At 39.4% G+C, this 121,593-nt stretch overlaps 2 protein-coding genes across 2 annotated transcripts; one reads left to right on the top strand and one right to left on the bottom strand.

Annotated features, from left to right (window-relative positions):
* Window positions 1-8,138: 8,138 nt before the first annotated feature.
* Window positions 8,139-8,724, bottom strand: LOC126273402 (uncharacterized). Its single transcript, XM_049976954.1, has 2 exons — window positions 8,328-8,724; window positions 8,139-8,212 (listed from the first exon to the last, which is right to left on the bottom strand). Exons 1-2 carry the CDS (start codon window positions 8,722-8,724, stop codon window positions 8,139-8,141), a joined length of 471 nt encoding a protein of 156 aa, XP_049832911.1.
* A 6,602-nt stretch (window positions 8,725-15,326) lies between these two features.
* Window positions 15,327-108,728, top strand: LOC126273124 (protein KRI1 homolog). The gene is made up of 11 exons (XM_049976582.1): window positions 15,327-15,873; window positions 30,646-30,945; window positions 36,458-36,636; window positions 62,175-62,335; window positions 71,445-71,598; window positions 82,268-82,480; window positions 89,404-89,542; window positions 106,290-106,381; window positions 106,499-106,762; window positions 107,650-107,810; window positions 108,041-108,728. Exons 1-11 carry the CDS (start codon window positions 15,762-15,764, stop codon window positions 108,492-108,494), a joined length of 2,229 nt encoding a protein of 742 aa, XP_049832539.1. The 5' UTR covers window positions 15,327-15,761; the 3' UTR covers window positions 108,495-108,728.
* The last annotated feature ends 12,865 nt before the right edge of the window (window positions 108,729-121,593 follow it).

Genomic DNA, 121,593 nt, shown 5'->3' with positions numbered 1-121,593 from the left:
ATTAAGTAACAGTATCAAAGCAACAAATTGATCTACAATGGACCTTGTTGGAACACCATTCCCTGTTAACTTGGTATATCAATGGAGGGCTGTCACACCTGCTGATATTATAAAAGCTGTATCCACATTTTTAGGTTCTAAAAGAATGGACTGTTATTGGTTATCGAATAACATCCTCAAAAAGAAAAAATTTGGAGTTTTTCCAGATATACTTTAAGTAATCAAAAGATGTCCCAGTTTTTAAAAAAGGGAACAAACATCTTCCCCAAAGCTACATACCAATCTCCATTTGAGTTACTGATACACACGCAAATAAGCAGTTTATTTGAAAAATACAATATCCTATGTAACAATCAGTTTGGTTTTCACAAGGGGAGACACACAACAGCGGCCATCTTGGAAATCATTGAACAAACCTTAACAGCTTTTGAAAACAATAACATGGTATCACTGATATTATGTGACTCAAGCGAAGCTTTTGATTGCATTCTTGTTGACATACTTCTGAGGAAACGACAGTTTTATGGGGTGCACTTTAGCTGTGATAAGTTCTTATTTAAGTAACACAAAACAATTTGTCTTAGTCAGAAATTTAAATTCTTTCATTATGAAAATCAGCACAGAGGTACCACAAGCGTCTATCCTTGGATTCTTCGTCTTCATTGCAGTTATAAATGATTTACCTGATAACATAGCCCACCCTGTCATATGTTATGCTGGCGATACAACGCTACTTACCACACATCTGAACATTTTCAGATCTGAATAGCATAAGAAAAGAAACACTTAACAAGGCCCTGGACTGGTTTGCAGCCAATAAGCTCCTGTGTAATCCAAAAAAAAAACCAAAAACTTTTAATGAGAATATTAAATGAATTAGGCAATAAGTCAGTAAAACTCTTAGGTATTTACATTGACTCAAAAGTCTATTGGGAGGAACAGATCAATCATTTATGTGAAAAAAAATCCTGGGTGGCATACCTTATCTTGAAACTAAGGGAGTTAGTGACCTTGGAGTATCTTAAGGTGACATACTTTGGGCTATTCCAGTCACACATGGAAACAAACAGAGGTGGTTCATCTCCAGCATAATATCTCGATCAATAGCAGGGAAGAAGAAGATAGTTTGGGAACAAGTTTTATGGTAAAAAAGTCTGTCAGTCACGCCATGGTGGAATATGAAACAATAAGCCTCAGATTATGCCGACTGAGGCTGAAGGGAAAATTCTCCAACTTGTCACTGATTAGTGTGCATGTCCCAACAGAAAATGCAGTTGAAGAAGAGAAAGAAGAATTTTGTGAGAAACTGGAGCAAGTATATGATAAGCTGCCAAAGTATGATGTCAAAATTATACTAGGGTACTGTAATGCTAAAGTAGGTAAAGAGAAAGAGAAACAACCAGTGGCAGGTCTTAATAGTAAACACATGGAATCAAATAACAATGGTTGCAAACTGCTTTTAGCAAAGGACTAGTGATTAAAGGCATGTGTTTGCCACACAAAGACAGTCATAAGGGGACTTGGATGTCACCAGATGGGCTGATGAGACTCAAATCCAGTATGTACTGATAGATGAACGGCATGCCACAGATATTTTGGATGTGATTAGTCGCTGAGGAGCAGATATTGGCTCAGAACATATTTTGGTAAGAATCAAAACCTTAGAAAGGATTGCACTTAAAGCCAGAAGGGCTGGGTTGGACAAAAGTAAGGTCTACAATGTGGAGATGCCCAAAGACCAGAAAAAAGGAAGAGTATAGGGACAAAGTGCAAGAGAAGTTGCAAAACATCAACGGGATGGAGAGAAAGGATATCAACGTACTATGGGAGGAAATTAAGATAGCTTTAAAAACAACAGTTCAAGAGGTACTTGGAGGAAGAGGGAAACAGAAAAGAAATGGATGTTTTGATGAGGAGATGCCAAAGGTACTAGATGATAGTAATCAAGCTCGACAAAGAATGTTAGAGATACCTACACGAAATACAGTGGCTATGTTTAAAGAGAAGAGAAGGGGAGCTAAGAATTTAGTGCAGATTAAAAAGATAGTATAGGAAAGGGTTAGGATGGATGAAATACAGAAGAATGTTGAAAATAAGCAGGGGAGGAAATTCTTTTATGAGGTGGCACAACTAATGAGAGGATCTCAGCCAACGATAGACATGCTGAAAGATGAGACAGGCAGTTTGATAGTTGGAAAGGAAAAAATAATTAAAACAGGGGCCCAAATTTTGAAGTGTTACTGTCAAACTGGCACATCGTGAGTGAAGAAAAAAATGGAGGGGCTAGAGAAGAAACTGAAGAAGAACAAGAGGGGGGTGGAGATGATGATGCAGTGGACACAGAACTACTATTGGTAGAAGAGCTAAGAGTAATTATAAAGCAACTTGGGAATAACAAAGCTCCTGGACACATGGACACAACATGGTAATGGCGGAAATGATAAAACACGGAGGTGAAATATTAGTATGAAGGATACATAAAATAATTGTAATGGCCTGGGAAACAGAGAAAATGCCAGAGGACTGGACGTTACCAACCATCTACCCTATACATAAGAAAGGATCGTGCATGCAGTGTAAGAACTACTGAAGAATGTCTCTGCTTAGTGTCATCTACAAAAACTTTTCTACTGCTATAGCAAGGAGAGTAAGTAGAAGAGCAGGAAAGATTATAGGCGAGTACCAAGCAGGTTTTAAAGCTGGGCGGCCTACAGCTGAGCATATCTTTACAGTACGTATGATGCTGGAGAAGACTTAAGAATATAATGTAAGGTTAGAACATCTCTTTATAGACTTTAAACAGGCCTATGACAGAGTTAAAAGATCAGCACTGTGAGAAACAATGCAGACATTCAAATTTCCTAATAAGCTAATAAAATTAATTAAGATGATCCTAGAAAACAGCAAAAGCCATGTTAAAGTTCAGGGATATCTGTTAATATCGTTCCCAATGGAAGAAGGACTAAGTCAGGGAGACCCACTATACCCAGTACTATTCAACCTGGTATTAGAGAGTGCAGTAAGATCAATAACCACAAACCCAGGAGGCAATATTTACAATAGACTTCCCCAAATCCTAGCCTATGCAGATGATGTAGTACTAAGTGCTAGAAGTACACAGGCAGTCACATCACCCTTCAAAGAGTTGCCAAGAGCCTTGGTTTAGAAATTAGTGAGACAAAATCTAAGTATTTGGTAACTGAGAAAGATAGAAGAAACACAGATGATCTACAGTTAGAAGAGTACAACTCTGAGAGAGCAGATAGCTTAATTTATCTTGGTTCAAAAATGACACCAGAAAACAAAATGGAGGCAGATATAAAAAATCGAATTAAGGCTGCCAATAGATCATATAGAGTACTATATATCATACTCAAAAATAAGCACCTAAGTAGGTTACTAAAACTGACACTGTACAAAACGGTGATAAAACCAGTTCTTATGTATGGCAGCAAGGCATGGGTACTGACGGAGGCTTTGGAGAAGAAACTAAATATATGGGAAAGGAAAGTGCTGAGGAAGGTGAGATATGGAGAATTAGGACTAATGATTAATGAAGAACTAAGGACTCTGAACAAAGAACCTGAATTGGTAAACTCAATCAAAATGGGAAGGCTAAGATGGTTAGGACGTGTCCAGTGTGTGGCAGAAGAAAGGCTCCCAAAGGAGATTATGGTGGGATATCCTGGTGGTAGAAGCAGGAGAGGACGACCATGTGTGAGATGACTGGAAGATGTGGAAACCAACTGAGAGAAGTAGAACTGAGGAGTGATGAGGTGGCGCAGGTGTGATGAAAACTGAGGCTATTGGGAAATCTCTGATTGAGGAGGCCAAGGTCTTCAGACAGCCATAGTGTTATGGAGTCAGTCAGTCACATATTTCATGTGGTCTGATTATATGGGGGCAATCCCCTCATGTCAAGAACGTTTTGAAATTGCAAGAAAAGGCTTATGCATAATATGTAAAAGAGGTAATACGGCGCACTGAAGTTCCATTTCTTCTGGACTCAGAATACTCACAATTATAAATTTATACATTTATATGTCTGTACTCTATATTAAAAATTATATTTAAGAATTTGTTGCCAGAGGGGAAATACATGAACACAACACCACAGCTAAGGGTAATTTTGACATACCATGCCACAGATTAGCAACAAAAGGAAATTTCCACAACATAAACACACTCAAAACGTTCAATAAACTGCCAATTCACATTTAGTCTATGGATATATATATATATATATATATATATATATATATATATATATATATATATATATATATATATATATTAAATTAAGTGGTACAGTTCAGTTAAAAGTTTTCTGTAGCTAAACACATTGTGTGCTTTGGTTAAGTCGTGTGGAATTACATAGGGGAATACAATACACAGTTTAGTATGTACAGGGTATACTATACTATATTATACTCTTCTATATTATATTATAGTATAGTATAGCTAATTGCTTTAACTTTTAGAAACTATCCTGGTGTAATTTGCTACCCCGCTACACTTAAAATGTATAGTAGTATTAGTAGTAGTAGTAGTAGTAGTAGTAATAGTAGCTTTACTCACCTGTAGATCTCTTTTTACAAGGATATACATAGGACTTGTCAAAGTATTTCCAAGATAAGATCAATTTAAAATAAGCTAATTTGTACACACATATATTTACAGACTTCTAGTTAGAGACAATCATTAGATTTAATCCTGATATTCAATAATTTTTTGACAAATAACTTATTAAATAATGTAATGCCACACTGTTCACTTATATCTCATTATCAGTCACTGCACACACTATACACACATTGTTTCATAACACTTCACTCACTACACACAACATCATAATGTGCTGAAAGTAACACCATAATGTACTGATATTTTATTGTTCTGTATGTACTGCTACATACTGTATGACGAAGCCAATATCATTGTAAAATGATCTATGGTGATTGAAAAATTCATGTGTTTAACTCTTGTCACAGCTCTAAGCCTGTAACCTGCACCATTACATTCATAACCGCTCATATGATTTCAATTGGCGCTATACTGAAAAGTGTGCAACAACATTGAAATTTTGGTGTCCTATGTGAAAGGTAGTTTACGATGCCACAAGCTGTTGTGCCATATTGGATGCGTGTGTGAACTTTTTGTTATGTTCACCTCGTGTGTTGTGAACCACCAATGTCGATAGACAACTCATTTCATCTTCGATACAGCATGTTGCATCAAAGTTACATCACATTAACAGAAAGTGGTGTGAACTGCAGGTAACCCACAAATCACAGGACTCACTGCCAGGGAGTTAAAAGAAATGTAGACACTGAACTGTAAGAACTAGAGCTGATGGAATGTGTTAAGCCTGAAACCCCTATTACAGATGTACGCAAGTGAGTCAGGGACAGTGACCAATGCTCCTCAACAAATGTGTATTATCAGAATCATTTTCAGGCTGCTTATAATACAAATATGTTTTTTGGAGGGGATCCACCCAGAGAAAACAAAATATTATATTATCTTCCATTTCCCTCAAACGTTTCACTGTCGTTTCAACATCATATGTGAGCACTTATTTTTCCGTATTACGCAGGAAAATGCTCTTTATTACCTGTAAATATATAAATATGAGTTTTTAAGACACTATTTTCAAATCTGAACGACAGACATAGTTTTGTATGTATATCTTGTGATGAAAAATATCATTTTAAAGGCAAGAAGACATTTTATTAACTTTATAATTACACCCTGGATACGAAAAAAACACATTTACTGAAAAAAAAACAGAAGTTACATACAAACCAAGAATAAAGATATTGACAGCAGAGTCATGAGGCAGCACATAAATATAGATTTTTCCCTTTCTTTTAACACTTCCTCCAAAAGAAAAAAATCATGAAATTATTGCTTTGTCTCTTGCATGCCAATTTCTGAATATAGAAAATTAAATCGAACTCGTCAAGGGGTTTTGTCAAAATATCTGCCAACTGGATTGTCCATCAATGTGTTCCAAGAAAATCTCACCATTCAGATTTCTTTCACTATATGTTTAGAACGTCGATGATATTCTGGATTTTTTGCTAACTTCAATGCAGTAGCATAGTCAATGTAAAGAACTGGAGGCTGCCCCGACATTTCCACTAATTCTGATAGCAGACGACATAACCAAACTAACTTTTTCGCTCCTTCACTAGCTGCAATTATTTCCGCCTCTGTAGTGGATGTGGCCACTATTTTCTGCAACTGACTTGTCCAAGACACTGCACCACCTGAGTACTTTACAAGAATTCCATTTATTGAGAACCTTGTCTAGTGATCACCTGCGAAATCTGCATCAGCATAAATCTTTAATTCTTCTTCGGTTTTGCAATACTTTGGCATTCTTCAGACGGTCAACCAGCACCCAGGTATTGTTTTTCTTTAGAGATTGAGATTCTTCACTGATAGCTTGCATCCATTCTTCCTTCTCATTTGACTGCAATATTTCTGAAAAACAGTTTGGATCTTTGTGTTCAAGTGCATCAACTTATGTTGCCATACAAAATTCACCACTTTGCATCCAGGTTGGTTTTCTTCATTGTCTTTTATTCTTCTGTTTCTCGTCATTAGAAGATTCAGCAGCTTCAGCTTTTAGAACTTCTGTTAATTCTTTATTTTCATGAGATTCACTCGGCTCTTGACTTACTCTAGAATCGAGAGTGCCAGTTTTTTCTTGAGTTTGACTTCCTCCAGAAGTGTACAGCCTAGGAGATTTACATTGGGCATCTTTAGATGCATTCGGATCATTAAATTCTTCCTGAGGGACTTCAAATTCAACATGATCACTATGTAAGTCACAAACAATTTCTGGCTGAAATTTCACATCATGACTCAACACCACATTTGTTTTAGATGGAATCCAAACTCTGAACCCATCCTTGTCATTAACATATCCAACAAGTCGCCCAAAAACTGTCTTATCATCAAACTTGGAATGGAATTGTTTGTTAATGTGAACATAGCAGCCTGTGCCAAAAATTCTGGTCGATTAAACCATAGTTCATAAGGGGTTTAATTTTCAACTGAAGATTTTCCAGTACGATTTACTAGGTAGACTGCTGTGTTACATGCCTCTGCCCACAACCATTTAGGTAATTTACTAGGATTTAGCATTGACCGGGCAGCTTCAACAATGGTCCTATTTTCCTGTTCAGCCACACCATTTTGTTCAGGAGTGTAAGGAGGAGGAATCAGTAGCTCTATTCCCCTGTCTGCAAGCAGTTCACTGACATTCTTATTGTTAAATTCTTTGCCACTGTCACATCTAAATTGTTTGACAACATGTCCATTAGTTCGTGCTTCATTTAAAAACTACTTAAGCACAGTACATACTTCACTTTTATGTCTTAAAAAGAAAATTCGACGAAATTTACTAAAATCGTCTTTGAAACATATATAATAATGCTTACCTCCAGAAGATTTCGTGCTCATTGGTTCATTGACATCCACGTGGATTAATTCACCAATACTGGTAGAGCGTATTTTTCGTGTTTTGAATGGCAGCCTATGCATCTTTCCAACCACACAGCCATCTTCCCCATTAATGTTCATTCCTTTTAAAATATTCTTCACATGTTGTTTGTTTTGATGACCAAACCTTTCATGGTACACTTGCAATGTTTCGGATGAAGTCATCAAGTTCACATGATACATTTTTGCATTTCTAACAACACGCATATTCAACATATACAGTCCATTTTTTACATAACCTGCCATAACAATATTGCCACTGACTTGTTTTAGAACACAGACATTATTATAACTAAAATTAGACGGTAGCCTCTGCAGGCAATGGTTCTCACAGAGAACAAATAGCACTTGCATCAGGGACATACAAAACATTGTCCATTCTAGCATTGTACCATATATTGTTTTGTCGAATTTGGATATAAACTGTTCCTTGACCGTACGCACACGTTTTGACATCTTGTTTTCCCAATGAAATTACTTGAGGAGCATCAAATCCACTATGCGAAATAAAATATTGTTAGTTGGGAGTGACATGATTTGTAGCGCCACTGTCGCAATACCATTTATTTGGGTCACTGTGATTACTGGTACACAAACCCAAAGCATATGAAGTAAATGCAGTGTGTTCAACTTTCTCGCTTCTTCTCTTTTCTTTTATTGCTGTCACGAGCGTTCTGTGAATACTCTGCTGCCCAGTGACCTAATTGTTTGCATATATTACACGGAAACTTCTGTTTTAATTGTGACTTCATCTTTACTTGCTGATTACTTGTTTGCCGTTTTCTTGTTTTAGAAACGACGCAGTTCAATAGTACAGAGTTTTTCAATCAATAAATTCAAGCTTTGTTTTTCTGTCGGTATCGTAGCCCAGAGATCCTTAAAATTGTCGTAGTCTTTTCCCAGTGTAGACAAAATTCGACCATTTAAGATTCTTTCACTTAGCGTATTTTCTTCATGTTTTGCTAATTCATTGTTCAGGCCCACAAATAACTTTTGCAGTTTGGCCACATGTGCACTAATGTCTTCCGTTTCATCACGTTTAACACGGAAAAATATTTCAATTGACATATTCAAACGCGGAGTACTGCTACATTTAAATCGGGCGCGTAATTTGTCCCAGATTTCTTTAGCATTCTTGCATGTTAAGACGAGTTCTGCAACAAGTTTACTTAGTGCACTTGCTATAAGACTTGCTGTCTTTGTGTCGTCCATGTGCCATTCCACATACGCTTATTTTTGTGCACTTGTCGCATCTTGCGGCAACTCTACACGTTCACGTGTACCGTTAATAATATATCTAGTCCATATGAACGCAGCACCATAGAAATATGCCCAGTCCTCAGGTCCTTCAAGCTTATCTATGGTGACCTTATAATCGCCGCTAGCAGTCATGTTTCTTTACAGACATAGGCTCATTTCAAATATTGTTTTAATGAAACTATGTTGTTTGCCTTTACACGTGTACTGGGTCCATAACCTGATGAAAATATTATTTTAAAGGCAAGAAAACATTTAATTAACTTTATAATTACACCCTGGATACTAAAAAAACACATTTGCTGAAAAAACACAGAAGTTACACACAAGCCAAGAATAAAAATATTGACAGCAGAGTCATGGAGCACCACATAAATATAAACGTCAAGGAATTTTTCCTTTTCTTTTAACACCTTGTTACCATATGCTGTGGTTTTTCCTATTTTTTTAATATTTCCTATGGCACTTATTTGTTTTCTTAGTCTGTAACCTACAGCCATATACTACCTCATGTCGAAAAGTTATTTACTCTGAAACTTTACGACTGGGAATTTTATGATTAGGCCTATCATTAACTAATAGTATGTGTTTGTATTTAAGTGTGTGTGTGTGTGAGAGCATATGTTTGTTTTGCGATATATTTCACTTACTTTTTCTCGTTTCCTCACCACCTTCACTGTGAAAAAGTGCACCCTGTAACTTTCATTGTCACTGTTTACGACTTACGAAAACAAGATGGTGGATAGTGGAGCAGCTGACTGTGTTCAGGGCGAGAATTTTGAGACTTTGTGAGCTTTATCTGCATTTTACGTAAGGGAGTGAGTGAGTTTGCGTCTGTGTGATTGTGTGTGTGAATGGTAGGATGGTGGGTGGGGGTGTTTATGGGTTGGTATTATTTGATAGTTCTTTGAGCGCAGAGAATAGAGTTCTGTTGCAGAGAGCTGTGTATTCATTTATTATTTGTTTTCCTTCTACTGTAGCTTCCTGTATTCAATAGTTCTCTTCAATTTTTAGATTTTGTGGGAGGTTGTTGTTGCATTTGAGAATTTTCAAGTCAGTATTGATATCTATGGCGCACTGTTTCATATTTATAATGTTGTAGTTTTCATGTATCGTAGGTCGGTCATAATACACTTTGAATATCGTAAATGCATTTATTAGACACTGAAGCAAGCAAGAACAAACTTGGCAATGCACAACTTGCGCGCTAAGATAGTATAGAGATAGTATAGCCACAGAGCCCCCTTCGCCCACCCTCCTCAGTAGTGTGGAGCACGGCGGAGGGAAGCTTCATCACTTGAACTCACAATCGTCGTGCCAGTGCAGAGGTTGCAGACGGCCACTGGAGTGAGAAGTAGGTATCTCGAAAACTGTGTTGCAAGAGCCCCGTGTGGCTAACTGCTACATAGGTGGAGAGACATCAGTCGAAGTTAGGGTGGCGGAGCTGCAGCGACAGCAGGCAGGTCGGAAGCGTTGGAAGGGAGGTCAGAGAGTGGTCACACTGGTTTCAAGTGGTTAACAGACGTTGTCTGTGGTCGTCCATTTAGATGAATTACAAAGGTATTCACACCTCGGCGTAGCAGACGGTGAGGACCTAAATAAGGTGGTTGCAAGGCGGCTCCCACAGAGTCGACACGCAGCATCACAAATTCAAATGACACAAGGTCCCTGTGGATGAACACCAGCGGGGTGGAATGAGGGCGTGGGAGGGGAGTATGCTGGGGTGGGACGTGCACACAAACCCTTTCAACCAGAGCCGAAGGATCTGTAGTATTGGTCAAAGGTGTGTCCTCCATGAACTCTGCTGGAAGGAGTAGGGCTCTCCATAAAGAATCTCAGCGAGCGAGGCGTTCAAGTCTTTTTTATGGGCTGAGTGAATACCCAGCAGGACCCATGGGAGAGTCTTGGACCATAGGCCAGTGTGGCACATAAGCATGGCCTTGAGTTTGTGGTGCCACCATTCTACCAGGCTGTTCACCTGCAGGTGGTAAGCTGTGGTATGAAATTTTTCGTATGCTGTAGAATTTGTAGTCTTGCGAAGAGGATGGACTCAAACTGGCACCCCTGGTCGGTCGTGGGAGACAGGGGACAGCTGAAACGAGGAACCCACGCCGAGACGTGCGATGGTCTCAGCTGTGATGTCAATAAGAGGGATTTCCTGGACCCGGCATGCACGCAGAAGACGCACCTTTGGAATGTCAAAATTGCCCAATGGATGTTGGGCATGTCTGCCGACCTTGCTGCACTGGCACAGGATTTTGATTGGGCAACAGAATAGGAAAATCTGTGACCTTCAGGCACGGTTGCAGGAAGCATGCAAGTAATTGATAAGGTGGAGGGGGGGAGGAGGGTGGTTGGGAACTGGCAGGTGGTAGGGGTAGGAATAAAGAGGACGCGTTCTGACAGTTTTATCATCAACACCAAAAACAGGTATCTACCGCTGCCAGAGTCAAGTGGAGAAGAACCTCAGGTAGAAGTAGGAGCAAGAAATGTACAGGACACTTCAACCAAGGTCAAGAACCCTAGGAATGTACAAAGTGTTAGAAAGAAGAAAGTGCTGCTGCTAGGTAGGAGCCAAGGGCGAAGTGTAGGCCCTCAGTTACAGGAAAGTTTAGGGGTAGCAAACCAGGCCACCAGTGTCTTCAAGCCAAATGCAGGGCTAAGTCATGTTATAGAGGACCAAGAGTCTTTATGTAAGGACTTTACATAAGAGGACCATGTAGCGATAGTGGATGGTGTGGGATGGGGCATATGACATAGGTTGGTAACCTGGACAAATAGCGTTCTTGACTCATGACACCAATGTACACTTTGTTGAGCTGTGAAACGAATCAATGTGGGGTTAGGGGTGGCTGTGAGGACAGCAAACTTTGCTCATGTTTCTCTGGTGCACGTCGGGACTATTAATAGATGGGTTTTCACTAGGCATGGCCTACACCTAAACAGGACTGAGAAGGGAAGATTGGTATAGCTGATTCATGAAAGTATAGGGGGTTGACCTTGGGACACACATGGTCAAATACCTGTTGTCACAGGTAGGAAAAGTAGGTGTTTTTTAGGATATATCCAGACGACAGGTTTACCTGCAAAAGAGTATCTCCAGCTGTTTAAAAAATACTGAAACAATCACTCACAAGACAGATTTTAACACTTCAAATACCACACATACCAGATGTCACAAAGAAATACAAACCATTGGAAATAGTAACATGAGGCATTCACAGACTTAAAAATCCTTCATCAAAACATGTAATCATTCAAAAATACAACTATTAGAAGTTGAGTTGCAATCTTTGAACTGCACAGAAGTTCGTATTGCTGAGCACTGGTGTAGAGACACAGAAATCCAACATGTAGTATTGTCATTGTATAAAATGGCAAACTCTTACTGCAGAACTACTTCAAGGGGTGGAGCATCAGGCATTTATATCAGAAAAGGAACACAGTTCAGATCAAGACATGACCTCACTACAGTAAGTGATGACAAACACTGAAATATCAGCTATTGAATTAACAGGGCTTGATATCACCAAGAAACTAATCCTTTTGTGTGTTTATAGATCTACAGGTGGTAGTGTGGACACATTTTTCAGATAAAGTCTCAAGTACAACGGTCAACATAATTCTGTTGGGAACATTAACATCAACACTAATATAGTAAATGATTCCAGCAGCACCTTCATAAACGTCCTTCAAAGTTGTGGAATCTCCATACTGGTCAATAGTGCAACAAAGGTTACTAAAGTGACTGCATGAGTTGTTGACTATGTGACCACAAATATGGACAGGGAAAAATGTGATGTAGCTGATCTCGGATTATAAGACCATCTCTGTCAAATAACAACAGTAAAATCAGGCATTGAATCATTCCCTAAACTAAAAGCCTACAAACGACATCTATCAGAAATCAAAATAATAGATTTCTCAAAAGAAACTAGAAAAACAAAGCTGGGATGGAGTGTATAAGGAAACCAATGTGAATATGAAATTCTCTAAATTGTCCACATGTTTAAATTGAACTTTGAGAAGGCATTTCCAAAAGTATGCATGTCTGTATCAACATCTCACAGAAACAGGAAGGTAACAGCAGGTATTAAGAAGTCCTCTCAAACACTTAAACACCTCAGTTCCATGAAAAAGATTTGCAATGATCCAGAATTCTTAAATTTCTATCATAGATACAAAAAGATCTATAGGAAGGTGCTGACTGCTATAAATATTAATTTACTGACAAATAATATATAATGCAGAGAATAAAAGCAAAGCAGTCTGAAATGTTATAAAAAAGGAAACGGGGAGAGGCAAACAATCACAGAATAACATACTGCTAAGGGAGCGGCATAAGGTAATAAATGATCCACAACACTTAGCAAACTATGTAAATGAGCATTTTTCAAATATTGCAGAGAAGTTGTAGCAAAAATTTCCCAAAACAAATATAACACCCGTGAAAAATGTTGCACTAAATACAATAATGTTACTTCCATCCTCAGAGAATGAAGTCAATAAAACTGCTCAAAAACTAAAAAATAAATAGTCAGTAGGCTTAGATGAAGTACCAGTGTGTGTAATGAAACATTGCATAGGGATTATACAAGGCCCCTTAACAAATATAATAAATGAATGCTTCACATCAGGGATATTTCCAGAGCAGTTAAAACAGGCAAGAGTTGTACCTTTGCTCAAGAAAGGTAATGCAGAAGACATAAAATTACAAGCACATTTCTCTGCTGTCACTATTCTCAAAAATAATAGAAGCAATTATGAAAGACAGACTAGTGAATTACCTGAATAAATACACTCTTTTAAGCAAATCACAGTTTGATTTCTGCAGTGGCAAAAATATGGAGTCAGCCATAGTAGAATTCACAAAAGTTGTACTTGATGCTCTTGATAAAGATGGGTGTGTCACTGGCATATTTTTGGATCTTTCTAAGGCGTTTGATACAGTCGACCACAAGATTCTATTAAATAAATTAGAAGTATTAGGATTAAGAAGGGTAGCTAATGACTGGTTTCAATACCTAGCAGATAGGGTAAAAAGAGTAGAGATAACACATACTTCAAATAGATCTAAAAATTTAGTTACTTCTCAGAACCAAAATACAATAATATAGGGGTTCCGCAAGGTAGCATATTAGGACCAATACTATTCCTGATATACATGAATGTTTTTCCCACTAGTGTTACTCATGGTGAAAAAATTCTCTTCGCTGATGACAGCAATTTTATAGTCACTGAGAAAATAAGAAAACTTCATGCCGAGAAAGCAAATGCAACTCTCAAGAAAGTTTATGATTGGTCAATAAGCAATAAAGTGACATTGAACATAAAGAAAACTAATGCCATGAATTTCAGTTTGAAGAGGAAAAATGACAATGTTAAATTAAATGTAGATGGCACCTCTATAGACCGATTAACAAATGCAAAACTTCTAGGAATGAGTATTGATTCTCACTTGAAGTGGTGTGAACACACAAAGGTATTTGCAAACAGAATGTCATCAGCATGTTATTCCCTTAGAATCCTGTCATCAGTGTGTAACATGCAGTGTCTTTTAATTACACTCGTTTTGGGGAACAAACGTACAAAATATGAACATAATTTTTCGACTCCAGAAAAGAGCGATAAGATTAATAACCAAAAATACTAGTCGAGCTCATTGTAAAGATCTGTTCAGAACACTGGAGATTTTAACTGCGCCATCTGAATACATTTACCAGTCAGTTTTAAACATCAATCATATCAATGGTAATTACTGCTCAAACAGCTCTGTCCATGACCATGCAACAAGAGATAGACTGAACTTCCATTTACCAAGAAAATATAAATATAAAACTCAAAACAGCATTTTATACCAAGGAATAAAACTGTACAATAATTTACCAAAAGAGATTAAAGAAATTGCCAAAATACACTTATTTAAAAAGGCAGCTAAGAAGTACCAGTTATGCAATACAGTTTATACATTGAAGGATTACTTAGACGAAACAGAGTAAGGGTTTGGTAAAAAAAGTTATACACATAAATAATATTAATGATTATAAAACATCCAACATTCGATTTAACACCTTCACACTATGTTTTTTTCCTTCTTTCTTCCTTTTCTATAAATACTTACCCCCAATCTATGCATAGCACAACACTAACACCTCTTCCTCTTTCTGAGCTCAACATCTCACTCATTATAGAGGGATGCTGACTCAGTTTTTCAGGATAGCAAATGGGAAGTTTTGGTACAGAAAATGGCCCAGAGATCACTGGTGTGTGTGTGTGTGTGTGTGTGTGTGTGTGTGTGTGTGTGTGTGTGTGTGTGTGTGTGTTACGAAAGAATGTATGTATAGTGTGTGTGCAGTGACTGATAGTGAGATATGAGTCAACAGTGTGGAATTACAGTATTTCATAAGTTATTTGTAAAAAAAGTATTGTATACCAGGAGTAAAGCTAATGACTATGTGTAACTTGAATTCTGTAACTATAAGTGTATACGAATTACCTCATTTGAAATTTGTGTAAACTTGTAAATACTTTGACATGTCTTATATCCTTGTAAAAAGAAATCTACGGACGAATAAAGCTATTACTACTACTACTACTACTGCTATTACTAGAAGCAAGACATGACACAAGCATTTGAAGTAATCCCACTGTTTCAAGTTACCCCATTTGGCGGTATGCCCAGAAATGGCTAATAAACGGAAAAACAGAAACATTACAACTGTTTCAGTAGCTATAACAGCATGCATGACAGTGAGAATCCACAGGCCAGTTACTATAATTTTTAATACTAATGGTGCTCTTGTTGTCGATTGTGGGGAAGATTTCTGTGCAAGTTTCTGATGCCTGTGGAGGCCGAGCTAGTATTGCGACAGTTACGTATTGTCTTTGGTTGAAAGTGATTTACCATGTTGTTGTTTATATTTCACGCTTTGTTGTGCGCATGTGAGAAGAGTGTGTTATAACATATGTAGGGCAATGTATACCGTTTCACCATGAAGGAGCTGCTGTGTGGAAGTGATTCAGAGCCAGAAAATATTTTAACCGTGAACAAATCGTATGCTGAGCGATATAACACATGGAGAGAGAAAGAAGAGCTTCAGAAGTGTGAGCTAACTTGAAAATTGTATTTTCTAGACTGCTGTTTCATTAAGTTGCAGTTTACGTGTTTTATTTTACTACAAAAGTAACAGAATGGTACTGTACCTACCTTTCAACTGAGGTATTCTAGGTTGTGACCACATAACTTACTGATGCATATTGGAGATGGTGCTGAACCAATACCGTGTTTAAAACCTGCATAATCATTTGCGCTATTTCAGTTTAAAAATTGTCAAAGGAAATTAGATTTTTTTTTTTACTGAGTGAAAGTGGGGGGGGGGGGGAATCACTGTTATTCTGCCGCTGCGTTGGAGTAACTTAAATCGTCATCTGGCGCAATGTAGTGTTAAAACTTTTTGTGTTGTCAGTTAATATTTCATATTGTTCCAGTTGTGTATTCATTGATTGAAGGGAACAGTGCCAACTCATAGGTTGCTTTGCTGTAAAACCTTTGGGTTTGTGCGTACAGATATTTGATGACCAAACACAACAGACTGAGGTTATTAATTCATTACTGTTTTCTCACACATCATATGTAAACATCATTGAGAGAACATGAATTTAATATCAGGCATGAACACACATACTAAGCTGAATAGACACTGAACAGTACCACCCATCACCTTAAAGGTGGCAGTCATATAATTTTTAACCTTGGATCTGTATTGTAATTATAGTGGTGTTATGTGGCTCACACATGGGAAGAAGCCATGTAAATGACCTATATGTAACCATCTTAGAAGACAGAAAATATTACTCCAACACTGTATTTTTTTAAAAAGTTGTTAAATTGATAAGCTATGGCATCAAACTTATCCTCCTCTGTATTTGCCTTCATATTATGTAGGGTACCATACATGTAGATAATACAGTTATAATACCAAAATACTTGTCCAGGGATTTGCATGTTATGTAATAAAACTTTTCTGAATTTGCCACTGCAGTTTTAGTTTTAATAAGGAAGTGTGTCTTATATAAAAGGTAAATATACAACTTAAGCAACCCTACTCTACATTCTGTTGCCACTCTGTTAAAAGATTCATCTACAGCTCAAGTAAAATTTCACTCTCTGTCAAATGTAGCACCTATTTTTCATTGGCAAATGCGGCTTGATAGCAAAATAATTACCATGTAATATGAAGGTTACTGTGTTGTTGTTGTGTTGTGGTGTTAAGTCCAAAGACTGGTTTGATGAAGCTCTCCAAACTGCTCTAGCCTGTGCAAGCCTCTTCATCTTCAAGTAACTACTGCAGCCTACATCCTTCTGAATATGCTTAGTGTATTCATCTCTTGGTTTCCCCCTACGATTTTTACCCTCCACACTTCCCTCCAATACTAAATTAGTGATCCCCTGAAGCCTCAGAATGTGTCCTACCAACAGATTGCTTTTTCTAGTCAAGTTCTGCCACAAATTCCTCTTCTCTATTTTCAGTACCCCCTCATTAGCTACATGATCCAAACATCTAATTTTCAGTATTCTTCTATAGCACCATGTTTTGAAAGCTTCTATTCTCTTCTGGTCTAAACTATATATCGCCAGTGTTTCACTTTCATACATAGCTGTACTGCTAACAAATACTTTCAGAAACGACTTCCTGACACTTAATTCTATTCTCCGAGTTAGCAATTTTCTCTTCTTCAGAAATGCTTTCTTTGCCATTGCCAGTCTACATTTTATATCCTCTCTGCTTTGACCATCCTCAGTTATTTTGCTTCCTAGATGGAAAAACTCGTCCACCACTTTCAGTGTGTGACTCCCTAATCCAATTCCCTCAGCATCACCTGATTTAATTTGACTACATTCCATAATTCTCGTTTTGCTTTTGTTGATGTTCATCTTACTTCCTCCTTTCAAGAAACTGTCCAGTCTGTTCAATTGCTCTTCTAGGTACGTTGCTGTGTCTGACAAAATTACGATGTCATCGGCACAACTCCAAGTTTTTATTTCTTCTCCATGGGTTTTAATTCCGACTCCATTTTTTTTCTTTTTTCCCATTACTGCTTGCTCAGTATACAGACCTAATAACATCGGGTGACAATCTACATTCCTGTCTCACTCCCTTCTCAATCACTGCTTCTCTTTCATACCCCTCAACTGTTATAACTGTCATCTGGTTTCTGTACAAATTGTAAATAGCCTTTCGCTTCCTGTATTTTACCCCTGCCACCTTCAGAATTTGAAAGATAGCATTCCAGTCAACATTTTCAAAAGTCTACAAATGCCAGAAACATAGGTTTGCTTTCCTTAACCTGTCATCTAAGATAAGTCGTAGGATCAGTATTGCCTCATGTGTTCCTGCACTTCTACAGAATCGAGCCTGATAATCCCCCAGTTCGTCTTCTACCAGTTTCTCCATTCGTATGTAATGAATTCATGTTCGCATTTTGCAATCATGACTTATTAAACTTATAGTTCGGTAATTTTTACACCTGTCAGTACCTTTTTTTTTTTTTGGAATTGGAATTACTATGTTCTTCTTGAAGTCTGGGCGTATTTTACTTATCTCATACATCTGCTCCCCAAATAGAAGAGGTTTGCCATGGTTGGCTCCCAAGGCTGTCAGTAGTTTAAATGGAATGTTGTCTATTATCGGGGCCTTTTTTCGACTTAGGTCTTTCAGTGCTCTGTCAAATTCTTCACACAGTATCATATCTTGCATCTCATCTTCATCTCTGTCCTCTTCCTTTCCATAATATTGCCCTCTAGTACATCACCCCTGAATTGATCTTCTGTATGCTCATTTTATCTTTCTGCTCTCCCTTCTGAGCTCTAGATAATTCTGCAAGTGGTTCTCTTTTCTCCAAAGATCTCTTTAATTTTCCTGTAGGTGGCCTATATCTTGCTGCTAGTGGTATATGCTTCTATGCTTGTACAACCTTACTTTTGCCCTCTAGTCATTCCTGCTTAGTCATTTTCCACAGCCCGTTGGTCTCATCTTTGTGACATTTGTATTCCTTTCCACCGGATTCATTTACTGCATTTGTGTATTTCCTCATTCATCAATTAAATTCAGTATCTCTTATGTTACCCGAGGATTTATACTAGCCCTTGTCTCTTTACCTATTTGATCCTCTGCTGGCTCCACTATTTCACTTCTCAAAGCTACCCATTCTTTTTCTGCTGTATTCCTTTCCCCTGTTCTTGTTAATCATTGCCTAATGCACCCACTGAAACTCTCTACAACCTCTGGTTCTTTCAGTTTATCCAGGTCTCATCTCCTTAAATTCCTACCTTTTTTCAGATTCTTCAGTTTTAATCTATAGTTCATAAACAATAAATTGTGGTCAGAGTCCACATGTTGCACTGGAAATGTCTTACAATTTAAAAATTGGTTACTAAAACTTTGACCTGGTGTCTCCAGCCCTCTTCCATGTATACAACTATCTTTCTAGATTCTTAAACAAAATGTTAACTATGATTAAGTCATGTCTTGCACAATATTCTACCAGGCAGTTTCCTCTTTCATTCCTTATCCGCAGTCCCTGCTGTCCTACAACTTTTCCTTCTCTTGCTGGGGTCGTTGTGGGGATGTTGTGAGGGTGACATGGTATTAGAAGGTGGAAAGTGTAACATGAGGCTGAAATGAAAATAAAAAATATGTGGGGAGAGATAAAGGTAAACTAGAAAGCAATTGGAGATCTGGTGTGAAAAAAGTCGAAACAGTGTTGGTTAAAGCTGAGCTATGTTGATCCTGTGGTGAACTTGGGTTGGTAAACAATGATGTGCACAAAGGTTAGGTGGTTGTGTTGCCGCCAAAACACGTTAAAGGGTGGAGAAATTTGTGAATGTTTCGAAAAATGATTTATTGGTGACATCTTCATGATCTGGACTCACAGTGAAGAACTCCAGAATTTCCTCTCCAACCTCAACTCCTTTGGTTCCACCAGATCCACCTGGTCCTACCCCAAACCCCATGCCACTTTCCTTGACGTTGACCTCCATCTGTCCAATGGCCAGCTTCACACATTTGTCCACATAAAACCCACCAACAAGCAACAGTACTTCCATTATGACAGCTGCCACACATTCCATGTCAAACGGTCCATTCCCTACAGCCTGGGTCTTCATGGTAAACGAATCTTCTCCAGTCCTCAATCCCTGAACCATTACACCAACAACCTGAAAACAGCTTTCGCATCCCGCAACTACCCTCCCGACCTGGTACAGAAGCAAATAACCAGAGCCACTTCCTCATCCCCTCAAACCCAGAACCTTCCACAGAAGTACCCCAGAAGTGCCCCACTTGTGACAGGATACTTTCTGGGACTGGATCATACTCTGAATGTGACTCTCCAGCAGGGATACGACTTCCTCAAATCCTGCTCTGAAATGACATCCATCCTTCATGAAATCCTCCCCACTCCACCAAGAGTGTCTTTCTGCCGTCCACTTAACCTTTGTAACCTCTTGATTCATCCCTATGAAATTCCCAAACCACCTTCCTTACCCTCTGGCTCCTACCCTTGTAACCGCCCCCAGTGTAAAACCTGTCCCATGCACCCTCCCACCACCACCTACTCCAGCCCTGTAACCCGGAAGGTGTACACGATCAAAGGCAGAGCCGCGTGTGAAAGCACCCATGTGATTCACCAACTGACCTGCCTACACTGTGAAGCTTTCTATGTGGGAATGACCAGCAACAAACTGTCCATTCGCATGAAAGGACACAGGCAGACATTGTTTGTTGGTAATGAGGATCACCCTGTGGCCAAACATGCCTTGGTTCACGGCCAGCACATCTTGGCACAGTGTTACATAGTCCGGGTTATCTGGATACTTCCCACTAACAACAACCTATCAGAACTCCGGAGATGGGAACTTGCCCTTCTATATATCCTTTCTTCCCGTTACTGACCAGGCCTCAACCTCCACTAATTTCAAGTTGCCACCGCTCATACCTCACCTGTCATTCAACAACATCTTTGCCTCTGTACTTGCACCTCGACTGACTTCTCTGCCCAAACTCTGTGCCTTTACATATGCCTGCTTGTGTCTGTATATGTGCGTATGGATATGTGTGTGTGCGAGTGTATACCTGTCGTTTTTCCCCCCTAAGGTAAGTCTTTCCACTCCCGGGACTGGAATGACTCTTTACCCTCTCCCTTAAAACCCACATCCTTTCGTCTTTCCCTCTCCTTCCCTCTTTCCTGATGAAGCGACTGTGGGATGCGAAAGCTTGAATTTTGTGTGTGTGTTTGTGTTTGTTTTGTGTGTCTGCCAACATACCAACGCTTTCGTATGGTAAGTTACTGCATCTTTGTTTTTAGATATATTTTTCCCACGTGGAATTACTGGCTGACTAGTTTTGGGCTTTGGCAATTTTTGCAAACCACCTATTACAAAGAACAAAATTAGTTAGGAGTAGATGTGTCGAAATATAGATGATAAATGAGTCACTGATAAAATGATACACATTGTGACGACTTACATATTTGTATTTAGGTTATGTTTGGTGTGAATAATTCTATTTATGTCATCACACTTAAATGTATCTCAGATCTGTGTAGAAGACATCACAATTGTATGTACTGTACCTTACTGTGTTATGTTAGTGTATGTGCATCATATTTATTTTTCTTAATTGTAGTATCTTCATGATGGGCATAGATTCAAGGCACCACATATGCCCGTCTTAAGGACAATTCAAGGTAAAATCTGTACATTACAATTATGTAGGAACAAATGATCTAAGCTTTATATTAAAAAAAAAAAAAATCAATGCAAAATGGCATATTTTCCCAGTTTTGGCCGCATTAATTGTGGCTGTGGTATGCCATTTCCCCACTTTTGGCTGCTGCTTATTACAATTAAACTGCAGCTGTAAGTAACTGTAGAATCAGTTTGCTACAAAATGCTTTGTTCTTTGTACAAGCATTTAAGAAAACAAACATGCATAAAGTAAATAAAAGTTACAACAATTGAGTGTAACAGAAAAACAATCAGTAAAAACTATTTTGTTGGTTGGCCTAGAAACAATCTACAATTAATTCCCCTGCAGGAGCCAGAAGAAAGAGATTTCATCCATATTAAGAACTCTGTTAGGGTCGTTTAATATATCCTTACCATTCAGAGTTTCTTATACTTCCTGCAACCAATTTCTTATTTTTCTCCACTGTATTAGAACTTCCAGTGCCATTAACATTTGGTACCTTTTTGTGACAAAACTTTGTGTCTGTTGAGAAAGCCATTATATCACTTTTTTCAGGTTGATGTTTGTCAGTGCACTCTTAGCACTGCCTCTTTAATGAGTTTTTTTGCATAGATACGTGAGATCTTCTGTAGTAACTGGAAACCCTGTGTTGGAAAAGTCCAGTCCAGAACCTGATCCATCAGCATCTTTTTTCCTAAGACAGTGTGTTGGCCACAGTGCCCAGTAGATAGGCAAGAAATTTTGTTTCTCAATATTCTTGGAGCACTGTACAACTTGCTTGCAGTAGCAACCTTCATTCCCTCAAGAATAGCCTCCAATGCATTTTTAACTTTGGTGGGAATATTGAAATCTCTTATTCTTAGGTTGACTCAAAAACCTTGCGTTAAAAAAGGTTACATCTTCACAATTCATTTTGCATATTTTACTGTGTTACAAGGATAGATAAATTAATATGAGATGCTCAGGTGAGACTATTAATCAGATCTAGCTTAATATAAAGAATACCAGAAATATTTTAAATAAATTTACATAACTAAAATTAGCATAGTTAGAATGCAGACCAAGGTTGTGTTATGGACGTTTAGTAAAAAAAATTTAAAAGTGACTAAGACCGTACCCATATACGTCCCTACATATGACCACAAGGATGGCCCTAGCAGGTAACCAAGACTAAATATGGATATGTTAATGGCCAGAGAAGTTTGATGCTATGTTCGTGGGTTGTACCATATTTAACTCGCAAAAAATAAAACTATAATACTTATCCATACCTCCCAACGCATTAAGTTTCTACTGACGTTTTATTTAAACATGTCAAATATGAAAAATCAGATATGCCTTGCTGAAAGAAAAACTCCGTGAAACTCAACTTCTTCAACACGGAACTTTCCACAAAATTGTGATTCCAAACAAGAGCAACCAAAGAAATACTGATATATCTGATAGCACATTTCATTATGCTTGTAATAAAATATTTTAAGATTGACTGGTATTCAAAAGAAGCTTAAAAATTCTCTAATTGCGTCAAACTGGCCATAAGTGCAGTAGCGGCTACAGCTGGAGCCTTGACCATATATGAAAATAATATTTGAAAACAAACTGAAAAAGTTTTTTTTTTTTTTTTTTTTTTTTTTTTTTTTTTAAAGGAGCAAAAAACTTTATAAATGTTCAGCATGTAGCCATATTTACAAATTAATTTATGATGTGAATATAAAATTACTCATGCTACATCATTTTGACTTATCATCCAAATGGTCCATGGAACATGAAACTGACTAACTTACCATAATACACTATGCTGTAAGTACAGTTGTGACATCAGTTAATGCAGATCTGGGATCCATGTAAGTGTGGTGATATAAAAAGAACTGTTCACCACAAACATCTCCTTAATTCAAATAGGCCTATATGAGTAGTTCCCATATGTATCACTTTATCACTGATACATGCCAGCCAGTAAATAAACAGCACTTTTGGTATGAATTAATTGAAAGACTTTTTTTTTACAATATTGATAATATATTGTAATGCTAAAATTTATGAAGCGGGCTACGTCCTTTGAAACAAATTTTGCATCTGATTGTTGTGGACTACGTCAACCAGAATTTGTACTTATTTGGCAATGATGACTGGATTTTCAATGAGAAATATTGGAATTTTCTTGTCCTGTATCTTAAGTAGTAGCCACTAGAAAGGAGGTCTGACAATGATTATTTCAGTCTTCAACAGTATAAGGGAAAGTCCTTGTTAGGAAAGGACACACACACACACACACACACACACACACACACACACACACACTCTCTCTCTCTCTCTCTCTCTCTCTCTCTCTCTCTCTTTCTCTTTCTCTCTCTCTCTCTCTCTCTCTCTCTCTCTCTCTCTCTCTCTTCCATTCAAAGAAACAAACACACCTCACGCACACGACGTGATGTCCAGCAGCTCGGACCAGATTGCAGCTGTCACATAAACCAGAAATAGCAATCTGGTGGGGACAGGGAAGGGAAAGGGATAGCAGGCGATGCATCAGGAGGAGAAGAGTGCTGTCTGGCATTGTGCGCAGGGGCTAGACTGCCAATAGGCACAGTGTTGGGAGGGGCAAGAGAAATGAGAAATGACAAAGGAGAGGAGCAGGGAAGGAGAAAGATGGGCAAGTATGTTGGCAGAGGGTGGGAGACAAGAATAGGGAGGAGTGATAGGACTGAGGGGGTGGGAAGTGTTGGTTACAGGGTTTGGGAACAGTGAGGTTACTGTAGCTTGAGGCTGAGATAATTTGAGGAGCAGAGTGTGTGTTTTAAGGATAACTCCCATCTGACCAGTTGAGAAAAACTGGTGGTCAGTGGGAGTTACAGATGGCTTGGGTAGTGAAGCAGGTCATTGATATCAAGCTTGTTATGTTTAGATGCTTGTTGTGCCACAGGGTGGTGACTTTTCTCTTGTCCACAGTTTGGCTGTGGCCCTTCATTGTGGTGGATAGCTGGTTGACAGTCTTACCAACATAAAAAGCCATCTAATGAATGCAGGATACCTGGTATATGACATGGCTTCTTTCACCAGTGGTGTGGTCTCCGATGGGGTAGTATAAGTCTGAGGCAAGACTGGAATAGGAAGTGCTGTTGGGCTGTATTGGGCAGGTCTTGACCTGCATCTTCTACCGGGATATGATTTCTCTGGTAAGGGGTTGGGATTGCGATTGGCATAGGGCTCGACTGGGATATTGTGATGGTTGTGTGGGCACAGGACACCAATTTAGGGGGAGATGGGTAGGATGACCCTCATTTCATTGCATGATGATAGGCAATGAAGGCTGTGACAAAGGATATGTTTCAGTTGTCCCAGTCTGGGGTGGTACTGGGTGAAGATGGGCCACTCCTAGCTGGCTCCTGGGGGTGTGAGAGGAAATGCCATGAGAGCAGGTCTGGCAGTTAGTGCCTGTATGTGAAGGCATTGGTGAGATTCACAGCATACTGGACAAGGGAGTTTTTTTCATTGCATAAATTCTGTACCTGAGTGGTCAGGCTGGGTGGGAGGGATTTTTTGATGTTTTTGTTGTACCCAGAGTTTTCCACCTTGCCAACCCCTCAAAGCAGCCAGACACTGTCTAGATGACCTTTTCAAATCGCGACATCCCCCCAAAACACCCCACCAGCACCCCACCAACTCCAAAGCAAAACGTTCCAGTAACACTGTTGTTACTAAAATCCTCAGCCTCACAGAAGTTTCAATCCTATCCAAAAGCTTCAGCTTCAGCCCTACAACCAAATTTAACCATGCTGGACTTATCAAAAATCTACTCTCCTTCTCCCGATCCCTAACAGTGATCCTCCGTCTGATCTGCTCCCACCCAACCATCCCCTGGTCAACATCCAGGACTTCCTTACCTCCAGCTTGGCCTCACCATCCTTCCCAGATCCCCTTCTCAGAACAGCAACCTTTCAGCACAAGAAAGAAAAGGCATACACAACCTCAACACAAATCCTGATCTAATCATGCTACCTGTAGACAAGATTTCCATCACTGTGGTTTGAATCACAATAACTACCTTACGGAATGTCTGTGCTTTTGGCTTACTTCTCCACCTATAAACTCTGCCAGAGTGATCTCATCCCAGAAGTTCAACATAACCTCCGACCCCTGTTTAAGCTGTAGGCCATTCCCAGAGCCTCTGCTTGAATCCGTTTCTCTCCTCCTATGACATCCTACACACCCACCTTCTACATGCTCTCCAAAATCTACAAGCCCTATAATCCTGGACACCCATTGAAAGAATTTTGCCCCTCATTGACCAACACTTCCAACCAGTTTTCTGTATTCTAGCCTCCCACATCAAAGATATGAACCACTTCCTTCGCTGAATCTTCAAAATCCCCACCCCTTTATGTCCTGGATCCCTACATGTCACTGTTGATGCCACTTCCCTATACACTGACGTTTGTCATGCCTATTCTCTTATCACTGTTACACACTATCTTTCCCAACATCCTTCAGACTCCAGACACACTACCTCATTCCTCACACACCTTACTAACTTTATCTTAACTCACAGCTCTTTCTCCTTTGAAGGAAAGGTGTACAAACAAATAAATGGCGCAGCCTTGGGAACTTGCAAAGCACCCTCCTGTGCTAACCTGTTTATGGGCTGTCTAGAGGAAACCTTCCTAGTGTCCCAAAATTGCCAATCCTCTGGTCTGGTTTAGGTTCAGTGGTGATCAGGGCCAAGACATCTTACCTTCATTCCTTCACAACCTCAGCATCTCTCCCATTTGCTTCACCTGATGCTCCTTATCCTGCATGTCACCATCACGGATGTTGACCCCCTTCTCTCTGGTGGCTCCATCCACTCCTCTGTCCACATTAAACTCACCAATTACCAACAGTACTTTCATTTCAGAAGCTATCATTCCTTCCACACCAAAAAATCCTTCCTGCCTCACCCAGTATTCAACTGCCTCACCCAGCATTTAACTGCTTTGTCCAGTATTCTGGGGGTCTTAAGAGTACCAAGGCCTTCACAGACATGCACTATCCCGCAGAACTAGTTTGGAGACAGATCTCCCGTACCATTTCCCATCTCATCCCCAATCCTTCCACCACCTCCAAGAACCAGCTACAAAGAAGTGGCCCCTTCGACACCTAGTATTACCCTGACTGGACAGTTGAGCCGTATCCTTCGTCAGGACTATGATTATCTGTCAACATGCTCTGAAATGAAGGACATCACATCCATGATCCTTCCCATCTCTCTGCCTAAAGTGGTGTTCCATTGCCCACCCAATCTCCACAATATCCTTGTCAGGCTGTTCCAGCTCATTAGTGCCTTGCTGAGCTGCAGAGCACTCCCTGCTGTGTGGAGCAATGTGACTTAACTGTCAACAATTAGCCCAGCAGCACATGGCATGGTAGGCCTTTTGATCTGCCTGCAGCCACTTACAAGCTAGCCAACGTTGCTCTTAGCAGCTGTGATATAGTGACATGATACCTCGGGGTAATAGGAAGTTAAAGAAACAGATAAGAAATAAGTGTGTTAAAAGTAATTGCATACATTTATTGGGTATCTGAAATTAGACTTTTTTGTATCAGGAGAGGAAATATCGGGAGTCAAACTGTTCGTAGCATTAGTATTGAAAATGGCCTTCAGTATCTTGTCCTGAAGAAAACATCATTCTTTGGTTTTAATTTTTTTCATTGCTGAGGAAAGCTGCTCACAAGATTATGTAGATCCAAACATGGACATGATCAATGAGGCATTTTTGTGGAGTTTGTGAAATTTTTTATTTAATGTAATGAACAATGCCACTATGACAAATTAAGTGTGTTGTAGTTTTCGTCTTTCAGCAAAATTGAAATTGGCTGCTCAGTAACTGCTAGCTGGAGTGATTTTGGCAAATCATTGGGTGAAGCTGTGAAATGAGAGCTGAACAATTTCATTTCCATTTAGAAAATGGTGAGCTCTCTGAATCGTGTTTAAAAAGAGATGATCAGCCACTTTAGCTTGATTTGATAATGACCAAAACTGATACTTTCAGCTAGTTTTAAAGAAGCAAGTTGATTGAAGAATGTTAAAATTCCATCACCCTTTTGCCTCTCAAGCAAGCATAACTTTTCTATGAATGCTCTGAGTTGTGCATGCATGTCAACTATTAGCTGCTCTGTGCCTTGAAATGTCAGATTTAAATTATTCAGATGCATTGTTATGTCAGCCAAGAACACTAGGTCTGATGTCCCTTTTAAATCTTGTTTCTTCCACTTTCATTTCGAGAAAGAGAGATATTTCCTCATGGATGGCAAGGAAAGCATCAAGAACTTTTCCCTGACTAAGTCAAGGAAATGTGCTTTGGTAAAGTTTTTCCCGATACCCTGCTTCCATATCTTTCAGGAGTCCTTTGAATTGATGATGATTTACATTGTGACGCTGCACAAAATTCACAGATTTGACCAAAACTTTGATCTTAACACCTGTTTCCACTGCTTCAGCATCTAGTGCCTCTTGGTGAGTGAAACAATGAACAGTCAAAATATCTTTCCTGAGTTTGTTCTCAAGCTTGTTTTAAACTAGAAGTGAAACCTTGATGATGCTCGATCTTGCATGGTGCATTGTTTGCAGCTACAGAATGGGGCTGATCTCAAGGCAAATTCATATTGTTCACTGATTCACAAAAAGCTTGAAAAATATCAAGTCCAGTCGAGGTGTAATCAAGCAGTGCCAGCTCCAAGAGTTACTTGCAGCTCCGTATCTGCACCACGCACAAACATTTTAAGTTGAGATCGGTCGCACATATCTGTGCCTTCAAGTGTTAGTGAAAATGTGAAAAAGCTCTTGGATTTCTCCTGAGTTGTGTGTCTAATTTCGCTACAATATCCAGGATTTGGTGAGATACTGTTCGCTTCAAAAGGCAAACCCCTTTAATTGCTTGCAGCTCCCTTGGAAACGAATATTGTGCAACTGCTATTGTGCACGATTTTACAGAAGTTCCCTCAGAAAATAACTTGCCACTTGTCGCTATAATGTGAACAACTTTGTAGCTTGCTTGAACTACTGCTTCAGTTCATTTTCTTCAATGTCATTCACCATAAAAGTATAAATGCATTACAGTACGTGAACTATGCTGCATATTTCTATAACTTCTGCCTTAAGTGTACTTTTTTAAACTTAGGTCTTCTGATATGTCGTTCTGAAGTCTGGCTGCTAGCTCTTTGCGTGCTTTGCTTTCTATCTGCTCATAAAGCACTGCTTGAAGATGTATAATGATGCCATATGTTGTACTTCGTAGCAGAATTGAATAGTTTATGACATACGAGGCACTGCAGGCATACATCTCTCTCAAGAAATAGAAATGTATCAACCAGTTGAAGCACGGGACTTCCACGACTGCTGCCATTGTATACTGATTGTTGCCTCATTTGGGCTTAATGCGGTCAGGGCACAGTGAGTTTGCTGTCCCCCAACACATGGGCTCCGAGCTATCACAGTAAGTGCTCAGGAGCTCTCCTCCTCCCGCATTCAGTGCCCCGCTTTTTATATTGGTATGACTACCAACCATTTGTTCACCAGAATGAATGGCCACCCTCAAACTGTGGCCAAGAACAAAGTAGACCATGCTGTGGCACACCATGCAGCTGAACATAGCATGCTTGATTTCAATGGCTGCTTCACTATCCAAGCAATATGGATCCCCCCCCCCTCTCCACAACCAGCTTTTCTGAACTGCTCAGATAGGAGTTATCCTTATAATACATTCTCTGCTCTTGAAATTATCTGAGCCTCAGCCTGCAGTAAACCACTCTCCCCCCCAAATCCATTCACCTCCTCCCTGTTCTCACCCCCAGTCCCTCTGTGTGCGCCGTCCTCTGCCAACTTACCTGCCTGTCTTTTCCCTTCCGTGCTCCTCTCCTTTTTCACTCTCCCCCCCCCTCCCCCCTCCCTCTTCCACAGCCTCCTGACACTGCACTTGCAGGGGCAGGCTAGTCCCTGCAAGCTGTGCCAACAGTGCTCTTCCCCCCGCCACCCTGCACATTGCTGCTTCTGCTCTACGACACAGTTGCATTCCAATTTGAGTGCCAAAGATGCCTGTCATGTGGTTGAGGTGTGGTGGTTGCTTGTGTGAATGAATGTGTGTATTTTTCTCTTTCTAAAGAAAGCTTTGGCCAATGGCTAATGTGTAAGTATCTTTTCACTCTGCCTGTCTGCAACTTAGTGTGTCAACTTTATGGTAGACAGCAATCTATCTTTTCCTTGTGCTGTTGATTTTTCAATCTTCATTATGATAATAGTAGGTCTGTATATACAGAACTATATTTTGTACTGTTAAATAAGTAATGCAGATTATATTTGAGTTAGGAAGCATGAAGAAAAATATCTTTGAGGACATCATTTGCTTAAGTCAAGTTATAGTTGTAAGCCACAGTCAAGATGCAGTGTTTAGTAAGTTTTAAGTAAAATTCAGTCTGGTTAACTATTCATAAATCTTAGATAAGCCAGTTTCTTTTACCACATGCTGTCTATTTTGACCATTTCAGTTAGTTAGGTTCATGTTCCATGAATCATTTGCATGATAAACCGTAATTGTGTGGACCATGTCAATTGACTTTACTTTTCTTTGTCACCTATATGTCTTCTGCATTAATAATTTGTCTTCTATTGTCAAAATAAAATTCATTTACTGAAACAAATAATAATCTTTGTTCTTCAGACATACAGAAAAAAATCCTGTGATATAGAACAAATCATTGTTACTTTTATACTTTTTTTCCCAAAATAGTTTGCAACAAGAAAAGTTAATAAGATCAATGATTATAATTATTTCAGATTATTTTTTATTTTCGTGGAAGTTTTAACAAGGCAATTTAATGTTTCTGTTTGTACATTCTATATTTTTATTTTCCTGTTGACGTTCTGCTATAGAGGAGACAGTGGAGGCACATTCAAAATGAGCAAAGTGCAATTTGGATCTGGCTATACATATTTAAATTTTCCGTTACCCTGTATTTACTAAGCCAGGTGCCAGGATAGTACCTTTGAAGAGAACACTATTTGCTTCCACATCCTCTTCAACACCAAGTTTCTGTTCCACCTGTAATGACATTGTCACCAGTGAGACAGTAAGCCCTATACTATTATTTTTATTTTCAGTAAAGGATCGATATGGTGATGATGATGCAGAAGGCAGCTCAAGTTCTTCAGAAGAAGAAGATGAAAATGCAGAGCAGTTAACAAAAGAAATTGAAAAAAACTTTTTTAAAACACTGTCATGTTTGAAAAAGAAGGACCCTCGGATTTATGACCCAAACATCAATTTTTTTAATAATGAAGTTATCTCCAGCCAGCTCAGTTCAATTGCAACTAAAAAAGAAAAGGAAGAGAAGCCATTGTTTCTCAGAGATTATGAGAGAAAGATTATAACCGAGAAAGGAGGGAAATTGAGTGATGATGGTATGATTTTCGAGTAACTGTAATTGGTTTTACCATTTAAAATAATATTTATTGAAATTCCACTCAAAAATTATAATAGGCAGTCAAATGAAAATGAGACAGATGCAAAAAAATAAAAGTAATTAAACTGTTTATTTCAAAAGTAAACTTTTTTTCCACTTTAAGACAAGACACTCAATGCCCTCATGGTAAAATGTGTGCAGTTGCCTGTGGTACCATGTTCATGCTCAGGCATGCATTTATTAGTCCAAAGCAAATTAAAGGCCATGAATGTCTTTTTTTCAGGACCCCAAAAATATGAAAATCACATGGGGGAGGATCAGGACTGTATGGCTGGTCTGTAAGGGCTTCTCAGCGTAGTCGAAATGGCCTTGTCGACATGTTGTAGACTTGCCCATCCTCCATATAATCTCTCTCTCTCCTTGTGTGATTTCCATATTTTTGGAGCCCTGAAGAAAGACTTTCATGGCCGTCAGTTTGCTTCAGAAGAAGAGGCATCCACCTGGGTACAATCATGGTTCTGTAGGCAACAGCAAACAGTTTTCCATGAAGGTATTGACCATCTTGTCTCACAGCAGGATAAATATGTTAACAGTTATGTTGATTACTTTTTAAATAATAAGTAGTCTACTTAATTTTTCCCATCTACCTCGTTTTCATTTGACTGCCTCTCATATTACATTTAAAGCCATTAGTTTAAATCATCACAGTGCCCTGTCTTGCACTGTTGAGCTTTGAGACGTTTTGTGCACAGCCTACACATGAAGTAATAAATTGCTTCGTCACCTGTAGAATTAATCATTCACTTTATAGAAAAGTTTCCCAGATAAGAAACATCTTGAAGATTAAAATTTAGAGTCTGACTGGAACACTATTTTAATGTGTCCAAAAGGATCATACCTCATCAGTTGTTTTTACATCAGGTTCCATATGCTCTTTCGTAGTTCAGCGTTTGAACTTGCCACATCCCTGACGCACACACACACACACACACACACACACACACACACACACACTCTCTCTCTCTCTCTCTCTCTCTCTCTCTCTCTCTCTCTCTCTCACTCACACACACACACACACACATTTGCAGATATGGGTAAGTATTACCTTTGAAAACTGCTATTTTTGTTTTAAGATACAAGTAACACATATATATAAGCAATCTAGTACAACTGAGGTAACCAGAGTTTCTTTTTTAAAGGAAACAGCAAAATTCTATCTAACTTAATTGATTAAATTTAGTTGGCATAAGCGTAAATCCATTAAGTCCCAAATTAATTTTTTTTTAAATTGAATTTTTTATTCCATAATTTTAATGTACGTAGTGTATGAACCACTATAAGTACAAAAGTAGCCAAAGAATATTTATACATGCTGATATAATGGCCATCCTCAAAATAGGACGCTGGGATCCAACAGTATCGTATAGCATACTAAACTGTATTCAAGTCTTAACTATTTATTTCTAGTGAAATGGTACAAAACACTTCACACACAGTATTACATGGCATTTAACAACACAATATGTTTTTGGTTTCCCACCGCATTTAGCTCTTACACATCTTCTTTGTGTGCTTCTTTTGTCAATCATATGACCAATTCCATCAAACCTGATGTCTGGTATCACTCTCAACTGACTTGATGGGTATTCCATTGGACGTCCAATATTCGGTCTTCCAGTGTCCAATTTCAGGTATGTAACTGTAACAGCACGTCTGAAATCCAATAAATCCAGTGCAATTTTCCCATGTACTAGTCTGTAGAAGAGCTCGGCATTTACAAGGGGCATTTCCAGCATACGTGTAAATAGGACCCAGTACCATTTTTTCCCTCTAATTGCCATTGCATATATTCCAACTAACCAATCATGGTGGTCAACACCTCCCATGTATGCATTATATGACTTCAAAATGGCAGGTTGTTGCACTTGTGTCTTCTTACTTGTTTATCTACTGTACCATGTAGCTGCTCCCAAAGGTTCAACTTTGTCAAAATTTGTACCAGTTGTAACACATCTGTTGTCATGCCATTGAACAAATAAGACTTCACCATTCCTGTCGAACTGGTAGTCATAGTTTCCTCGTACTGTCTTTTTCAGTTTGTTGATGCTCAGTAGTGGACAGTCACCAACTCGATTCTCTCTGACAGTCCCAGTTTCTCGAAAACCCAAATTTCTCAGATGAATCAGAAGATCTCTACTAGTGAAGAAATTGTCAAAGTACACACAATGATTCTCGGGTTTTTCAGTGCAGTCCAGCATGTTTAGGACTGCTCTTGATCCCAATAGTAGGTCATCCTTTGCAGTATCTTCTGGATCCTTTCCAAAGTATAAATCAAATTTGAAACAGTAACCACTTGTTTCACAAAGAGACCACAACTTATAGCCAAATCTAGTAGGCTTGCCTCGGATAAACTGTTTCAGCCCACTTCATCCATAGTATTTGACTATCATTTCATCAATGTACAAATTTTCCTCCAATATTCCAAATTTTTGAAAATATTCATTTATCATTTTCAAGAGAGGTCTAATTTTAAATCCACGATTGTGTTTGTTTTCATTGACTAAGTCATTATCTAGAAAGTGAAGCAATATTTTCAACTTCTGATATTTATTCCTTGGCATATAACTTATAATTGGTATGCCAACATCTTCATCTTCAGCTCAGTATAGCTTCTCAGCAGGGAGCTTATGGTAGCCAGCAAAAAGAAGAAATCCGACAAAGACCTTCACTTCTTCAACTGTGAGGATAAAATCCTGCATATTCTTCATATTTACTGCATATCTCACAGTTTCTTTCACTATGAACTCGTATATGTTTTCGTTCATCAGTTCTTCAAATATATCCTTCGGAGTCGAGGAAGAAAGTTGTTCCTTCAATTCCTCTCTCTTTGTGCTGATGTCATGTTCACTAGTTTGAGACAGATTTGTATAAACTGGAGGTGTCTTTCTCCAATTGCTTTTCTCACAGTAAGTCGTCTCTTCTTCAATTTACTTCTGAAAACTTGGGATGTACTTGGCAGTGAAGTTTTACATACAGTTTCTTCATTATTCTCTGATGCAACATAATGTAATTCAGTAGCCCCTGGCACATCTGAGACTTCCACGGTTCCAGTAACATCGTCTGGACCTTCTTCTTCGTTGGTCATACAGTCTACTTCAGGAGGACATACTGTGATATCAATATGGTCTTGATCATCTGACACCGCATTATAGAATGCGCCACTGTTTATTATTTCTTTGTTAGTGAGGTATCTATCTTGTCTGACGGCCATTATAATCTGTATAAAATAAAATGAAATAAAATGCAGTAAAATACAGTGAAATGAAAGAATAATACATTAGCACAAAGTACAGAAAAGGGAATGTGTAAATACCTCTGTCCATCTGGAACTGTATTATTTACTAACGGGTAACATATTTGTACAAAAAATCTGAAATGATAACACGAAGTCCCAGTGTCCTATTTCGAGTACACCAAATTTTATAACAATGGAAAACAATGAATATAACTCCAATTGAGTTAACGATGCAAGTAGTTTAAAAGACACATTGTTGACTATAAGTAATCACAAAAAGATCTTTGCCACATATTTCAAATATTACTAAGTTGTCGATAAAGTAAATACCTGTAATAACGAAAAGTGTGCCTTAGTATTCAATAATCAATTAATGGTAGGATTTATTGCTTTTAATTTCCTTTAAGCATACAGTTGTTATAAAAAGCATCAACAAATGATGTAGAATAGTAATAGTTGCAAATTAATAATTTATTGTGTATTTGTAAATAAATATGTGCTCTGTCCTCAAAACAGGACACTGGTGCTTAATGGCTTAATAGCATTAAGCAATATAGTGATAGTTTATTGTTAATACAGTATACAGATCAGTACATAAAATAAGGGGAAGGCAACCACTCACATGTAGCATATTGAAGTGTGATGACGAAAGGTGCTCATGATGTGTAGTAATAAAGAAATGTTGTGTGGAAGATATTATTACAATAAGTGCAGCTGGGAGAACAGTTTGAACCCATTACTTGTACAATAAAAGATGGCGAGTGAGCGTCTCCACCTGCCGTATGAGGCTGGTTGTTCCTTGACATGACATTTTTAAGGTTTTCGAAAGACAAGGAGAAAAACAAGAAGGGTCATGCCCATAATGGACACTGTGTCAAATGACTTCAGTTGGCATATGTAAGGTACTACTTCTTCTCTTGCTTTTGCACAAACCACATAGACCTATGTATAAGATGATCTGTCAACCCACTTAGTATATGGGATTCTATTGTTGTAAAAGTAAATGTGAGTACAGAAATTTTAAAATTCAGTTGTTTGCATTATTCGAGTAGCTTGGAGGACAAATAACGCTCTCTTTCAGCATCCACCTGCACACAAGGAGAAGAAGTTCTGTGAAGATTTCTGGAAGACAGCTGGATAAAAGTGACTAGCTGGTCCACCTCAGCAAACATCAAGAAAAGGCAACTGAAAATAATCTTATTAAAGAAAGATACTGATGTCAAATGTTAGAGTCTTACAGATCACACACTGGAAATGGAGCCCTGAAGCCATATGGAAATTAAGTAAAACTTCATTAACACGAATTCGAAGGGACCAAAAAAATCTGGAGTTCGTGTTAAAAAATTCGTATTAAGTGAAAAAACACAGAAGGTAGAGATGCTTACTTGCTATCCTGCCTTGTTAATGTGATGGGTTCAAGACTCTCTGCTATCTGTCATATTGATTCAATTCACAGTGGGATGATGTCCCAACACTTACTACGGAATGTCACAAACATCTTCTGTCATCACGGAAGCCTGGGAGTGGGACATGTCATTTCATAAAAATGTCATATCACACTTCAGTAATCATCGGGGTAATTCATAACTGATGTTCAGTTTTTATTCTGTAATTTCCTGGAACTAATTAGAGTCTATGTTGTATACTGAAAATGTATTAATGTATTTATTCTTTAGACAGAGTAAGGGTAGTAATTTGACACAGTGGTTAGCCTAGATGGCTGCTTTTTCTGCTGGCAGTTGATAGATACTGAGCTGATTTCTTGTCTCAGTCTTGAAGAGATGTGTTTCAAAAACAACAAGGAATTGGTGAATATCATTGCCTTGTTACAGAAGATAATGTCATATATTGTTCTGGCACTTTTATGTGGATAATGTGAACTGATTTATAAGATTGCTGCTAATAAAGGAATGCAATGGACAGAGCGAATGTGTAGGAAATCAGGAATGTTAGTTACTGGATAAAATAACCTCAAGAGGATTGACTTGTTAGAATGGTGGGTTCATCCTGTTACTTTTTTCTGGTGCCAGCTAAATGATTGTTTGCATTTCCTAGAACTGAGTATTGTCTCTGATTAATGAATGTGAGGTTAGTGTGGATTTTTCACTGTGGTTAACTGTGTTTAAAATCAATTATTTCAATATGTTTAACTCTACTCTTAAAGTTTCATTTGCATTGGAAATAATGTAATATTGGTACCCATCTCTAATTACAGAGGAGGATTCATCTTCTGAAAGTAAAAAAGCCTTACGACCTGAGTCTCCCACATTAATTGAGGAGCAGAAAGCCATTAAGGAAAGTTTTAAAAATGCTCTTGAAGATACCGATGAAGATGAAGATAAGGGAAGCTGGGGAGGACTATTTCAACAAAGGAAAAAAACAAAAGAAGAACTTGTATGTGACATTGTTCTAATTTCCTTTTTGTAAATATAAATTTGAATTGTTTTAATAGCTGAAACTTGTAGTTTAATAATGTATTTTTTATTTTTATTCATTATTGACAAAATATTGTTTTGACTTCAGGCTTTTTCCATGTGTATATTACATTGACAATTATGAGATCCCTCTTCACGATGCCACTGTGAAATCCATGTGTTTGGAAAATGAGGGCACTTGGCTAGATTTTCATATCTGTATTTTGTCATTATAGCTGAAAATAGAATTTGGGGTGAAACATGTTCATTGTGAAAAACTGATGTTTAAAACACATCCATGTAGTCTGAAGATGGTGTCATTTAAACAGTGAAATAACCCATTGGCTATTTGAGTATCATAGTCGTAAAAGCCTTAAGTATCCGCTCCATCAACTCTTCCTCGATGATGACCCAGCTGCACATTTACACATACATACACAGATTGCGGCCTCATCAGACCAGGATTACAACACCAATACTGTGTTTTATTCCTCAGTGCAAGATGAGTTAAGGGTGAAGCTGACTAAGTTAATGAAAGTGAAAACACCTGGCTGTGATGGTATCCACATAGACATTCTTTAGCAACAGCACTGCAGAGTGTACCCTGCTCTTCAGTGCTAAATGAAGAATTGCAATTGGATTAGGTAATCTGATTGTGGAAGACCATGAGAGCAGTAATTATAAAAAAATCTGAAGTCAAGAACTCCTTGAAACATAAATCCTGAAGGTATACTTGAATTATAAACAACCTGGCTGATGTCTAATGGTGCCTCTTATGTAACAATCTTCAGGCACATGGAGCTACAGGGGCTCAGCCAGTTTATTTCGGTTTCTGACAGAGTAGGTCAATAGGTAGTGTCATAAATTAGACACTCAGCATAGTAGACAGAAACACTTCCAAGTTGCTGTTGTTGTTGTTGTTGTTGTTGTTGTTGTTGTGGTCTTCAGTCCTGAGACTGGTTTGATGCAGCTCTCTATGCTACTCTATCCTGTGCAAGCTTCTTCATCTCCCAATAGCTACCACAGCCTACATCCTCCTGAATCTGCTTAGTGTATTCGTCTCTTGGTCCCCCTCTACGATTTTTACCCTCCACGCTGCCCTCCAATACAAAATTGGTGATCCCTCGATGCCTCAGAACATGTCCTACCAACCGATCCCTTCTTCTAGTCAAGCTGTGCCACAAGCTCCTCTTCTCCCCAATCCTATTCAATACCTCCTCATTAGTTATGTGATCTACCCATCCAATTTTCAGCATTCTTCTGTAGCACCACATTTCGAAAGCTTCTATTCTCTTCTTGTCTAAACTATTTATCGTCCACGTTTCACTTCCATACATGGCTACACTCCATACAAATACTTTCAGAAACGACTTCCTGACATTTAAATCTATACTCGATGTTAACAAATTTTTCTTCTTCAGAAACGCTTTTCTTACCATTGCCAGTCTACATTTTATATCCTCTCTACTTCGACTATCATCAGTTATTTTGCTCCCCAAATAGCAAAATTCCTTTACTACTTTAAGTGTCTCATTTCCTGATCTAATTCCCTCAGCATCACCCGACTTAATTTGACTACATTCCTTTATCCTCGTTTTGCTTTTGTTGATGTTCATCTTATACACGCCTTTCAAGACACTGTCCATTCCGTTCAGATGCTCTTCCAAGTCCTTTGCTGTCTCTGACAGAATTACAGTGTCATCGGCGAACATCAAAGTTTTTATTTCTTCTCCCTGGATTTTAATACCTACTCCGAATTTTTCTTTTGATTCCTTCGGTGCTTGCTCAATATAGAGATTGAGTAACATCGGGGAGAGGCTACAACCCTGTCTCACCCCCTTCCCAACCTCTGCTTCCCTTTGATGTCCCTTGACTCTTATAACTGCCATCTGGTTTCTGTACAAATTGTAAATAGCTTTTTGCTCCCTGTATTTTACCCCTGCCACCTTCAGAATTTGAAAGAGAGTATTCCAGTCAACATTGTCAAAAGCTTTCTCTAAGTCTACAAATGCTAGAAACGTAGGTTTGTCTTTCCTTAATCTAGCTTCTAAGATAAGTTGTAGGGTCAGTATTGCCTCACGTGTTCCGATATTTCTACGGAATCCAAACTGATCTCCCCCGAGGTTGGCTTCTAACAATTTTTCCATTCCTCTGTAAATGATTCGCATTAGTATTTTGCAGCCGTGACTTATTAAACTGATAGTTAAGTAATTTTCACATCTGTCAACACCTGCTTTCTTTGGGATTGGAATTATTATATTCTTCTTGAAGTCTGAGGGTATTTCGCCTGTCTCATACATCTTGTTCAGGAGATGGTAGAGTTTTGTCTGGACTGGCTCTCCCAAGGCTGTCAGTAGTTCTAATGGAATGTTGTCTTGTCTACTCTAGGGGCCTTGTTTCGACTCAGGTCTTTCTGTGCTCTGTCAAACTCCTCACACAGTATCGTATCTCCCATTTCATCTTCATCTACATCCTCTTCCATTCCCATAATATTGTCCTCAAGTACATCGCCCTTGTATAGACCCTCTATATACTCCTTCCACCTTTCTGCTTTCCCTTCTTTTCTTAGAACTGGGTTTCCATCTGAGCTCATGATTTTCTTACAAGTGGTTCTCTTTTCTCCAAAGGTCTCTTTAATTTTCCTGTACGCAGTATCTATCTTACCCCTAGTGATATAAGCCTCAACATCTTTGCATTTGTCCTCTGACCATCCCTACTTAGCCATTTTGCACTTCCTGTCAATCTCATTTTTGAGATGCTTGTATTACTTTTTGCTTGCTTCATTTACTGCATTTTTATATTTTCTCCTTTCATCAATTAAATTCAATATTTCCTCTGTTACCCAAGGATTTCTACTAGCCCTCATCTTTTTATCTACTTGATCCTCTGCTGCCTTCACTACTTCATCCCTCAAAGCTACCCATTCTTCTTCTACTCTATTTCTTTCCGCCATTCTTGTCAGTTGTTCCCTTATGCTCTCCCTGAAACTCTGTACAACCTCTGGTTTAGTCAGTTTATCCAGGTCCCATTTCCTTAAATTCCCACCTTTTTGCAGTTTCTTCAGTTTTAATCTACAGTTCATAACCAACAGATTGTGGTCAGAGTCCACATCTGCCCCTGGAAATGTCTTACAGTTTAAAACCTGGTTCCTAAATCTCTGTCTTACCATTATATAATCTATCTGAAATCTGGCAGTATCTCCAGGCTTCTTCCATGTATACAACCTTCTTTCATGATTCTTGAACCAAGTGTTAGAAATGAAAGAGGAAGCCGCCTGGTAGAATTTTGCACAGAGCACAACTTAATCATAGCCCGGAGATCCGAATGGGGGACTATTTTACCTCCGGAATATTTTACCCAAGAGGACGCCATCATCATTTAACCATACAGTAAAGCTGCATGCCCTCAGGAAAAATTACGGCTGTAGTTTCCCCTTGGTTTCAGCTGTTCGCAGTACCAGCACAGCAAGGCCGTTTTGGTTAGTGTTACAAGGCCAGTTCAGTCAATCATCCAGACTGTTGCCCCTGCTAACTTGCAAGTTAGCAATGGTAATTATGATCAATATCACAGTCACATTCGTTATTTTTGGTGGCCCGCATTGACACACTGAATTCAAGCATGCAGGCATGCTCAGTTAATTTTACCTGAGTGCTTTGGCTAACAAAACGAACAATTATCTGCTTATGGAGGTTGGCCAAATGCACGACCCTGACTAATGCTTGTTCATTGGGGTGAATCGCACGCTGTCAAACTTGTGCCATGCAACTAAACTAATAGAAAATGAGTAGTTTTTGCAACTGATTCTGAGTGTGGCAAGTTTGTGAATAAAACAAGAAAAATAATTGATTAATCATAAATAACTATTATATTCAATTATGATTGATAATGGGAAGCTGCACCAGTGATTTAAGTTTTGAAGAACTGGTTGATTATCCCTCCATTAAAAATATCATAAATAGTATAGTGTCCTTACAAAAAGTATGCAGAAGCAGTGTTGAAGAAGAAAAGAAGACAATAATAGTATAGTAGAGCTCCGGTAATTCAAGCCCCAGTGTTTCGAGGTACCGTATAATTCGAGCTGGTCTTAAGATAATTAAAATTTTACATAAAACTAGAATAAAAACTTATTTTCATATATTGTCTGCAACTACATTTTATGCACTTTCGAATGTTTTACATTTGAACTTTCCTTCAATTTTATTATATGATAAAGGTAAAACTGTTCGACTTAGGGTTTTCATTTGTAATGCACAGAAATAACCTCGACTGCAGACTGCTAATGCATTTCTATTGCAGATGGACAGGTACCATTTGGTTTCAAGGGGTGCCTTTGCTCTTTCTTCCTCAACCCTCCACTAACAGGGACCAACTGACAGTCAGTTGTACAGTGCATACCATCTTTATTGTTACCCATAATGTTGTGCCTACTCAGCACCAGTATGCATAAGTAACAGTCCAATACACATTTTACAACATTAGCTGACATTGTTGTACGTAGTGTAGTTGGTTGTGTAGTAACATCTGTAATGTAGTGAGCCCACATGAGTCACTTATTTTAAACTGTTGTTTGTATGTACATTGTACTGTACATATGCAACTGTGTTTTGTAATGTTTTAATCCTTACGTTACAATGAGTGCTAGGAGAAGGAGAAAATTTGTGCCATTGAATATGAAACTGGAGACTTTGAAAAGATGAAACAAAGGAGAAACATTAAAAAACTTGGTGTTGAGTATGAAGTTGGTGAAGTGATAGCTGGAGATTGGCATCGAAACAGAGACAATATTGAGAAGTTTTCATCCAACAAGTGTTCTGTTTTGTCATTTGAATGGAAGACAATGAAGAAATCTGAGCATGAAAAAATGAGAAGCCTTTTTGTTTAGTTTACTCAACAAAGACAAAAAGGATATCCAATTTTATAGCCCATTCTCTAAGAAAAAGCTGTATTTTTTAGAAATGAGTTAAAGGAAGGTGAGGATGATGTTACTGCAAGTTCCGGATGGTTGGTCAGGTGTAAGAAGTGATACAACATAAGGCAGCTTGAAATTAGTGGTGAAAAACTTTCTAAGGGTTCTCAAACTGTTACATAGTCTTGTGAGAAATTAAGAAAAATTATACAAGAAGAAAATCGTACTCCTGATCAATCGTATAACTGTGATGAAACAGGGCTCAATTATAAAATGCTTCCATCTAAAACCCTAGCTTCAGAAGAAGAAAAGTGTGCCCAGGGCTAAAAAAAATTTAAAGAGAGCTTAATAGTTCTTGCTGCATTGAATGCAAATGGAGACCATAAACTGAAGCTGCTGGTAATAGATATGTCTGTTAAGCCAAGAGCTTTAAAAAATATCACTGCTTCTGCACTGCCTATTAAATATGTCCATTGAAAATCTGCTTGGATGAACAAAAATAGTTTTAAGAAGTGGTTTTTCAAATATTGTGTTCCAAAGATCAAAAGATACCTAAAGAAAAAATGCTTGCGTTCCAAAGCAATCTGAACACTTGAGAACACTAGTTTTTAGTTAGAAAAGGAAGAGTTACTGTGTAATGGTGTTCACACATTCTTCTTATCCCCTAACATGGTAAATATAATGCAACCTGTGGACCAAGGTGTTTTAAAATGCCTTAAAAAATGGCATCATTGTTGTTTGCTTCAGACACTTCTACAAACAACAGGAGGTGAATGAACCATCGAAGAATCTAAAAAAAAAACCATAACATGTAGTCTACAGGATAGCAGATTCATGGCTTGAAATAATGGGGGAAATACTAAAAAAGTCTTGGAACCAGATGTTACGGAATGAAACAGACACCTACAGCACAGACGAAAATGACTTACCCTTGACAGAACTTGATAGTGCTGGATGTACAAATGTGAATGCGAGTGATGTTTCAGAATGGATGCACTGTGATGAACAGTTTCAAGTGACCTATCTTGCAATTGTTGAAATGGTTAGTGAACCAGTTGAAGACAGTGACAACAAGGAGTTGCCTGAAGAAACTGTACCAGTGATCAGTCACACTCAGGGTTTGGCTGTACTAGATGTGCATTATATTGAGCAACAAATGAAAGCTACTCTAACTGACGCCATGCTTCTTAGAAGATGGTATGTCATTGAGGCTAAAAAATGAGGTTCTAGTTTAAAACAAATGACTATGGGCAATTTGTTTAAAATGTAACATATATTTTTGCAACTTGGGAATGTGTGCCCTTGTATGTACACAGAACACAGGTATGCACTGTATTGTTTATATTTATTTTTGATCATTATTGTTGTCATTAAACATTTATTCACGATTTAGTAATGTTTCTGTTTTAACTGAGTTTTTTGTAATTCAAGGTAACCTCAGCCCCAGGTAACTTGAATTACAGGGGTTCTACTGTGAATGTGAAGTTAAATTTCTATATGTGTGACCAGAGTGCAGGCGGATTTCCTAGTGAAGTTCGGTGGCAGGAGGAACAAGACTTTTGGTCAGGCGAATACAGGGTTATAAATACAAAGTCAAACAGGGGTAATGCAGGAGTAGGTTTAATAATGAATAAAAAAATAGGAATGCGGGTAAGCTACTACAAACAGCATAGTGAACGCATTATTGTGGCCAAGATAGACACGAAGCCCACGCCTACTACAGTAGTACAAGTTTATATGCCAACTAGCTCTGCAGATGACGAAAAAAATTGAAGAAATGTATTACGAAATAAAAGAAATTATTCAGATAGTGAAGGGAGACGAAAATTTAATAGTCATGAGTGACTTGAATTCGGTAGTAGGAAAAGGGAGAGAAGGAAACGTAGTAGGTGAATATGGATTGGGGCTAAGAAATGAAAGAGGAAGCCGCCTGGTAAAATTTTGCACAGAGCACAACTTAATCATAGCTAACACTTGGTTGAAGAATCATAAAAAAAAGGTTGTATACATGGAAGAAGCCTGGAGATACTGCCAGATTTTAGATAGATTATATAATGGTAAGACAGAGATTTAGGAACCAGGTTTTAAATTGTAAGACATTTCCAGGGGCAGATGTGGACTCTGACCACAATCTATTGGTTATGAACTATAGGTTAAAACTGAAGAAACTGCAAAAAGGTGGGAATTTAAGGAAATGGGACCTGGATAAACTGACTAAACCAAAGGCTGTGCAGCGTTTCAGGGAGAGCGTAGGGGAACAAATGGCAGGAATGGGGGAAAGAAATACAGTAGAAGAAGAATGGGTAGCTTTGAGGGATGAAGTAGTGAAGGCAGCAGAGGATCAAGTAGGTAAAAAGACGAGTGCTAGTAGAAATCCTTGGGTAACAGAAGAAATATTGAATTTAATTGATGAAAGGAGAAAATATAAAAATGCAGTAAATGAAGCAGGCAAAAAGGAATACAAACGTCTCAGGCGAAATACCCTCAGACTTCAAGAAGAATATAATAATTCCAATCCTAAAGAAAGCAAGTGTTGACAGATGTGAAAATTACGGAACTATCAGTTTAATAACCACGGCTGCAAAATACTAATGCGAATCCTTTACAGACGAATGGAAAAACTAGTAGAAGCCGACCTCGGGGAAGATCAGTTTGGATTCCGTAGAAATATTGGAACGCGTGAGGCAATACTGACCCTACGACTTCTCTTAGAAGCTAGATTAAGGAAAGGCAAACCTATGTTCCTAGCATTTGTAGATTAGAGAAGGCTTTTGACAATGTTGACTGGAATATTCTCTTTCAAATTCTGAAGGTGACAGGGTGAAAATATAGGGAGTGAAAGGCTATTTACAATTTGTATAGAAACCAAATGGCAGTTATAAGAGTCAAGGGACATCAAAGGGAAGCAGTGGTTGGGAAGGGGGTGAGACAGGGTTGTAGCCTCTCCCTGATGTTATTCAATCTGTATATTGAGCAAACAGTGAAGGAAACAAAAGAAAAGTTCGGAGTAGGTATTAAAATCCATGGAGGAGAAATAAAAACTTTGAGGTTCACCGATGACATTGTAATTGTGTCAGAGACAGCAAAGAACTTGGAAGAGCAGTTGAACGGAACGAATAGCATCTTGAAAAGAGGATATAAGATGAACATCAACAAAAGCAAAACGAGGATAAAGGAATGTAGTCGAATTAAGTCGGGTGATGCTGATGGAATTAGATTAGGAAATGAGACACTTAAAGTAGTAAAGGAGTTTTGCTATTTGGGGAGCAAAATAACTGATGATGGCCGAAGTAGAGAGGATATAAAATGTAGACTGGCAATGGGAAGGAAATCGTTTCTGAAGAAGAGAAATTTGTTAACATCGAGTATAGATTTAAGTGTCAGGAAGTCATTTCTGAAAGTATTTGTATGGAGTGTAGCCCTGTATGGAAGCGAAACATGGAAGATAAATAGTTTAGACAAGAAGAGAATAGAAGCTTTCGAAATGTGGTGCTACAGAAGAATGCTGAAAATTAGATGGGTAGATCACGTAACTAATGAAGAGGTGTTGAATAGGATTGGGAAAAAGAGAAGTTTGTGGCACAACTTGACTAGAAGAAGGGATCGGTTGGTAGGACATGTGTTGAGGCTCCAAGGGATCACCAATTTAGTATTGGAGGGCAGCGTGGAGGGTAAAAATCGTAGAGGGAGACCAAGAGATGAATACACTAAGCAGATTCAGAAGGATGTAGGTTGCAGTAGGTACTGGGAGATGAAGAATCTTGCACAGGATAGAGTAGCATGGAGAGCTGCATCAAACCAGTCTCAGGACTGAAGACCACAACAACAACATAGCTTGTTTAATTTTTGTAGCATAAATATCATTCAAGTGGTAATGTTCACTGTCACGATCTCCCTGGTTATGTATGAATTACTAGTAAAACATTCCTGTGACATTGTTACTTAATTTCAGAACTGTCGGCCTTGGTCATCTGTCCTATAGATTTCAAACTCCTCCATCATTGCCATGTTCAAACCCAGACGATACTTCTCACGTTTACCAAACACTTCCTCTGACAATTTGGCCATGGGAATTATCGTAGATACTGTAGAGAATAAAGACTGTAATGTGTAAGAGTATATGAGGAAGTGATGTGAAAGAAACAAACTAATGATTGCTTTGCAACAGAACTGTCTACATTGTGTTTAAAGGTAGATTATCAGTAACTATAAATCCAATATAAGGAAATACCTCCATATCTAGAAAAATGACATGCAGATACCTTGAGGTATAGAGTAATGAGAAAATATAATTGGATTGATAAAAAATCTACTCGCCAAGTGGCGACAGCAGCAGCAGTAGCTGCAGCAGGATGACACAGATATAAAAAAGGTTTTTCGTACGCAAGCTTTCAGAGCCAGTGGCTCCTTATTCTGCAGAAAGGTTGAAGGGGCAGGAATAGGGATGAAGGAGAAGGACTGGAGAAGTTTAAGAAAAGGGGTAGAGTTTGTAAAATTCACCCAGAATCCTAGATCAGGGGAGACTTACTGAATGGAATGAGAAGGAAAGACTGATTATTGAGGACTGTGCCGCACGAGATATGAAAACCTGAGAGTTTAAAGGTGTAATACAGGATAATGTGCAAGACAGAGATTACTGATAAAACAATTTGCAAGATTTAATAAGAGTGAAAAGCTAAGTACATTGTACGTGATAGAGACAGGTCAGAAAATGAAAGGTGTAGGAAACCAAAACATAGTGAAGAAAGGAGTAGTTGCTGTGAAGAAACTCGGAGACAAAGGAAATTAACATAAATTAAAGCCAGCTGGGTGACAATAACTAAGGTCATGCTGTAGCACTAGTTCTCATCTGCGGAGTTTTGAGAAACTGGTGTCTGGGGGGAGAATCCAGGTGGCACATGTGATGAAACAGGAACTGAGGTCACAACTGTAGTGTTGTAGAGCAACAGGATTTGTATTTTGCCGGTACACTCTCTCTACGTATGCCCATTCATCCTAGCTGATAGTTTGGTGTCTGGGGGAAGAATCCAGATAGTGCATGTGGTGAAACAGGCACCAAGGTCACAACTGTGCTGTAGATCATGCTCTGCAACAGGATATTGTATGTTGCTGGTATACACTCTCTGCCTCAGCTCATTCATCCTAACATAACTTGGTGGTAGTCATTCTGGTGTAAAAGGCCGAACAGAGTTTATGTAACAGCTGGTATATGAATTGTCATTTCACAGGTGGCTTTCCCTTTGACATTGTATGTTTTGCCAACTACATGGCTGGCATAGGTGGCTGTAGGATGGTCTGTAGCTCAAGTTTTGCAGCTGTAGTGTGGGGAAATAGGTGCAGAAGGAGTGTAGGGTCTAACAAGGATATTGCGGAGCTTGGGAGGGTGACGTAAAGTTATTCTAGGTGGGTAGATCTCATTTCAGCACATAATTTTAGGAAATTAGGGCCATGTGGAAATAGCTGACTAATAAATTCAAGACCAGAGTAATACTGAAAGACAACTATGTGCTTTGAAGTTGTTTTTTGGAAGGATCAGCAACACTAGGATTGGATGTGATGAATCGGGAAATCTGCTTTTGAACTAGCCTGGTGGGGTAATTATGTATAGTGAAGACTGAGGTAAGAATGGTGGTGTATTGCCTTAAAGAGTCCTCATCCAAACAAATACATTTGCCTTAAATGCCAAGGCTATATCTGAGGGAACATTTGACATGGAAAGGCAAGTGTCAAAATGTAAGTGCTGTTTTTTATCAGTTACATACAATGCACTTAGCTTTACTATCTTATTAACTCGTGCATGTTGTTTTAGCTGCAGTCTCTCTTTTGCACATTACCCTGTCTTCCACCTTTAAACTATCAGGCTTTAAAATCTCGTCCACTGCAGTCCCCAACAACAGCATTTCCTTCTCATCCCGTCCAGCAAGTCTCCCCTGATCTAAGGTTCTGGGTGACTTTTCCGAACTCTACCAGTTTTCCTAAACCTCTCCAGTCCTTTTCCTTCACTCTTCTTTCTTCCCCTTCAACCCTTCTGCCAGAAGAAGGAGCCAATGGCTCTGTAAGCTTGCAGACGTAAAACGTTTTTTACATGTGTCTCCTGCTTGGTGAGTACATTTTTTTGTCTCTCAGATTACGTTACGAGACTAATGAGAAACTTAGTGATGGTGATCACATGTGAGCAGTAGTGGATAAGACTTCTATAATGAGTCTATGGCACAAGATAACACGTACCAGACTACTGTTTTCAGGGTACCACTGTCCATCATAAAAGCATACCACAGTGCTATATTGAACATGACAGTTTTGGAGCGAGCATATAGGTGGACTGACTCTGCTTTGAATGATGTAGAATAGCTGTGCATGAAGGACAGAGAGTTGAACTAGTAAGGGTATCTGGGGCTGTTTGATACACTCTGTTGGAGTGTATGTGGCCCTTTGATTATACCCATGATACTATCACTATTATGTAAATTGTTGCTTGATACTGTATAAGGAAAGGAAATATAAAAACTGCCAGAAAATATAACTGGGTTTGGAATTAAAAGTAAACTACAATTTAAAATAAATAAAATAAAAAAAAAAATGTAGGGAGGATACCTGGTGACATGGTCACTTTCTCTTCCTGAACGCCTGGGAAGGACTGAACATGCACTGTATATGTCCCATACAAGGCTTGGTGCATCTTTTGACATGACATGGTCCTTATCCATATCATCTTGAATGACTCGAGCTTGGGCAGTGAGGATATTGCGAACGTCGAAACATAACAACTCCAGAACATGTTGTCTTCACTGCATGTTATTCTGCATGAGACAGAACACTCCATTTCTGTCTGATTTATACACAACTTGTAGTTGACCCCAAAAAGTGATGTTATTTAGGCAGCTAACTGTGGGATTTACACTCAGTTTATATTTCAAGGCCACAACTCCATGTGGCTGCAGTGGGGACTTACATATATTTCTTCCTGTTTTCTGTCCATTCTTTTCCCTTGCTGTCTTTTGGTTAAGTTTCTTAATTTTTCACATCATTCATATGCTTTAGATGAAGCAGTAGGAAACTGCACAACCACTAATGGAACTGTTACTCTTCATCCTATTATTGTACTTCCAGACTGCATTCTACGAGTATATACAGACTGTGATTGAATTTTTGATTGTATATAATTTTATTATTGTAACTGTGATTATTCGTTGGTCATTAAGGAACTGTATGATCTGTTGTAGTATCTAGACAGCAGACTGTAAGGTTCTAGCAGCACATAAGTAAAAATAAATAAATAAATAAATAAATCCTTGAGGTTGACATGACCATCACAAAGCATGCATCACTTCTGAAGTCTGTTCTTGCCTCTGTTAAAATGCACCCATGACACATTTATTTAAGTTTTGGCACACCGATCCTGTGATGGTGGATCTGTAAGAGTATTTAGATAAATTTGTATTTTGATTATGTTGCTGCCTGTGTTTCTACAAGTGGGTGCGAAATGCAAGATTGGTACCGTAATCTGCATTGAACCAAAATAATCGTGGTATCACTAGTTTCAAAATGTGTGATCCCATTCTGGCATGTTACACAGTGTCTTCATGGCAACCGATACCTCACTGCCATAAGCGCATTGCTACTTTAATGACTGTTTTGTGTGTGTCATCTTTGTTTCAGACAGATTTTTTTCTGTTGCAGTGCCATTTATTATGAGATGTGATTATGCAATGGGTAACATCCATGTGGATAGTCCGACATCTGATATTACTATCCTAGACATTTGAATCTGCCAGCCCTTCATGCTTTGGTTCAGTTTAGTTGACTAATATACATTGTCATCAGGTAGGCTGAGTTAAGTATTGACAGTATTGCCCAGCATTAATTCTGTTTCAAGTCTACTGATATGAATGCCATCATTCCCCAATGCCTTTGTCCAAGGTGTTTGGATATGATTTTATATATCTGTAATAATGTTTATACAATATTCAGCTACAGTGTAGGCTCGAAGCTTACCGTATCAATAATTGAATCACATGCTAAAAGACCTTCTCTAGCTCAGTACATGGCAGCTATAGATTCTGTTTGTTGCTAGACATCTTTTCCATTCCACTTTTTTCGTCTCTAGTGACCTTAATGCTGATGGAACATTAAACTCTGATCTTCCTTCCTTTATTTTTATTTTTGCAGCATATACTGCATCTGTGGTACTTTTGCCTAAGGTAATACCAAATTAGTGTTCTGTTATTGTTAGTAGAATTTACTTATTTATGATTCTTTCCCAGATTTTTAGAGGTCCACAACAGATATATTTCACTTCTTTATAGTTTCCACAATGATTCACACTGCCTTTGTTTTAATAGAAAAGAAGGAATATTAGGCTTTGATGTTGCACAGTTTTAGTAGAAAGGTACTTGTAGTCTTTTCTTCCATTCATCTGACACTACTCTACATTACAAGATGTTTTTTAAGAGTTCTGTGATATGTGCGATGTCATCTAGTGTGAGGATTTTCCGTTGTTGCCAGTACAGTTTATTTGTGTCATAGCATTTTCTCAATTTACCCTTCTTCTTAAATACTGTATTTACAATTGCTAAATTTTGCGAGAGCAAGTTCCAGAATCTTAACCTCTACAGTATTTTGGTTAGCTTAACTAAACCCACCATGAAAGTCACTGCACTCAGCTTTATCTTTGCACACATTATCATTTAGGTCTCTACATAATAGGTCTTGTTCTTCTTTTGGTGTATTTCAAAAATGAGTGTGTAGGTCTCCCAAAACTCCAGTTTCAGTCACTCTGCTTCTTGGCATATGACTTGCGGTGCATATGTAGATAAGATATTTAGGCAGACTTTTTATCCACAGTTATTTTTATTGAATTGATATGGTTACTTGTTTACAGTACTGCTAAAGTGGTTATGCATGATTACATTGACTGTGTCTGTTGTTGTCAAATCCATTAAAAATTGTTTTTAAACCTTTCCGTATCCATCTCTACATAACTAATTTACATATTGTCTTTTGAATACAGTATACATTTATATATCTTCGCTGTATGGTTATCCTGTCATAGTACTAAAATTCTGGGTGATAGTCTGCACCTTTTTTAATGGAGCAATGCTGCCTTTTAGGTTTTTGTTTATGGGGAGTGCCCCAGCATTTATCACTTTTATATTATCACTTAAGGAGAATGGAATAATCTTTTTATTTGTCTTTTTCATATTTGTCTTTACCTCTCCTTCCCTCTTTCCTGATAAAGCAACCTTGGGTTGCAAAAGCTTGAAATTTGTGTGTGTATGTGTTTTTATATTGTCTCTATCAACATACCAACACTTTCGTTTGGTAAGTTACAGCATCTTTGTTTTTAGATATATTTTTCCCACGTGGAATGTTTCTTGCTATTATATTCATATCATTAATTTGAACCCAAAAATGATGTTTGTTGTTGTCATTGTTGCATTTCGAAATCTTTTCTGTCATCTTATTTTCTCTTTTTGTTTGTGCAAGTATTTTCACTTTGTTTTCACCTTCCCCTTTTTACCGTAATCTACCATACAATTTTATCCTGCCTATGTATGCTCAAATAATACGTAATCCTCTTTCAACACTACCGCTGCTATAAAATCCACCATTCCCAATTCACAAACAGTTCCTTTCACCTGTTTAACAGCCTTATCAGCTAGTTCTAACAACTTTTGCTTGATTTCCATTTCCGTTTTTCCCACATCACTGATCATTTTTTAGCCGCTTCCCACAGGTTTTAACGTCATTATTTCTTTGTCAGACAATTGTTAGCCTCATTTTCATAATCTGCCACCACAAAACCTTTCCTTTTAATACATTTACATGCAGTTTTTTCGAAATTTTCCTGAATTTCTCCACCCTTTAATGTGTTTTGGAGGCAACACAACCACCTAACCTTTGTGCACATCGTCGTTTACTAACCTAAGTTCACCACAGGATCAACATAGATCAGCTTTAACCAACACTTTTTTCACACCAATCTCCAGTTGCTTTCTAGTTCACCTTTATCTCTACCTATGTTGTTATTGTTGTGGTCTTCAGTCCTGAGACTGGTTTGATGCAGTCCTCCACGCTACTCTATCCTGTGCAAGCTTCTTCATCTCCCAGTACCCACTGCAACCCACATCCTTCTTAATCTGCTTAGTGTAGTCATCTCTTGGTCTCCCTCTACAATTTTTACCCTCTATACTGCCCTCCAATACTAAATTGGTGATCCCTTGATGCCTCAGAACATGTCCTACCAACTGATCCCTTCTTCTGGTCAAGTTGTGCCACAAACTTCTCTTCTCCCCAATCCTATTCAATACTTCCTCATTAGTTATGTGATCTACCCATCTAATCTTCAGCATCCTTCTGTAGCACCACTCTCCCCATATATTTTTATTTTCATTTCAGCCTCATGTTACACTTTCGACCTTCTAATACCATGTCACCCTCACAACGTCCCCATTAAGTTTTATTTACATTCCCTCTGTAAACATGCCTTCGCCCTAGCCAAATTACGCTACCATATTTTATTTACTCAGGCTTGTATGACATTTGGCATTACCTCCAAACGCCTCACATTTAAAGTTCCCATCTATGGCATAACCCTTCTTTCCTTCAGTCCCTATACCAGTTCCAAACTGATCAATCCATAGCCCTCATCTACAACTACATCTACATGATTACTCTGCAATTCACATTTAAGTGCTTGGCAGAGGGGTCATTGAACCACAATCATACTATCTCTCTACCATTTCACTCCCGAACAGCGCGCGGGAAAAACAAACACCTAAACCTTTCTGTTCGAGCCCTGATTTCTCTCATTTTATTTTGATGATCATTCCTACCTATGTAGGTTGGGCTCAACAAAATACACTCCTGGAAATGGAAAAAAGAACACATTAACACCGGTGTGTCAGACCCACCATACTTGCTCCGGACACTGCGAGAGGGCTGTACAAGCAATGATCACACGCACGGCACAGCGGACACACCAGGAACCGCGGTGTTGGCCGTCGAATGGCCCTAGCTGCGCAGCATTTGTGCACCGCCGCCGTCGGTGTCAGCCAGTTTGCCGTGGCATACGGAGCTCCATTGCAGTCTTTAACACCGGTAGCATGCCGCGACAGAGTGGACGTGAAACGTATGTGCAGTTGACGGACTTTGAGCGAGGGCGTATAGTGGGCATGCGGGAGACCGGGTGGACGTACCGCCGAATTGCTCAACACGTGGGGCGTGAGGTCTCCACAGTACATCGATGTTGTCGCCAGTGGTCGGCGGAAGGTACACGTGCCCATCGACCTGGGACCGGACCGCAGCGACGCACGGATGCACGCAAAGACTGTAGGATCCTACGCAGTGCCGTAGGGGACCGCACTGCCACTTCCCAGCAAATTAGGGACACTGTTGCTCCTGGGGTATCGGCGAGGACCATTTGCAACCGTCTCCATGAAGCTGGGCTACGGTCCCGCACACCGTTAGGCCGTCTTCCGCTCATGCCCCAGCATTGTGCAGCCCGCCTCCAGTGGTGTCGCGACAGGCGTGAATGGAGAGACGAATGGAGACGTGTCGTCTTCAGCGATGGGAGTCGCTTCTGCCTTGGGGCCAATGATGGTCGTATGCGTGTTTGGCGCCGTGCAGGTGAGCGCCACAATCAGGACTGCATACGACCGAGGCACACAGGGCCAACACCCGGCATCATGGTGTGGGGAGTGATCTCCTACACTGGCCGTACACCTCTGGTGATCGTCGAGGGGACACTGAATAGTGCACGGTACATCCAAACCGTCATCGAACCCATTGTTCTACCATTCCTAGATCGGCAAGGGAACTTGCTGTTCCAACAGGACAATGCACGTCCGCATGTATCCCGTGCCACCCAACGTGCTCTAGAAGGTGTAAGTCAACTACCCTGGCCAACAAGATCTCCGGATATGTCCCCCATTGAGCATGTTTGGGACTGGATGAAGCGTCGTCTCACGCGATCTGCACGTCCAGCACGAATGCTGGTCCAACTGAGGCGCCAGGTGGAAATGGCATGGCAAGCCGTTCCACAGGACTACATCCAGCATCGTTACGATCGTCTCCATGGGAGAATAGCAGCCTGCATTGCTGCGAAAGGTGGATATACACTGTACTAGTGTCGACATTGTGCATGCTCTGTTGCCTGTGTCTTACGTGCCTGAGGTTCTGTCAGTGTGATCATGTGATGTATCTGACCCCAGGAATGTGTCAATAAAGTTTCCCCTTCCTGGGACAATGAATTCACGGTGCTCTTATTTCAATTTCCTGCCGTGTATTTTCGCATTCGGAAGAGAAAGTTGGTGACTGAAATTTCGTAAATAGATCTTGCCGCGACGACAAACGTCTGCCACACACTCTTCCCTATTACATGATAATACAAAACGAGCTGCCCTTTATTGCACCCTTTTGATGTCCTCCGTCAATCCCACCTGGTAAGGATCCCACACTGTGTAGCAATATTCTAACAGAGGACTAACGAGTGTAGTGTAAGCTGTCTCTTTAGTGGACTTGGTGCATCTTCTAAGTGTCCTGCCAATGAAACGCAGCCTTAAGCTCGCCTTCCCCACAATATTATCTATGTGGTCTTTCCAACTGAAGTTGTTCGTAATTTTAACACCCAGGTAGTTAATTGAATTGACAGCCTTGAGAATTGTACTATTTATCGAGTAATCGAATTCCAACGGATTTCTTTTGGAACTCGTGTGGATCACCTCACACTTTTCGTTATTTAGTGTCAACTGCCACCTGTCACACCATACAGAAATCTTTTCTAAATCACTTTGCAACTGATACTACTCTTCGGATGACCTTACTAGATGGTAAATTACAGCATCATCTGCGAACAACCTAAGAGAACTGCTCAGATTGTCACCCAGGTCATTTATATAGATCAGGAACAGCAGAGGTCCCAGGACGCTTACCTGGGGAACACCTGATATCACTTTAGTTTTACTCGATGATTTGCCGTCTATTACTACGAACTGCGACCTTCCTGACAAGAAATCATGAATCCAGTCGCACAACTGAGACGATACCCCATAGGCCCGCAGCTTGATTATAAGTCGCTTGTGAGGAATAGTGTCAAAAGCTTTCCAGAAATCTTGAAATATGGAATCAACTTGAGATCCCCTGTCGATAGCGGCCATTACTTTGTGCGAATAAAGAGCTAGCTGCATTGCACAAGAACGATGTTTTCTGAAACCATGCTGATTTTGTATCAAAAGATCGTTCCCTTTGAAGTAATTCATAAAGTTTGAATACAGTATATGCTCCAAAACCCTACTGCAAACCGGCGTCAATGATATAGGTCTGTAGTTCGATGCATTACTCCTACTACCCTTCTTAAACACTGGTGCGACCTGCGCAATTTTCCAATCTGTAGGTACAGATCTGTTGGTGAGCAAGCGGTTGTATATGATTGCTAACTAGGGAGCTATTGTATCAGGGTAATCTGAAAGGAACCTAATCGGTATACAATCTGGACCTGAAGACTTGTCCATATCAAGCAATTTGAGTTGCTTCGCAACCCCTAAGGTATCTACTTCTAAGTAACTCATGCTAGCAGCTGTTCATATTTCAAATTCTGGAATATTCCAGTCATCTTCCCTGGTGAAGGAATTTCGGAAAACTGCGTTCAATAACTCCGCTTTAGTGGTACAGTCATCGGTAACAGTATCATCGGCACTGCGCAGTGAAGGTATTGACTGTGTCTTGTCGCTTGTGTACTTTACATATGACCAGAATTTCTTTGGATTTTCTACCAAATTTCGAGACAATGTTTCGTTGTGGAACCTATTAAAGGCATCTCGCATTGAAGTCCGTGCCAAATTTCGCGCGTCCGTAAATTTTAGCCAATCTTCGGGACTTCACGTTCTTCTGAACTTTGCATGCTTTTTCCGTTGCCTCTGTAACAGCATTCGGACCTGTTTTGTGTACCATGGGGGATCAGTTCCATATCTTACCAATTTATGAGGTATGAATCTCTCAATTGCTGTTGCTACTATATCTTTGAATTTGAGCCCCATCTCGTCTACATTTGCATAGTCAGTTCGGAAGGAATGGAGATTGTCTCTTAGGAAGGCTTCTAGTGACACTTTATCCGCTTTTTTAAATAAAATTATTTTGCGTTTAATTCTGGTGGATTTGGAAGAAACGGTATTGAGCCTAGCTACAACGACCTTGTGATCACTAATCCCTGTATCAGTCATGATGCTCTCTATTAGCTCTGGATTGTTTGTGGCTAAGAGGTCAAGTGTGTTTTTGCAACCATTTACATTTTGTGTGGGTTCGTGGACTAACTGCTCGAAATAATTTTTGGAGAAAGCATTTAGGACAATCTCGAAAGATGTTTCCTGCCTACCACCGGTTTTGAACAAGTATTTTTGCCAAATATCGAGGGAAGGTTGAACTCCCCACCAATTATAACCGTATGACTGGGCTATTTATTTGTTACGAGACTCAAATTTTCTCTAAACTGTTCAGCAACTATATCATCGGAGTCTGGGGGTTAAAAAATTTCCAGAACTTATTTCAGGCTTTAGCCAGCTTTCTGTACCTATAATGATTTCAGCTTCTGTGCTTTCTATTAGCACTTGAAGCTCAGCACAACTACAACAATTTACAACTACAGTTCCGACTGTTCTTGATCAAAGTGCGTCCTGTATTTGCCATGCACCCTTTGGGATTGCAGCCCACCCCGTACTTTCCTGAAGTCTTCTAACCTAAGAAACTGCCCAGTCCACGCCACACAGCCTCCGCTACCCATGTAGCCGCCAGCTGAGTGTAGTGAACTCCTGACCTATTCAGCGGAACCCAAAACCCCACCACCCTATGGTGGAAGTCAATGAATCTGCAGCCAACACGGTCGCAAAATCATCTGAGCCTATGATTCAGACCCTCCACCTGGCTCTGCACCAAAGGTCCGCAGTCGGTTCTGTCAACGATGGTGCAGATGGTGAGCTCTGCCTTCATCTCGTAAGCAAGACCAGCAGCTTCATCAAATCAGATAGCCGCTGGAATCCAGAGAGAATTTCCTCAGATCCAAAGCGGCACTCATTAGTGCCGACATGTGCCATCACCTGCAGCTGACTGCACCCTGTGCTCTTTATGGCATCCGGGAGGACCCTTTCCACATCAGGAATGACTTCACCCGGAATGCACACGGAGTGCACCCTGGATTTCTTCCCCTCCTTAGCCGCCATATCCCTAAGTGGCCCCATTACGCGTCTAAGATTGGAGCTCCCAACTAGTCAACTAGCAATAAGCCCACCCTCTGCGATTGCTCGGACCTCGGAAGCTGAGAATCATCTTCTGAAACAGGGCAGGCAGCTGCATCTGGCTCAGCCAGTGCCTGAAACCTGTTTGTCAGACGCCCTGGGGAGGCTTTCTGATCAGCCTCCGGGGACGTCTTTCGCTGCCTGCCACACCTTGGAACGACTTCCCAATCAACCACAGGTGAGGGCTCAGGGCCACTGCAGGCAGCAACCGGGGCAACAACAGTGGCAGACTGATCTGGGGACAGACGGGACGAGGTTGACATCCCCGTGATACCCAAGTCCGGCTTCCCGCAGTGGTGCCCATTGGCAACAGCCTCAAGCTGCGCGACCGAAGTCAGCGCCACCTGCAGCTGTGACCGAAGGGATGCCAACTCAGCCCTCATCCGAACACAGCAATCACAGTCCCTGTCCATTCTAAATGATGTTGAACAACAGTTACAGAAACACGAGTCTGTGCCTAGATAACGCAAGGGAAACACGCAAAGAACATATGAACTAACCTATACAAATGCCTAACGACTGCACTACAATTTGCCTCAATTTACGATTACAGTAACTAAAACTCGAAATTACACTTCCTATACGAAACTCACATGCAATTTAAGTAAGAATCTACGAAGTAAACACAGAAAAGAAGCTATATACCTGTCTTCTGCGCTGTCGATGTGCACCAACTGGGAGCTCAGTTCCTGACCCGCCTAATCCTTCACCACATCAACTCAGCCAATGAACACACCTGTCAACTTCTATCCCAATAAAAGTCCTCAATCTTTCCTCTCCCACATCCACACCGGCTGTTCAGAGCATCCTCCTACAGGCCAACCGCAAATTAGAACAGCATGCTTCCCTCCACCTCAAAAAACTATCCAATCTCCTGGTTTTCCACCTCCGGAAAGGCAACTCACTCACCCTCCACAACCTTTCCAATAAACCTCAACCTCCTCTCATTGCACACAGACCCAGTCTCTCCCATCTACTCAATCTCCCACTTTCAGCTCCACTCTCCCCAAAACCTCAAAATTCCAATCAACACAATCCGGAACCACAACACCCAAATTCAGTAGTTAACCTTTCCTCCAAACCTCTCTCCAAATCCGAAATCTGTCCTATCCAAAGGCCTCACCTTCAGCCCTACACCCAGACTCAACCAAACAGCCCTCGTCAAAGATTTACTGTCCTACACTCGTACTCTCTGCTGGAAATATCACTGCCACTAAGAAAAATAATCCTAATCCTACTCCTAATGATCCATCTCCCCAAGACACTATCCAAATTGAACCCTGCCTGGAACAGTTCCGTCCTCCGTCACAGCGGGACGCACCTCCTCTTCCTCAAAATCTTCCTCTCCAAATCTTCCAGGAATTTCTCACTTCCAGCCTTGCCTCTCAATCCTTCTTGAAAAACCTTAATCCTACTCCCAACATCACCCTAGCTGAAGCCCCAGCTATCCGTGATCTGAAAACTGACCAATCCATCGTCATTCTTCCAGCTGACAAGGGTTCATTGACCGTGGTACTTGATCGTCGGGAGTATGTGGCTGAGGGACTGCGTCAGCTTTCAGACAACACTATATACAAATTGTGCCAAGGTAATCCCATTCCTGATGTCCAGGCAGAGCTTCAAGGAATCCTCAGAACCTTAGGCCCCCTACAAAACCTTTCACCTGACTCGATCAACCTCCTGACCCCACTGGCACTCTGCACCCCTACCTTCTACCTACTTCCTAAAATTCACAAACCCAATCATCCCGGCCGCCCCATTGTAGCTGGTTACCAAGCCCCCACTGAACGTATCTCTGCCTACGTAGATCAACACCTTCAACCCATTACGTGCAGTCTCCAATCCTTCATCAAAGACACCAACCACTTTCTCGAATGCCTGGAATCCTTACCCAATCTGTTACCTTAGGAAAACATCCTTATAACCATTGATGCTATTTCCTTATACACAAATATCCCGCACGTCCAGGGCCTCGCTGCGATGGAGCACTTCCTTTCACGCCGATCACCTGCTACCCTCCCTAAAACCTCTTTCCTCATTACCTTAGCCAGCTTCATCCTAACCCACAACTTCTTCACTTTTGAAGGCCACACATGCCAACAATTAAAGGGAACAGCCACGGGGAACCAGGATGGCCCCCTCGTACGCCAACCTATTTATGGGTCGCTTAGAGGAAGCCTACTTGGTTACCCAAGCCTGACAACCCAGAGTTTGATACAGATTTATTTATGACATCTTCATGATCTAGACTCACAGAATTTCCTCTCCAACCTCAACTCCTTTGTTTCCACCAGATTCACCTGGTCCTACTCCAAATCCCTTGCCACTTTCCTCGATGTTGACCTCCATCTGTCCAATGGCCAGCTTGACACATCCGTCCACATCAAACCCACCAACAAGCAATAGTACCTCCATTTTGACAGCTGCCACCCATTCCATATCAAATGGTTGCTTCCCTACAGCTTAGGTCTTCGTGGCAAACGAATCTGCTCCAGTCCTGAATCCCTGAACCATTACACCAATAACCTGAAACAGCTTTCGCATCCCGCAACTACCCTCTTGACCTAGTACAGAAACAAATAGCTAGAACCACTTCCTCATCCCCCCAAACCCAGAATCTCCCACAGAAGAACCCCAAAAGTGCCCCACTTGTGACAGGATACTTTCTGGGACTGGTTAAGACTCTGAATGTGGCTCTCCAGCAGGGATACGACTTCCTCAAATCCTGCTCTGAAATGACATCCATCCTTCATGAAATCCTCCCCACTCCACCAAGAGTGTCTTTCTGCCATCCACCTAACCTTCATAACCTCTTGGTTCATCCCTATGAAATCCCCAAACCACCTTTCCTATCTTCTGGCTCCTACTCTTGTAACTGCCCCCCCGGTGTAAGACCTGTCCCATGCACCATCCCACCACCAGCTACTCCAGTCCTGTAACTCGGAAGGTGTACACGATCAAAGGCAGAGCCACATGTGATAGCACCCACGTGATTTACCAACTGACATGCCTACACTGTGAAGCCTTCTATGTGGGAATGACCAGCAACGAACTGTCCATTTGCATGAAAGGACGCAGGCAGACAGTGTTTGTTGGTAAAGAGGATCACCCTGTGGCTAAACATGCCTTGGTTCATGGCCAGCACATCTTGGCACAGTGTTACACCTTCCAGGTTATCTGGATACTTCCCACTGACACCAACCTATCAGAACTCCGGAGATGGGAACTTGCCCTTCAATATATTCTCTCTTCCCGTTACCCACCATGCTTCAACCTCCGCTAAGTTCAAGTTGCCGCCGCTCGTACCTCACCTGTCATTCAACAACATCTTTGCCTCTGTACTTCCGCCTTGACTGACATCTGTGCCCAACCTCTTTGCATTTACTTATGTCTGCCTGTGTCTGTATATGTGCGGATGGATATGTGTGTGTGTGTGAGTGTATACCTGTCCTTTTCCCCCTAAGGAAAGTCTTTCCGCTCCCGGGATTGGAATGACTCCTTAACCTCTCCCTTAAAATCCACATCCTTTCGTCTTTCCCTCTTTTTCTCTCTTTCGTGATGAAGCAACCTTGGGTTGCGAAAGCTTGAAATTTGTGTGTGTGTTTGTGTGTCTATCGACCTGCCAGCGCTTTTGTTTGGTAAGTCACATCATCTGTTTTTAGATATATTTTTCCCACGTGGAATGTTTCCCTCGTTTTATATTCATATTGTGTTTAATATAATATGACAGTGATGTCCACTGAGACAAGCTGGCAGAGATGCTACTAGTTTCAAAGTAAAAAACTTTTAGGTACTCTCAAATGAGATATGCAATATGTATATGATAGGTGGGTCCTGTTAATACACTAGGCACACTTGCTGGAGTGTTTGTGTAAGAAACCATCAGCTAACAGCATTCAGATTCCTCCATATCATCTGACTTTTCTTTGTTTGTGCTGTGGCCTTCACCCTTGAACTCTCAACTGAGCTTACGAGTGCTTGTATTCTACTTTAGTTACCAGTTAGTTCTCAGTTCACTTTGTGAATATTTTGCTGGCAATGCTAGGCTGAAAAATGGGGTTGTGGATTCCGACACCGACTGCTGCAAGTTATTAAGTTATGTAGCTGACAGGTGCACAATTGTGTTGCATATTACTTTAATTTTCACTTTGCACAACCCCCAACATTACACAGTTAAATGGCCAGTGCACTATTGTTAAAACTTTCCATTCCTCATTAATAGTTTGCAGGCAAACCTCCATATACTGCTACAATTGCTTACTGATGAACATCTACAAGCAGTAAAACCTAACCACAAAGTGCACAGTTCTTGAAGAATAATCAGGAACGTATGAAGCAGTCACTGTCATTGGTTTTTACACACAGCCCAATTATTTAACACTTACTTCACAGTTAAATTTAAGCATTGTTATTGTTCTAACCAGCACAGGTTGCTCGCATTAAATTCGGCTATGGACTGACTGTCTCGTGACCAAAAATCGTACCCTTATCCCTTATATATCCTCACAATAATAGGTGCTGAAAATACACATTGTCTAAAGTTAAATTTACAGAAATTACAACTAAAACTGAACTCGCTCAATTAATTACCGCTGTCCAATAAACACTTTAACATGTATACCTTGTACACTTGCTGTTATTACAGGGTGCCACACCTCCTTTTTACTTACCTTGTGATCTTCTTCGTACAACATATCCTCATTAATCCTTTCCCTGGAAAAACTATCATCCTGCTTACCAAATTGATTATCAGACACAGTCTAATGACAGCCAGCATGGTCCTCTTCCTCTTTACGCCTCCCAAACCCTAACTCTTCATTAAGCCTAATATTATCCACCTTTGTTCTATCTTTACTTACCACATGGCCATCATTATCGATTATAACTTCAAATACTTCATTGTCATCACTACCAGATTCATCACTGCTATCGTCATTACAACTTCCTGTCAGAATCGGACTCTCTGTCAGTTTCACTGTCCTCACATATATGGATAATTAGTTGATCCTTGTTTCCAGTATTAGACCATAAGGCGACCCACCTGACTTCCTCATGTTTTCTTAAAAATTCAGCATTCATTTCGACACTTTTCACATCCTGAACAACATTAACACAATGTGTTTCATCACTTAATTTTATCATAGTAAGTTCCTCCTCACCTTGTATGAAATAAACATTGCTACCCACACTGTCATTCAACATGTCACTATAATTAGAAATTACACTCATCTTACTACATTACCCTGATTTTTATAACATAGCTTTCTCTTTAGCCTTTTGATCTCACACGATTGATTGAAGGGTGTAATGTGTACAATTTTACAGGAGAAAGAAGAAGAAGATTATCTTGAATGGCTGAAGGGGCAGAGAGAAGAACTTGCTGACAAAGAAGCAGAATCTGATCTGAAATACTTGCATGTTTATTGGAATGATCCTAAGCTGGATGAAAATGAAATATTTCTTCGTGATTATCTTCTCAATAAAAGGTATAATTACTTATTATTTGTGATTCCGTATAAAAATATTAATCACTGAGAGAAGGAATGGATGACTCATTTCCCACACGAGCATATTATTCAAAAGTGTGAAAGTTATCATATTTGCCTTATCTCTGATGTCTAAAATTATTGACAAAATGCCCCACAAAAGATTGCGTCTTATAGTGTTGGAAAGGCTTGTAGAATTATAGAATTACCACACACATATAATATTCATTAAACCCCCCCCAAAGCGACTTTAAGAGATTAGTAGTGTTAGTAGTGAAGGCAGCAGAGGATCAAATAGGCAAAATGACAAATTCCATTAGAAATCCCTGGATAACGCACGAGATTTTCAGTGTAATGTAGGTAAGTTCTGGTGGAATGTAAATACTTGAGGAGTAAAGGCGATCAGTCATTGAAAAGCAGAAGCACTGAGGATATATATATATCCCTGGGGAAGGCCCACATTCAAGACCTACCCAGTCCACTTAACCAGCACTTCCTTCTCCAGTCCTGTTACAGGCTTATCCTATCCCATTAGTGTCAGGGCAACCCGTGAAAGCAGCCATGTCATATACCAACAGTGTTGCAATCACTGCACAGATTTTTATGTCTGTATGACAGCAAACCAGCTGTTCATCAGAATGAATGGCCACTGCCAAATGTGACCAGAAACATCCAGTGACACAACATGCATCCGAGTACAACATTGTCGATTTTGATGGTTGCTTCACTACCCGGGCCATCTGTATGCTTCTCTCCAGCCCTAGCTTTTCTGAACTATGCATATGAGCATTATTCTTGCAACACATCCTTCACTCTCACCCTCCTGGTCTCAGTCTCCATTAACTCACTATCCTCACGCCCTCCACCCAACAGTTTCCCCTTTCTCTGTGTCATCACTTCCTGCCAATCACATCTCCATGTCACCTTCATCATGTACCACTGACCAATCGCTCTGACACTCATAGATCACATGCCTAGCTCATGCATGTGCTACTCCTCCCTTCCACATTAATAGCCAACAAACTAACTGCCTTCCTCCAAGTCACTAGGTGCCCACCCCTAACTCCTCTTACTGCCTGCCTCTCCCTCTATCCACCCCATGTACACAACCGCCATCCCATCTGAGGCCACTTACCGAACTTTGTGCAGCCAGCCAGCACTGTGTAGGGGCATAGGCAGGTGCGTACGTGTGTGTGTGTGTGTGTGTGTGTGTGTGTGTGTGTGTGTGTGTGTGTGCGCGTACTCTAGCTTGAGAAAGGATTTATTCCGAAAACTGGAAAGTTTCCTTCTTTTTTTGTGTCTGCCTATCGACTATTCAGTAATTCTGCATTTCAGTGAGTGGTCTACTTTATTCCTAAAATATTTATAGAAATATTCATTCTAATTGACAAAATCAGAAAATACAAAAATACAGCAAATGAAGCAGGAGAAATGGAATACAGACATCTATAAAATGAGATTGACAGGAAGTGAAAATTAGCAATGAAGGAATGACTATAGGATAGTTGAGAGGCTGTAGAAGCATCCAGGGCTGTGGGAAAGATAAATGCAGTATATAGGAAAATTAAAGAGACCTTTGAGGGAAAAATGAAGCACTTGCATTAATATTAAGAGCATAGCTGGCAAGGAGGTTGAAGGATGAAAGGTAGAAGGGATACACAAGGGTGTGTGTGTGTGTGTGTGTGTGTGTAAGGAAAACAAACTTGAAGACAGTACATAAAAAGAGAAAAGGACATAAATAAGGATGAAGTGGGAGGTACGATACTGCAGGAAGAATTTAACAGAACTCTAAAAGACCTAAGTCAAAACCAATTCCTCGGAGTAGATAATATTCACTCAAGAACATGAAGATTCTTGGGAGAGCCATCCATGTCAAAATTATTCCACCTGGTGTGCTATGTATATGAGACAGGCAATATACTTTCAGACTTCAAGAAAAATTTAATAATTCCATGCCAAAGAAGGCAGGTGCTGATGGGGGAAGATATTACAAGCTATGAGTTTTATAAGTTATTATTTCAAAATACTGACACAAATTATGTTCAGCAAATAGAAAAACTGATAGGAACAAGCCTTTGGGAAGATCAGTTTTGGTTCCGGGTACACAAGATGCCTTACTGACCCTTCATCTTATTGTAGAAAATAGACTGAAGAATACCAAAACTACATTCATGGCTTTTGTAGATTTAGAGAAACCTTTTGACAGTGTTAACTGAAACACACTCTTTGAAATTCGGGAGATAGCAGGTGTAAAATTCAGGGAGCAGAAACTTATCTACAACTTGTACAGAAACCAGACTGCTGTTTAAGAATCAAAGGACATGAAAGGAGGCCAGTAATTGAGAAGGGAATGAATCAGACGAATAGTGAAGGAAAACATCAAGAAATCTGAAGTGGAAATGAAAGATAAGGGAAAAGACATAAAAACTTGGAGGTTAATGGACTAGCAAGATCTGTTGAAAGTAATGGATAGTGTCTTTGATAGGTGAACACCAATAAAAAGTAAAGCGAGCATAATATAATGTAGTTTAATTAAATCAGATGATGCAGGAGAATTAGACTGAAAAATGAAACATTAAAATAGTCAGTGAGTTCTGCAATTTCGGGAGCATAAAAACTGCGAATATCCAAAATGGCACCAACTATAGCTGCCATCAATCTGGAGATTGGTTGCATCAGCATACCTTTAACATGCCAGAATCATCATTCATGTGATTGATTGGTCATAAAACTGTTTGCACAGTATGTATGGTTAGGTGGGTTTTGTTTGTACTTTGTGTGCAAATTAGCTTCCCTGTTGTTGCTGGGTCAGCAGTTGTGTGTGTTCAGATGATGGTGCCAGACAGCTTTACTGAGATGCAGGGGTTCCCTGATATTTGCATTGTTTGTACATTTTAGAGTGTAATAGGTGGTTAGGTGTCCCTAGTAAAGAGTGTCTTTGGGCAATTATGTTTCCACTATGGTAGTGTTCGTAGTTTTCCAGATTTAGGATAAAAGAGTTGTTCGAGTGTCTTGAGTTTCTGTATAGTTCTGTAATGAGTTTTTTGAATAGCTCCGAGAGAATCTTGAGATGGTATTTATTGTGAAGGTGTATGATGTGTTTGTCTCACAGAGCATTGGTTATGATACATAAACCTTGTTCTATATATTAAAAACAAAGATTCCAAGACGTACCAAGCGGGAAAGCGCCGGCAGACAGGCACAATGAACAAAACACACACACAGAATTACTAGCTTTCGCAACCGATGGTTGCTTCTTCAGGAAAGAGGGAAGGAGAGGGAAAGACGAAAGAATGTGGGTTTTAAGGGAGAGGGTAAGGAGTCATTCCAATCCCGGGAGCGGAAAGACTTCCCTTAGGGGGAAAAAAGGACAGGTGTACACTCGCGCGCACACACACACACACACACACACACACACACACACACACACACACACATATATCCATCCCCACATACACAGACACAAGCAGACATATTTAAAGGCCTTTCGTCTTTCCCTCTCCTTCCCTCTTTCCTGAAGAAGCAACCATCGGTTGCGAAAGCTAGTAATTCTGTGTGTGTGTTTGTGTGTTTTGTTCATTGTGCCTGTCTGCCGGCAGTTTCCCGCTTGGCAAGTCTTGGAATCTTTGTTTTTAATATATTTTTCCCATGTGGAAGTTTCTTTCTATTTTATTTACATAAACCTTGTTCTGTATGACATGTAAGTGGTGCAGGCATTTTGGAGCTGCGTAACCCTAGACTGGAGCTGTTAACATGATCAGAGGTCTAATCATATCATTACATGGACCACAATGCCTTCATATTCAGTGTGCTTTATCTTTTAATCATTGGGTAAGTTATTTGAGCCTCAAGTGTGTTCAGTTGTCAATGTATTATACTTTAGTCAGTCAGTTACATTCCTGTCCAGGCAGACTCTGAGGCACCTGACTTTCTTGTGGACACATGTTGAGCATGTATGTAGTATTATTCAACTGCAGTGCTGGTGCTTGTGCAGTTGTTTTGATCTATGAATGAACAAAAGTGCTTCGTACACCTCGATGTTTATCTCAACAGGCCAATGTTCCAATCGAAGCCTGGCAGTTCTGAGTGCTGTTCGTAATAGTGAGTTGATGTTCCATGGCTTCCAGTCTTGGATGGTGATGTGATCTGCATATATGACAGCCATTGTACACTATGTGATCAAAAGTATCTGGACACCCCCAAAACATCTGTTTTTCATATTAGGTGCATTGTGCTGCCACCTACTACTAGGTACTCCATATCAGCGACCTCAGTAGTCATTAGAAATCGTGAGAGAGCAGAATCGGGCATTCCACCAAAGTCACGGGCTTCGAACATGGTCAGGTGATTGGGTGTCACTTGTGTCATATGTCTGTATGCGAGATTTCCACACTCCTAAGCATCCCTAGGTCCACTGTTTCCAATGTGATACTGAAGTAGAAACGTGAGGGGACACGTACAGCACAAAAGGGTACAGACCGACCTCATCTGTTGACTAACAGAGACCACCGGCAGTTGAAGAGGGTCGTAATGTGTAATAGGTAGACATCTATCCAGACCATCACTCAGGAATTCCAAACTGCATTGGATCCACTGCAAGTACTATGACAGTTAGGCGGGAGATGGAAAACTTAGATTTCATGGTCGCGAGGCTGCTCATAAGCCACACATCACACTGGTAAATTTCAAATGATGCCTCGCTTGGTGTAAGGACCCTAAACACTGTATTATTGAACAGTGGAAAAATGTTGTATGGAGTTACGAACCATGGTACACGATATGCCAATCCGATGGCTGGGTGTTGGTATGGCGAATGCCGGGTGAACGTCATATGTCAGCATGTGTAGTGCCAACAGTAAAATTCGGAGGCGGTGAGGTTATGGTGTGGTCATGTCTGTCATGGAGGGGGCTTACACCCCTTGTTGTTTTGCGTGGCACTATCATAGCTCAGGACTACATTGATGTTTTAAGCACCTTCTTGCTTCCCACTGTTGACGAGCAATTCAGGTAAGCAATTACAACTTTCAGCACGATTGAGCACTTGTTCATAATGCATGGGCTGTGGCGGAGTGTTTACACGACAACAACATCCCTGTAATGGACTGGCCTGCACAGAGTGCTGACCTGAATCCTATAGAACACCTCTGGGATGTTTTCGAACCCTGACTTCATGCCAGGCCTCACCAATCGACATCAATACCTCTCCTCAGTGCTGCACACTGGGCTCGCATTCGGGAGGACGATGGTTCAATCCCGCGTCTGGCCATCTTGATTTAGGTTTTCCGTGATTTTCCTAAATCGCTCCAGGCAAATGCCGGGGCGGTTCCTCTGAAAGGGCATGGCCGACTTCCCTCCTCGGCCTTTCCTAATCCGATGACACCGATGACCTCGCTGTTTGGTCTCTTCCCCCAAACCAACGAACCTCAGTGCTGCACTCCATGAAGAATGGGCTGCCATTCCACAAGAAACCTTCCAGCACCTCATTCAATGTATGCCTGTGAGAGTGGAAGCTGTCATCAAGGCTAAGGGTGGGCCAACACCATATTGAATTCCAGCATTACTGATGGAGGGCGCCACGAACTTGTAAGTCATTTTCAACCAGGTGTCGATCACATAGTGTATATTGTGTGGTTGGGATGTCGTTGAACAAGAGAGGCCCCAGAATGGTAGCTGTTAGTGAAGTAGGAATGTATGACGAGTCCGTCAAGGAAACCAACATCACTGAGTTTACAAATGAGGCTGCTCTGCCAGAGACAGTGAAAAGCCTTTTCTCAATGTATCTTGTTATTTGTTCTGTTACATGAAGAAACCTTTTTTCGATGTATCTTGTTATTTGTTCTATTACATGAAGGAGTTGTGCTGTGAAGTGGCGATTTCTGAAGCCAAATTGCTCTGGTCTCAGGGTGTCGTTGGTGATACAGTGCCTAGTGAGCCGAAGGAGTTGTTGTGTTGTGGAGTGGTGATTCCTGAACCCAAATTGCTTCAGTCTCAGGGTGTCGTCGTGCCTTGTGAGTTGATTCAGAGTAGTGGGTAGTAATTGAAAGGGAATAACTACAGCACCATGTCTCACATTTCAATATGTAATCACAGTTCATTACTTTCTAAAGGAAATCATGTGTCAGTATATAAAATACATGCTAGTAATATCTTGTCCTCCTCCTGACTTCATCAACTCAATCGTCATGGGGAAATGCTGACTCAGTTTATCAGATAGACTGAGGAGCTTAGTTAAATATGTGTGGGCATGGAGTCTGTTTTCTGGACAGACTCGAGTTTGTGCTAGGGACACAACAACATCTTGACTGTCCAGGAGTCTCCTATGCCTTAGCGTGTTCAGCAATGAAAAAACAGAACTATGTTGTATATTATAAGTCATCTGAAACAAATTGTGTGTAAATCAAGGGACATTAGGCAATAGGGACCAACCATATGGGTAAGTTGTACTTAAGACACTGATTTCTTGTTCAAGAGGATGGAGCTGCTCTGTCCAGCCATCATTATTTCATTATTTGGGTTTTTTGTAAGACACTAAGGCAAATGTCAGGATAGTCTGTGCATCAGAGTCATGGCCAACCACCTGTCGTATCCTTACACACCAACTGTCATACCTACAAAAGCATGTTATGTATTCTCTGTTTTGTATATTTTAAGCTACTTTTTCATGATGTATTACCTTGACAGCCCCTAAATGATTGTGAGATAACTCTTGGATGAATAAAAATAATAATAAACAATGAGAAGTCCAGATTGGAATATCAACAATGGTTTGAAATGAATAGGTGGTCTTCACCATAAAGATGATACATTGAGTAGCAGTCAGCACCATGGAAAGACTGTTACATCTAAGCTTCGAGGAAATCCTTCTGGAATCCATCTGGAATGGGGTGGAGAAGGGATACCAGAGGACTGGCCTGTGCGAGGTAAAATAAGCCCTTGTGGCCGGACACTTGTGAAAGCAGTCAGGTCATATATCAGCTCTGCTGCAACCACTGCACAGCTTATATGTTGGTATGACCACCATTTTTGAAGCAGGATGACTGGCTACTTTCAAACTGTGTCCAAGAGCAAGCTGAACCATCCTATGGCACAACATGCTGGTGAACATAACAGGGTTGATTTTAGTGCCTGCTTTGAAACCTGGGCCATCTGGATCCATCACCAGCTTTTATGAACCGTGCAGATGGATGTTATCCTTACAATACATTCTCTGCTCCCAAAATCATCCCCACCTCAACCTACAGTAACCGACTGTCACTATGCCCTCTGCCTAACAGTCCCCCCCCCCCCCCCCTCTGTCCTGTCATCTTCTTTCAGTTCATGTCCCCTCACCCACATTGTGTGCTGCCGTCTACCGGCACACCCACTGGTCTCTTCGCCACCTCAGCTCCTCTTCTTTCCGCTCTCTGCTTCCCTCCCTCCTTCCCTCCCCCACAGTGTTTTGACATTGTACTTGGCTGTGTTGTCCTGCCACCTCTCATCCATACACGTCCCACCAGATAGTGCTGATTCATATTCCTGACCCATACCCTGCTGTCCCTCCCCCCTCCCCCTTCCCTACTCCACGCTGGATTGTTTCTCCTGCTCAACATGTTTTTTTTGCATTGTGGCCGTAGTGGCTTGAGATATTGGTCAAGTGTGTGTGTGTGTGTGTGTGTGTGAGATGTGCTAACATATGTGAATGTAAGTGTGTTTTTCTTTTCTGAAGAAGGCTGTGGCTGAAAGCTTATATGTATCAGTCTTTTCATCGTCCTGACTGCAACTCAGCGTGTCATCTTTACGGTGGGTAACAGTGTATCCTGTTCATAACACTATTAAAGCTGATGATGATGATGATGATGATGATGATGATGATAGCAATAATAATAATAATAATAATAATAATAATAATAACACAGTAATTATACTGGAATAGAACCATTATAACAGATGAAACAACACCACATAACAAACCTGACATCATACTCACCAATAAAAAGAAGAAATTAACGCAACTAATCGAAATCCATACCCAATTCAACAAATATACAGGAGAAAAAATTGAAAAATACATCCAACTGGCTGAGGAAGTCAAGGACATGTGACATCAGGATAAAGTTGACATTATACCTATTATACTATCAACTACAGGAGTCATACTACACAATATCCACCAGTACATCAACACAATACAGCTACATCCAAATGTATATAAACAACTACAGATGTCTGTAATTATTGATATATGTTCAATTACCCAAAAGTTCCTAAATGCAATGTAACATATACCGTACAGTTAAAAGAAAGTCACGCTTGATCAAAGTCCGCGTCACTTTCCATTTTTAACCAGACATAACGTCTGAGAAAGGAAAGAAATAATAATAATAATTGGAAAGTTGCGCATTTGACAGGCTTCGAATTAATACGTTATTGCACATCACCTGCTTTCATGAAGTCACTGATACATAATATAAAACAGATCCTGATGTAGTAATATTTGGTGAAATATGTCATTAGTTCAAAATTCCTTTTGTGCCTGTTATCTGATGACAGGTGTAATATTTTTATAACAATCCACCATAGGTCCATGGCCTGCAATAAGAGTACAGTGGGTTTAGGATGCCCTGATCAGCCTTCCACTAATTAAATGATACTGTAGGAGGCATGGACAGCTGTTGAATAGTATTGTATCATTTCCAGTTATGATGCTTGGTTCAGATTTACCTTGAATCATGTAGTTATTCAGGGACAGAAGTTTGAAGGGAAGAGGGCACATAAAAAAATGTTGTAAAGTGACGTGTAGACATTAGACTAAGCATTATTGCAGATTGTGGGATACAGACAGCACAGCTATATATTTGTGCTCACTTATCACACATGTCAGAACTGCCTGCATCATTTTGAAAGTGCTACACAGTCAGCGTAATCTGTTCATCAGTCTCATTTTGATTATGTCTATCAACAAGAATGTCAATACTAAACCCTGTGACTCAAAATTTGTCTGTTTGGTTATTATAAACCTAGGCTGCTTTTCCTTAGAACAAGATAATATAGTACACTATTCGTATATTACATAGGAGTTTGTTTTATTGTATTGTATTTTATATGTAATTTATTCTTTTTTTGTTTGTAGGTTCTTGGATGATGAGGATGACTCATACATCCCAACGTACAATGAAATTGTCCATGACTCTGATGATCTATCTGGTGATGAATCTACACTTCAGCAGCAAGAGGAATTTGAACACAAGTTCAATTTTCGGTTTGAAGAACCAGACAAAGAATTTGTAAGAAATTAATTTAAAATTTTGTTTATTGTAATTGCACTAAAATAGTCTTTGTGACTGTGTTATATCTGCCACTAGTTTTAGTACTGGTGGTTAGATATGCTGTAAGTAGCAACTATTTAAGTTTTAAACTTCACTTTATTATCCTTACCCTTTTGCAGAGCCCTCTTTGGAAGGTGATTGTCTATTTAGGGTATAATTTAATTGTTTTGAATTTGCCTCTACACATTGTTCATGTTATTGTACCTTACATGTGTACCAGACTTGTGGATTGTGTATGGTATGCAGTCTGCTATGAATTACGCAAGTAAAACAACCAGAGGAATGAAATAATGGGAGGAAGTGGCAGTAAACATCGTCAGAGATCTGATTTCTGTAGCACCTTATTACGCCAACTAAATTTACACCTGAAAATTTGTTTGTAAAAACATATAAGACCAATTTAAGAAATGACAGTAGTTCAAAATATAAATAGTGACTAGTTGTATTACACCGTATTGTCAATATGCAACACAGTTACAATGTCCAACAATCCACAATATAGAATGTTAAGTTTTAAATGTGTTACGTAATTGATGGTATATCAGACACTTAACATTGGTTTGGATTATTACTGTTGTTGTTGTTGTTGTTGTTGTTGGTTGTTGTTGTTGTTGTTGTTGTCGTCGTTGTCGTCGTCGTTGTGGTCTTCAGTCCTGAGACTGGTTTGATGCAGCTCTCCATGCTACTCTATCTTGTGCAAGCTTCTTCATCTCCCAGTACCTACTGCAACCTACATCCTTCTGAATCTGCTTAGTGTAGTCATCTCTTGGTCTCCCTCTACGATTTTTACCCTCCACCCTGTCCTCTAATACTAAATTGGTGATCCCGTGATGCCTCAGAACATGTCCTACCAACCAATCCCTTCTTCTAGTCAAGCTGTGCCACAAGCTCTTCTTCTCCCCAATTCTATTCAATACCTCCTCATTAGTTATGTGATCTACCCATCTAATCTTCAGCATTCTTCTGTAGCACCACATGTCGAAAGCTTCTATTCTCTTCTTTTCCAAACTAGTTAACGTCCATGTTTCACTTCCATACATGGCTACACTCCATACAAATACTTTCAGAAACGACTTCCTGACACTTAAATCTATACTCGATGTTAACAAATTTCTCTTCTTCAGAAACGCATTCCTTGCCATTGCCAGTCTACATTTTATATCCTCTCTACTTCGACCATCATCACTTATTTTGCTCCCCAAATAGCAAAACTCCTTTACTACTTTAAGTGTCTCATTTCCTAATCTAATTCCCTCAGCATCACCCGACTTTATTCGACTACATTCCATTAACCTTGTTTTGCTTTTGTTGATGTTCATCTTATATCCTCCTTTCAAGACACTATCCATTCCGTTCAACTGCTCTTCCAAGTCCTTTGCTGTCTCTGACAGCTAAGTTTATAAAATTTGTGCTTCAGCCCTATTAGTTTCCATCATCGTGTAGTCATGTTGGCAGACAATACATGTATTATAGTAGCTCACTGTTAATATTGACAAAGAGTGTACTTACTAGTCTGTTGAAACTATAAGGGGTCTCAAGGAACACACCCCGAGTCGACCAGTTATCATGACACTAATTCATTGCTTGGTCACATATACCTCCTTGGTAAAGTTGGTGTTACAGTAATGCGCATTCATTAGTGAAGCAGGCACGTATTACAAATGACTGAAACACAAACAGTTTCATTAGTCAACTAGCGATTGTGAATCTTGAATTGAGTGTATTCTTCTTTGTATACTGGAAGTAAATTGGTTCAAAGCATCTGAAAAATATTCATTTTTTATGGTAAGAAAGAAAATTAATCTGAAAGGACATGAAGTATCCTAAAGGATATCAAGTATCCCTGAATTCTAGAAATCTCAGGACAGGATTTCCAAAAACCATAGCATATCACTCTGAAAAATTGGTTTTGATTTTGAATGTTATATTGTTTTGCAGAGAATTCCTGAGGATGATCCATTATACACAGCTTGTACCATTAAAACATGAGACATGCTCTCAGGCAAACAGGGTCGTACTGAAACGGTGGCAGAGTATACCAGCATTAAGGGCACAGGCACATATGGGGCACAGACCCTCTTACTTATCTTTTGCGTACAAGAATAAGTCATTTCCTTGGGGTTTGAATGTAAATGCACATTGGTTTTACTGCGTCCTTTGTAATGTGTCATTTCCTCCAAATACAATCATAAAGGAATGACTACTACTGAATGGTCATCAGTTACTAACATGGTTTATGTGGCAGTAGTAATCCTGTCACACAGCAATCACCTACACAAATCTCCCATGTTCAACAGTGGAGTTGCTGCTGCTGTTTTGCTGTGGTATTGTAAGAAATCAAAGGTTAGCAAGTGAATGGAGTGTTGGTTTATGATTTTTGCCAATTTCTGCTGACTCAGGACAGGAGCGAGTTGCAGTTTATAAAAGCAAAACAAATGTAATTTTCTTGCCCCACCACTAGCACAGAGACTTCATGACGTCCTGGTGGAATTGTATGTTTAGATTGTCACTGTTGGCAGTAGTCACTACAAAATATTTGTGGCCCAAATTCAACTGACTTAAGCTGATCCAGAATTAGATAGCCCTCATTCAGGATGTTGTGAACAGATAGTTTTTCCTGCTGCCAAGTTTTGGTTTGTACTACCTGCCATGTAAATAAAAAAGAATGCAAGTCTTCTGTGTCTGATTAATAATGTTATGGGAGTTGTTAGTCATTGTATCTTTAGGGCTATATTCTGTTCATATAAGTTGTCCTCATGCAAACAAACATATATCCTGCCATTGATCATTGGCTGCATTGTTCAAGCATCTAATGTCAGAGGACCACTGGAAGTAGGCCTTTATTAAATGGAGGAATACATAGCGCGTTGCTGATATCCATGTTCAGCTTACGTTAACAGAGAGCAGGAACTGCACTTTGTCCTGCTTGCAGGTGCGGGGGAAGTTTGAAAGACTGCGCTGTTATTAAGCCACACACCTTATTGATTATCAAGTCTTTTACAACATCAATGTTTCCCATCATACTCTATATCCATTACTCTGTTGTTGTCATTTGCCCACTTTGTTTATTAGAGACCAGGTCTGGCAAGTGAATGAAGTGTCACTTTGTTTTTGTGAAAATTCTGCAGTTCGTTAATACAGTGTTGTCAAAGTTCTTATGCACTAAATGAATGGAAGTCAATTGGTTTTACAAAAGATTTGAATCTCGTACAGCTCAACCAAGTGGAGTATGTTTTGAAGTATTGACAGTGCATTTTCAATTTAGATTGAGTTGTGTGGCCTGTGGAGTCTGTCATGCTTGGCGTGTTTGGAGCATTGACAGTGCAGTTTTGATCTAGAGTGAGTTGTACAATCAGTATAGGCTGTCTTGTGCTTCGTGCCACCCTCAAAAGTCTTGATTTAGTCATCTCTTTCTAGTCCTCTTACATTATTTGTTGCATGTTTTGGCGTTAGTAGTTGAGCAGCATCCTTGGAATTAAAGCCAAATCCATTCATGACACACATTTCTTCCTGGGTCACTCAATGCCAAGTGGAATAGAGTTTCCCACCTGACCATCATGGTTGTTGATAAAATTTAGTGTGAACACTCACACATGTTCCCAATAAACAGTGATAAAGTTTCACAATCACCAATTCAATATGTGTGGAAATGTAGTCATTTTTCGACCTTGATGTGCAGCTTTCAACAGCACATCTTGTACACCTTCTAATTCTCTTAAGCAAAATAAATTTAAAAAAAATAATTTATTGTGTAATTTTCTTATGGATAATTTGAAGCAAAGATGGCTGAAAAAATAGATGCTTGAAAAGAATGAGAAGTTTAGCTTTTTATATTTCTGGAAGTAATTGCAGGATAAACTGGAAACTTTGCATGTAGCAACTTACATAAATGAGATCTTAGAATATGAAATTTCATACTTGTACTGCTTTTCAATAGTTTAAAAACTGAGTGCTAATATGAAATTTTTTTTGAAAGTGTCAAGAAATGAGTATTTTTAGCAAACTTTTACAAAAAAAGATGTATGTTTTAAACAACCTAAAAAACTAGGCTTGGTTTTGCAGTTTGGGCGTATAAGGCCCTAAAAACAGTGACAAGGCGGAGGTGCATTGAAAGTAAACCCATATTCCACTGGTGCCTAAATTAAGTCTTACATCTTTTATTATCTTCTGCAATTGTTGAATGCTGTGGCGAAGGCAACATCAAAAGTTCTGGTGACTAGGAAGTGAGATTGAGTCAGAACAAACCCCAAAAACCTCAAAAACAGGGTGTCTTTTGTCACAACTCACCATGATGTATTTCAATCTGTTTTTCTACTGTAATAACTACAGAACCAAACTGGTTCTAAATTTAAAAATTTAACTGTGCATTCCCAAGGACAATGCCTGGACATATAGTGTATAAACTACCTTCAGTTTTTACACCATTGTCTGTCACATTATATAATGTTGGTGAAATTCATAGCAGTCTACCTGATCTTCTTTTTGGAAAGGATTCATGTTACAGAGGATTTTGGGTATGTCTTCTAATTGTGCAATGCTGTAGACACACTAGTTTAATTCCAGTTCCAAGTACAACATGTTTTGTGTTAGCTCAGTTCGCAGTTTATGTGGAAAATTAATGTACTGATGAAAAATTGTATAAAGGTGTAGATATGGTCCATGTTGGCTTAACCACTGTTGATTTCTGTTAAAGTGAGAAAACCATCTTTTCCAGCACCATAGGGAGGCACCTGACAGCTATGCAACAGCAGCCACAGATAAGTTTCTTTGCACAGAATCCCAAGCCTGAGTGTCAGAGGCCAAACCTAAAAGAGGTCTCTTTTAGGATCCTAAGCCTATGTTTGCTTCAAACTACTTGAATTTTTTAAAGGTTTCATTAATTTGTTGTAGAATGTCATGAGGAAAACTAAAGTGCCTGACCGATGACGTCACTGATGGTGTTGGAATAACTGCAATAAGGTGTTGTACTGGAATGCAGCACGTGGCAGTCCTTGATGGCCAATAAAATGAATATTCTGGGCCATATGGGTGCACAAAACTGTTAAAACCTCATTCTGTTCTATGCTCACAGATATTTCCACTCCAACACTATTTTTTTGTAAATGCATGCAGCACAGTGTCCTTATACATTTGTATCACTCCTACAAAGGGGAATAATACTGGCTGACCTAGTTTCTGTTTACATTGCATTCTCAAAGACACTCTCTCTCTCTCTCTCTCTCTCTCTCTCTCTCTCTCTCTCTCTCGCTGTGGTGTAACAGCACAATGCTGCCACCACCACGAGGGACATATGTCCTTTGGAAAAGCTGTTTTCTTTCTTCCATTGAAACAGTTCACCATCACCAGTGGCAGAATAAGTAAAAATTGACAAAGCTATCTCTACAACTGTCTGTAGTGGAAATTTGTCTCGTCACTTTGACTATGCACAAGCATGATCCTATTGAAAGCAGTGTGCATTGTACATCACTCTACAAAGAGAGAAGTCTTCTCAGAGAGGCATGGCAATTTGCTGGTAATGCTATGCATTTATAGATTATGAGGATAAGGAGAGGGCGGCACAAGTGCCGACAGAAAAGGTGATGGAAAATTTTGAATTTGAGTCAAGTCAGTGAACTCCTCTTGAGTATGGAAACAAGTAGTGTACACAGGTATACAATTTTGGACATAGGCATGATCATTGTTGCAAACTTGTAAAGCTGTCAAAATTGAGTGAGTGAAATTCTTATGAAAACCTAGACATGGTGTTTTGTTACAAAATTGTGGTTTACATACAAATAGAAAATTTTGCGGCCAGTGCCAAAGACAACACACAGCTTGCACAATGCATGCATCACAATCATTAAAAGGGATGTAAATTGGGAAATTATATTCTCTGTATTGGCTTGCCTTTGTGGTTCTCATTTTGAGTATTCTTTATTAATCCTACTGTTATCACACTTACTCATCTTCGAATAGCCTATGCTGTTATACCATCTCCATTTCTCTCTTTTTACAATGGTATTGCCAACCTGGCCCAATACTCTGTTTGCTTTGCCAGTACTGTGTGTGCTGTTATTACCCAAACACAATAAATTTGTTGCCATTGTCACATTACCATCCTAGCATGCCTGCCCACGTCTCACACTTTGACGTGTCCAACCAGGCACACACTGTACTTACTAGACAAGAATTTAGAGAATATTCCAAATGTAATTTAAACGGTGTGTATGTTTTTTGGCAAATTAACGAAGTTCTTTGCCTGGTAGTTCTTCATTCAATCAAAAATATTATAGTGGCATAAAACATTCTATTTCGCATTTACAGTGACTTTGGCTTTAAACTTTAACAGCAACTGCATTTGAAGTAGCATATGAAACATGTTTTCAGCCCCGCTCTTAGCACTCCTCTCCCTCCTCCTCCCCCCATCCCTGCAAGGATACAGGTTTTAAGTTCAGAAGTTGCAGACAGTGTCTAAAATTTCTTAAAAATTTTTAGGCATAGTAGGATCTGCAGAGGCAGATTTTCTCTTTTCTGTTAGACATTGATTTCTTTTCAGAACTGGGCCCAAAAAAATATTCTTAAAATCAATTTAGAAAAATGAAACTAACACAAGAACATGAAAACTGGCAGCTAAATGAAGAACACAGTAAAAATATCTGTCAAAAAGTGTATCAGAATGATAGAACTGTAGTACAAGAATAAGATAGCAAGACTATTTCAGAAAAAAAAACTTCCACAGCCAGATCACTCCAGTGGAGGTGGTCATTAATTCTGAAGAAGGAAATGATACAAAGCTAAGTCAATTCACAATGGCTAGGGGTTCTGCTGATGTCTGAGAAGCCCCCATATCTAATGTAAATGACACATTTAATTCAGATAATGTGAGACTACAAATTATCTATGATGATCCAAAGAAGTAGTCACTAAATTTTTGATCATACATAGTTCATTGTAAATTTCTTGAATGACTCCCTCAGATGATTAACTTAACTTACTACAAATAGTAGATTTGAAATTTATGAAATAATGAATAATTGAAATATGGTGGATGTTGTACAGTCAGTCTAAGGCCCATTGTTTTGTTCCCCTTGCATTCTTTTTTTCAAATGACAAAGGATTCAGGGATTGAAAACATGTAAACCCCTTTATTGTCGTTCATGAAACATTATCAACTCATTGAAACTAATATGATAAATGGAAAGGATTAGAAATTTAGACACAAACCAGTACTTCTGTGTAGAAGCGGAAACAGAAAATTGGCATAGCATTCTCAGATGTATTCTGGATGTAATTTCCTTTGTGCCAGGAACAACTTTTTTGATTACATCAGTGCTAACAACTGTGGTGCACTAACAGTGGAGAATGTTCAGTATAAGAAAGTTTTGTTGACCCTGTCACGTCATCAGAAAACCTGGACGAGTTTATCGGAAGAACTATTACAGAAGCTGAACAGTGATGGCTTGGACATTCAGAACTGCCACAGCCAAAACTTTGACAATGATTCGGTGGCAGGAAAATATGAAGACATTCAAGGACGTACGTGCCATAAAAATGATCTTGCTGAATTTGTGCATTGAGCAGCACCTGGTCTAAATCTTTCAGGTGTGCGTGCCATGGGTGTGCAATTGGAGTGATTGCCTTTTTGGAATATGTTACAATTTTTCAACTACCCCAGCAGTTTTCTGTGAAGGAGGAAGCTTCATTCATCTGTCTCATAACAATGCTCAAGAGACACTGATACAAGGTATTAAGCTTTAACATATCTGCAATGTCTTATAGGAAAAGAGCAATAGAGACAGATGGGCCACTGTATCAAAGAAAATGACTGAATTTGTGTGCCTTTTTAGAGATTTGTTCTAATGTATTATAATAAAATTGGACTATTTTAATAAATTGCTGCTAGGAAAGAGTGCCACCTTCAGTATAGCTTCTAGTTTACTACATGATTTGATGAAAAATATTAAACAGTTACATGAAGGACTACTGACATTCAAAGGCAAAGGTACACTATGTGATCAAAAGTATCCAGACACCCCCAAAACATCTGTTTTTCATATTAGGTGCATCGTGCTGCCACCTACTGCCATGTACTCCATATCAGCGCCCTCAGTAGTCATTAGACATCTTGAGAGAGCAGAATGGGGCACTCCGTGGAACTCCGGACTTCGAACATGGTCAGGCGATTGGGTATCACTTATGTCATATGTCTGTACGGGAGATTTCCACACTCCTAATCATCCCTAGGTCCACTGTTTCTGATGTGATACTGAAGTGGAAGCGTGAAGGGACACGTACAGCACAAAACCATACAGGCTGACCTCGTCTGTTGACCGCCGACAGTTGAAGAGGATCGTAACGTGTAATAGGCTAACATCTATCCAGACAATCATGCAGGAATTCCAAACTGCATCAGGATCCACTGCAAGTACTATGACAGTTAGGTGAGAGGTGAGAAAATTTGGATTTTGGTCAAGCTGCTGCTCATAAGCCATTCATCACGTCGGTAAATGCCAAACGACACCTCACTTGGTGTAAGGAGAGTAAGCATTGGACGGTTGAACAGTGGAAAAATTTTGTGTGGCGTGATGAATCGTGGTACACAATGTGGTGATCCAATAGTAGGGTGTGGGTGTGTTGAATGCCCGATGAACCTCATCTGCTAGCGTGTGTAGTGACAACAGTAAAATTCAGAGGCTGTGGTGTTATGCTGTGGTCGTGTTTTTCATGGAGGGAGCTTGCACCCCTTGTTGTTTTGCATGGCACTATCGCAGCACAGGCCTACATTGATGCTCTAAACACCTTCATGCTTCCTACTGTTGAAGAGCAATCGGGGATGGCGCCTGCATCTTTCAACACAGTCAAGCATCTGTTCATAAAGCACGGCCTGTCGCAGAGTGTTTACTTGGCCATAACATCTCTCTAATAGACGGGCCTGCACAGAGTCCTGACCACAGAGTCCTGACCTGAATCCTATAGAACACCTTTGGGATGTTTTGGAATGCCAATTTCATGCCAGGCCTCCCCGACCAACATCAATACCTCTCCTCAGTGCAGCACTCCTTGAAGAACGGGCTGCCACTCCTCAGGAAAACTTCCAGCACCTGATTGAATGTATGCCTGCGAGAGTGGGAAGCCGTCATGGAGGCTAAGGGTGGGCGAACACCATATTGAATCCCAGCATTACTGATGGACGGCACCACAAACTAAGTCATGTTCAGCCTGGTGCCTGGATGCTTTTGATTACATAGTGTATCTGTGATTCTGTATCTGTTCAAAGCAGCTGTGGAGGGATGATGAATGTGAGGTACACCTGCTCTGTGCTGAAATATTGGAAAAATTGTTTGAGCTAGAGCACTTCAAAGAATCTGATATACCAGTAAGTGAAATGAAAAACAGATCTTACAAAAGTCACATAATTTCATTTGATTTTAATCCCTTCTCATGAAACTGATTTTGGATGAAAATTCTACATCTTATCTAAAAAAATGTTCATCTGAGTTTGTTGGTGTGTATAACACAGATACTGATACAGCTTAGCCAGTTAACAAACTTTTCAGATTCCAGGCAAAAGAACTGATCGAAGCATGACACAGCTTCCTATTTGGATATTTTTAAAGTTTTCTCCAAAGTATTGCTTAAAATTGCTTGTCGAAACATTATAATGCCTTCGAGGATTTTTTTGACAATGCCAATGATTGCAGCATCTCATGAACGCAGTTTCAGCAAAATAAATATGATACAAAACTGTTTTCTATTGAATATGGGTGAGTGCAGACTGTCAAATTTAAATATCTTGTCAGTAGAATAAGAGACAGTTGCTGAAGTTGAATTCAACGACATAATCAGTGAACGTGCTTCACTCGAAGCAAGGAGTGCAAAGTAAACATATAATGAAACACAATTCCTGGAAAGGAATATTTGTCAGCTCTTAAATGTAGTCCTTTTATTTTTAATTAATATTTTATATGATATTAACAATTTTTAGGAGTGAATAAAATATGTACTTTATTATACATCACACTTAATCAACATACAGTAGCTGCCATAATCAATAAAAAAATAGGCAATGTTTTACTTTCTATTTTTTTTAGAAAGTTTATACAGCTTGTAATTTATTTCCCACAATGATACATTTAATTTATTGTGTTTAAAGTTTCCCACCAAAATAGTTCATTTAAGTAATATTTCTCAATAATGCTTGATTTTTTATTAAACCAGCATGCAAAATTATTAAATCTCCAAAGAAATAATTGGAGAAAGGTAGTTTTACTTGTGGCGGGGCAGATGAAGGGTAGGGTGGGAGGGTTGGGGAGATTGGAGTCGTAGCTTTGGCAGGTACGACCACCTCAGTACTGTTGTGCAGGCAAGATCAAGAGAGTTGCTAAATGTAGGCACTTACTCGAGATGAAACATCTGCTCGTCGCCACGTTCTAAAATACTGGTGGCATTGTACCACCAAATTTTTATGAAAATGGTAAAACTCTCACAACATATAAAGGTTTTTATAGATCAGAACATAATGCGCTCCTGTCATGTCTTATCATTTTCCAGTTCATTAGTAAAATTTGATGAATTCTTTTATTTGTGTTGGCTTTAGATTGTATTTTCCTATACATTTATTTCTTTAGCCTGTCATTTATTGTTTCAGATTAAAAGATATCCACGAACAATGGAAAATTCTTTACGGAGGAAAGATGATCGAAGGAAAAGAAAGCGGGAGGAAATTAGGCAAAGAAAAGAGGCAGAGAAAGCTGCAAAACGAGAAGAAATTAAGAAGCTGAAAGCACTTAAAAGAAAAGAAATTCTGGAAAAAATAGAAAAACTAAAATATGTTACAGGAAATAATGAGCTAGGATTCAAGGTATAGTGTACAAAATGTTTCAGTTTCAAGGTTTCTTTTGGTATTCAGAGGCAACAGAATTCAGTAGAAAGATCATTTAAAAATCCCTGTTGCAGTGTGTAATTGTTATATCTACATTTACTTTATTTATCAATAGAAAACAATTTCTCAAGGGAAAAAAGAGATGCTGTCCATTAATTTGTATTTTTTGTGCTCTTTTCTGCAGCAGGACATGTGTAATGAGAAAATAATAGATATACACTCTGTCAAAGATAAATAGCTACAGTGAACTAGACTTGAGACAATATTGATACTTAATTGTTGGTAATATAAATCTGCTTTACTCTGTTTATGCTTATACCACATGTTGCAGAATTGGCAGGAATGAAAGGAATCAGAGCCTATTTACAGCTGACTGTAAAAGCATTTTTTCTTTGCAGCTTGATACAGAGGAAGTTACTTATGAGTGTTACTACTACTACACACTGGACTCTCCAGTATGATGTTTTAGTCTTTTAAAGAAATTCGTTATCTTTCAGGGCAAAAAGCTGCATGTCCATTTATATTGCTCAACTGCCATTGATATAGTATTTTGTTCATGCTTAACATTTACAGAAGCACACTTACAATTATTGAAGAATAACAGTTTATGAATGGAAGCCTGTCTACTGTCAGAATAAATAAGCAAGTTTTCTTTGCAGCTTGGTACAGTGCAAATTACTTATGAGTGTGAAACATCTTACACAACAGGATTCTCCAGTATGATGCTTTAGTCTGTTAAAGAAATTTATCTTCAGCCACATATTTGCAACAGGTTTACAGAAAAGGTTGTTTGACAAATTAACTTCTTGGCTCTAATATGGTCTTTGTAACTTCATCAATAATGTGTGGGAACTGTTCACAATACTGCATATAGAAATAGTATCCATATTATGATGAACTTTAGATTAATACCAAAACAGAAACTGTGATTACACAAGCAGAAATTAATAAAAGTTATAGGGAAGAGCAATGAATAATGCCTAGAGAAATAGTTGATTCTCAGAGTGGTGGCAAAGTTTATATGTTGAACCTTCAGAAACATTTGACTATAAATACTAAAATATCTTGAACATAAGTATGTTTCAAAGTTAGATGACTGTTCCATATGCTCTAGTAAAATGATTACCATTTTGAAAGCATGATCAATTTCTAATTATGCAAACTTTCTCAATCCTGTCAACATGCACAGCTCTAACTGTTCATGAACAGTGTGTAAGCTTATACAAGCCAACATCAGTAATGAAAAAATCTTAATAGTCACATTGTAGACTCTATAGTGTGGAGCAGTATGAAACAAATCAGTTGTGGATTGCTCGAATATGTTTTAACACATTGAAGCCGGCATTGAGTCATAATTATGTGTCAGGAATGCAAATAGGTATGCTGCTTTTAAAAGAAATACAAAACATTTGACACTGCCACAAACAAACATGTTATTCTTAAATGGTAAATTCCCTGAGGACCAACTACAGGAGTAGGTAATAAAAATAATTCAGGAGTAGCTATTAAACTGGGACTGCTACAGATGAGGCACTTAGGCAGAAAGACACTGCCATTACAAATGTGTATTTGGATAATAACAATATGAAAAGGGTAGACTGCTACTCATAGAGTAGGTGTTGACTTGCAGACAAGCACATTGAGAAAACAGTGATAGATATTATCAGCTACTATGTCCTTCGTCAGTTATAAATCGCTGACAGTGGCTGTTGTTGTCGTGGTCTTCAGTCCAGAGACTGGTTTGACGCAACTCTCCATGCTGCCCTATCCTGTGCAAGCTTCTGTATCTCGAAGTACCTACTGTAACCCACATCCTTCTGAATCTGCTTAGTGTATTCATCTCTTGGTCTCCCTCTATGATTTTTACCCTCCACGCTGCCCCCCAATACTAAATTGGTGATCCCTTGATGCTTCAGACATGCCCTACCAACCGATCCCTTCTTCTAGTCAAGTTCTGCTACAAATTCCTCTTCTCCCCAATTCTATTCAGTATCTCCTCATTAGTTACGTGATATAGCCATCTAATCTTTAGCATTCTTCTGCAGCACCACATTTTGAAAGCCTGTATTCTCTTCTTGTCTAAACTATTTATCATTTCATGTTTCACTTCCTTACATGGCTACAGTCCATACAAATACTTTCAGAAATGACTTCCTGAAATTTAAGTCTATACTTGATGTTAAGAAATTTCTCTTCATCAGAAACGCTGTCCTTGCCATTGCCAATCTAAATTTTATATCCTCTCTTCTTCAACCATCATCAGTTATTTTGCTCCCCAAGTAGCAAAACTTGTCTACTACTTTAAGTGTCTCATTTCCTAATCTGATTCCCTTAGCATCACATGATTTTATTTGACTACATTTCATTATCCTTGTTTTGCTTTTGTTGATGTTTATCTTATATCATCCTTTCAAGACTCTGTCCATTCCGTTCAGCTGCTCTTCCAGGTCCTTTGCTGTCACTGACAGAATTACAGTGTCATCAGCAAACCTCAAATTTTTAGTTTCTTCTTCATGGATTTTAATTCCTACTCCAAATTTTTCTTTACAGTTTGCTCAATATATAGATTGAATAACATAGGCTACAACCCTGTCACAATCCCTTCCCGGCCACTGCTGCTCTTTCATGCTCCTCGACTCTTATAACTACCTTGTGTTTTCTGTATAAATTGTAAATAGCCTTTCATTCCCTGTATTTGGCCCCTACCACCTTCATAATTTGAAAGAGAAAATTCCAATCGACATTTTAAAAAGCTTTCTCTAAGTCTACAAATGCTAGAAACGTAGGTTTGCCTTTCCTTAATCTAGCTTCTAAGAGAAGTCATAGGGTCAGTATTGCCTCACGTCTTCCAACATTTCTATGGAATCCAAACTGATCTTCCCCAAGGTCAGCACCTAGCAGTTTTTCCATATGCCTCTAAAGAGTTCACGTTAGAATTTTGCAGCTGTGACTTATTAAACTGATAGTTCGATAATGTTCACACCGGTCAACACCTGCTTTCTTTGGAATTGGAATTATTATATTCTTCTTGAAGTCTGAGGGTATTTCGCCTGTCTCACACATCTCACTCACCAGATGGCAGAGTTTTGTCAGGGCTGGCACTCCCAAGGCTATCAGTAGTTCTAAAAGTATGTTGTCTACTCCCAGGACCTTTTTTGGACTCAGATCTTTCATTGATCTGTCAAACTCGTCATGCAGTATCATATCTCCCATTTCATCTTCATCTACATCCTCTTCCATTTCCATAATACTGCCCTCCATTGTATCACCCTTGTATAGACCCTCTGTGTACTTTCCCTTCTTTGGTTAGAACTGGTTTTCCATCTGTGCGCTTGATATTCGTACCAGTGTGCTCTTTCTCCAAGTCCCTTTAATTTTCTTGTAGACAATACCTATCTTACGCCAGTGATATATGCCTCTACATCCTTACATTTGTCCTCTAGCCATAGTCATCCTTGCTTAGACATTTTGCACTTCCTGTTGATCTCATTTTTGCCTGATTTATTTACTGCATTTTTATACCTTCTCCTTTCATCAATTAAATTTAATATCTCTTCTGTTACCCAAGGATTTCTTCTAGCCTTCCCCCATGAACCATGGACCTTGCCATTGGTGGGGAGGCTTGCGTGCCCCAACGATACAGATAGCCGTACCGTAGGTGCAACCACAACAGAGGGGTATCTGTTGAGAGGCCAGACAAACGTGTGGTTCCTGAAGAGGGGCAGCAGCCTTTTCAGTAGTTGCAGGGGCAACAGTCTGGATGATTGACTGATCTGGCCTTGTAACACTAACAAAAATGGCCTTGCTGTTGTGATACTGCGAACTGCTGAAAGCAAGGGGAAACTACAGCCATAATTTTTCCCGAGGGCATGCAGCTTTACTGTATGGTTAAATGATGATGGCATCCTCTTGGGTAAAATATTCCAGAGGTAAAATAGTCCCCCATTCGGATCTCCAGGCGGGGCTACTCAAGAGGACATCGTTATCAGGAGAAAGAAAACTGGCATATACGGCTTGGAGCGTGGAATGTCAGATCCCTTAATCGGGCAGGTAGGTTAGAAAATTTAAAAAGGAAAATGGATAGGTTAAAGTTAGATATAGTGGGAATTAGTGAAGTTCAGTGGCAGGAGGAACAAGACTTCTGGTCAGGTGAATACAGGGTTATAAATACAAAATCAAACAGGGGTAATGCAGGAGTAGGTTTAATAATGAATAAAAAAATAGGAGTATGGGTAAGCTACTACAAACAGCATAGTGAACGTATTATAGTGGCCAAGATAGACACGAAGCCCATGCCTACTACAGTAGTACAAGTTTATATGCCAACTATTTCCGCAGATGACGAAGAAATTGAAGAAATGTATGATGTGATAAAAGAAATTAATCAGGTAGTGAAGGGAGACGAAAATTTAATAGTCATGGGTGACTGGAATTCGAGAGTAGGAAAAGGGAGAGAAGGAAAAAAACATAGTAGGTGAATATGGATTGAGGCTAAGAAATGAAAGAGGAAGCCGTCTGTTAGAATTTTGCACAGAGCATAACTTGATCATAGCAAACACTTGGTTCAAGAATTATAAAAGAAGGTTGTATACATGGAAGAACGCTGGAGATACTAAAAGGTATCAAATACATTATATAATGGTAAGACAGAGATTTAGGAACCAGGTTTTAAATTGTAGGACTTTTCCAGGGGTAGATGTGGACTCTGACCACAATCTGTTGGTTATGAACTGTAGATTAAAACTGAAGAAATTGCAAAAAGGTGGGAATTTAAGGAGGTGGGAGCTGGATAAACTGACTAAACCAGAGGTTGTACAGAGTTTCTGAGTCAGTAGAAGGGAACAATTGACAGGAATTGGGGAAAGAAATACAGTAGAAGAAGAGTGGGTAGCTCTGAGGGATGAAGTAGTGAAGGCAGCAGAGGATCTCCTGGCCTCTTCCACATGCGCAACCTTCCTTCTTGATTCTTAAACCAAGTGTTAACTATGATTAAGATATGCTCTGTGCAAAACTCCACCAGGCAGTTTCCTCTTTCACTCCTTACCCCAATTCCATATTCTCCTACTACTTTCCTTCTCTTCATTTTCCTTCTATTGAATTCCAGTCATCCATGACTATTAAATTTTCATCTCCCACCACTATCGGAATGTTTTCTTTTATGTCATCATGTATTTCTTTGTCATCTTCGGAGCTAGTTGGTATATAAACTTGCACTACTGTGGTAGACATGGGCTTCATGTCTATCTTGCCTACAATAATGCGTTCACTATGCTGTTCGCAGTAGCTTTCTTGTGCTCCTTTTTTTTTTTTTTATTCACTATTAAACCTACTCCTACAATATCCATACTTGATTTTGTATTTATAACCATGTATTCGTCTGACCAAAAATCGTTTTTCCTGCCACCGAACTTCACTAATTCCCACTGTATATGACTTTAACCTATCCATTTCCCTTTTTAAATTTGCTAACCTACTTGCCTGATTAAGGGATCTGACATTCCACGCTCCAAGCCATAGAACTCCAGTTCTGTTTCTCCTGATAACAATGTCCTCCTGAGTAGCCCCTGCCCGGAGATCTGAATGGGGGACCATTTTACCTCTGGAATATTTTACCCAAGAGAACGCCATAATCATGTAACCATACAGTAAAGCTGCATGCCCTCGGGAAAAATTACAGCTGTAGTTTCCCCTTGCTTTCAGCAAATCACAGTACCAGCACAGCAAGGCTGTTGTAGTTAATGTTACAAGGCCAGATCAGTCAGTCATCCAGAATGTTGCCCCAGCAGCTACTGAAAAGGCTGCTGCCCCTCTTCAGGAACCACACATTTGTTTGGCCTCTCAACAGATACCCCTATGTTGTGATTGCATCTACGGTATGGCTATCTGTATAGTTGAGGCACGCAAACCTCCCCACCAATGGCAAGGTCAATAGTTCATGGGGACTGTATGTATGTGTGTGAATTTGTGTATGTTTTGTTTTGTCTGCCTCTGATGAATGACTCAGTCTGCTAGCTAACAACGTCTAGCAGTCTTTTTCTTTTCAGTGCCACTCAATGCTTTCTCTATGTGATAAATAGCAATCTATATTTTTAATATTGTTGTTATTCCATCTTGGATTTTCTATCTTTAGAGTATATTTGAGATTTTCATAGCTCTTCCCACCTGAAAAAAATCACTGTTGCTATCAGTCTTCTGTGTAGTACTGTAACTTATCTCATAATGCTATCCAGTTTTTAATGAAATATATTACATTTGACAGAATGTTCATTCATTCTGAAGTCAAACCTGTATCAAGAGAACACATTATTGTCGACCAAGCTTGATGTTATCCAAACACGCACTAATGCTTATATATGCGTGCATGAACTGTGTCTGTAAGTGAAGAGGATTCGTCGGGCTCTTGCAAATAATTGTTGTTTGAGCTTGCAGTTACATTGTAGCCACCTTTAGGGGTGCTTTGTGTGCTGGCAGTAAAACAGGTATTAATTGTGACATGATCCTAGCAAATTATCTGAGGTCATAAAGCTGAAAAGATTGTGTTTAGAAAACTAATCCAACTGATTTCTTAAAATTTGGGAAGAGTCAGCTACTCTTTGGGGATTAGACAATCTCAGCAACAGTATATTATCAGTAACAGTTTTGATAGAGACATTAGATGATGGCATATACAGTGATAAAGTTAAATCCAATGTAAAATACTCTCTTTGAATGAAAGACAAGCGTCAGTGTTGGTCTGCCCTTTAAAGGCAAAAGTGTTTAAATCATTGTAGAGAATAATGTATTTATTGGTTTTAGTAATTTGCTTGTAGAGAAAAGGTTGAGATTTTCACAGTGGTTAGAGTATCAGTCGTAAACAAAAGTTGTTACTTGATCATCCTCTAAAATATGTGTTTCAATTGCAGGATGAGGATATTGAAGGAGATTTTGATCCAGAAGAATATGACAAACGAATGAATCAGTTATTCAGTGAGGAGTATTATGCCGAAGAAGGAGATTCAGCAAAACCAGAATTTCCAGAACTTGATGATGAACTTGAGATTGGTAACTAAAAAATATAGCACTGATAACACAATTATAGTTCATTGACAAACACCTGTGTAGTTCGTGATACTTCAACAAAAATATTTAAGTGTATAATTCTGAGTAGTGTAAAGTGAATGGAATGAATGACAATAATCTACTGCACTGGCTCTTGTAACTTGGATTAGAATATCCTTTTACACTGTCCCTTTTGCTACTGCACAATTTCAGCTGTGTAACCATTGTCAAGTGTATGGTTTAAGGTATATTTGGGTTACATTCAAACCTCATTTGTCATGTGTCATTATAATACAAGTGAGTGGCCAGATTTTAAAATAATCGGCATGATTCTAAATATTTCTTAAACAGCTGACATCACTGATGAGCATATTGGGCTGGGTACAACTGGTCATGATGTGTCATTCTACTTCGCCCAGTCATGGTGAAGCTGCTTGACACTTTAATTTTTATGCATAGAAAATGAACTTACATAAGTGAATTAAAAGAAGAATGGGAAGCCGAAGGAGTGTCTGATGTATATGACATATGAAAACTGCTATTCGCCATATAGCAGAGATGATGAGTCGCAGATAGGCGCAACAAAAGACTGTCACAATGACAGTCTTTTTGCTGTGCCTATCTGCGAGCCAGCATCTCCACTACGTGATGAGTAGCAACTTTTCATAATATTTTTACATTCCATCGTGGATTTTCCATTGTTCAACATATGACAATTGTCAGTGGTGAACTGCAAAAGACTACTACATTTTTATTGTTTTTCAACAAGTCTGTTCCTCTTCTTAAAATATCAGCCCTACATAATACACCCTTTAAGGTCCTTTGAACATCAGTGTTTCGGACACACTACTTTGGCATGCTAGGTACAGGCAGTATGTAGAAATTGTGGCAAACTACCGTGCCATTGTGCAGGCATGGGACTGCCTGCTGAAACCATATGGAAACATCACCCAAACAAAGGCAGAGCAGTTTATGGTGGCTTTTACCACTATTGATCAGGGTCCATCATTCTGCCACTACCATACAACCATGTTGAACTTCAGACCCAAAAATACTTAGTCCTGCAAATGTCCTTTCCTTTGTGGGGGGCTGGATTTGGCTTCTAATATGGCACTTGATGTGCCCAGTCATGACTGAATCTAAGATGGCATGTGAACAAAATCAAAGAAATTCCTCCTAGAAATCTCTACTTGTAAAGGGAGGCATTTTCCCCCACCCTCCTCCCCTCATGTACATACACACAAATCACAAATCCAGGGAAGCAGTACACCAGTGGTTCCGTAAGTGTCACCTTAATGAAGAATGACTTTGGAGTCAATGGTCAAACATTGTGTAGCCTGTATACATGAGATAATGTATGTTTTAATTCAGTTTTTTATGGAATTGTAAATAGTGCTGTAACTATAATGCAATATTCACAGACGAGTCCAAGTGAATTGACACTTTTGGCTTCTCTGTGTTTACCCCTGAACATATCTTCAAGATCCATCAGTCAAACTAATTTCATTGCCGGACATTGTCGGAAGGAGAGTTATTTCTATGTCAAATGGAAAAGTTCCCAAAATAGAAGTTTTATTGCCCAGATTGCATCTGATACATATACTGATTACTAGTTTCTGCAAAGTTATATTCCCATCTTCAGGGCATGAGATACATGAATTATAAAGTCCTTACATGTGCCACATTGCCATCTGATCACTGAAAACACAGAGGTAAACTGAAAGCAGACACACTCCCATGCAGCATTAAGTACATTAAAATAAGAGCCAGAACTGTATAAGCAGGGCACAGAGATGTCAGATATGAGGAGGTCCTCAAAATAAACCAAACTAAATGTTTGGTTTGCAGAGATTTTGTAGTACTGCATTTTGCTGCTAGGAACACATAGTGCAAACATTCCAGAGTCAATAAGCCTAGTGTCGTTGTTGAAGAAGGTCAGGACTAGTTTTGGCAGAGTTTATGATGACAGCTGTTTTGTGTGATAGTTGTTTTTGCAATGGCTGGTTTTCATGAATAGCATATGGTGGTGAAAGTCAGCTTTTTGCTTGGAAATATTGGAACAAAAATTCTTGGAATGTTAAAAGCGGCATACAAGGGCAATGCTATGGGGAAAACTCAAGTGTTTGAGTGGTTTTCCCATTTCAAAAATGGTGAAATGTCATTTGATGACAAACCTCATTGTGGTCAACCTCCCACAGTCCAAACACAGGAAAATGTTGAAAATATTCATGCATTCATCAACAAAGATTGACAACAGACCGTTGAAGAAATTGTGGAGCTTTTGGGAGTGACATGGAGTTCAGTGTAGTGAATTGTGACAGAAGATTTGGGAATGAAAAGAGTGGCTGCCAAATTCATGCCAAGACTGCTGACTGCTGAAAAAACAAGGTCACATGGAAGTATGGAGGGCTTTGATAGAAGAGTCCCAAAATGATTCAAACTGTTTTCCAAAAATGATCACAGGTGATGAAACTTGATGCTATGCGTATAATCCTGAATCAAAGCAACAGTGAACGAGTAGAAGATTTCAAGTGCGCTTCAAGAGAGCTTGTCAGGTGAAATCAAATGTTAAAACAATGCTGATTTGTTTTTTCGATGTTAGAAGAGTTGTCCATTCAGAGTTTGTTCCACAGAGTCAGACAGTTAACTGGGCTTTCTGATTGGAAGTTTTTAAAAGATTGCACAGCAGAGTACAGAAAATGTGCCATGATGTGTGGCATTTGGGTGACTGGTTTCTCCATCGTGACAATGCCCCTGCTTACAAAGACCTGTCTTCACTACAGTTCTTGACCAAAAATAGTATGACCCCTGTTCCAGACTCCCATACTTACCTGACCTTGCCCCTTGTGACTTGCTGATGTTGCTGAGGTGAAGAAAAACACAATGGAGGTGGAGTCAAGAATAATAGAAGTCAAATTTAAACAATGTTTTGAAAAATGGAATATAAGATTAGACAAGGGTATTAGTGCAAGTGAAGAGTAGTTTGAAAAGGTCTTAGAGTTTGTGATTGAAATGTGAATAAATAAGTTAAAAATATAAAAGGTTCGGTTTCTTTTGGATGCCCTCTTGCACATCAGATAGTGTACATCCACTGCCACCAGATGTCTGTATATTGATAACTGACTTCATATGGAGCGGCATGTGTGGGATGATGAAAATCCCTGTGCGGTTGCAGAAAGAAGGCATCAACATCATTTCTCTAGCAATGGCCGGGCCACTGTTCTTGGTGAAAAATCTCTAGGGCAGTCACATTGCACCACAAATATTAAATAGGGTTCATTTAACTAATTCCTTGTTTACATTTTGTGTCCCTTGTTGGAGAATGTGCCGTGTCAGCAAAGACTACAGATGTGTGTTATGCACAATAGTCCACCAGCATACTACCTCTGCAATGTGCAAGTAAATCTGATGCTAATATTTTGGAACCACTGTATTGATTGGGGAAGCTCCACACCAAGGCCTCCCCATTTCCTAGACTCTTGAAGGCATTAGTCTACATCACTGCAGTCAACAATGTCCAGACACTACAGGTTCACATCTTCAGTGCCTGCCAGCACTTACAACAAGAACAGGGTGTGTTTCAAAGAATTCGTGAGTCCCTACAGTGGAGGGCAGAGGGGTGCATTGCCAAGGACAGACAACACATTGAGCACCTCCTATAACATGTCTGCAGATGTCATGTGTTTATTGGACCTATTTTTTGTTTTTGTGGGTATACCAGCCCTCAAATATCCAACACCTTTTTTTAACAACACATGTACATGTTATTTATAAAACTAAAAAATGTCAAGAGTTGAACCACTGAACATTTACCATTGAAGGATTTGGCTTTAGTACATTGACAGAATGTTGGAGTGAAGCTTTGGCTCTGTCCACTGGAAGAAATTTTGAGAAAATGAAATGTCCAGATCTAGTCAAGCATACTTCATAGTGCAAGAAAAGAGAGATTGCTATTTACTGTAAAGATGATATGTTAAGTTGCAGACAGGTACAATTAAAAGACCCTTACACCTAAGCTTTCAGTAAGTGTCTTTTAATTGTGCCTGTCTGCAACTTGTCATCTTTGCAATAAGTAGCAATCTTATCTTTTCCTGCACTGTTGATATTCCTACCTGGAAATTTCCATTGTTTGATACTTTATTTTCCTGGTTCTTCCCAGTTCTGTTGTTACCTTCTACTACAAAATCAAATCATCCAGCCCCAAATTCTGACATTCAGCACCTGACATGATAATTTGTTCCCACAAAAACTGCACTGGTCAGTGGAATCCAGGAACACTATTATGTCTGAGGCCCTTCAGACTAATTCCCTTGATCCCTCAAGCCAAAATGATAAAATAGACACAAGGTCCATTTTTGTCTACTTTCATTGTTCAGGAACCACAAATCTCGGGCAACATTGTATGTGGATTGTCATTTGAAATGGCAGAAAGTAATCTCTTGAGACAAGTACCATATCAACCTCTCCCACAGTGATGGATGCATATGTGCTAGTGCTACCATAGTCTTCACAATGTGGCATTGTACATTTTTAAGCAGCATAGTATAGAACTGCCAAGAGCATTGATTCCAGTTGGAACAACAGCTGCTAAGTCAGCAAAAATTTGGACTCTGGGGACCTGCTTTTCATTCAGGAAACTCTATATGTCATGTTTTAGGACAATTTATAGTCACAGTTTGTGAGAATGTACAAACTTACTTCAGTAATAGATGGCTACTGCTCTGCTGCTCCATTTGCCTGTATGTTTGCTTGGCATGTTGCCCATTGAACATGTCTGGGATGTGATGGATCTGCAATATGTATAAATTCCCAAGAAATATATCTGGCTCCCCTTGACGCCACAGAGTTTAGTCTCTTGATAGCAGCATAATGAATCTTCATACTATACTTGGTTGTTCAAGTCATAGACCATGTAAAATGTGATCAGCTCTGTATTGAATTACTCTTCATCTGTACCATGTAATTTATTTCAGCCATGTGTATTTTTAAAAGTTTTTCTCAAATGTTAGTGTATATTTGTATTTTTTGTTTAAACTATTTACAATAAACAGTATACCAGTTATGACTGGCAATCATCTTGAGCAGAGCACTGCATGCAACAGTCAAACTCTTACATATGACATATGGTCTATGTGATATTACATTATGCAGAGCTACAGTTACTTAGGTACATAGAATTTAGACTGCAGCAGTACCATAAACTATATGTGCTGGCAAAGACTGATATACCTAGGTGTAAAGCTTATTGAAGCTCTGTAATATATTTATTTATTTATTTTTATTCATGAGCCTTCCATCGCCAATGATATTTCTTTTACAGCACAGTTCATTTCCGGCCCTGAGGGCTCATCTTCAGTTGCTTACCACATTATTTGCCATTATTTTTACTTGTTAGGGTTTCCACTGATCCTTTTAAATACATTTTAGTCTGGTGGCAAAACAAATGCCATTAAAATAAACAGCTGCCAGGAATAATTTTTTTCTTCTATTATCAGCTGTGTAGACTTGAAGTACAGATAATGTGCATTGTAAAAATGCAGAGTTTGGACATTTAGTAGTAATGTAATGTCCAAAATCAGTGTTTTCATTTTGTAAGTTTTTGTGCATGTGTAACTGTAATAACGGGTGATCTTTATGCTATGGATAGATGACTTCAAGAGATTATTGAAGCTCAGCAGTAAGATACAGGTGACAAACACTTACAAAGTTACAGCAGCAACAATTGAATGGATGTAAATGCACAGTGATTATAGGGATAGTGGCAATAGCAATACATGCTGTGCTGTGGAGCAGTAAGTATGTTTGGAAATGAAGAACACACTTTGTGTGTTGCGATTGCATAGTAGACATTTTTGTCTGCTTCAACAATCTTATGCTGCCAATTTTGTAGTAACTTCCACATCAGATGATGGCAGCAAAAGACAGTTGAAACTGGTCATCTTGGAACAATAAAATTGTCTCCACTGTGACCTTGGCTTATGGAGTGTGTTCTTCATTTCCAAAACATGGTTTATAGAGAAAAGAGTGTCTTAACAAGAATCCACAGAAGACTCCAAGAAATTAGAAAAGGCAGAGCAATGATGCGACAATCAATATGGTTGCCAAGAATCTTGTCTGACATTTAAAAACTGATTGATCAATGCCCACAGTGCAACATAAAGACAAAGAATTCACACAAAACACTTTTCCTTATTGCACTGTTGCATTCTTTATCATGAGTCAGAGGTTATGAAACATTTAAAGTCTATGTTTTCACATCTTGGTACATTGAAGAAATTTGTGGGTGACATTGGGGCTCATTTTGGAGTATTACTCACGCCTGATTATTCACAGTTTGCAAAAGAAGTATCATTTTTGTGTAAAACAAGTGGTCAAAGTTTCCACAAAGCAGTGGATTAGACTGTACAAAGCTACAGAGCAACACCACTCAACAATGGGTTTTCACTAGTGAAACTTTTAATGGAAAGATGGATATGAATGGTTTGAACAATCAATGTCACAACAGTTGTCACAACCAAAAGTACCAGACATAAAGTGTCATCAGTAAAAAGAATTGAAAAAAGGTCAAATGTTTTGTGGAATCATTTCCCAAGAGTAAGAAACAAAATGGATTATATGTCTTTGAATGTTGTTCAAAATCATGTACTCTTATATATATATATATATATATATATATATATATATATATATATATATCTGCTTGTGTCTGTGTATGTGCGGATGGATATGTGTGTGTGTGTGCGAGTGTACACCTGTCCTTTTTTTCCCCTAAGGGAAGTCTTTCCGCTCCCGGGATTGGAATGACTCCTTACCCTCTCCCTTAAAACCCACACCCTTTCATTTTTCCCTCTCCTTCCTTCCTTCCTGACGAAGCAACTGCCAGTTGCGAAAGCTCGTAATTCTGTGTGTGTGTTTGTGTGTTTTGTTCATGTGCCTGTCTGCCGGCGCTTTCCCGTTTGGTAAGTCTTGGAATCTTTATTTTTAATATATTTTTCCCATGTGGAAGTTTCTTTCTGTTTTATATATATATATATATATATATATATATATATATATATATATATATTGGGAAAGGCGAGCAAGCAAAACCAATGATAAGGACAGTACGTGGTAGGGAGACAATACTTATTGTGCCATAAATGTTATTTTTCCTGATATTTGAATGGTTCCCTACAGAAACATTATTTTTGAGGCTGAAAAATTGATGGGACTTTTTTTATACCTTTGGCCATAAATAATAGAAATTTGTTAAGGCCACACAGTAGCAGACTTTGCATGGTCTACGTATTCCTCCTGACAGATATCCTCCTGTACTCTTTAAATATTGAGATTGTAAGTAAACATTGAACTTCAGGCTCTCAATCAGCATTTCATTTCCTGTACGTGATATTGAGCGTCATTCAAAGGTGCATCAAATGTTTCTCTAACCTATTTTATTTCTTAACTTAAGATAAATGATTTCACAAAACATTTGATCCTTCCCAATGTCTTTTTATTTCAAGTTTTGTCCAGAAAACATGCAGTTTAATATACTTAAGTATTTATCAGTATTCTATTATTATTAAGAATATATAGATCAATAGAAAGCAGGTAAGTTCCAACTTCTGTTATGATTTGATGTTTATTTTATTTTTTCAACATAAAATAAAGAAACCTATAATTTCGAATGTGATGAGAAGTGGAATCCTGGTAACTTTTTCAGCTCTTGATTTGGTTGACCTTCATGCTCACTGTTGTCACTGCCAAAGAGCAATGTGATCATAGTTTAGAAAATCATTCCATTCTAAAATGTTGTCCTGTGTCAAACACAATACACAACCATAGAACAGTCAATTTTTTTCATTATAAACTAAAATGAAAAAAAGAGTCTCAAGATCGAGATGTGCTCAACACCATATAGGCTTGACCAGTGACGAATATTCATCTGTCCAAGTAGACCACACTAGAAGCCAAAGTAAGCCCTGCTCAGTGTCAGAGACAGCTGAAGTTGCTGGATTTTACGTATCATTAATTAAAATGTTGAGAGAATCATCAAAGTGAATGAGAACTTTAAGTGGTTGCTGACCTTTGTGAAGCTGATCTGAATACATCCAGCGAATCTCAACAATTCACCAAGTGCGCCATTGATGAGACCAGTGCCAACTGGAATGTTTAACTCTCAGTGTATATCGAGTGCTAGCTGCAATAACGATTTCATCAGCAAGTCCACCACAGTCATTGCCATTTCAGTTGTGGTGCTTACTTGGTCCCGGCTTTCATGCTTCCTCTGACATTCTGGAGTATATATCCATGGCAAGAAATTTATAAACTTTTCCAGCCAGTTCTGCAAGCCTCTAATGGCTCCAGGCAATGCACTATGCGTTTGTTGGACGTATGTGAAACAACTGCTTTACCCTCACCAATCTCAAATCAACCTCAGATTATAATTCTGCTGTAGACAACATCCGTTTCATCAGAAGTGAAGCTGCCTTCATGAAGTTGATGAAGCAGTTCGAAGACATTACCTTGCTGTCGCATACCCTGTGGGAGCTCTACCAAACTGAATAATTGGCACAGGTTAAAATTGTGCTCATAAGGTTTCGGCTGCTTGAAAATCCTTGAGCCACGAAGAGATTGCAATTGAAACAGGTCTCCAATGAGAACAATGTTTAAATTACTGAATTCCCATTTGGCCATTGTTTGGCTTTTCTGAGTCTCCTGCTGATTGCAGCTAACATTTCTTATGGAATCATAGAGCCTTTATCAAGTATGACCCAATGATTGTCTCCGAATTTAGTGAATTCGTTCTCTGCTTGTTCACCAGCCAATGGCACTAAAGGAATTTGATGCTTCTGCTAATTTTGAAGGTTGAAAGTCCAATGGCAAGTCACTCCTTTTGTGTTCTTAGCTGTTACACCAGTTGGTGCAGTGTCCAGGATGGCATCAGCCTTGCTGTACACAGTTTGTACCAATTCACACATTTCTCTGAGGACAAAGTTTTTGCCTGTTCCAATGCCTCCAGAAGTGAATAAACATAGAGGTGTCTGAATAGTTGATGCCTACATTGATGTAATGTTTGTCAAGGTGGTATAATTTTCTCTGCTCAGTTGTGAGTGTATTGTGCCTGACTTTGTCTTCTCTCTTTAAATTTTGATACACAGTATATACAGTAAATAAAATAGAAAGAAACTTCCACATGGGAAAAATATATTAAAAACAAAGATTCCAAGACTTACCAAGCGGGAAAGCGCCGGTAGATAGGCACAATAAAAAAACATACGAACACACACACAAAATTTCGAGCTTTCGCAACCGGCGGTTGCTTCGTCAGGAAAGAGGGAAGGAGAAGGAAAGATGAAAAGATGTGGGTTTTAAGGGAGAGGGTAAGGAGTCATTCCAATCCCGGGAGTGGAAAGACTTACCTTAGGGGGGAAAAAAAGGATAGGTATATACTTGCGCACACACAGACACACACACATATCCATCCATACATATACAGACACAAGCAGACATATTTAAAGGCAAAGAAATTCTTTCCCACTTGGTAAGTCTTGGAATCTTTGTTTTTAATATACAGTTCCATACAGTAAATGGCATAACTCCAGTAATAAATATAGACTTTGAAGAGAAGTCTGTAGCTAAGGTAGAATTTTCAAAATTTTTATATGTGTCCATTGATGAGAGGTTAAACTGGAAGCAACACATTGATGGTCTGCTGAAACGTCTTGAGTTCAGCTACGTATGCTATTAGGGTTATTGCAAATTTTGGTGATAAGAATCTCAGTAAATTAGCTTACTATGCCTACTTTTATTCACTACTTTCGTATGGCATCATATTCTGCGGTAATTCATCGTTGAGTAGAAAAGTATTCATTGCTCAAAAACGGGTAATCAGAAAAATTGCTGGAGCCCACCCACGGTCATCCTGCAGACATCTATTTAAGGATCTAGGGATCCTCACAGTAACCTCACAGTATATATATTCATTTTTGAAATTTGTTGGTAATAATCCAACCCAGTTCAAAAGTAGTAGCAGTGTGCATAGCTATAACACCAGGAGAAAGGATGATCTTCATCAGGGTTAAATCTGACTTTAGCACAGAAATCGGTAAATTATGCTGCCACAAGTCTTTGGTCACCTACCAAACAGCATCAAAAGCCTGCCAGATAGCCAACTAACATTTAAAAATAAATTAAAAGAATTTCTAGATGACAACTCCTTCTACTCTTTGGCTGAATTTTTAGATATAAATTAAGAGGGTGGGGGGGACAACAACAACTTAAACATTAGTGTCATGCAATATTTTGTGTAATGTAATATCTTGTACAGACATCTTTTATTAACCTGAGACGTTCCACATCATTACAAAGTGTCGTATTCATGATCTATAGAACAAGTATTAATCTAACCTAATCTTCAACTGACTTGTATCCAACACTTGTCCAAAACAGCAGCCATGACCATTCTTCTTTGTGAACGTTGTACAGAAATACACACTGCCTACTCGATGGCACTACTTAAGATTGCAAAGCACTTCAACTACTTCTTTTGACATCTCTCGATTGTTGAGAATGCTGCGTGCCATCAAATGAAGGGCAGTGTTTTTGCCACCTCCTTTTCAATGACCTTTTTCTACACCCAGTCAGATATTTATGCTGATAACGTCTTTCTCAGCTTTGGCTACATATTTCAAAATATAAATGGCAATATCAGTCTCGGAACCAGATGGTTGAAAGTTCATGTTTACTCTCTGTAGCTTGAGATTATCAGGATTATAGTAATTCACCGTTGACTCATCTGCTTGCCATTTGCAGATGACAAATCAAGTTGTTTTCTCTTTTCTTCAATTTTAAGAACTGTCGTATTCTCATGGGTTTCACAAGGAAAATCAAAACTGCAGTGTATATTCCTTCCTTGTGATGATTGTGCATCTGACACATCTGTACCAGTTGATGCAATTGCTCTCTGTGCTTTGCAAGATTGCAATCCATCACCTACTCAATGTACGTGATTCAAGGAGCTGAATACACAACAGGAGCATCTTCAATCCAGAGGAGCACTTCAATCCAGAGCAAAACTTGAGCATGCCCAAAACCACACATAAGAAATTAAAAAAAAAAAAAAAGGACGTCGTCGATAACATGTCTTTTCAATACATTTGACTTCAAAATTACATTGTATAAGTGCTTGGAAAAGTAATGATAAAAATAGTGTGTCAGTGAACAGGATATTTGCTAATAATGACATCCTGTCGTCCATTGTCAGATTCTCAAGAGTTTTGACACTGTAGCACCAACCATAACCAACAAATTGCTCATCACTTCAGGCTAGAAAAGGTTGCTAGAGCTGAGAATGAGGAACCAAAAAGGAAGTCGTAATTGTTGACCATTTCAATGAGGTCACTTGACGTGCTTCTCAAGTAATTTGCATAAGAAACTATATTCTTCAAAAGCAAGCTCATATCTGTGGACATCTACGTATTTGGTGGTCCAGATCTTGGAGTGCTGATTTCGCTCTAGACACTGATATTGGTATTCATGTGCTCATACACAACTCTTTGATGGCAACTTTTTTGAATATTTAAATTGTTTGCAGAGCTAGCCAGTTGTCTGAAATTGACAGGACTGTCAATGACAGATGGTTCTGCTTCTTGAGGTAATTAAAAGCAGGTTGTGTGTTTTTTTTTATCAGATGTTGGACTACTTCATGATATTAATCAACAGCAAGTTTTCTGTGATCATGATGAAGTCAACATCTATAAGAATACTTGGCAGCTGCTCAAATATGATCTCCATGATTTGTAGAAAGTGACATATGACTGCTTTCTTTTACACATACAAAATAAAGAAAAAGAATGATTTTTTGTGCATTAAATTAATTTTGAAAAAGCCCATTTGAGTGCTTTGGGATATACATTTTTTTCCGTACCGTCTTCTGCAAAAAAAATAATTTTTTTGACTGTACTACTTGTGAGCATGCAACATATAACTGATACTGTGAAAAACAAGGATTTATGTAATGTATTTCACACATATTTTATCTGTATCTGTAGTGAATTACACCTGCAGTTTCATCTGACTCCTGAGGAAACTTGTAATTCTACCAGTAATTGACTGTTGTGTTGAGAAAAAGTGCTGCCACTGATAAGTCTCTGAGTCTCCACAGTTATATGGCCTGCAAATTTAGGGAGGTTGTTACAACATTATGGAAAAGGTAGTTGCTACTCACCATATAGTGGAGATGCTGAGTCACAGGTAGGCACAGCAAAAAGACTGTCAGAAAATAAACTTTCAGCCAACAAGGCCTTTGTCAAAAAATAGACAAAACAAACACACACACACACACACACACACACACACACACACACACACACACACACACACACACACACACACACACCTACCTCACATGCACAACTCCAGTCTCTGACAGCTGAAGCCACACTGTGAGCAGCACCAGCACTGCATGATGGGAGAGGCAACTAGGTGGGGATAAGGAGGAAGCAGGGACGGGGAGGGCGAAGGATAGCAGGTTAGGGGTTGGGGGAAGGGGAAGTGCTTCTGTGGGACGGAGGGTAGGGGAGAGGTGGGGGTCAGGGGCAAGGTAGCAGAAAAGGAGAGAAGTAAAAAGAATGGGTGTGTTGATGGAATAGAGAGCTGTGTGGTGCTGGAGTTGGAACAGGGGAGGGGCCGAAAGCTTATTTTGTGACAGTCTTTTTGTTGTTCCCATCTGTGACTCAGCACCTCTACTATAAGGTGAGTAGCAACTATCCTTTTGAAAATATTGTTACATTCCATCCTGGATTGTTTGATTTTTGCCTGACAGCTTTTCATCCATCCTAACCCATTGCTGTTTTCCTTTGTTACTATTTTCTATGTATTACTATACTCAATGTCCGTCTTTGTTTCTCTTCTTTCCTGTCTTTCTCTTGTCGCCTTATGAACCACACTGCATGCTCTACTTATGACCCACACTGTATCAATGGTCTTGGCCGGGCACAACAGCCAGCTACATGGCCATGCTGATTGTTGGTGCTGCAGCTTATGTCCCACATTACTTCCTTACTTCTGCCGATATCAGTAATCCTATACCTTCAAATTGATCACTCTCGCTGTGTCTCTTTCGTATTTCCCCATGTTATTTCCCACAGCTTTTTGGTGCCACATGATCTTGTGTCTCATTCCCTCATCCAGTTACATCTGCCGTCCCCCCTCTTTACGCTTAACCACCATGGGAACTGCTACCCACAGTATATATACACTTTGATCAGATTGTGAGTTCATGCCAATTTTAGTGAGTTTTTGCCTTTAGCTATCGACGACTCCCTCAGATTTCATATTGTTTCCCCCTTTTTCATCCATTTCATCATATACATATATATATAATCATCGACTCCCTCAGATTTCATATTGTTTCCCCTCTTTTTCATCTGTTTCATCATTCACGTGATTTTTCCCATGTATTTGGATGTGTTTTTGAGAATTTTTTTGGACATACTTCTATGATACTTATGTAATTTTTCACATCTATTCCATACTCCTTCCATCTGCGTCAATACAAACAACTTTCCTTATCGGTAGTCAAATCCCAGTCCCACATATTGTTCTTGCCTTGTTGCTTGGCTCATTAAATCTCCCCAAATGGCCTACCATCAAATTACCCATCTCTGGCTGCCATCTCTCCTTCCACAATGACCTCCATCTGTTCAGATTCTGCCAATCCTTAGCCCTCACCAACATACTCCTACAAAACCATATCAACCAACCATAAATCCTGCAGTGTCTTCTCTCCACCTGTAAAATCCTCCTGCTATGCAATCCCAAAAATCTGGAACCCATAACACACATTGAAACTCTTGCCCTCCACAAACTAGAGTAACACGCACAATGGCACCTCAAAAAAACTCTCTACACTGCTCACTTCTTACTCCTGCCTGGGAGTACCACTGTCCACCTTTACAACAACCATCACACACCTCCTTCACGTTCCGTCATAGCTGACAAACCATGTCTCGCAGACCTACTACATTTACCTCACCCTCCAAAACTCCTTCCCACCACCACACAAAATCCAGAACCTAAACAGACCCAAGACACAGCCATGAACTTTCCTCCATAAGCCTTAGCCCCACAAAAATATCAGTCCAAAGGCTTGACCTTTTGCCCCACTTCCAAATTCATTCATGCAGGACTTGTAAAAGACCTTCTCTCCTACTCCTGGTCCCTACAGTGGAAACACTTTCTTGCCATCAATCCTAGCAATCAGACTCAACCAAAGACCAATGTTGAACTCTGCCTGTCTCAGTTCACTACTCCATCCAACCATGATCCACTCCCATTGGCCCCAAATCACCCCCTGTTAACTTTCCAGAATTTCTTAACCTCGAACCTTCCCTCACCATCATTCCACAAATTCCTCAACATGCATACTAACCTTACATCCACAGAAAGAATCACAGTCCACCATCTAAAAACTGATCCCAACCTTATGGCCCTACCTGTGGTCAAACGTTCCACTACTGTTGTTCTGAACTGCAGAGACTACCTGACAGAAGGACCCTGCCAGCTGTCAGATACATCCACCCACAAACCTTGCCACAGTGACCCCATTCCAGAAATACAGCAGGACCTCCAGTCTCTCCTCAAATCCTTAGACCCATCACAGAACCTCTCCCCAGAGTCCATCTCTCTTCTCACCCCTACCACTCCCTGCACTCCTACCTTTTACATGCTTCTTAAAATCCATAAATCAAACCACCAAGGACACGCCATTCTGACTGATTACTGTGCCCCTCCTGAGAGAATTTCTGCTCTCATAGATCAACAGCATCAGCCTATTACGCAGAACTACCCTCCTATATAAAAGATACCAACCATTTCATCCACCGGCTCTCCAACAGTTCCTTTCCCTGTACCACACTGTGCCCTGCTTGTCACTATTGATGCCACCTATGTTTACACTAATATCTCTAATGACCGTTGCATTATCGCTATTGAGCACTACCTTTCCCAACACCTGATGGATTCCAAACCAACAGCCTCCTTCCTAGTAGTTGTGATCAACTACATCATCATCTTCCATTACTTCTCCTTTGAAGGCACTAACTACAACCAAATGTGGGGTATGGCTATGGATTCCCACATGGCACCATCCTATGCCAACCTATTCATGAGCCATGTAGAGGAATCCTTCCTAAACTCCCAAACTCCTAAACCCCTCTCCTGCTTCAGATTCATTGATGACATCTTTGTGATCTGGTCCTACTCAACCCAAGAAGCCTCTTTCCTAGATGTGACCTCCACCTCAAAGGTGGCTACATCAGTACCTGTGTCCATATGAAACCTACTAAACACCAGCAATACCTCCACTTTGACAGCTGCTGTCCATTCCATACCAAGAAGGTCCTTCTTTACAACCTACCCACCCATGGTTGTCACATCTGCAGTGACGCGCAGTCCCTCTCGTAATATTTCAAGGGTCTCACTGAGTCCTTCACAGATCATAATTATCCTCCCAATTTTGTACAAAAACAAATCTCCCATGCTTTATCTTTCCAGTCTCCCACTACTTCTCAAAGTCTCACTACCCGGCCACAGAGGAGCATTTCCCTCATAACTCAGTACCTCCCAGGACTGGAGCAACTGAATCACATTTTCTGCCATGGTTTCAACTACCTCTTGTTGTGCCCTGAAATGGGAAATGTCGTGCCCACTATTCTTCCTACCCTTCCCACAGTGGTATTGTGATGTCCACTAAACCTACACAGTACACTCAGATCTCGATGCTAGACCTACCCCATACATACTCCCACCACTATCTACTCCATTCCGGTCACAAACATCACCTATCCCATCAAAGGCAGGGTTACCTTTGAAACCATGCTACTCAACATATAGCGGAGATGCTGAGTTGAAGATAGGCGCAACAATAAGATTGCCACAAAATATGCTTTCAGCCAACAAGACCTTTGTCAAAAATAAACACACACACACACACACAGTGCTTCTGGGGAGCATGCAGGGACAAGGTGGAGACAGGTTAGGGCAGCAAGGTGCAATTGGGGGGTTAGACAGAGGGCAGAGGAAATGTGGGGGCAGGGGCTGGGTAGCAGAATAGGAGAGAAGTAAAAAGACTGGGTGCATTGGTGGAATAGAGGGTTGTGTAGTGCTGGACTGGGAACAAGAAAGGGGCTGGATGGGTGAGGACATTGAGTAATGAAGATTGAGGCCAGGAGGCCATCCCGGATTTTCCATTCTTTGATCTTTTCCTAGAGAGGTGGTTAAATTTATGTGTGATATGGAGCCATGTCTCATGATCTTTTATCCGAAAACACGATGTTGTTGATGCATTGAATGGCTCATGTGGGAGACCGATTGCACTTCATAATTTTGAAGTATTTCAAGTCATTTACTTATAGACAAAACAAAATACCAAGGGGTTGTTTGTGAACATTTCTACATGTTACATCTTCTCTTTGTCACCCCTATTCCTAACTGTAGCAGGGATATGTTGGTCCCTCTGAGCCATGTCTATACCAAATTTGGTTGAAGTTGCTCCAGATGTTGGTGAGTTCTGCTTTTAAGTCACACCTTTTTACCTCACTCCATCCCTATGGGAGGTATGTTGTTCCTACCCCACAGTAACTTTCACTCTCAGAAGTACAACAACTGAACAAATTTCTTCATCATAACTGGATGAATAGTGTAGGAACATGTTTACTAGATCATGATTTAATTTTAAAGTTCACAAGTGTGTTGTTTTCTGCTTCAGAAAACTGGGAACATTTACAGTCAAATGGCCATCAGTATGCTGAAAATGAGGAGGCTGACTATGAACCTCACTGTGAAGATCCAGATTTCAATGTAAGGATTCACATCTTCATACATGCAGTAGTATGCTATTTGATTTTTTAAATATCATGTGTTATGTTTATCATTGCTACAAGAATAAACAAATATCATCTTAATTCAACTTTACAGATGGATTGTGATTATGATCCAACGGCAGCAGTACAGTCCGAGCTTATTGAGTCATCGAAAAAGAGAAAGAAGCGACGGAGACAGTCAAAATTTGCTGAAATTGTCTCAAAGCCAAAACCTTCATTTAATCCAAATGATCAGACTTTTGATGAATATCTTGAAGAGTATTATAAGCTTGACTGTGAAGATGTTATTGGTGATCTACCCTGCAGATTCAAGTACAGAAAAGTTGTTCCTAACAGCTTTGGATTAACAATAGATGAGGTAGAGCTATACTACACTTATTTATGTTTTAGTAGAGTAGGATATTTTAGCCTTAAGAAAGGAAGCATTAGAAGTTTATGAAACAGTGTGTATGTCAAGCCATCTCCTTGTTGAAATTGATTCATTGTACAATAACATGCACAAGCAGCAAACTTTAAACCTTGTATCCTGTCCCTAAGTGCATTTTGGCAGTAGTATATCACATTTAGAAGGAAGGAAATCAGTCCCATTCCATGTATATCCTACTTACACACTTGAATTTGAAGTTTTTTACTGGGCAACATGGCGCAGTGGTTAGCACACTGGACTTGCATTTGGGAGGACGACAGTTCAAACCTGCATTCGGCCATCCTGATTTAGGTTTTCTGTGGCCATGTCTGGCCACGTGAATTCCCTAAATTGCTCCAGGCAAATGCCGGGATGGTTCCTTCGAAAGGGCACAGCCGACTTTTTTCCCCATCCTTCCCTAATCCAAAGACCTCCCTGTTGGTCTCCTCCCACAAACAACTCAACCCCATTTCAAGTTCTTACTCCTGTAACTTTGAGAAGTCGGGAGATGTATATATCCATTGTTGTTATGTATTTGTTAAAAGTAATTGAGCTGTCTTTCACTTCTCATTTCTATCCTTTTCTCCACATTATTTCCCATCATTCGTACTCTGCTCCTCTGCTTAGATTTCCTCCATCCCCCCCCCCCCCCTTTTTCATAATCATCCTCTGCTTCATTTAGGGTAACTTTCCAGTAATATCTTGTATTAATAAAACTTTAGAAGTTGGCATACTTTGTCTCAGTTGCTATTTCTGCTGTTCATCAAGTGCCATTTCGAGGGATTTTTCTAACTGCAGTTAATATATACTAAACCTAATAATAATATACTCTTTTTAAGATTCTTCGTGCTGATGACAAGGAACTAAATAAATGGTGTTCCTTGAAGAAGGCTGTTCAGTATAGACCAGAACACGTGGAAAAATATGATGTTGTAGCATATAAGAAGAAAGCACAGAACGAGAAGTTAAAAAGAAAAATCTTGAGGAGTTTGTATACTGAGTAAGTTATGATGATTTATTGTAACATATTTTATTTATATTACACCCTGTGTTGTAATCTATCTTAATGGAGCTCTGATACAAAATTTACAAAAAAAAAGAAGGTGTAGTGGAAATTTATGATCTCTTCCACTCTTTTCTTCTGCCTTTGCTTGTGGTGTGCATTATTTTTAATTTATTCATGCACACAAAGAGACTAGAATTGTAAAAACCGGTTTGCTTTGTCAATAGTGAGCCAGATGAAGAGGAGCTGAACAACGAGCCACCAAAAAAGAAGAAAAAGAAGTCCAGCTTGATCAATGATCAGCAGACATTGGAAATTTCTTCTCATGATGAACATGTCACTGCCACCCTACCTGCTCATCAAGCTGGAGAAACATCTGTTACAGAAAATAATTGCAAAGCTGTGAAAGAAAGTTCTAGTTCCCATACAGAACCTCAGAAGAGAAAGGAAAAGAAGAAAAGAAACAAATTCATAGAACAGATGAGCAACAAAGAAATGCAAAAAGCCTCAGTAAGGAATTCTCATCACAAAAAGAACAAGAACAATAGAAGTAAAGTAAATGGCAATATCAAAAACAACAATAATGTTACAGAACTGTCAGATGCACGGCTCAAAGCATATGGAATAAACCCAAAGAAGTTCAAAAACAAAATGAAATATGGAAACATAAAAGAAGTATAAAATAGTTTGTGTCTGCTTGTAATATTTTAAACTATGAGGAAATGACACTTCAGTAATAGCATATGTTTATATCTTCAAATTAATGAAGGTTTAAACTGCTTTAAGACAACTTTTGTTTACAAAATATTGTATTCAATCCCTTGTTGTTTAAAGAGACATATTTTGTTGTTCGAATGTGTATGTACATAGTTTTAATATTGTGAACATGTGAAATAAATTATGCATAATTTGTTATATATTCTGTATCTCAGTTCACAGGGCATTTAAAGGCATATCAGATATAGTCAGTTTGAATCCTGCTTGTGAGGGATATTTGCAACTTCCTATTTTTGGTAAGGGGAGGAGAGAGATGTCTCATTGCCACACTTTGTACCAATATCATAGATAATATATCAAACTACACCATTGTTAATGGTGGTATCTGAGGGAAGCAGCGTACATATGGGTTTCATTCTGTCCCGTTTTTCTCATCGGCAGCAACAATAAAAACACAACATTACACTTTACACTCCATGTGCTGTTGTCAATCATCTGTACTAAAACACTTATACTTACTGTGCTTTACAGGTAATTAATCAAATCATATCAACTAGAAAGACTTGCACCAGACTGTGAGCCCCACAGATAAAAAATAGAAGTAGCTTAAATTTACCAGATAGTGTAATGAAATGCCTTAAGTTTCACATTTGCGTCAACACAGTTTATGTAAACTCTGCAGCAGAAGCTCCAGAGGAGAAGGTATAGAGACATATAATGACAGGCTTAGAACAGCACAATTATCATAAGTTTAGTGGCTCAGGAATGAGGAGGCAACTATGCTGTAGAGATTAGAGGCTGAAGTGCAGTTGGGAGTGGGTGCTGGAAATGGGATGATGGCCATTGGTGGCTAGGAAAACACAACTGGACAGTAAAACACTTTTATTCAACTTAGCTACAACACTCGTAGTGTTACGATGCCGTAGGCGTGGAATGTGGAGGCCCCGCTGACAGCTGTGGAAGACAGATGCCAGCGGTGTAGTCCATGCCCAGCAATGCTGATACTCATTTAGCCACCTCAGCAACATATTCCCTAGTTTGCCCAGCATAGTGTTATATGGCAAGGACCAGCGGCACTTAAGACTGCCAGAATTCTCCTGGAGACTGTCGTGACACAGGAGAAGATCTCACCCCAGCAGGTAACAAAGTTGGGTGCTCGACTGCTTGCCCTGGTGTTGGTGCACAGGCAGCTGCACAGCCCCTGACATGAACCACTGACCTCCAAGTAGAAGTTTGGTTGCTGCTGAAAAGAGCCCGGAAGTGGCTTGTTCATTGCACAGTGCCAAGTCCTCAACTTGTAGTCCTAGTACTGGGTTTTGGTCTGGTATAGACCGGCATTGTCCACTTGTTGGCCTGTAACCTGGTGGTGCTTGTTGTAGCCCTCATATGAAGGTGGGTGCTGCCAGACTGCTCCTACCTCTGGTAAAACCAGAGATTATTTTATACTGATTAATGGTACGTTTTTTATGCCATGTACAAATCAGCACCTCCTGTGCTCACCATTGTAGTAACCCATTGGCTCGTCCTGCAGCCGTGCTACACTTCCGCTGCATTGCCAGGATTGCAAGGTGTGTCCTGCCCACCCTTGTGTTGGATAAACAAGCCTTCTGATGAAATCATTATACCAGTGCTTCAGCACCCATCAGTTGCTTTCCACAAAGCCATAGAAGAGCTGCCCTTTGGGAAGACCCTACCACCATCTCTACTCGTGACTGACCTGCAACAAGTTTCCTTCTGAACATCTGAACATCTGAATATCTGTAGAGTATCGTCATCTCTTAAGTAATTTCCAGTAAAAAACTTCTGAACCACTGTTTACATAGTCGCGAGTAGGCCTAATTTTTCGTACACGTATTTTCATTGTTTTCCTGTAACTTAATTGTCTTTCTGTCACTAAAATCGATTTGTACCATGAGTGTAAAGTGCCTGACGTGCCGTAGGATCGTTAGCTCCGGGGTCTGGTGTGATGGATGTAGTAACTTTTTTCATTGGGGCGACTGTAGTGGCGTGGTAATTGGGAAAATGATCGAGACTCATCAGTGGTTCTGTAGGCTATGCAGTAGAGTTAGGAAGATTGTGGAACAGGAGGGGAAAATTGCTGCCCTTCAGGCTGAGTTAGATGAGGCTAGGCGAGAACTGGGCAGGTTAAGGGGGGAGAAGGGTAAACAGGGGTGGGAAGTGGCAACAGGCATGAGGAACAGGCCAAGAAATTCTTCTGACAGCTTTGTTATTAATGTACAAAATAGGTTTGACCTGTTGCCTCAGTCAGAAACTGATGAGCTTCTCACAGAAGTAGATGTAGACAGGGCTCAACAAGCTTTCAGCAGTAAATTGATTAAGAATGTAGGGAAGTCTGCAAAGAGAAAGAAAGTCTTGTTGCTAGGTAGTTCGCATGCTAGGGGTGTGGGCCAACTTCTGCAGGATGAATTAGGGTTGGATTACCAGGTCACAAGTTTTTTCAAACCTAGTGCTGAACTTGGGCAGGTTACAGAGGATTTAGGTTCACTATGTAAAGGTTTTACTAAGGAAGACACCGTGGTTATTGTGGGTGGGCCGGGCAACAGTATTGACAGAGATCCGGGGTACAGCATAAAGTGTGACCTGGCAAAGATTGCATCGGCATCGAATCATACCAGTGTTGGGTTTGTGTCCGTTCTGGAGCGCCACGACCGACCTCATTTGACCTCTTCTGTCAGGAGAGTTAATTTGGAGTTGGAACGGCTACTTGGATCTGGTGCAGGGTCACACATTGGTGTGGTTCCTGTTGATTCAGTCTGTAGGTGGGACTATACTAGACATGGCCTACACCTCAACAGGAAAGGGGAGGGTAAACTGGCTGGGCTGATAGCAGGAAATTTAAAGGGGGGAGGAACTACATCTCATGGTGGAAACTCTTTTTTAGTGTAAGATCACTGTCCAGTGGGAAACTCAGCCAGGCAAGTACTAAAGATGTTAAAAAAGTTCAAGATACTCACAAAAGTAAAGTGAAAAATAATGTCAGTATATTTCATCAAAATATTGGGGGATTGAAGAATAAAAGTACTAAAGATGTTAAAAAAGTTCAAGATACTCACAAAAGTAAAGTGAAAAATACTGTTAGTATATTTCATCAAAATATTGGGGGATTGAAGAATAAAATTGATGAGCTTCTGCTTTGTTTAGAAGATATAGAAACCAAGAATGTAATAGATATACTATGCCTGTCTGAGCATCACATTGTCACTGATATGCAAAAGGTTAGCATCAATGGGTACAAATTAGCTGCACATGTAAGTAGAGATAATATGATGAGAGGAGGAGTTGCCATAATGTCAAAAGCTTCCACAGTGCAAAAAATTTAGAAACTAAAAAATTTTGTGTAGAGCAACATATGGAAGCATGTGCCACTGAACTTAAACTAAATGATGGCACTTTCATAATTGTAACAGTGTATAGGTCCCCCCTCAGGGAATTTCCAGCTATTTCTAGAAAACTTGGATGCTTTGTTGTGCTATCTGTCAGACAGGGGGAAGCAAATTATCATTTGTGGGGATTTCAATGTTGATTCCCTGAAAGAGTGTAATAGGAAGAATGACCTTTTAGTATTACTCAGTTCTTTCAATTTGAGCTCCGTCATTGATTTTCCTACTCGGATAACAAAGAACAGCAGTACGTTGATAGATAACATTTTTATAGACCAAGATAAGGTTAAGGACATAAATGCTTATCCTGTTGAGAATGGTCTTTCAGATCATAGTGCACAGCTTGTTACAGTACATGACATAGCTCCATGCAGTATAATAAATCAGACTTTCAAAGCAGTGCGTTCAATTAACAATATAAATATTGCAAACTTTAGGGAAAGCCTACAGCAGCTAGACTGGGATGAAGTGTATAAGGAACCCGATGCAAACTTGAAATATCACTTATTTCACAATACATTTTTAAGGGTATTTGAAAATTGTTTTCCCAAGAAAATAGTTAAACATAATTCCAAGAAAACATATAAAAAACCTTGGCTAACTAAAGGAATAAGAATATCTTGCAAGCATAAAAGAGAACTGTATCTAACAGCAAGAGGGAGTACTGACCCCGAAATTGTTCAATATTATAAAAACTATTGTGCGGTACTAAGAAAAGTTATTAAAAAGTCCAGAAGCATGTGTATCATGTCTGAGATCAGTAACTCTGATAATAAAATTAAAGCAATTTGGAAAATTATTGAAAGGGAAACAGGGCAACCAAGAGCACAGGAAGACTTTAGTGCAATAAAACTGAATGACAAGTGCACTAACAAACAATCAGAAATTGAAATTATTTTGAATAATCATTTTTTAAATGTTGTGGAGAAAATAGGATCTAGATCTTCACTAGAAGAGGCAAGGCTATTAATAGAAGAGGCCATACCTGCGCAGTTTGAAACAACTGTAATTCCACCAACCTCTCCCTCTGAAATCAGTAAAATAATAAACTCACTGAAAAGTAAAAGCTCTTACGGAATTGATGGCATTTCCAGCAAAGTACTTAAAGCTTGTTCCCCACAGATAAGTAGGATTCTCAGCCACGTATGTAATAGCTCTTTGGAGCAGGGTGTTTTCCCTGATAGACTGAAATATGCCATTGTAAAACCATTGCATAAAAAGGGGGATACGTCAGATGTCAACAACTACCGCCCAATCTCTCTTCTGACAGCACTATCAAAAATTTTTGAGAAAGTAATGTATTCAAGAGTAGCCTCCCATATTTGTAAAAATAAAGTACTAACAAAATGTCAGTTTGGTTTTCAGAAAGGCTTTTCAACAGAAAATGCTATATATGCTTTCACTGATCAAATATTAAATGCTCTGAATAACCGGACATCACCCATTGGTATTTTTTGTGATCTCTCAAAGGCCTTTGTTTGCGTAAATCATGGAATTCTTTTAGATAAGCTAAATCATTATGGTTTGAGTGGGGCAGTGCACAAATGGTTTAATTCATACTTAACTGGAAGAATGCAGAAAGTTGAAATAAGTGGTTCGTGTAATGTTAAAACAACAGCTGATTCCTCAAACTGGGGTGCTATCAAGCACGGGGTCCCACAGGGTTCGGTCTTAGGTCCTTTACTGTTCTTGATATACATTAATGACTTACCATTCCACATTGATGAAGATGCAAAGTTAGTTCTTTTTGCTGATGATACAAGTATAGTAATAACATCCAAAAACCAAGAACTAAGTGATGTAATTGTAAATGATGTTTTTCACAAAATTATTAAGTGGTTCTCAGCAAACGGACTCTCTTTAAATTTTGATAAAACACAGTATATACAGTTCCGTACAGTAAATGACACAACTCCAGTAATAAATATAGAATTTGAACAGAAGTCTGTAGCTAAGGTAGAATTTTCAAAATTTTTAGGTGTGTCCATTGATGAGAGGTTAAACTGGAAGCAACACATTGATGGTCTGCTGAAACGTCTGAGTTCAGCTACGTATGCTATTAGGGTTATTGCAAATTTTGGTGATAAGAATCTCAGTAAATTAGCTTACTATGCCTACTTTCATTCACTGCTTTCGTATGGCATCATATTCTGGGGTAATTCATCGTTGAGTAGAAAAGTATTCATTGCACAAAAACGTGTAATCAGAATAATTGCTGGAGCCCACCCACGGTCATCCTGCAGACATCTATTTAAGGATCTAGGGATCCTCACAGTATATATATTCCCTTATGAAATTTGTTGATAATAATCCAACCCAATTCAAAAGTAATAGCAGTGTGCATACCTATAACACCAGGAGAAAGGATGATCTTCACTATGCAGGGTTAAATCTGATTTTGGCACAGAAAGGGGTAAATTATGCTGCCACAAAAGTCTTTGGGCACCTACCAAACAGCATCAAAAGCCTGACAGATGGTCAACCAACATTTAAAAATAAATTAAAAGAATTTCTAGATGACAACTCCTTCTACTCATTGGCTGAATTTTTAGATATAAATTAAGGGAGGGGAAAAAACTAACTTAATCATTAGTGTCATGCAATATTTTGTGTAATGTAATTTCTTGTACAGACATCTTTTATTAACCTGACATGTTCCACATCATTACGAAGTGTCGTATTCATGATCTATGGAACAAGTATTAATCTAATCTAATCTAATCTAATCTAATCTAATCATGATGCAGCTTGAACCACAAGTTTCAGAGGCTGAGACTGTACATTCCTTCTACAGTTCTATCCCATTTTCTCCTTGCCTGTCCAGATTCACAATGAACTTTTTCTGCTCTACCCTTCTACTTTTAACCAGTCTAGTGGTATCTGATACACAGGAGGGTCACACTGATGAGTGGCTCTCGCCTAAGGTTGACGAAGGCGGCACAAAACAGAGTGAAAACTAAAATTGTTCTGATTATTGTAACATTCATGGTCACAATCAAACATAGTTGCGCTTCCTAGTATTGCTGCGCATGTTGAATTATTTCATGTTGAAGCATTCACTCTGTCATAATTTGCATCTCTTGCATGTCTGTTAACTGATTCAAGGAAATGGCTGGTTGAAGATGTAGTGTTTTATTCAAATAGGTCAAATTTTGCATTGGAAGCACCTTTAGCAGTTTGGACAGCCAGTAAAACTGTGGCTGCACAACATTTTAACTGTGTCTCACCAATAGCAGTGGCTGGCAGTTGAAATTTCAGCTCTGTTATATCCCATTCCGCTCTGTAAATTATTAATCCAGAGCCGTGCAGTTTCAATTGCTTGGCCCGTGGCAGTTCCACCACTGTAGTATTGTCCATGGAATAAACCCATCGCAGCTCAACTTGTTATAAGTAGGGTCTCGGCTCCAGAAAGTCACGTGGACAATGCTGGCAAACTGGGATCAAGGAGCCACAGTCATTCCTCTTCCCTCATTGGAAAGGTCTGTCGCCCAACAAACAAAGAAAGAAACACCTAAATATCTTTAGTACAATACACACTCTCCATTTTATCTTTTGTTTGCGGATGCGGCAGACTAGTTCCTAATTTCTAAACCTGCAGCAAATGATACAGTTGTTTTACCAAATCTAACATAAAATTTGTGCCTTGGTCTGTGATTATGGTTTCCACAACACCAAATTTGAGAAACCAGCTGTTGACCAATATTTGCGCCTCTGTTGATTAGGAATGGTGATCATATTTACATACTGACAAAAATGATCAACAGTAATCAAAGGTTTCTTGCAGGAGTCCAGTTAAATGGTCCAAGAATATCCATTCCAATCATTTAAAAAGGTTTAATCACCTCTGGGAACATTTTTCTTAATAGTACTACCTTGTGGCTTATGTCTGCTCATTGCACACAGTGTACACAATTTCTTTCATACTGGTCCACATCTTCCTTCCTTGTCTCCATCAGTAGCACCCCGCCATACTCCTATTGATTGTTCCTTGACCACTGTGGCCAGACAGCTCATGGTGGTGTGCTTCCTTCAGAACAACGTCATGTTTGAATTTGCTCATTCTTGCTGCCCATCTTGTGAGCCAAGCACAAGGGTCCTTTAGCCTTAACAAACTTTTAAGAATTGGGTGGTTGGTTACCATCTTAAATTTCTTCCCTATAAATAACATTGAAATTACATAATCCCATACATCAAACTGAGCATTTCCTTTGCTGCTGTGGAGTGTTCCTCTATTGAGCTGTTGAGAAGCATGTGCTATACAATATTCTTTGTCATTTACCACCTGACTGAAAACATACTCCAACATCTGATTGAAAGCATCGTATGAAAGCACAACTCATTCTCGTAATCCAGGAAAACTAACACTGGACTCGGTGTTAATGCCTTTTTCAGTTCCTCAAAGGCAGCCTGACATTCTTTTGCTCACTCGAACTATACGCCTTCCTTTAATAGCTGCATAAGTGGTCTTGCCACCTCTGCAACCCTGTTTAGGAATTTTCTATTGTAATTTGCTAAACCCAAAAATGATTGTAATTCTTTACTGTTCCTAGGAACTGAAAAATCTTTCACTGCGTGCACTGACCTTGTGTCTGTGTTAAACACCTCTCTGCTAATTACATACCCCAAGTACAGAACTTCCTCCAACATCAAATGACACTTCTCAGTATTTAGCATGAAAAGCACTTCACATAACCTTTTAAAAACATCTCTTAGTTGTGAATATGCCCCATCACATCCTTTTCAAAAACATTATATCATTGAGGTACACCATATGCTGCTGAGGTTCTAGACCTCTCAGTACTCCATTCAGCAACCAGAGAAATGTTGCTGGTACATTTTTTTAATGCAAATGACATCCTTCGTTATTGGTAATGACCTCAGAGGACCAAGAAAACTGTCTTGGTTGGTCTTCAAGCAATACCTCTAGCTGATGGTACCCACTTTTAGATCCATGGTAGAGAAATGCTTGAACTGGCCTCAAGTAGTCAGTAGTCACAGTGACATTTAGTGATGGGTTTAGATCTGACACTGTCTTGCTGTTAAGGTACCTATAGTTACAGCAAGACCTAGATTCTTAGATGTACATGATGTCTTCTTTGGCATGACCACTCCAGTGGCCTACAATGGACCAAGGCTGTACTTTGTTATTCCATCTCATACTACTGGTTATATAAAAACTTCCATATATTCCAAGATGCAGAATATGGCTTATGATATACTGATACTTTATAGGAATTCAATGTTCTGTCAGATGTTGCTGCCAACAGCTCTTGAGTAAACACCAATCCTCATACCACAGTACAGCTCTCCATTTCACTCTTTCTGTTCCTCTAGATGCTGTACCTGCTAATGTAATGCAGTTTTAGCAGCAGCAGCCTGCATCCAATCACAATGCACACTTGCTGTTTCCCAATCATCCTCTTCTAGGGTATTCAGATTAGCTACCAGCTTCACCTCATTGGCATAAAACTTATCTTCACTTATGGATATCATTTTCTGGTCACCTTTCACTTGTATACGTAGAATGATTTTTCTTACAAAGCAATGTGATGTGTCCAATGCATCATTTTCTGCAAGTCTTTCTACCACACGCAACATATTAACAAGCCACTTTGGTTCTACACTCACCCAGAAAAATTTTCCATTGCCTTGTGGCACAGGATCATGCAAGTTAAGCTTTGATGTTGGTCTCTGCAGTTCAAGCTGTTCACTCTTGAAGGTAGACAAATCTTGTGAAAGTACTTCACTAACGCAGTTTCTCCTAGCTGAGATGTTGTCCCTCTAAGTTTGTGGTGTAGCATCGATTCTGTGGAAAAATGTCCATGTAAACCAGAAATGTTCTTTAGGCAGTTGGTAAGTGTGAAAAATCCCACTGTATGCCCTGTGGTTTACCATATGTGTGGATTTGGTGTAAAATGCATCAGCTCAGAACATCAACAAGGCGCAACAGCAGGTGAGCATCTCTACCAGATGTGGAGGGGCCACTTGTGCTTTAGTGTCATGGTTTGGTAGAGTGGAGGGCATGGGCAAAAATGTCAACACCAGAACATCTGAAGATTATAGATAAGAACTGTCATTCTGTAATGTCAAAGGTAGAGCAGTACATGTTATGATCTAATGTGAGGTAGAATTTATGAGAGGTTTGGATCATTTTGATTTTATCCATACTGGATGAGAGGTCATGGTTGTGAATATCAATGTAAAAAATATATCGGCTCAACCACTTGTTTATAAAACATGTTTTACGCTATAAACAAGTGGTTGAGCCGATATATTTTTTAACATTAAGATTTGTATCATCCGTAATTGTGAATGAAGTTGTACAGTGAAGTCATATCAATTACAATACAGAAGAGTAATCACAAAACTGCTTTGTCATTTTAGTAGCTTGAATAGATCAGAGCTCTCTTTCAGTGTCCATCACACTCCAGATGGTTGAGAAGCCGTGTTACAGCCTCTAAATAGCACCTCCAGTACAGAAAGTAACTTCAAGAACAGTGACTGCAACGTATTTGTAAGGTAAAAGTTGGCACACATATCAGTCAGATAACAGATAATGTATGGAGGGATCATATCATAACCAAAGCCCAATACGTACACTCTGAGGTCAACCATGCTTTGCCATTCTGTATGGACAATGACAACTGCCAAAATGAAAAGATTAGAGAAAACACAGAAAAACAAACTAAATTGTTTAAAAACCTCATTAACTAACAGCAAAATTGCCTGTGAAATTGAAAGTTGGACTAATTCTAACTAAGTGCCCCTATAAAATACAAAAATTATTTCTGGTGAATTTCATCCTGTTCACCCACTTGCAACATTATTAACCAAACTAACAAATATGGCCAAAAAAAAAAGAGCGTGGGAAAAGCTTAAATTTTTCTCTAAATCATTTTTTTATTTTGTTATTCTTATGGAGTTTAATTTTTTGTAATTTTTAATATTTTTGTCACAGAAATGAAGTTAAATAATACATTGGACAAAAAAAAGAGGCATGAAAGGCAACACTGTACATTTAAGTGGAAACAGAATCATAGAAATACTTGAAATATTTAGGAATGATGTTGCTGCTAACCAAATTACTTAAATCTTGATTTTTGTTCTATGAAAGGGTCATTTTCATAATATAAGCAGGTTTCAAATCCGATTTCCTTGCATCTACATTCTCGTTAAATGCATCTTTCTACCTTCAAACTGAACTTGTCCTCACTCAGACTGTTTGTAGCTATTCTTATACTGAAACTCGCCATTTCCCTTTTCACACAGGAATAATTTGATTTTCAGATAATTTGAACATATATCGATCAAAGTCCTTGGCCATGTAAGGAGCCATGTCATCACGCAAAGTCACGCCTAATCCGAGAATAATCGCAGGATAACTAAACTGGCGATTCTGGCAGAGTTAGTCAAGTTAACCGGCGAATAAGCTTTGACACTAGCAGGAATAGATACAGAATTAGTGATGACAACATTGTTTGTTAGAACGAGGCGTTATTACGTGTTCGTACAATGCGTTTTCCGCGCTACTTCCAGAACAGACCTTAAAGCGGCTGCTAGCCGGATACTGTACAACTGGCCCTTGCTAGTATATCAACCTGGCCAAAAATTTTCTGTCAAAATTTCATTTTCTTGGACACACCGAGAAGATAATACGTAATCTCTCTCTTACCTGTTATTCCTGTTAGTCGTTTATTCGCATTCTGGTAGTCTGAATCAATGGATTTCGCTGGTAATCATAAAAACGCTCATTATTCGCAAACCCAATCAATCACATAATCAGACAGTGGTTGGCACACTTAAGATCAAATAACACGTCTTACAGTTCCCCGGACACGTATGTTTTATGTATCAGAGTCTTCAGAAAAATGTACGCTACAAAATGAACGTATTCTTGAAAATTCGATTCTTTTTCAAATTTTTGACGTCCTATCTCAAAAAGCTCGAGGGACGCCACTATCTACTATTGCCCCGGTTCGGAAATATCGTATATACGGGTCTGATGCGCAGAGCAGTCTGAGTTACAATAGGGAAGCGGGTAGTCTCCACGTCACCCGTGTTTATATTTAGTGATTTTTCTGTTACCTTTTTGTCTACTGCATTCACGTCAAATGAAAACAAAATTGATTTCTTTGACCGGGAGCTATCATGTGAATTAACATTCATTCACATTATTACGGAAGGGAAAATACGTTATTAGTTTCAGATTTTATTTTATTTCCAACCATTTTAGTTTCCAACCGTTCACTGCATTTCAAGTGTACGTTTTCATCTTCTAGCACGTATGGCATGATGCCATAACAAAGAACCAGGCATGAGATAACAAAGTACTGGTACCCAAGGAAATTTACGTCCCGAAACCACATTGAAAAGTTAAATATCAGGTCGATGCCAACTTTACTGGGAATCTAGGACTCATTTAAAAATGGCTCTGAGCACTATGCGACTTAACTTATGAGGTCATCAGTCACCTAGAACTAATTAAACCTAACTAACCTAAGTACATCATGCAGATCCATGCCCTAGGCAGGATTCGAACCTCCGGCCGTAGGTCGCTCTTTGATGACGAGCCATGTAGAAGAATTTATAGCTCAGAAGATCACACTTTTATGTCGTTATTAAAAAATTTACTGGTGTATGTGCGATATATATTAAAACGTAAATCGTGCATAAAAGACCAACATTATATGTGAAAGCTTAGCTTGCCTTGCAGTGTATTGGCCTTAGAGACCAATATGATATGTGAATCCTTTGTTTTTCTTGTAGCAACATTATAGATGTTAATTTAAACCATTAACTTTTCCTGTTCGTGTGTTCGCGCTACGTAACAGTGATGTTGCTATTGGCTGCACCACGTGTCCGAAGCTCTGAATATCTGCTGTCATCGGCTGGCGAGATCACGTGACATGATCTATGACTGGCTTACAAATACGCAATCTCGAATTCAATGCTTCGGAAAGTAACATGCGGTTTTTGGTGGAGTTCGAATTTTTATTTCGTAATACGAAAATATGCAGCGTACATGTTAATGCATATCAAAAATCTATCCTAAACGTGTTTCTTCCCCTGAGTTTCGTTTTCTAAAGTGCCGGGAAATTCTAGGTGTATAAAACAACAAACATTGAAAGGATTGATAAGTTTTATAGTAACGAGGAAAAGTATACTGTTACTTAACATGGAAAAAATGTATTTTCATCCGGGACGAAGTGTATTTTAACCGGGAAATCCGGGATTTTTTTTTTCCTTGTCCACGTATACACCTTGGTTATTTTCCACATTTGTTGTGTCCAGTGCTATGGTTAGAAATTCTGAATAGCAACGGTTCCTGGAAGATGGTGGCGATTAAAGTTTACCATTCTGAGAAATCAACTGAATTCTGAAATCAAGGAAGAGAATGTAACACCTCCAACTTTTCCAGTGTATGGGAGATGCCGTGGTCTGACACACTCTAGCCAAGCGAGTTTAACAATGGTGCACCAAACACACACTTATCCTCATTCAGCACATTTCCATGGGTACTTCGCATGCTTCAAATTCATTCAAATGTTTCTCATGGTCCTGTGTGTTTTCTGAAAAAACCAAAATGTCATAAAGGCAAGCAAAGCACTAAGGTAGTATCCTCAGTACACTGTCGAGAAAACACTGGCAGGTCTAGCCAGTGT

This window comes from Schistocerca gregaria, chromosome 5 (assembly GCF_023897955.1).
Source record: "Schistocerca gregaria isolate iqSchGreg1 chromosome 5, iqSchGreg1.2, whole genome shotgun sequence".
NCBI lineage: Eukaryota > Metazoa > Arthropoda > Insecta > Orthoptera > Acrididae > Schistocerca > Schistocerca gregaria.
This window is presented reverse-complemented; position numbering and strand designations above follow the sequence as displayed.

Bases quoted from the DNA above. Each gene is read 5' to 3' on its own strand.
- LOC126273402 (XM_049976954.1), bottom strand. From the start codon at position 8,724: ATGGACGACACAAAGACAGCAAGTCTTATAGCAAGTGCACTAAGTAAA. The intron at 8,213-8,327 runs GTACTATTGAAC...GCAAACAATTAG, and splicing joins TTTATTGATTGAAAAACTCT to GTCACTGGGCAGCAGAGTAT.
- LOC126273124 (XM_049976582.1), top strand. From the start codon at position 15,762: ATGAAGGAGCTGCTGTGTGGAAGTGATTCAGAGCCAGAAAATATTTTA. The intron at 30,946-36,457 runs GTATGATTTTCG...CTCTAATTACAG, and splicing joins AGGGAAATTGAGTGATGATG to AGGAGGATTCATCTTCTGAA. The intron at 106,382-106,498 runs GTAAGGATTCAC...TCAACTTTACAG, and splicing joins GTGAAGATCCAGATTTCAAT to ATGGATTGTGATTATGATCC.